This window comes from Benincasa hispida, unplaced genomic scaffold (genome assembly GCF_009727055.1).
Source record: "Benincasa hispida cultivar B227 unplaced genomic scaffold, ASM972705v1 Contig491, whole genome shotgun sequence".
NCBI lineage: Eukaryota > Viridiplantae > Streptophyta > Magnoliopsida > Cucurbitales > Cucurbitaceae > Benincasa > Benincasa hispida.
The window spans coordinates 1,147-145,325 of NW_024064879.1; the positions used below are offsets into that span (position 1 = coordinate 1,147).

The following is a 144,179-nucleotide window of genomic DNA, read 5'->3' on the forward strand; positions in this document are numbered from 1 at the left end:
GATTGAGTTGTGAGATTCAAAATAAGCTTGAATTTAGGAAATTTGGAGATGAGGTTACTGCATCACCATGGTAGAAGACCTTCAATCTTTGAAGTTTTTCAGCAAAAACCTTTCAGTTGCATCATCGATTTCCACTTCAATCTTCTCTATTTATTGCATGAATTTCATGCATAGAGAACTGTTACATGAATTGCACCTCATGTTTGGACGATTGACTCAAGAAAATGGTGGAATGTGTGTGAGCTAGGTTGAAAGTGGAAAATTCCCACTTTTGGGATTTTCTATTTTTCATCTCTTTTCAATTTTTGAATTTGCAATTGATTTCCAAAATCAATTTTTCAAAAATGAAATCTTTATTAATTTTACAAGATTAATTCACTAATTAATTTTCTAATAAAATTAATAATTAATAATTAATTGAATAATTTAATTAATTCTAATTAATTCAATATCAAATATTAAATTAATTTAACACTAGTTCCACCATCGTGAATCAATTTAATATTTAGATTATATTTAAATATTAATTGATTCTCCAATTTCATTTAATTTCAAAATTAAACGCGTAATTATATCACATATAATTACTAATTTCCTTAATTCTAATTTGAACGTTTCTAATTAACTTATCACGCTACTCTAAGGCTAATCCATTTATGAGCCAGTAGGGGGATCTCGTGGACCTACAGATCATGGGCTCCAACGATCCAGATTAATTGGCTAAACTCTTTACACTGAATTAACCCTCATTCGTTAACTACTAGGTCACTCCACTAAAGCCTAGAATTGCACTTCCCTCACTGTAAAATATTATGTCCACTCGATATAACTATGATTAGTAAGTTAACCCTCCTTCATAGGTCGTTTGTAGTAACGGTTGGGTCAAATGGTTGTTTTATCCCCGAGATTACCTCTTGTTCCTTAAGTCCCATTGATCCTCTAATGAACAATTGGTTGTGATCCGATCAACAAACCGAGTCCCTCTCAGGCCAATGAGAGATGGGACCCCTTGTTCAAGACCTGGAGTCAGCACTTAAGGGAACAACCTCTCTATTATCCCTGAAAGCTGGTAGGAGTGAATTCCATCTTGCACCCTATGTCCCCTGCTATCTACCCGGTCTTACCCCTGTAATAGTCATGGATCTTTTAGTTTATTGGATTTATTTCTAAAATGAAATAAGCAATTCATAGATTTAATAAAAACTTATTGCATTTTCAGAATAAGTTTTATTATTTACAAACCACGAGTTTTATGACATAAAACCCAACATGCACGAGATCGGACCACGAAATAAGTCACTCTTACTTTATAACGCTATTTACTGTTTAAGATCGAATTTCAAAGCGATGACCGGTAACTTGACATTAATCCTAAGCTAACTATTCAATAGCAGTTTTACTTTTTTTTCCTCAAAGTGACAATGATCCCTCTTTTCTTTGTTATTTGTTATTCGGCAACAAACACTACGAAAAAATAAAATATTATGAGAATATGGATCTATAACTTGTTTTAAATTTTTTTTAAAGAAAAACTAGGAATTTTGTTGAGTGAACGTTACCTTTTTTCTGTTCTTTATTTCCCAAACAGCAACAAAAACTATAAAAAGAATATAATAGTATGAGAATAGGAACAAAATTTACAATTATTTTTTAAAAAAAATTGAAATTTTGTATAGTAAATGTACAAACCTCACAATTTGATGGATGCATGTGGGGAAGAAGAAGATTTAGAACCAGAAAGGAAGAATGATTTTTTATAAATTTTCGAAAGAGAAGAGAAACCGACAAAGAGCAAACATTTGAGAAGTTTTCGGAGGAGAAGAAGATGGACAGAGCAACGAAGGCATAGAGCAATGGAAGGCAAAGGAAAATTGTGATTTGAGAAGCTGAAGTTGGGGGTTTAAAAGGTTATAGGTCGAGTTTTGAAAACTCAACCCACGGATTAATATGCATGCAGTGGAACGTTGGGAGACTTTACATCGCAACCAATTGCTCATAGCAAAATGAAAAATTTAGTTGAGTTCAATGTCTCAATGACATTTTTATTTTACAAATTTTATTACTTAAGTGGAGATAAATAGAGGTTTCAAAATTTGCATTTTTTTTCTCATTTACATTAATATGTTGATGTAAAGAAGTCAAAATATACACTAAGAGGACGTCTGGGCCAAAAACTTGGTTATTATAATCCTAGATTATTATAATTTAGTTATAATAGTTTGTATTTTTGGTGTAGATTATTTTAGTTTGGGTTATAATAGTAAATGAAGGAAAAATAGTAAACATTGTAGACCATTGGTTATTTTAGTTTGTATGAGGTGTAAAATATTTTAGTTTGAGAAGGAAAAATAGTAAACATTGTAGTAAAGAATAAAAAAAAAATGATGAATGTAAAATAGTAAAAACTATAGTAAATGAAGATTTTGAAATACTGTTGATTATAGCTAGTTGAGGAATATAAAAAATATTTAATGTAGCAAGAGATGGTTATTATAGTTGTAGGATAGTTTTTGCACCAAACACACCCTAGGACCATTTGGTTTAAGGTTTTATAAATAACCAGGAGTTAAAGATGCTTGGGAATAATAAGGAACATGACTGTGTTTGGTTGTGTCATGGGAATGTTATCAGGATTTTATGAAAATAAATTAATTTTGTATTTAATTTGTAAAATTAATCATGAAAACTTTGTAAATTTTAATAGGTTAATTGATGAGCAATAAATTCAATTCAAAGTTTTGAGAAAAATTAATTATTTAACAATCAAATTATAATATTAATTAAATTATTGATTACAAGTATTTGTAAAATGAAAAATTTATTATTAAAGTTACTTGATTACATAATTTGATGGGATCAATTTGATGAATTTATATAATTATGATGTATTAATTAATAAAACAACTAAAGAATTCTAATTAATCAATGGTAAACTAATTATAATTATTAAAAAAATAAAATCATATTATATTAATCATAATCTTCATTAACTAACTACAAATATAATTAATTAATTAATTGATAGTTTTATTGCATCGATTCTTTACAGTTTATAGAAAAATAATTGTGGGTATTATGTGTACATAAAAACTATTTTATTAAACCAAAATAAAAATTAAGGATATATTAAATTCTATATATTGATTTATTAGATAGGAGTAGTTAAATTCATACACAATAATTTAAAATTTAATATAATGTTTTAAAAGATAAAATTAGTTTTCATATAATAAATAATTTAAATTAATTAATTTTAATAATATATAAATAAAAGAATAAAGTATTATAAGAGGAGAGAGAGTGGGAGGGAAGAAAATCCACCTTTTTGGATTGGAATCATTCATGATATAATGGATGCATAGGAATAGCTTATTCTCATGCCAAAACTACAAAACTTGTATCAAAGGAGGGATGTGTATCCCTTACCTATTCCCAACCTTATTCCCATTATAATCCCTTCAATCCAAATGCCCCCTAAAAGGTTTAAAAATGAAGCCCAACTCGATACCCTAATAATAAAGTCTAATCTAACTCTCATGGAAATTTAAATTTTAAATTAATATAATTATTAATTTGATGTTTTAATTGATACTATTCAAAACTTAGGTGTCTAAATTAATTTTGGTTAAAATATCATATTAGTCCCTATATTTTGAAATTTGTTCAATTTTAGTCTATTTATTTTCAGTTGTTCAATTTTAATCCATTTATTTTCATTTATTTAATTTTAGTCCTTGTATTTTCAACAAATCCTAAATTTAGTTCTCACGACTAGTTTATTGTTGATTTTTTGTTAAAAGTCTTTTTGTTATCCATTAACATTTTCACTATATATTTTGAAAACATATTCACATATTGTATTTTCTTGTATGAAAATTATTACTATTATATGGCAAGTTTACTAAATAAACTTTGAGAGACTAAATTTAAAGATTTATTGAAAACATAAAAACTAAAAAGTGCAAAATTAAAATTGAACCAATTTCAAAGTATAATGATCAAAATGATATATTAATCGTTAAATTGTTTTCTAGATTGTTATGTAATAATTATGTTTGATCATTGTTAAATTGGTAATCTATTACCATCTTTAAAAGTTGATAGTTCAGTCTATAAGCCCATGGTTAAATTAGTATATAAGAAACTAATAACAAAAAACATTATCATATAACCTAAGTTATTAAAAGTCTAAACGTTAGAAAAAAAAAGTTATTAAAAGCTTAACTTTAATGCTCCACTTATTTGAAGTTTTTAATTTTTTATTTTTAAAAATTAAGTTAATTTCTTGTATTCTTTTAACTACGTTCCAAAAACAAAAATAAGATTTTTAAAAGAGATGTTTTTAAATATAAGAAAATGAACTAAAATATTTATAAATAATAGAAAAATATCAATATTGACCGCACGATAGATGGCGATAAACTACTACTACTATCTAGACATATGTATCATGATAGACAAAGATAATAGTCTATCACTGTCTATCGTAGTCTCACTCGACTATGATATTTTGCTATTATTTATAAATATTTTTAACAATTTTATCGTTTAAAATAATTTTCCTTTTTAAAAACTATTTTTTTTTAGTTTTTAAAACTTGGTTTTTGATAATATTAATAAAAAATAGATAACAAATCAAGAAAATTAAAGATAGAAGGGTATTTAGAGAATCATCTAAAAAAACCAAAAGCCAAATAGGCTTAAAAGTTTTCGAAGTATGGATCACCCATTAAGAATTTGATGTCCATTGTCCAGTCCAACAAATGTTTCACAACATAAATTCTTGAAATATCAATGTCCAAATCTTTGTTCTCAATTACAATCTTGTGGATACGGAAACGGAGCTATAAAAGATCAAAATTTTACAAGCACCTTCAAACTGTACATTTAATAATGTTCTAAGCTAAACTCCACTACATAGTAGACTAACTAAACATCAATCAAATTCCAGCCGACCACAACCAAAGAACATAAAATGGGAATTTGCAAATACCAAGCCAAAGCCAATACCACACCATATTCAAACTACTGAAACATTTTCTGCAGCAACCCTTCAAATTTTGGAGCACAAGTTTTTCCAAAAACAAGGGCAGCAGAACTGGTAGTGCATCTGCTTACAAGAGACAAGTTAGCTGAAGTCTTCTAATGCTCAATTTTCACTTCAGTCCTGCCAGTTCTTTCGGACTTGTGCATCTTCTAGCTTCTTGTTGAGGATGATCGTGGAGTATGCACCATAATGAAAGCGAATCTCCAATCTTGTTGAGGATGATCGTGGAGTATGCACCATGATGAAAGTGAATCTGCATCACCGACCAATTCACGTCTAAACAAGGTAACTTATACCAAGATATCAAACCGTCCGCAAAAAGCCACGAACTTCAATTAGGAAGTTGTGTAAATTTTTCCGAAATCTCTGGGAATTTATACGATCAAGCACGGAGGAAAGCTGGTTTGAACTGGTCAGAGCGTGTAAGGCATTTACAATCCTCGACTTGAATGTTGGATTATCCTGCCTCTCTATTAACTCTGTAGCTAATTTCTGTGACAAAAGAAAATTGCCATGAAGTTTCTAAAAAATTGTTGGTTTAATAAATAACTAATGCCTCAATTTTTTAATATGACATATTCAACATCAATATTTACATAGTTCAACCGAACGGTGGCAACCGTACTTATAGCACATTTTTCATAGCTAAAAAAAATCAAAACTTGTGAAATGACATTATCGTTACCAGATATTTCAAAGTTCATAAAAAGACACGAGACAACTATATTAATGCAAAAATACCTGGTATAGTCCTTGATCACAGAGAATTAAAGGAAAGAGAGCGTCGGCTGCATTCCCCACCAAGTCAGGGCTGTGTTAACACAAAATAAAAATAAACTATCAGTCTGAGTTAATTATAATTAACCTTACGTGATTGTGGGGGTGGGGGACAACATAAAAGCCTTCTTAGATGTACTCCCCTGGTTTTAATTGATTCAATGAGTGAAAATAGAGCATGAAGATGTAGGGAAATAATAATAATAATAATAAGTGTTGTAGACTGAAGAGGGTCATTCACTTGGGTCAAGTTTGTGGTTGAAATTAGGGTTTTGCACTCTAGGGGCATTTTTGTCTTTTTCATCCCTAGGGTTTCCCTTTTCTCTATTTAAGCCCGTGGTCTGTTGTATTTCTTTGTATCAATTTCCTAATAAGAATTCCTTTATCCCGTGGTTTTTCTCCCTAATTAGGGTTTTCCACGTAAAATCTTGGTGTGCTATTTTTCTTTCCCTAGATTTTTCATCATGGTATCAGAGTATGGAGACGAAACCCTGACCACCATTGAGGAAAATCCAATAGGAGAATCCCAAACCAATAACCCAAAATATAACCAGTATTATCCAAAAAGCCATTGACAGGTACTTCCAATCTCTTCTTCCCCACTTTCGTGAAGACCAGCAACCGCCGCCCTACCAACCGCCAGCCGACTCCTTGGAAGATGACCAGACGACCAGCGACAGCAACCAGCGACCCTGCAGCTACCCATCTGGTTCGGGTGCGCTCAACGAAGACGACCAACAACTAGCCGAACGAAGCCGAGATTTGTCCGATCACTCTCAGACACAGCCGAACGAAGCCGACCAGCCCAGATCTATGATGCCCAGCGCCGACCGGTCCAGATCTGTGATGCCTAGCGCCGACCAGTCCGTGCCCAGCAGTTCCATTTGTTGCTGTTGCCGCCAGTCTTCTCTCATATTGGTGTCTCATCTCAGCCAATGCCGCACCACAAGACAGATGGAAGAAGTGTGGGTGTTTTCCAACCTAGTATGAGCAACCGAATGGGGCAGTTTTCGCCGATCATGGGTGAGCTCGGAGGTGGAGTTTCTTCATTATACCACCAGGACCAAGGAAGTATAATCGAAGACCAAGTTACCCAGTTGCAGTTGCAGATTAAACGACAGAACGAGATGTTTTAGCAACAGCTAGCTTCTATTGGGGAAGCCTTAGGATCGACATCCAAGATCCAACTAGATCTAAACCCATATCCTGAAAACTCGGTAACTTCGTTCCCTACTTACCCCTCAAATTTATGTTCTGGAGCTATAGACAATTCTTCTAGCTTTATTATAGGAGAAAAGTTGAATCGTGATAATTACTTTTCTTGGTCCCAATCTATTAAAATGGCCCTTGAGGGCCGTCACAAATTTGAATACCTGATAGGTAAAATACCAAAACGAAGGATCAGTGATCCCTAAGAGCGAATGTGGAAAGCAGAGGATTCTTTGTTGAGATCGATTTTGATTGGAAGTATGGAACCTCAGTTTGGAAAACCTTTATTGTATGTAGCTATAACCCGTGATATTTGGGAGGCAGCCCAAAAACTCTACTCTAGGAGACAGAATGCCTCTCGTTTATATACCCTACGTAAGCAGGTCCACAAATGCAAACAAGGAACAATGGATGTTACTGCTTACTTTAACAAGCTGTCTCTCTTGTGGCAAGAGATGGATTTGTGCCATAAAATGATTTGGAACTGTCCTTGTGGAGGAGTGTTACATTATCAGCCTGAAGAAACGGATCGCGTGTATGACTTTCTTGCAGGACTCAACTCTAAATTTGATACAGTGCGAAGTTGTATATTGGGGACCAGACCTATACCATCCCTAATGGAAGTCTGTTCTGAAGTTCGCCGGGAGGAAGATAGGTCGAGGGCCATGAACAGTACACCTGTAACACCAACAGATTCTGCTGCTTTCAAAACTTCAGGCCCTGTCCAAGATAAACAGAACAGTAAGCCGCCCCCAGCGTGTGAACATTGCAAAAAACCCTGACACACGAAAGATCAGTGTTGGAAACTTCATGGCCGACCGCCAAATGGTATGAAACGATAGCCAAGCCGGACTCTTGTAGGTGAATATGTTATTGGAGATACTCAGTCTTAGAATCAGGAAACTACTCAGAGCACTACTACTACAGTGGGTGTAAGACCAATCGCCCATTCAGGTACTTTCCGCTCCTTTGGCCTTGTGAGTATAACTAGTAATAAACCGTGGATACCAGACTAAGGAGCCACATATCACTTAACTGGCTCCTTTGATCAATTTTTGTCTTATCAACCTGGTGCTGGAAATGAAAGAATCAGAATTGCAGATGGGTCCTTTGCCCCTGTTGCTGGAAAAGGACGGGTGTCACCATTTGCAGGCTTAATCCTCCAAGATGTGTTGCATGTGCCAAAAGTGTCTTACAATCTGTTATCTATTAGTAAACTTACAAGAGATTTGAAGTGTAGTGTTATCTTCTCACCTGATGATGTTGTTTTTCAGGATCTGAGCTCGGGGATGACAATTGGCACTGCTCAACATGACAGGGGACTCTATTTCCTCATTGAAGAAGCCTCTTTTAGGATATAGAATAGGACTAGTTTGTTTTCTTCCCATTTTTCTGTTTATGAAACTAATTATATGTTATGGCATTATCGCCTAGGCCATCCTAATTTCCAGTATATGAATTATTTGTTTCCTCATCTTTTTCGCAACGTTAATATTTCTAAATTGAAATGCAATGTGCGTGTCTAGGCCAAACAACCTCGTGTTTCTTTCTCTTCTCAGCCTTATAAGCCCTCTAAACCGTTTACTCTGTTCCATAGCGATGTCTGGGGTCCATCACCAGTCACTACCATAACTGAGAAGCGTTGGTTTGTAACCTTTATTGACGATCATACTCGACTAACCTGGGTTTTCCTTCTGACATAAATTAGAAGTTACTTCAGTTTTCCAACAATTTTACAATTCTATAGAAACCCAGTTCAACGCCAAAATCACTATTCTCCGGAGTGATAATGGTCGAGAGTACCTTAGTCGCCTTACGTGAATTCCTAGGCTCCAAAGGTGTTATCCATCAGAGTTCCTGTGCGTACACTCCTCAACAAAATGAAGTGGCCGAACGAAAAAACCGTCACCTCGTTGAAGTTGCCCGATCACTTATGTTGTCGACTTCCCTTCTTATTTGTGGGGTGATGCCATCCCGGATCTTAAAATTCCAAACCCCCTTAGATTTCTTCAAAGAGTCTTACCCAAACTCCAGGCTTCTTTCTGATGTACCCCTTCATGTCTTTGGCAGTGTGGTGTTCGTCCATACACGGACCTAACCGTACCAAGTTTACCCCTCGGACACAAAAATGCATTTTTGTAGGGCACTCTCTACAAAAATACTTTGTCTCTATGAATGTGACATTCTTTGAAGATCATCCATTCTTTCCCAATGGTTCTCTTTAGGGGAGCATTCTAGTGAAGAAACCAACTGGGGTCTCAACCTTTCTACCTTACCTGAACCTGAACCCATCCTTGATGTCAGTATCAGTACCAATGCACCTATCCTCCCAACCAAACAAGTCCCTTGGATCACATACTATAGGAAGAATCTCTTAAGAAAATAGCGCCGCCTGTTATCTCTCCGGCTCCAGTTCATGAGTCTGAACGGAGATCAGTTCCAGGTACTAGTAGTCCTATCCCTGATCATGATAATAAATGTGATAAAACTGATGCTTGTGTTGAAAATGTTGAGAGAAAAAGCAGGGAAGATAATGACAACAAAGATGTGATTGAGGTCGATTATGGTATAGAGACATGATTGTGTGACTCTTGAGAACATGGTAGAACCTGGAAAAGAAGTGTCTCTTATTCTCGCTGAAAAAATTATTGAGAATGGGAAAATAACAGAACCGGAGAGTGAGTGCAGTATGTCAGAAGAAATTAAAGACAGAGATGAATCCCTTGATCTTCTGATTGCCCTAAGGAAAGGTACTAGATCATGTACTAAATATCCGTTGCAGAGTTACTTGTCCTATAGTAATTTGTCTCCTAAGTTCAAGGCCCTCACTACAAACCTAGACATAGTGGTGATACCAAACAGTATACACACAACGTTGGAAAATCCTGAATGGAAAGCCGCAGTTATGGAAGAAATGAGAGCTCTTGACAAAAATCATATGTGGGATCAAGTCAATCTTCCAAGTGGGCATAAAGCAGTTGGATGTAAATGGGTGTTCACAATAAAGTATAGGCCCGATGGAACAGTTGACAGATACAAAGCCAAATTAGTTGCCAGGGGTTTTACTCAGACTTTTGGGGTTGATTATTCTGAGACTTTTTCGCCCGTTGCAAAGCTAAACACAGTTCGGGTCCTTTCTGTTGCAGTTAATAAGGATTGGCCCCTTCACTAGCTTGATGGCCTTTCTTAACGGAGAGTTGGAGGAAGAAGTCTATATGAGTCCTCTCCTAGGATTCGAGAAACAGTTTAATCACCGAGTTTGCATATTAAGAAAGTCCTTATATGGGCTAAAACAGTCACCAAGGGCTTGGTTTGGTAGGTTTACTATGTTTGTAAAGTCGCAAGGATATAAAGAACACATGAGGGCAGTAGAGCGTATTTTGAGATATCTGAAAACCTCTCCGGGGAAAGGCTTGATGTTCAGGAAAACTGAAAGACGATGCATCGAATCTTACACCGATGCTGATTGGGCAGGATTTGTAGTAGACAGAAAATCAAGATCAGGGTATTACCTTTGTGTGGGGCAACCTTGTTACATGGAGAAGCAAAAAGCAAGGTGTCGCTGCCAGAAGTAGTGCTGAGGCAGAATACAGGGCCATGAGTCTGGGAATCTGTGAAGAGATTTAGCTTGAAAAAGTTTTGAAAGACCATCAAGAGCATACCGGTCCAATGAAACTCTACTATGATAATAAAGCAGCCATAAGCATAGCAAATAACTCAGTTCAACATGACAGAACAAATCATGTGGAGATTGATCGGCATTTTATCAAGGAAACACTTGATAGTGGCAACATTTGTGTTCCTTATATTTCTTCCAATCAACAGATTGCAGATGTCCTAACAAAGGGACTACCCAGACAACTGTTTGACGCATGTGTGAGCAAATTGGGTCTTATTGACATCTATGCCCCAACTTGAGGGGAGTGTTGAAATTAGGGTTTTGCACTCTACGAGCATTTTTGTCTTTTTCATTGTACCCTAGGGTTTTCCTTTCCTCTATTTAAGCTGGTGGTCTGTTGTATTTCTTTGTATCAGTTTTCTAATAAGAATTCCTTTATCCCGTGGTTTTTCTCCCTAATTAGGATTTTCCACGTAAAATCTTGGTGTACTATTTTTCTTTCCCTACTCTATTTTTCATCATTTGTTAAAAAAATTTCTAACAAATTTCTACATTTACTATGGGTCTCCTAGATCAGTTCTTAGTAAAATAGTAACTTTCCTAATGTTGGAGCTTATTTCAGACTAAAATTCAAACCCCATTTCCGTAAATTTCATTATAATTCTTTTCCGTATTTAGTAGAAGTGGCCTTATCTCATTGTAATTTGTGGAACCTCGGGTGAAATTATTCAACTGTAGGTATCCTTATGATCAGAAATGTCATCAAGATTACATTTAATTGCTTGATTAATCAGAAATGTAGAGGTGTCTATTTACCTGTAATCTTCAAAAAGAAGCAACTGCAGAAGAGACTTGAGGAATCCGCTCAGAACACCTTCCTGCACAGCTTCACCTTCACTTACATCCTTTCTGGTAATTACTTGGGAGCCCAAGCCAATCTTACCTGCAGCAATTTCCTTCAAATGGTATGACGCAAGAGATTTTAGGGCCTTGAGACACATATCAACAACTTCTGTATCCTGTAAAATCAGGGAAACCATGAGACTTGAAAACTCAAGGACGTTAGGTGCTAGAATTTACTGCAACAATTCATGACACTGATTCCAAACAACAGAAAAATAAATTAACCGTTTTTCGAACAAACGTCCACCCTACATGAAAGAGAGTCATTACATCAGGAATAACAAGAACTAAGACAGAAGTCACAATCTTTTCTCTGGCATTTGGTCACAATGACACGGACCGAAAAATTCTGGCTGGTGCCAGATGGAAGTCTCGTTTGGATCAGTTTCATTACATTTTACAACTCTATTTGCTTGATTAATGTTAATACCCAAGCTCTCACATATTCAAGAGTTCAACTTAAGTTCAAGTTCAGTAATATTACCAATGATATAAGTTCAAACATTTATCTACCTGATGGTGGAGACCAAAGTCAAGAGTCCTAAGCACTTGGGCAAAAGCTTCATGATTCAGTTTTGCAACTGTTTCAGGATAAACCTCCAGCAAATGCGACAACAAGGAGAAGTACTGCAAAGGAGCACAGTATACATCATCCTTATGAACCAATGTGCAGACTGTCGTTTTAACAGATTAGAAGTAACTTACATCCCGGCAAAGCTTTGGGTATTTCAATAAATCCAAAGATATCAAAGGACTAATAATGTGGAGACCAAAGTACACGACCTGCGAGAACAGAGTGTTGAAAACTCGGTAAAAACTTATTATTAAATGCATTAATTCAACTCATGCTCACATGCTGCAAATCAACTTACCTGAGAAATATCTGTTGCCGGCACATCGGAATTATCAGATGAAAAATCAACCTAAAATAGCCAACTTTTCATCGTCAACAAAATCTTAAAAGATGCACCATACACGTACAATCTGCCAGAGAAATCTCTTACCAAATCTTTTGAACAAAGGCTCGACAGAAGTTGAAGAAGTGCACGCAAATCCTTGTACTTTTCATTTTTTGCCTCATTAAGTAAGCTGCTTGAAAGACTTAACGATATCTGTTAACATGAGGATGAAATATATAGTAGAAGAATCAACCACTGCTATGATATACGGTATGGAAGGAAGAGCTCTAGAAGCAATATGAACTTTATTAAGATCATGGAAAATTGTAAGGATCTTGAAGCAATTTGATCCTCATCTCCAAGATCAAAATGAAAATTTATAGGTTGTCATAATCCACAAGGATCTTCATTATCAGAACAATCAAGTCCAGTGACAATAATTCTTTATCCATAATAATGTACACGACAACTACCTCCACTTACAACGCACATTATGATAACATTACATAGAAGAAAAGGAAATGATATTTTCTCCAGACCAAGCACCTGAATTTCGTTGATATCCCAAGAATAGAAGAGGGGTTGAGAGTCCAATAGTTCCGACTTCCAAGGAAAACTAGTTTTATCTCAACTAAATCACTGTAAACTAATATGTACAACTCTATTTAACTGGAGATCTAAACTTTAACTAAGAATATTTACAAACTAATCGGATAAAGTAGAAACTTACCTTGCCAATATTATGTGATGAATACAGCTGGAGCAAACGCATGCAAAAATCAACAACAGTAGCTGTTTCTTGAGCTTCTAAGTGGTTAATTTGTCCATCCACCCAGTGAACCACAAATTTCAGTAGCATATAAACAACTGCAGACTAATAAAACATATTTCATCAGTATATATAAAATAAATTGTAGAATTAACATACACACCTTTTTTAAGGCATCTAGTGATTCTCTTGGTTTAGATCTTTCTATCTAGATGCACCTTACAAACAGAGAGAAAAACCCCTGAAAAGATTCTGATTAGTTTGTACATGCATGAAACGATTATTGTTACCCTTACTATCACAAAAGTGTACAGGCTAATATAATTATTATTATTATTTTTTTAACTTAAAACAACTATTCAATTTTCACCACTTATCTAAAATCATTTAATCAATCACACGCCCCCTTAATTTTTATATATGACATTCCTCGATTTCCCTCGCTATATATATATACACGCACGCCCCCTTAATTTTTATTTTTTATGGTAGAGAACTCAACAGTATTTATACATGCATGAAACGATTATTGTTGCAGAAATTTGTGTACCTCGTCTTTGTAAACTGCAAGAAGAACCAAAACAGGGTTCATGACAGAAAATCCCAACTCATAAATTGATCTCTGAGTCCGAGGTTCTAAAGCACAAGCAGCTCCACGAAGCCGCTCCAACAAACAACTTATCTGCAAATACAATGTGTAATGTTTTCTTTTTAAATAAGAAATATGTGTAATGTTATAGAGAACTATCCTTCCCCATCATTAGACCCATCAAAACTTCAGGAAACAAACTCCAAACTTCTTTACCAAAAAATTTACCAATATCATTTTTTATGTACAAGGGGCTGGAACTTCCCATGCACTGGTCATTAATATTCTTTTTATTACAATTACCATCATCATAACATCAGGTTGTTGAGCAATATTTGTTAAATCCTTCCTCGTAGCAATTTCGACCAGATGTGTTGTTGTATGGCCCATAAGGTCCCTTACATACCTTACAAAATGAAAACCATGATCATGGAAAGGATCTAAATGAAGAACAAAGCAAATGAGGAAGTAGCAGAGGATTATAGTGCTCACTGATTTGATGATTCGATATTTCTCACCCCAGAAGCTGAACGCACTAATGTTTGGGCAAGTGAACGCTGAAGAGAAGAGTTGATGACTATGTATTCAAGTAGGAAGGCATAGGTAAGCTGGAAAGTCAGTATACAAAGCCATATTACCTGGTGGGCAGAATCTAACAAGAACAGCTTTTTTTCATTATCAAAAGCATTTGTTAAATTACGCCAGGAATCCTGTAGTATATAACATAGATCTTTTAGAAATTAGTTTTAAGTTCGTATAAACAACATAGATCTGTTAGTTCAATGCTATTAACAGCATCAATGGAGAAAATTAAATGCCAACTAAAAGAATTTAAGAACCAGACAAAAGATTGCACTGAAGCTATCAATCAATATGGAGTTAAATGTGATGAAAATAAGAAAGGAGAGAAACCAACACACAGTTTACGTGGAAACCCTAGAACAGGGAGAAATACCACGATATAGATCTTTTCTTATTATTTTGAATTGATACACTGAATACAAGAGAACAAGGTGAATAAATAGACAGTAGAGAGCCCTAGGGTGAGAGACAATTACAAAAATACCCCTAGGGTAAAAACCCTATTTTCAACACTCCCCCTCAAGTTGGTGCATAAATATCAATAAGACCCAACTTGCTAAGATAACAGTCAAAATTAGGTCTCAGTAGCCCCTTGGTGAGAACATCTGTCACTTGTTGATTTGAGGGGATATAGGTAATGCAAATGCTCCCATTATCCAGACTTTCTTTAATGAAGTGTCTGTCGATCTCTACATGTTTGGTTCTGTCATGCTGGACTGGGTTGTTTGCGATGCTTATTGCAGCTTTATTATCACAAAACAACTTCATTGGAAGATCCCTGTCTTGGTAAAGATCAGTCAACACCTTATTTAACCAGATTTCTTCACATATCCCTAAGCTCATTACCCTGTACTCAGCTTCAGCACTACTCCTAGCCACCACTCCCTGTTTCTTACTTCGCCAGGTGACAAGGTTACCCCAGACAAAGGTGCAATATCCAGAGGTCGACTTTCTATCAACGACAGAGCCTGCCCAATCAGAATTTGTATATGCTTCAATAGTCATTTTTCCCGACTTCTTGAACATTAGACCCTTACCAGGGGTTCCCTTCAAGTACCGAAGAATACGCTCAACTGCATCCATATGTTCCTCATAAGGAGCTTGCATAAACTGGCTTACCATGCTTATCGCATATGAAATATTTGGTCTTGTATGGGATAGGTAGATCAACTTCCCAACCAACCTCTAGTACCTTTCCTTGCTAACAGGAACTCCGTTGTTTGTAACACCAAGTTTTGCATTATACTCCACGGGTGTGTCAGCAGGTTTACACCCAATCATGCCTGTTTCTTTGAGCAAGTGTATATTTCCTTTGCGATACTGAAATACCTTCTCTTGATTGGGCCACCTCCATTCCCAGGAAGTATCTCAGCTTACCAAGGTCTTTAATCTCAAATTCTCTGGCCATTCTCGTTTTAAGCCTCATAATTTCATCCTCATCATCGCCAGACAGAACAATATCATCAACATACACTATGAGGACGACAATCTTCACAGAGTCGGACCATTTCGTAAATAGTGTATGATCTAAGTGCCCTTGGTTGTATCCCTGTGCTTTAACAAATGTGGTGAACCTAACAAACCAAGCCCTTGGGACTATTTCAGTCCATATAAGGATTTTTTTAGTCTGCAAACTCTATGCTTGAACTGACTCTCGAATTCAGGAGGAGGGCTCATATAGACTTCCTCTTCAAGTTCTCCATTAAGGAATGCATTTTTAACGTCCAACTGATGCAGTGGCCAATCTTTGTTTACAACAATTGACAACAAAACCCGAATAGTGTTGAGTTTGGCTATGGGAGAGAACGTTTCAATGTAATCAACTCCATAAGTCTGGGTGAAACCTTTAGCAACCAGTCTGGCCTTATATTGATCAATCGCCCCCTCTGATTTGTATTTTACGGTGAATACCCATTTGTATCCAACTGTCTTGTGCCCTTCAGGTAAAGGCACCTGTTCCGATGTACCATTTTTCTCAAGCACCCTCATTTCTTCCATAACAGCCATTTTCCATTCAGAGTTCTCCATTGCTTCACGAATACTGCTTGGGACCATGATAGTGTCCAAGCTGGCATTGGTCCTTTGTATGTCACGGCTTCTTACAAAGCTCACAGGCAGGTGTGGGCTTTTTATCATTGTCGGAACTGGACGCCTTTGAAACAAAGGCTGATGCATCAATGGAGGCTGCCACAGGTTTGTTCATAGCATGTGATCGATCTTCTTCTAGTACGAAACCTCTGGACCACAACTTCTCTGAGAGACGGGTAGGTCGTTGACCCAATATGCGACTCCGAACACTGTCAAATTTTGGGTTCAATCCAGCCAAAAACACATAAACCTTATCTGATGCCTCTTCAAGTTTCAAATACTGGCGTCCTATCCTGTGCGCAGTTCAGACAATCTCCCGGCAAAGATCCATCTCTTGCCAAAAACACTGATAGTTTATTGAAGTAGGAAGTAAAATCCATGGTCCCTTGCTTGCATTCATGGACCTGTTTGTGTAACGTGTACAACCAGGATGCGTTCTGTCATTTCGAGTACAAGTGGGGCTGCCTCCCAGATATCTCTAGCAGTTGTTGCATATAGTAAGGGTCGGCCAATCTGGGGCTCCATACTATTGACAAGAAACAGACCGTAATAGAGAATCTTCCCCTTTCCAGATTCTTTCTTGAGGATTGCCTTGGATAGGTTTCGGAATTTCTCCTGTCAGATACCCGAATTTGTGCCTTTTCTTCTAGGGCCATTCTAATCGATCGGGACCATGAGAAATAATTTTCCCCATTTAGTCTTTCTCCAACCAAAAGTCCTGTAGAATTTCCCATGAACCAGTTTAAGTTGTATTGGGCAAAATAGAGAACGAGTTTACCGAATTCTCTGAACAAACAGGTTGTTGGGGATTTGTGCCAAGCATTGTATCCAGATCTGAAATCTGCTGGTGCAGAGAGGCCAACCGTTGTCTCACATCGTCTGAGTAATGGACCGAACTACAAAGCGGCTGGAAACTAGGCTGCTACTGTTGACTGAACATGTTGCCGTCGGCGGGAAGATGGTCGCCGGCTGAGAGATCGCCAGTAGGTATAAGGATCCTGGCGGTTGTGCTACTCGAGGTGGCTACCGGTCTGCGCTGGTTCGAACGCACCTAGGGTAGAATCGAAAAGGTCCAGATATCCTTGCCGGATGGGTGGGTTCGCCGGATCTTAAGCGGAAACCCTAGGGCACGCCAGCGCGAAACCAGTCGGGGCAAATCAAGAGGGTTGTGAGTCTGTCCGTCGAGGTGCAAGCCCAGCCTATCCGTTGAGCGTTTGCAGGTCGAAGGCGTGATCGGACGCAGACGAAGGGATTCTGTTTGTCGAGGGGTTGTTGCGGACGTGGACGTCCTCGATCGAAGCCAGATCAGATCTGCCTTGCGGTGGATCTGAGGGGTTGCTGCAGACATACCCGATCTGAGCCGGATCAGTCGACGGCGGCGCAAGACGAGGCAGATTGGCTCTGTCTGCGTATTCTTCAGATCTGTCCGTGTGTGGCATGGACATCCGACTGGATAGGTGAGGCGGCTCCCATTGATGACGACTCTCTGTTGACTGCAACTGGGTGGCAAAAATTAATTCCGATAAGGCAGCTTGAAAACACTCCTTCACAGCTGCCCGAATAGCAGTTTTCATATCATAACTCGAAGATCCACCAGCTGAAGGCAACTGTGAATAGTTCTCTTCCATAATGGCTAGGGTTTCGTCCCCTTGCTCTGCTACCATGATGAAAATAAAAAAGGAGAGAAACCAACACACAGTTTACGTGGAAACCCTAGAACAGGGAGAAAAACCACGATACAGATCTTTTTTTATTATTTTTAATTTATACACTGAATACAAGAGAACAGGGTGAATAAATAGACAGTAGAGAGCCCTATGGTGAGAGACAATTACAAAAATACCCCTAGGATAAAAACCCTATTTTCAACCAAATGCTCTTCCAAAAGGCTATCAAATCTGCTGGTCTGAGATTCCCAACAATTTACAGCAAAGCTAACCTATAATTCTGCTACTTATTGAAACAAAGGGAAACCCAAATTTACCCTCTGCAGGTACACCCAATGATTCAACCTTTATGTTTACCTGAAAACTTTTCATCTTTAACAAATTTAACATTGAGTTGGTTCCAATTTAGTGGACTCATCAAGAGAATAGAGAAGATTGTCATTTACGAGTTGTCTCTGACCACAAAGCCCTGAATAACAGTTGTCTCTTTTCTAGCAAATAGCTCAAATAATCAACAGGCATTGAACTCAAGCTCACTATTTTAGTACATCACATCGATGGAGGCTGGATCAAGTATACAAGACCCACCACATCATATCACAAATTCCTTTTCCTTCCTAGGTTATTGAACTGAAAGAAAGGTTTCTCAAATCAAGCAAATCCAGTAGTGATCCTTGTCGAACTGATTTGCATCAATCAGAAAAACCTTTGAAACTAGTCGATAGAATACACTATATATATATATCTAGCAGAGAAACCAGTTGATAGAATACAACCATGGAAGGGTTAACAACACACCTTTAGGTGGATTTTAAGTGATCAATTTGCATAGTTAGTGATGATGAAACCTAAAAATCATCATTCATCAAACCAGCCCCAATGAAAATGAAATATTAACAGACCATCAAGTTTAATAATTTCTCAGAAAGAGAATGACCTTTGAGTTGCAATATTATTGTATGAGAGAGAATACAAAAATTAGAATAGTAAAATGTTATACGATCTTTCTTTAGTACAATAATATGAGAGTGGGATTTGAACCTCCAACATCAAAGAAAGAACTAAATTACCATTGAGTTATGCCGATATCGGCCTGTTTTACAAAGATTTAAGCAATATGCACCCTCTTAGAACAACTAATCTTTAATTGAGTTCAGCAATAATAATTAACTCAATTAAAGGGATAAAAATATTAAATATAAGAATATTGGAAAAGATCTCGGGTGGTATATTTCTTTTTATCTTTTTCTTTTTCTTTCTTTTTCTTTTCTTTCTTTGCACCCTTCGGCAGTTCCCTATAAACTTTGATTTTTTTTTCCTGTTACTTTAATGAAAAATATCATTTCTGGTTCAGAAATCAAGAATGCAAGGTTAATTTATTTAGGAAAAAATTTCACATATAGAAAAAATGTCAAACTATTTAAATAGCAAAAAATATACTAATAGACACTGATAAACTTTCTATCCGCATCTATCACATAGTACCAACGATAGACTTCTATCGACCTCTATCAAAGAAGATTAAATTTTGCTATTTGTGTAAATAGTTTCCCTTATTTTTTTATTTCTGAAAATCTCCCATTTATTTATTCAAGCATCAGAAACAATAATGCACTCGCAAGAATTATTAAGACCATGACAGGAATTTCCAAACTAGCAAAGAAATGAATATTTTCATGTCTATGAAAAACCACCATAAAATTAGATATATAATTATTTGACATCAGACTAACTCACCAGTGCAACAAGATGCTTGCAAATATGTTTCTGACGAACAAGTGCACGAAGTAGTTGGTTACATGTAAGTGCCTGTTAAATTCCAAAAATTATTACACAATAAATGTTCTAAACATTAAACACAAACAATAGCCATTTTTAAAAACTAAAGTTTATTCTAGCCCCTTTGCCCTTTTACAAAATAAATGAACGAATGATCAACAGAAAGTAACTCCACAACATGGTCAATTAAGAAAAACAATTAGAATTGAAAATGCCATGCCAGTTGAAGCTAGGTACAGAAAAAGATATTTTCTCTTATTCCTTGAGTGATCGAGAAAGATTCAATATATACATACAAGAGGATTATCAATTAGTGTGCTGAAATTGAGCTAATCTACACTTGTAAGGAAAAATTAAAATTCCAAGATATAAGGAAATAATCTAAATTAGTTCTCTAATTTACAATTGCATAATTAGCTTAGAAAAATTAAAATTACAAGATATAAGGAAATAATCTAAATTAGTTCTCTAATTTACAATTGCATAATTAGCTTGACTTCCTACATTTAGCTTGATTTCCTATACTCCCCCTCAAGCTGAATAGTATATGCTAGTCATTCCAAGCTTGGAAATTAGTCCACCAAAGTTTGTTTGATGCAAAGCCTTAGTTAATATGTCGGCGACTTGTTGGGACAGCACATATCTCAAGTAGATAGTATTTGTCTCAATCTTTTCCTTGATAAAATGACGATCTATCTCGATATGCTTTATTTTATCATGATGTATTGGATTTCTTGCAATGGCTATGGTAGATTGATTATCGCATAGTACTTCTATAGAAGTCTTAATTCGAAGTTCAGTGAGAAAGCGTCTTAGGAAAATTCCTTCACAAATTCCATAGGTTAATGATCGAAATTCAGCTTCAGCATTACTTTGAGCCACAACTTGTTTCTTGCTGCTCTAGGTTACTAAGTTTCCCCATACGTAGGAGCAATATCCCGACATTGACTTAGGATCAATACGGGATCCAGCCTAATTTGCATCAATGTAAAATTCTAGTGATCTAGTCATGGTTTTTCTGAACATAAGGTCTTTTCTAGGATCACATTTGAGATATTTCAATATTCTGTACACAGCTTCCATATGTTTCTTAGAAGGTTTGTTTACAAATTGACTTACGACGCTAACTGAAAAGCTAATATCTAGTCGGGTGTGAGTCAAGTATATCAATTTTCCCACCAGTCGTTGATACCTATCGCGATCAACTGATTCATCTTTGGGATTAACTCCAAGTTTCGAATTTGTATCCATAGGTGTATCAGCTAGTTTGCAACCACTCATTCCAGTCTCTTTTAAGAGGTCTAAAGTGTATTTTCGTTGAGTGATAGAAATTCCTTTGCTTGATCTTGTTACCTCCATCCCTAGGAAGTACCTTAAATATCCCAAGTCTTTGATCTCAAATGTTTTTTATATAAGTTGCTTCAGTCGAGTTATCTTATTGGAAACATTTCCTGTAAGAATTATATCAACTTATACTATTAACACGATGATCTTACTTGGGAGAAATGTTTGATGAATAGAGTATGATCAGATTGACACTGAGTATAGCCATCTTGTTACAACACAGTGGTAAAATTTTCAAACCAGGCTCGAGGTGACTGTTTCAGTCCATAAAGAGACTTCTTGAGTTTACATATCTTTCCACTAGTATATTTGTCCTCAAATCCCGGGGGTATATTTATGTACACTTCCTCTACTAGATCACCATTTAAAAATGCATTCTTTACATCAAGTTGAAATAATGGGCAATCTAAATTGGCAGTAACAGAAAGAAGTACCCGAATAGTATTTAACTTGGCGACTGGAGCAAAGGTTTCTTGATAGTCAATCCCATAAGCTTGGGTGAATCATTTGGCCACAAGACAAGCTTTGAATCTCTTGATACTGCCATTCGGTTTATGTTTGGTTGAAAAAATCCATTTACATCCAACTGTGCGTTTACTTGGGTCAAATCTATAAGAACCCATGTTCCTTTGAATTTGTGACATGTTATTTAAGTATTTTTGTTCTCGATGATGCTGGTAATTTGAAGTTCTTCCCTTGTCATTGAAACAAGAGGGAGAAAAAACAACTTTATGAGTTTAAAATCGGTGGCAGCGCTGGAGTTGAAGTACAGATCTAGAGCGAAGGAATCGGCCCAGATCTAGAGGATGAGGGTCGCACGAAGGCTGCTACGGTGAGGGCTTCAACCTTGCAGGGATGGCGACTTTGTGTGAGGATAAACAGGGATGCTGAGGATGAAAAGCGACAATGATAGGTGATGCACGACTGTGATGCGAACGGTTTGGCTATGATCTGTGATGCGAATGGCATGAATCGGACTGAATGATATGAACGGACCAATTTCAGACTGATCTGAACAGTAGTAGAGTTGGCGAAAAAATTGGTCGACAGTGAAATTGATCTAGAAGACGGTTGGTTAGGTCAGAACCTTGGCTTTGATACCATGAAGCTAGGTATAGAAAAAGATATTTTCTCTTATTCCTTCAGGGATTGAGAAAGATTCGATATATACAAGAGGATTAGTGTGCTGAAATTAAGCTAATGTAGCCTACAAGGAAAGAATAAAATTATAAGATATAAGGAAATAATCTAAATTAATTCTTTACTTTACAATTGCATAATTAGCTTGATTTCCTACACTAGTATACCTTGCTTTCAATCTTTCATTCATATGATCAATATTCAGTACGATTTCTTCATTTCTTATCAAGTGGTGACCATATCTACAACAGCAAATAGTGTTTACTCTGGTCATGTCCTTTTTCCACCAAAGTTTGAGCCTTTTCGGTATTTCAGTTAGCCATTGTTCAGAAGTTGAGTAGTTTAATAAATGTCAGAGGTCATTTTGAGCCTCCTTTTCAGGAGACGGGGTCAGGTTCCTTGACAAATGTTGATTCTGAGATAGTTTTACAGTTTCTTTTGCTGGAAAGAAATAGAAAAGTTTCTGGTCCACTTTAAATCTTTTTCACAAACTCACGGCTGAAGAGCATGGCCTTCCACATATTTCTTGGTATACATATTTAGGTATTTACATGGTTTAAGGTCTGCTCACGATCTTTTGTAGTTGCTGATAATGATAGTTTGTCTTTAGACTTTAAAGTTAAATATTATCAAATTGATGTTGTTATACATGTCTTCATTTCTGCTCACCACTGAAGAGCATTGCCTTCCACAGATGTTACCGAAACAACACTAATTCAGAATTTTAAGCTTCCCTAGTTCGACTCATAAACCACCGTTAATCATATTAAGGAATTCATGCTTGGGACAGGGATTCTGAACTTGGTTTGATGGCAAGCAAGAATGTAATAAAAATTTACTTTGAAAAGCTCCTCAGGACTCGAGAGGTGATATTTACAAGAATATAGGAAAGTTCTCTTCTTATATTTTTGGAAAGTTATTTTCTCTTTAAGTACTATTTACTTTCATGTTATATTCTATCCTGTCCTCTCCTAGTTACCGCTAGTGTGTTGCCTTATTTGGCAAAATTCTCTCCATTTATATTTAGGGTTGTACGTTTGTATAGCAATGAGAAGTATTGTCTTGTAAAACCAATAATAAATAATTGCACATAACGATTATCACTAATGATGGTTCAATCTAATTGAAGCAGCATTGAAATTGAAGAGGAAACCCATACATGCAAGCCTTTTTCCCCAGGATAAGACAAAAGTGAAGTTGCTGATATGCGAATAATAATATCAAGTATAGGAATTCCTTGGCCGCGTTCTCCAAAAAAGCTGTAAATGACTTTCTTGGTATGATGTGGCTGGAACTCATTATCACGTTCTTTACCATAATTGCAGTTAGTAGTGATGATTTCTTCAGGGTGAAGTAAATATGTTGATGACCATCTTGATAGAAACCATACAACTGACTGCACCAAAACATTGGCTTAAATAAACAAACTGATACAGCATAAAAACTATTAGGAGCAGAAACAACAATTATTCTGTTTAACTATAAGCTTGTGAGGGCCTCTTTTTGATTTCTTATGATAGAAAAAGTAACAGTAAACAAACTCTTCAATATTAAGTCTAGATAGATAGTCTTCTAGACCATAATCTTATGATTGGGTTCGCATGGTGTAAATTTTATGCTCTTTACAAACGTTGCAGCCTATATTTTTCTGTGCGGAAAAGGTTTTTGTAACTTCCTTCGCTAAAGGTTTGGATTTCCTTCATTTTTTTCCTGTAATTTCGTATCAATGATAACTTCCTCGGCTAGAGCTTTGGACCATAATCTAGATAATTTGTATCATCTAGGGGGATTCGTGGGTTGGGTTGAGTTAAAGCACTTTTTAGACCCAACCATGTTTGGGTTGTAAATTTCTTCAACCCAATTCAAGGAGACAAATAGATATATTTTACATCTTGGAGTTCTTTATATTCTAATTTTTGTATTCATTCTATGTCAAACACCTTGTACCAGTGGTAGAGAGGTTATACGCAGACTTGCGTTTATTAAGTTCTTATCTCATTCTACATATCAGTTTATCAATGAATCTTTTTCCATATAATATACTCACATCTCACATAGGCAAACTCTGCTATCTTTAACACCATCATGCATATTTGTAGATCTTTGAACAAACATTTTAGGGTGGTATTTTTTCGTCCTTTTGATGGTTTGCTTTTTACACCTTTTCTTATTTTAGTATTTCTAAGTGGAAGTTTTGAGTGGTTTTATGGCTTGGTTTTATTGTACTTCTACCCAACACCATCAATTGTGTTGAGTGTCAAAAAAACCAACTAAAAAAATGAAGAGAAATAGAGTGAAGACCCATTATAGCAAAAGCAATAAACTCTACCTCCATAAGTCGTGGGCTGAAAATTGATGCCCTTGTTTGTAGATCCAAACATTGCTCACAAAACCTAATAATTAAGCTGTACTCGAAGACAAAAGCATTAGTATCATTTTATAAGAACAGTGTTGTTGTTGCCAATCTTAGTGCTCAAATAGTTAATGCATCATGCATCAATCCTAAAACCTCACGTTGTTACAATGTTGAACTAGAAAAAGAAAATGAACCCTTATTGATGAACGTATAAGAAGATAATAACAACCTAAGTAAGGATAAGATTACGAACGAAGAATCTAAACTAATTATCGATCCAGTCCACCAACATTAAATTATAAAAATTATAACCTCACAAGAAAAAAAGGTAAATATAACATGTCCATCATGTGCTTCAAAATTTTATTTTTGTTTTCTCGTATAAAAAACATTTCAATGTTGAATGAAATAAGGGAAACCTCCACTAATAGGTGATTACAACAAAGATTTCTAATTGGAGAAAAAAATTTCTTTTGAAAAGTTTTACATTCACCACCTCGTACTTTACCACTACCCCAACTATAATTCTTTCTTCCCTCCTTTACATTCTCTCTCCCTATATTTCCGTATAGGTCAATTTTTTTTTTTTTTTGAACTTTCCATTGATATAATGAAAAGAAACAAGTGCTCAAATTACAAGGAAACAAAGAGTCATACAACTCAAGAGAACTAAGGATCAGTAGATGCACCAGATTATCTCAACTAGGTTGACACAATCTTAGCACCTTCATCATTTCCTATTACAAAATAACCTCAAAATGGGACATATAAGTCATTGACAAAACATCACAAAGACTTAAAATATAAGCAATATAATTAAGTGTTAGAAATAAAGGCACTCCACTTGAGGCATATGTCTTGTGTAGAGTAATCAACAAAGAACTTGGATTGTGAACTCTATGAAGATGCTAGAAGCCGTGCTGGAGCAAAACCCTCTGACCAATCAATGAGTTTGTCATGAAAGACTCTTTCATTCCGTTCGAACTAAAGTTCTGACAATATAGCTTGAATACCATTTGATCATAAAACTTGGGTTTTGCATGGAATTGAGGGACCACTCAGCAATTGCGAAACATTACCTCAAAAAGAATGAAAAAACCCAAGACACGCTAAAAATGAGAATGGGCATTGAAAAAATAAATGTTGTAGGTCCTTTCACTGGATGTTAAGCAAAGTGGGCAAATGGAAGGAAATAAATAATAACTTTTCTGCTTATGTTATAACGTGGCTTCATGGTTGAAGGTGTCAAAGATCATGATCCATACCAGAATGCTAATTCTTTTGGGGCTCTTAGACTTCCATAAAGCCCGAAAAAGCCCTTATTCATATAAGATGAAGCAATTAAATGCTTGGAAAGTGACTTAGCAGTGAACTTGCATGATGATTCCAAAGACCAAATTCTAGAATCAGGGGATTGGTGATGTAGGGATATTAAGGGTATTTTGGGCATTTCTTGTAAAAAGGGTATTTTGGATATTTCTTGTAAAATGACAGAATGTATTCTCTTTTTAAATTCAGTTTTAATTTTAGAATAGGTGTGACAAAACCCTTCTCCTTTTGGTCTATTTAAAGGAGGTTAGGTTAGTTAGTTAACTAGGTGTGTACAAGCCCTTTCTCTTTGGGTCTATTTAAAGGGAACTTATCACTCATTTTAATCAATGAATAAAAATTTCAACTCCAAGATTCTTCCAAGATTTCTCCAAGACTCTTTAGTCTTCACCATTTGGTATCAGAGCGACCTCGTGAAGGGACCTCATGGCGAGTAAAGGGCTCGGTAAACTCCCCACTCTTCTCCCCCTCTCTCCTAATGATGCAGAAGTATCTTTTTCCACTTCTCCTCAAATCACCAACCGAACATTAGGCAATCTAGAAACTACTATCAATAGCATCAGGGATCATATGAGTGCTATGCAAAGTTCAATGGCGGGTTTGCAAAAAGCAATTGAAAACTGACTTTGGACGTGGGAAGAATGGTTGGTTTTCATCAAGAAGCACCAGTAGGACTCCAAGCTAGTGGAAACAATCAAGATCTGCAAGAAGTTCAACAAAGGCCTGAAAACCAGCCTCAATTACTTCAAAGAAACCAAGATTTTCCTAGGAGAGTCCAAGAAATTCCTCCAAGAATTCAAGACCCAGCAAGAGTACATCAAAGATTGGAAGATAGAGGAGTGCAACTGCCAAATCCTGTTCATAATCATCAACATCTGCTGGTTTACCCACCTTTTAGACCTGTGCCACCAAATTTGTTGGGGTTGAATTCTGATTCATCCGAGGATGAAGACTTGGCTAGTCCCCAACCACATTACCAAGCAAGAATGATGCATCCACCTCATGGGAATAACCCACTTTTTCAACCAGAAATTCCTTTTGCACAAGCATAAGGGTATAGAAATCAAGATTATTATCAAGATTGGCATGGACAACCAAATTGGAGGCAAGAAAATGACTTTAGAATGAATATTGACATACTCACATATAATGGCAAGATGAATATCGAAATCTTTTTGGATTGGATGAAAAGCGTGGAAAATTTCTTCGGGAACCCCAGAACAGAAGAAGGTAAAACTTGTTTCTTTGAAACTTAAAAGTGGCGCATCAGCATGGTGGGATCAAATTCAGGGCAATCGACGTTTATATGGTAAAAGACTTATCACTAGTTGGCCAAAAATGTTGAAATTGATGAAAAAATTATTCTTGCCAGCTAATCATGAGACTCCTTTACAACCAATTTTACCCCTCTTTAATACTTTCAATGTTGTAGACATCTTCCTTTATCCAACCTCAATGAGTTAAAGCTTTCAACTTAAAACTCGAGGACGAGTTTTAATTCAAAGGGGCCCGAGTTGATATAGGGATATTAAAGGTATTTTGGACATTTTTTTTTGTAAAAAAGGGTATTTTGGATATTTCTTGTAAAATGACAGATTGTATTCTCTTTTTAAATTCAGTTTTAATTTTAGAATAGGTGTGACAAAACCCTTCTCCTTTGGGTCTATTTAAAGGAGGTTAGGTTAGTTAGTTAATTAGGTGTGTATAGGTCCTTTCCCTTTGGACCTATTTAAAGGGTCACTCATTTTAATCAATGAATAAAAGCTTCAGCTCCAAGATTCTTCCAAGATTTCTCCAAGACTCTTTAGTCTTCACCAATTCGGATAATCTTTTCCCTTCCAAATTGCTTAACAGCTGCTGGAATTCTGAAATCTATTCTTTTAGAGGTTGACGGAAGAGTAAATTCTATGTCGGTGGTTGTATCCCAGTGAGCACATTATCATTTGGGGTGGAGGCAACCCAAAAAATAAGAGGAAATGTTACCTTGAAAGGTCGATCCATGCACCAAGGATCACTCCAGAAAGAAATCATCAGGCCATTTCCCAAAAGGTAAGCTGCATATTTATTGAAATTGTTCGAGATTTTTGAAATATTAATTCATGGTCTGCATACTCGATCCAAATTTTCCAGTTGTATGCCAATGATAGGTATCAACACCATGTATACTTTGTCCAATTTTGCGCCAAAATGCATCAGGCTCCTTCATAAACCGCCAATTCCATTTAAAAAGCAATGCCAAGTTTCTGTTTTCCAGATTTCCCATCCCAAGACCACCATCTGATAATTCCATACAGGTCAATTTCTTGAAATGGAAACACTCTTTTCATCGAAGTTGTGAAAAGAAACTAATGCTTAAACTACAAGATACAAAATAAAAGTCTTACTAAAAAACCAACCAGACCAAAAACCTCACTAGGCTCCTTTCTCCTCCAACTTTTCTATGTTTTGTTAGATTACCACTTTACAAGAACAACAAAAAATACAACGAACACTAAAAGATCGAATTATATTGCAATATCCAAGAAGTTACTATATAACATAGTCTTTCGAGAGGGTTGCACTTTCCAAAAGTCCCACCCCAGAAATTTTACTAAAAATCTTCGCTCCTCACTCCTAACCACCCTCTCTACAAACATTTCGTTCTTTGAAACCACGTAAAAATCAATCTTTCTATGAATTTACATAACAAGTCATTCCACCCAAAAAATATTTTTTTATGGTTTTCCTGGAAGAACTTTAATGTAACCTAAGTAGCCTAAAGGAATAATCCTCCAAGAACCAAGATTGTGGATCTTTTATTAAAATGATAATGTGTTTCATACAAGAGGGGAATATTCCTATATATAAAGTTTTATTACAAGTGGGGGATAAAAAGGGAATTAACCAAGAATATTGCCAAATTACCCAATTAACCCCTATTTTTCTTATATCATTCTACCCTCCCAAAAGAAAAATCGTCCTTCAGTTAAAAAGAAAAAATGAAACAATCAAGAAGTAAAATGAACTCATTCAATGGCATATGGCCAAACCAACCTCCTACATTTTGAACAAAATTATTCCGATTAAAGAAATAAATCCGAGACAAAAAATCCAATATTGCCACCAAAATATGAACTTCTCCATCGGCCATAAACCCAGAAAAGAAGTTTCCGCTCATTCAAAATTGTAATCATAGGACCAATCAATCACAAAAGAATTAATTTCCAAAGAGAACCTTTCAAGAATCACACAACTTTTGCTTCAAGTTTTTTGACATTGTGCTAAACGATTTCCAACGCAACCAGTGAGTCGTTCTTGGTTAATTTTTTTTTTATTTCCACCTTGACATTTAGGTTTCGATGTTCGATACCTCTTTGCCATCTTCTTCGTTGGATTTTTCTTCTTCACTCGAGACTACTTCCAAATTAACATTTTTAAATTCTTCTTTTTTATCTTGTACTTCGTTCCCGTGATTTTTGCCAAATCACCTCCATCAGTTACATGGGTCTCAACAAGATTTTTCTCAAATTTATCTTCAAGATTTTCTATTTGAAAATTTCCAATCACGATTCCTTTGTTTTTTCTACTGTATATGAAATCAATTTGTTCTTGAACTCTTGCAAATATTGAGTCATTTTTCCTAATGAATATTGGACTTCTTATGTTGTTTTCTTTATTTCCTCCAATGCTACCGGATCAAAGTAGTCTTTTGTTGGATTCTTGGATACGTTTCAATCTCTTAGTGTATAGAACTCATCCATTGATTTTCTTGAATCAACCTTTTTTGATCGTGTTTCATAACCAAAAGAATAATTTCATGTCTTGAACGTTCTTCTTGGGAGCCGTAAACATCCATTCTTGATCATTCTTGATGATTCTTGATGATTCTTTAATTCATCTGACTCTCAATCTTTACGTCGATATTTTGGAAAATGGGTTTGATTGGATTGTTGAACCCTTTTCCAATATTGTCGTCTTCTTAATATGTCCCAAACTACCTTAGAAACACCATCGAAGTTACGAAAATCACTAGAACCAAATTTCCAATGTGGATAATGATAGGTTCTTTAAGAAAATCGAGTACGAGCAAAATTAGTATGTTAGAATTCTTCTTCTGAATCACTTGAGTCAGAATTCCAGCATTGGTTTTTGAAGTAAAATTGATTTTCTTGCCTATACCAACCAGGTTTTTTTTCTTGGACGGCTTCTTTGATCTGTAATAGTCCATTCTTGCAAAATCTTAAAAAATCTTTGGTTTCTTCTTTCTTTCTTGGAATTTTAAGGGTTCCCCCAATTAGATGTGTGTTGTTTGGCAACGAGCACAACTCACAAAGCTCCCTCTTGTGATTGGCATCACCAAGAGTTTCCTGATCTTCCACTGGCGGCAGTCAGCTTAGCCCAGACGGCTGCTCTGATACCAAATTGATGTAGCCTAAGTAGCCTCAAAAAGTAATCCTCCAAGAACCAAGATTGTGAATTTTTTATTAAAATGAAAATGTGTTTCATACAAGAGCGGAATGTTCCTATTTGTAGAGTTTTATTATAAGTATGGGTAAAAAGGGAATTAACCTAGGATATTACCTAATTACCTAATTAACTCCTATTCTTCTTACATCAAACTTCAGCTAAATACCACCAAAAAAAAATAAATAAATAAACAGGTCGCAAATAGGTATATTGAAAAAAATAGTAAACTTCCATCACAAGATTAAAATAATGGTTTTTTATACGAAACCAAGCTTTCAATGAGAAAAGTGAAAGAATATATGGGCATATAATAATAATAATAATATTAATAGATCTTTCAACAATAGAAAAAATATTACCTTGATAGTGCAACAACAGGATGTTTATCCGCTTCCATCACATCAGTAAACTGGGACTGTATAGCATTTGGAACCTAGGTTTAACATAGCATAAGCAAGTTAATCTTCAAGGAACCATTATTCATATTTTTTTAAATGAAACAAGACTTTCTATTGATAAAATAGAAAGAGATTAGTGCTCATGATACAATAAAACAAAAATAAAGCAAAATAAAAGCAACTACAACTAGTACAGGCAAATACAATAAAAAATAGCACTAAAAAAAGAGGTTGAAGGCTTTCGTTATTGGCCAAGCAAAGAGAACAAGTAGTAGGTGAAAAGCAATGAGAGGGAACCTTCTTTTGAAGGATGGAGGAGCAGTTCGACGACCCATAAAGCATAATCCCTATGAGAATACTTACTCGTCTAGGGTATTTGGATTTCCACAAGTCCTTATAAACAAGCTTATCAGTTATCCAAAGATACAAAAGAAGCCAAATGCTTGAAAAGTAAATTTTTTAGAAGGATCTAAGCTCCAACTTCAACGATCTTGATGAAAAGCCACTCATTTACTGGATAAAGAACTCCGTAAACAATCAGAATTCTAATGATCTGACAAAGACATCAGTTACTAATTGGAGAACACTTTCTAACCCAACAAGTAAAATAAAAAACAACTCCAATGCACCAAAATTCAACACAATAAATTGACAGAGACATCAAATCAGGCCACAAGAAACTTCTTTCCATGTGAATTCGGAGCATGGCCATTGGTTACCCAACAAATCTTCTTGTAACGAGTCAAACATACACTTTAAGAATAAAGAAAGTTAACAAAGGACTATCCAATTAAAAGGCCTCTTGATTTACCAAACGACTCCACAAAGACCATCCAATTTCCTTGGGACTCCAAGGGGATTTGATGAAACGTGGGTCAAAGTTTTCCCTTTTTCTTTTCTTTTCTTTTTTTTTTTTTAATAAGAGAAATTTCATTGATGAATGAAATTACAAAAGAGAGGGGAAAGAAACCCCACAACCAAAGGAGTTACAAAAGACATCTCCAATTGGTCAAAAGAGTTAACTATAACAATTGAAATGCTTGGATAATTTACACCAAGATAGCAATGTTAAAAAAGAGGTCGAAATGTTGAGATTTGTTGTTGAAGAGGCGGTTGTTCCGTTCGAGCTAGACCGACCAAAGGAATGCTCTAACAATATGTTTCCATAGAAGACCTTTTCTTCCCATCAGGAACAAGGGAAAGGAAATGGTTGGTTTCCAAAGCAAGAAGAATGTGGTTCCAAAAGGCCATTGAAAAAGCACAGAACATGAATAAATGACTTATTCATTGTCCTTTTTGCAAAGAAAGCAACGGCTGGGAGACAACGCAAGTGAAGGGTTACGGCGTTGAAGCTTGCCGTGTATGAGGACTGCCCTGTGTGATAGCTCCCAAAGGAAGAATTTAATCTTTTTGGAATAGTGGTCGGACCAAATTCCATTGAATGAACCTGTAGAAGATAACCCATTGCTGACATACCTCAACTTCCATAACCATTTGTCTTCTGTTTGGAGGGGCTGATAGGTGGTGATTGTTTAAGAGAGTGTTGCCCATTCTTCAGTTTCCAAATCATTAAGATGTCTCCGAAAACGGAGATTCCACCCACCATTCGTCCTATTCCACAAATTAATGACTATAGCTTCTTTTGAGACAAAGCATAAAGGTTTGGAAAAGATGTATGCAACTGTAAAACCTGAACCTTACTTTCCCTTTTTAATTATGTTTATTGTTAAAAATAAAGAATAGGGAAGAGAAGAACAAGAAGATTACGTGAAAACCCTAGTACAGGGAGAAAAACCACGATATAAAGACTTTTATTCTTTTAAATCTGATACACTGAATACACAGAGACACACTGTATAAATAGATAGTAGAAAACCCTAGGGGTCTACACAATTACATAAACGCCCCTAAGTTAATAACCCTATTTTCAACACTCCCCCTCAAGTTCGAGCATAAATATCGACAAGGCCCAACTTGCTTACACAATAATTAAAATTTTGTCTCAGTAACCCTTTTGTAAGTACATCAGCAACTTGTTGGTTTGAAGGAATATAAGGGATGCATATGTTTCCACTATCCAACCTCTCCTTAATGTAGTGTCTGTCTATCTCCACGTGTTTAGTTCTGTCATGTTGAACTGGGTTGTTTGCAATATTGATGGCAGCTTTATTATCACAAAAAAATTTCATCGGAAGTTCATTATCTTGCTGGAGATCTGATAATACTTTCTTCAACCAGATTTCTTCACAAATCCCTAGACTCATGGCCCGATACTTAGCCTCAGCACTACTTCTAGCAACAACTCCTTGTTTCTTACTTCTCTAGGTGACTAGATTTCCCCAAACAAACATACAATACCCAGACATCGATTTTCTATCAACAACAGACCCTGCCCAGTCAGAATCAGTGTAGGCTTCACAACAGATCGTTTATCAGTTTTCCTGAACATTAGGCCTTTACCAGGAGTTCCTTTTAGATACCGAAGAATATGTTCAACTGCTGTCATATGATCCTCACAAGGAGCTTGCATAAACTGACTCACAGCACTTACTGCATAAGAAATATCAGGTCTTGTGTGAGACAAGTATATAAACTTCCCGACTAACCGCTGATACCTTTCTTTATTAACAGGAATTCTATCATTTTTATCACCGAGTTTCGCATTGTATTCTACTGGTGTGTCAACAGGTTTACACCCAGTCATACCTGTTTCTTTTAGCAAGTCCAGAGTATATTTTCGTTGAGAAACTGATATACCTTCTTTTGAGTGAGCCACTTCCATTCCCAGAAAGTATCTTAGCTTCCCGAGGTCTTTAATTTCAAACTCTCTGGCCATCTCTGTTTTTAGCCTCTTGACCTCTACATCATCATCCCCAGATAAACAATGTCATCAACGTAGACAATAAGAACAGTTATCTTCCTTGATGTTGATCTTTTTATAAAAAGAGTGTGATCAGAACATACCCCTGTGCTTTCACAAAAGTTGTGAACCTGTCAAACCAGGCCCTTGGAGACTGTTTTAATCCATATAGTGACTTCCTCAATCTACACACCTTTTTTTTTAATTGACTCTTGAACCCGGGAGGGGGACTTATAGACTTCCTCCTCAAGTTCCCCATTCAAAAATGCATTTTTAACATCAAGTTGGTGTAGAGGCCAATCTTTATTCACAACAACTGACAAGAGCACTCGGATCGTGTTAAGTTCAGCCACAGGTGAAAAAGTTTCGAAATAATCTACTCCATAGGTTTGAGTAAAGCCTCTTGCAACGAGTCTAGACTTGTACCGGTCAATCGTCCCATCTGACTTGTACTTTATAGTAAACACCCATTTACATCCAATTGTCTTGTGCCCTTTAGGCAAAGTCACCGGTTCCCAGGTTCTATTCTTTTCAAGAGCTCTTATTTCTTCCATAACAACAGACTGCTATTCTGGTTTTTTCATTGCAACACTTGTGTCATCTAGAACCACCTCAGTGTCCAAACTAGTAGTGAATGCTTTGAACTCGGATGCCAGATTACTATATGTCATGTAACTATGCATAGGGTATTTAGTACATGAACGAGTACCTTTCCTCAGAGCTATAGGAAGATCAAGTGATGCATCACGTTCTTTCACCTCTCCAGGCTCCTCACCATGATCGACTTCATCCTCTGCAGTTTCAATCATTTCATCCTCTGCAGTTTCCCCTTCTGTCACTCTTTTAGTATTACTGCTACCTTCTCCCTTGTCTTGCCTGCCTTCATCAATCTCCATACATATATCAACATCATTAATTTCAGGAATATACGTACCTGGACCTGGTGGCAGGTCTGACTCCTACACTGGAGCCAGCAGTTCTGGTTCAACAGGTGACACTGCTTCCTTCCTGAGATTCTTCCAGTAGTAAGTTTTCCAAGGAACTTGATTGGTAGGAAGGACCAGACTATCATGCTCAGAACTAGGGTTAGACAAGGTTTGAATGGATGCTGACTCTAAAGGAATAGCATAAGATGACTAGTTAGTCTCTTCATTTATGTTCTCCCCCTGAAGATGACTAACAGGAAAAAACGACTGATCCTCAAGAAAGGTGACATCCATGGAGACATAGTATTTCCGAGACGACGGGTGATAGCACTTATATCCACGTTGATGGAGTGGATATCCAACAAAGACACACTTCTGAGCACGAGGAAGTACAATTTCGTGCGGTTTGGACCATGGGAGTGAACAAAAAGCACACAAACCAAAAACCTGAAGAGAAAACATCAGAGATTCAATCGAGTAGTTGGAAAGGACACTTTAAACAATTCTAAAGGAGTAGGAAGATTAAGGATACGAGAGGGCATCCGATTAAATGAGGTCGGGCACAGTGAGAACTGCATCTCCCCAGAGTTGACGGAAAAGAGTGCAGAAACATAGAAGAGACCGGGCTACTTCAACCAGAATGCCGTATTTTCAACTCAGCTACTTCCATTTTTGTTGCAGAGTGTAAGCACAACGACGCTCTGGTGGAGCAATACCGCTTAGTAAAGCAAGGAAATCCTTGAAGGAGGTATTAAAACATTCTTGCCCATATCACTTCTTAAAAATCCCCAAATCTTATGTTTTAAAATATGAGTTTCCGACAGTTGTATAAAAAACTATTCGGAAAACAAAGGATATTCAGATTGTCAGTAAGAAGGAAAATCCAGGTGAAGGCGGGTGTGATCATACTATAAATGTGACAAACCACGCGGTTTTCCCAGTGGAAGTAGTAACGCGGTGAGTGGAACCCCATACAGTCACTGATGAAGGCAAGAGAAAATGGGACTCGAGGGTTTGTAAAGGCTAAGAACGGAAGAAAACACGATGGTTGCTTGGCCGAATACACACATCACAATAAAAGAGAAATGTACTAACATTGCGAATAAATGAGCAAATATAATACTCTCATATATTTGAAAAATTCTGTATTTTCCTAAAGCGGAATATGCCAATATTACATTAACATTCATGTTCTAGAAACCGGCATGAGAAATTTTAAAGACCATAAACCCAGTTGGTGATCATTTCTAGAGGAAAGCTTCGTTAGAAAAGAAGTAATATGTCGCCCTATCGTGGCCGCGGGTTATTGTTGCCTAATCGTCATGTCGATGCTTGACCCACGATTTCAGATCCTGAAACAAAACGGAATCTGGTGAGTGAAATTCGCCTTACACTTCAAATCTCTTGTTATCTTTATTCGACAGGTCACACAAATTAAACCGATATGTGGTAGGCAGACATGTAAGGTATCACGTAGAATTAAACCAATTAAATCGGCAGAGAATATTGGCCTTCTTCCCCGCAAACCAAGGGCCAAAAGACCCGCTGCAATTTCGAATAAGATCATTACCAACAACTTGGGTTTATTCACTGACATATAATAACTCTGAGAAAACTCCGTAGATGATTGGTGGCTGGAATCACAATCCATGGTCTTTTTACCATTTATACTAATGCCCGGGCAAAAGAAGGGAAATTAACCTGACTGTGCAACTCGCGAACACATGCCCAACCGTGACTCAGGTTGTGCCTTTACTGCTCACTCAGACGATTGCTTCTGGTTTGAAGAGTATATTATATACCGATATTACACATCCGGGTGGTTTTAGATTTTGTCATCTAAGTTTGAGAAATGGCCACTTAGAAGTATAACAGTAGGACACTGTAGTATTAGATTTTGGTCATGAGACTGTCGTTCCGCCTGCGTGTTTAGGGGCTTTTCGTGTAATTTTTCCAAAATCCTGGTGTCCTTTTATGCCAAAGCTTTCTCATACATGTTCACAAACAGGTGGGGTGTTTTTTATCACATCAGCACACGGCACGACTTGGTCGACGAAAGCGGCTGCGTCAGTAGTAGGAATGGGGATTTTATTCATGGCAGCACCAGACCGATCCTCTGTCCAGGCCGTATTTCAGAGCAGACTTCTCTGAGTGAAGGAGTAGGGCGTTGTCCGCCAATATACCGACTAATGACACCATCAAAATTTAGAGTTTAATCTCCAGCCTAAGAGAACACATAACATGATTTGGCCCTCCTCAATCTCAAAGTAATTGGGCCACCATCCCTGTAGAACAGTTCACAGACTCATCTCCTACCAAGTCCACTCCTGCACGAGATTAATAGTTTGTTAAAATAAGAAGTAACAATCCATGGACCCTTGTATTGCATTCAATGGACCTGTTTGTGGAGTGTAAATGCCCAAGAGGCATTCTGTCTTTTAGAAGCTAATAGATCTTGCAACTGCCTCCCAGATATTCTGGCAGTGCAGCAATAAGCAATGGTCTCCTATCTTGGGGTTCCATAACTATTTACCAAAACAGAACGTACAATGAATCTTCTCCTTTCCCAAATTCGTTCTTGTGGATCACCTGGGGGCTGGCTTTTGGAATTTCCCTATCAATATATCCAAACTTGTGACGCCCTTCCAAGCCATTCGGATTGATTGGGACAACTAGAGAAAATAATTCTGGCCATTTTAATTTTTCCCCTACGATAAATCCTACAGAATATACCCATCGAACTAGATAAGTAGGAAACATTAGGCACAATAGGTATACGAGTTTTACCCGATTTTATGAATAAACCGGTTGAGGATTTGCACCGAACATTGTATCCCAAATCAGAAAATCTGTTGTTGTAGGTAAGCCCAACCGTTGTCTATCACATCCGTCTGGGTAATGGGTTGTGAACTAAAAGCGGCTGGAAAACGGTGCTAGTCGGCGTGGGCTGTTCAAAGAATATCCAGCTCGTTCACCGCCCCCCGAAGTCATTCCTGCAGCAGCGAAGGCCTTGTCGTGGAAGGGTTGGCTCGGTGCAAAACCCACCGATCAGAGCGGATGTTGAAGGGTCGGTTCTGCCCATCGGCGGGTCTCGCCCTTATTCAACCCGGAATGACCAGATCCTGCCCTTGTTCAACCCCGGAACGACCCAGTTTGCTCCCACAGACCGGTAACACGATTCTACTACAGATCGGACGATGAGCTTGTTCTTTTCAAGTCCAAGGTTGCCGATTCTCCACAGATCGTGGTCGACTCTCCCAAGTCGTAGGTCGTCTGTTCTTTGCGGCCAGCAACCGATCGCGACCGGACACTCCACCTGTTGGTCGATTCTTCCCCGGAATCATTGTTCATCTGCTCTTCTCGGCCAACTCCTATTGCGACCGAACGATCCACCTGTGACTCCCAAGTTCGGCTCGTTTCTGCATGGAGAAGCCCAATTGGCACGATCTGATGTGGGCAACTCTCCGATGACTGCAACTGGACAGTAGAAAGTAACTCCGGTAGGGCAGCCTGAAAACACTCTTTTACAGCTGCTCAGATAGCCATTTTCATGTCAAAACTCGAAGACCCATCAGCAGAAGAAGATTGGGGTTGATTCTCTTCCATAACGGCTAGAGTTTCGTCATCTTGCTCTAATACCATGTTAAAAATAAAGAATAAGGAAGAGAAGAACAAGATTACGTGGAAACCCTAGTATAGGGAGAAAAACCATGATATAAAGACTCTTTCTTATTCTTTTAAATCTGATACACTGAATACACAGGGACACACTGTATAAATAGACAGTAGAAAACTCTAGGGGTCTACACAATTACATAAACGCCCCTAGGTTAATAACCCTATTTTCAACATTTATTGATTGAGTTTAGTAAAGTACTGGGGTTAAATATTCAATTTAGATTGGAATTGTGCGATTTGGGTAAAGGATAAGTTTTGAAGAAGGAAAATGTCTAAGTATGGGAAACTTGGCTCTCAGATACTTATTAAACTAGTCTTGCAAAAAGAAATTATGGCTAAGTGTTAGTCTTGATGAGTGGTGGCTGAGTATTGAGTAAGCATAAGGCAAGCATCAAGTAGATGCTGCCGAGCATCGAGTATTTGCAATCGAGGAAGGGTCGAGTGTCGAGTATAAGCGATCGAGGAAAGGTCAAGCATCGAGTCTGAACGATCGAGGAAAGGTTGAGAGTTGAGTATGATCGATCGAGAAAGGATCATGTATTGAGCAAGCCATTGAGCACCGAGTATCCCATCGAGCATCAAGTTCTTCCCATCAAGTATTCAGTAGAGAACCATCAAAATTCCATCAAGGAATGACTCTTCTTCCATCGAGGATTGAGTTCTTCCCATTAAGGTAAATCACCATTTCAAGCAAGTTTGTAGAAGGAACTTTTGCAAGATAAGGTCTGGGGTTTGAGTTGCATATTTTGGAAGTTAAACCTAGGATCTTTGATTAAGCAGGGAGTTGCGGTTTAGGGCCATCGAAAAGATTTAAAGGCCCAGGTCAAACCACAAGGAGTTTTACACTAAAATTTGGAGGTAACATTGTTAACAAGATTCTAAGCATGTTTGAAAAAGGAATTTTCTTAAAATGAGTTCTGGTTTTCGAGTTGTTGAATCTGGAATTTGTGGACGAACAAGCAATTTCTTGCTAAGTGTAAGCTTGATTTAAAAAGAGTAGTCTCAAAAGGGAGACCAAAGCAGTAACTAAAATTCTTATTCTTATGTATAGGAGCGACGTCCATTGGGGAAGCCTACCAAGCCTAGGAAAAACAAGCCTAAAGACCCGTGAGTGACTAAATGTCTTCAAAAAAAAATATATAAAAGGAGCATGCATTCCAAATGAATTTCATGCTAAGGTTTATGGGTTTTCCAAGCAACTAAAGTCTATACTTATGATTTTAAAGATTTCATGGCATTTCCTTAAGCATGATGTTTTAAGCTATTTAAATAAGTTTTACTAATTCTAGCACATGTCAAGATTGAATGCTTAAGTATTGCAAAACTAAAGGTTTATAAATTGTGAAGCATGCGTGTTGAATTGTGATAATGCTCTTATGGTGAAAGCTAGGTAAGTGCTATTCCTAAAACTTATTGTGCTCAAACCTTCTATGAATATTACGATTCTAATAAACTGAATGCCGAAAGTATAGAAGGTATCCGAGGAAGTACCTAGATGTGGACGGTACTTAGTATACTCCAAGTGCACATAGGTAGTTCTGTATGAGAGGCTGAAGTATGGGTCTCCTAGCCACAGTCATTATAATGGGACCGAAGTATGGGTCTCACGACCATGAATGGACGTTGAGAGCTTGAGTTATGAACGCTCGTTCTCAACTAAGGTTTAATAGTATATTCGATTATGATGTTATGATTAATGTATGATACTACGTAAGTTGCTTGAGATTATTTCCAGCATATTTATATGTTTAAAATAATATATGTTTGAAAGGCTTGAGACGAACTGTTTTTCTATGAGTCACTCACTGGGCAACCAACTCACTGTTTTCAAATGTTTTCCTTTTTCCCAGGTAGCGGTCAGATTCCTCGCAGTTGAACCCATTGTTGTTTGCCACTCAAAGTTCGATTAGGAAGGAGGAAGCTTAGGTTAAGCTTGTTTTGATGTACACATGTTCGAGAGAAGTTGGGGACTTGTGGATTTTATTTTGGGACCCATGTTTCGTTCTTGCGTTGTTTTGTTGGACATATGTTTCGTTGTTTCTGAATTGTATTTAAGTTGCTTGCTGGTTAAAGTCATGGTTATTTTACTGCTAAGTCGTATTTTGCATATCAAGGTTTTTAAGCAGGTTTTACTTAAGTTAGGTAGTAAGTGCTGGCAAGTAGGTCAGTAACTGCTACCGTTATATCTCCTTTCGGTTTTAGAGGGTAGACTGGGAGGGGTGTGACAAGTTGGTATCAGAGCATAAGGTATTGGGAATGAGAGAGAGTTCATGCATATGTCCAAGTCCCAGTCCCAGTGGTATGAGTCCCTAATATGTGTACTATTATTTAGGTAAAGATGTCGAGACAAAGTGACAGGTGAAGCAATCAGGCGGTGGATAGGAATACTGACCCAACCAACCGTGAACCTGAGGTTAGGAGGAACTCAGGGGTGAATAAAAGAAAGACCAGAGAACCTGTGAATCAAGAGGCGACTCCTGAGGGAGAGTCGAGTACACCTCAGGCGAGAGTAGATCCTCAACTAGAGGATAGGGTGTTTGACAAAATTGGCCAAAGGTTAGCGGCCACCGTAAGTTCAATACAGGCCAACCCAGAAAAGAAGTATGGCATTGAGAGGCTTAGAGCCCTAGGTGTTGTGGCCTTTGAGGGAACTGCTGACCGCTCAGAGGCGGAAGTATGATTGGACTAAATAGAGAAATGTTTCAATGTGATGGGCTGTCCAGAAGACCGCAAGGTCGGTTTAGCTGTATTCCTTTTGCAGAAAGGAGCTGAGAAATGGTGGAAGGTGGTATCTGCTAGGCGGAATAGTTCAAATGCTTTGTTCTGGCCTAAGTTTAGGAAGGCTTTTGAAGACAAATACTATCCTAGTTCTTTTCGAGAGGCGAAAAGAGATGAGTTCTTTAGGTTGGTTCAAGGAACTTTGACAGTGGCAGTGTATGAACAGAAGTTCACTGAGCTATCACAATACGTTCTTCCAATTATAACAGAAGAAAAGGACCAGTGTAGAAGGTTCGAGAATGGATTGAGGAAGCAGATTAGAACTCCAGTAACTTCTACAGCTAACTAGCTGGACTTTAACCAGCTAGTGGAGACCGCTATTCGGGTTGAGCGGAGTTTGGCAGATGATGAACAACTACAGAAGGACCGAGTTATGTCTGTGGGGCCGAGAGACACAGAATTCCAAACCCCAGTTGCAGGCTAGTCAAGTATGGGTAAGTCCAGAGGCGTGGATTGGCAGAAGGCTAGAAGGAGGAGATCTTAACCCTCGACTAGTGCAGCTAGTGGGCCAGGTGTAGCGTGTTCTGGTGAGTCAGTCGCCAGCACGGACCGGAAGCCCATATGCCAAAACTGTGGTAAGAGGCACGTTGGGGTATGCTACAACGAGAGTGGTGTTTGCTTCCAATGTGGGCAAGCAGGACATTTCAAGAAGGAATTCCCCCAGTTAACCCGAGGGTCACAGGCAATGTAGCAGGTGACGTCTCAGACTGTTAACCAGCCGAGAGGTGCTGGGAACAGAGGAGAAGGATCAAGTGGTGCAAAGCTGAAGAGTGTAGCAGATCGACCTCAGCAGCAGGGGTATGTGTATGTAGTTACGCACTAGGAAGCCGCAGAAGCTCCAAATGTAGTGATTGGTAATGTGACATTATGTAAACAGTCTGCTTATGTTTTATTTGATCCTGGTGCCACATATTCCTTTGTATCTGGCATGTTTGCATCAAATTTAGATAGGTTGCCTGGGGGTATGTCAAAGGATTTGTATATCTCTACTCCTATGGGAGATGTAGTAGTAAGTGATTATTATAGTCATGATGTGTTGATTGAAGGCCAAGATTTCTATATCGACTTAATTCCCTTAGACTTGCAGAGTTTGACGCAATTCTGGGAATGGATTTTCTGGGTAAGTATTATGCTATTGTTGATTGTTATACAAGGGAGGTAGCCTTCAGGAAACTAGGTAAGCAGGAAGTAGTTCTTGTGGGTTGCAGGGGGGTTAACTTAAGGTAGTCTTATTTCAGCCGTAAACGCTAGGAAGTTGATGGGAAAAGGATGTGAAGCCTATCTGGCTCATGTAGTGATTTCCCAGGATGAAAAGTTGAAACCGAAAGACGTACCAGTAGTTCAGGAGTTTCTGGACGTATTCCTTGAAGAGTTATCAAGCTTGCCACCTGATAGGGAGGTAGAATTCACCATTGACCTAATTCCAGGCACGACCCCTATATCGCAAGCTCCATATAGAATGGCGCCTGCTGAATTAAAGGAACTGAAGGTGCATTACAAGAATTGGTTTATAAGGGTTATGTTAGACCCAACGTATCGCCCTGGGGAACTCCAGTTCTATTTGTTAAGAAGAAAGATGATTCTTTCAGACTGTGTATCGATTATAGGCAACTAAATAAGGTAACGATCAAGAACAAATATCCGTTACCACGTATTGATGATCTCTTTGATCAGTTGAAGGGAGCTGCAGTATTTTCGAAGGTAGATCTGAGATCGAGGTACCATCAGCTAAAAGTGAAAGAGACGAATGTCCCTAACATTGCATTCAGAACCCGGTACGGCCATTTTGAGTTTCTGATGATGCCATTTGACCTAACAAATGCTCTTGCTGTGTTTATGGACTTGATGAACAGGATATTCCACCCTTATCTAGACCAATTTGTCATAGTCTTTATTGATGATATCCAGGTAGATTCAGGTAATAAGGAGGATCATGCTAACCATCTGAGAATGGTATTGCGGACACTGGGAGAAAAGTAGTTGTACGCCAAATTCAGCAAGTGTGACTTCTGGCTAGATCAGGTATCATTTTTAGGGGATGTAGTTTTTGCAGCTGGAGTTAGTGTAGACCTCAAAAGACGGAAGCCATAGCAAATAGGGAAAGACCAACCAATGTGTTTGAGGTACGTAGCAGGGCCTAGCAGGTTACTATAGGCGCTTTGTGGAGGGTTTCTCGAAGATAGCCCTCCCATTAACGAATCTGACCAGGAAGGATGTAAAATTTGAATGGACGTCGGATTGTGAATGGAGTTTCCAGGAGTTGAAGCAAAGGCTAGTTTCAGCACCCATACTTACGCTACCCACTCCAAGCGAGAGTTTGTAATTTACTGTGATGCTTCCCAGCAGGGACTAGGTTGTGTGTTAATGCAGAAAGGGAAGGTGGTAGCTTATGCTTCTCGACAGCTAAAGAAGCATGAATGTAACTATCCCACTCATGACTTGGAGTTAGCAGCAATTGTCCTAGCCTTAAAGCTCTGGAGGCATTATTTGTTTGGGGAACGTTGCCGTATTTTTACTGATCATAAGAGTTTAAAGTACATTTTCGAGCAGAAGAAGCTAAACTTGAGGCAAAGAAGATGGATCCAACTGATCAAAGACTATGACTGTTCGATTGAATATCACCCTGGTAAGGCCAATGTAGTGACTGATGCCTTAAGCAGGAAGTTGACAGGGTCTAAAGCTACTATTTATTCAGTAAGAGAAACGTTGATCCAAGAATTCGGGAATTCGAGAGCGACTCTAGCAGTCAAACAAACAGGAGGATTTTTAGCCTCATTTCAGGTACGCCCCACCTTAATGGATGAAATTGTACGCGAACAGTTGAAGGATCTGACCTCCAGAAGATGGCAGAAGAGGCAGGTAAAGGACTGAGAACCGATTTCCAAGTAAGAGCAGATGGTGCTTTATTAAAGGAAGGTAGATTGTGTGTGTCGAATGTGTTGCAGCTCAAGTAGGCCATACTAGAGGAGGCGCACATTTCAGCTTATGCCATGCATCCAGGAAGCTCCAAGATATACGTGGACAAGATAACTAGCCAGTTCGAAACTCCAATGTCAATAGTATCAGATCGGGATCCGAGGTTTACCTCGAAGTTCTGGCCTAGTTTGCAGAAGACTTTGGGCACCAAGCTACATTTTAGCACGGGTTTTCATCTACAAACGGATGGTCAATCAGAGCGGACAATACAGATATTGGAAGACATGTTGAGAACATGTGTTCTGCAGTTTAAAGGAAGTTGGGATGCACAACTGCCATTGGTCGAGTTTGCATTAACAACAGTTATCACTCGAGCATAGGCATGCTTCGTACGAAGCATTGTATGGCAGACCATGCATGACCCCGATATGTTGGAATGAAGTTGGGGAACAGAAACTATTGAGTCCAAAATTGGTGCAGCAAACGTCTGATACTGTGAAGCATATCAGAGAAAGCTTGAAGACAGCTCGAGACAGGCAGAAAAGTTACGATGATAAGCGAAGGAGAGATTTAGAATTTGAGGTTGGAGACCAAGTATTCCTTCGGTTATCTCCATGGAAAGTAGTACTCAGGTTTGGAAGAAAAGGGAAACTGAGTCACCAATACAGTTCAAGGAAAATTTTTCGCATGAAGAAGAGTCGGTTCAGATTTTAGACAGGAAGGAACAAAACCATACCCTTGGTGAAGGTTTTGTGGAACAACCATTGAGTTGTTAAAGAAGCGACGTGGGAATCCAAGGAGCAAGTAAAGAAGAAGTATCCTCAACTTTTCAACAGATTTCTATAGGTAAATTTCGAGGACAATTTTTTTTTTTTGTAAGGGGTGGTAGGTTGTAAAACCCGCACCTTACTTTCCCTTTTTAATTATGTTTATTGATTGAGTTTAGCAAAGTAATAGGGTTAAATATTCAATTTAGATTGGAATTGTGGGATTTGGGTAAAGGATAAGTTTTGAAGAAGGAAAATGTTAAGTATGGGAAACTTGGCTCTCGGATACTTATTAAACTAGCCTTGCAAAAAGAAAATTTGGCTAGTGTTAGTCTTGATGAGTGGTGGCTGAGCATCGAGTAAGCATAAGGCAGGCATCAAGTAAATGTCGCCGAGCAACGAGTATGAGCAATTGAGGAAGGGAAGAGCGTCGAGTATAAGCGATCGAGGAAGGGTCGAGCATCGAGTCTGAACGATCGAGGAAGGGTCGAGCGTCGAGTATGATCGATAGAGGAAATATCGTGCATCGAGCAAGCCATCGAGCACCGAGTATCCCATCGAGCATCGAGTTCTTCCCATCGAGTATTTAGCAGAGAACCATCGAAATTTCCATCGAGTAATGACCCTTTCTCCATCGAATTTTTCCATCGAGGATCGAGTTTGCTTGAAACGTTTAGCTTTAATCTTTTCTTTTAGTTACCCGGACAGATGGCTTATTTTGGGCCCTTCATCTCCACTAGTGGGTGAGGTGGCTTAAAGAGATTTCATGCAAAAGGGTTTGACGGTAGTATAAAAAGGGAAGAGAACTTCAAGAGCTCGTTTTGGACGATTCCTTCGAGCAAATCAGACGAACTTGGTACCGTTGGGAAGCTCTATGAGTATAGTTCCTGAAATCGAGACTTTGGAAGGGAGTTCTCGCCAGAAAGAGGGTCGGAGAAGGAAGGAAAAGACGAAGGGTCGTTTTCGGGCACTCAACGAAGAATCGTAGATCTAGGCCAAACCACTTGGAATTCAAGCTGAAATTTTAAGGTAATATTGTTATCACTATTTCAAGCAAGTTTGTAGAATGAACTTTTGCAAGATAAGGTCTGGGGTTTGAGTTACATAATTTGGAAGTTAAACCTAGAATCTTTGATTAAGCAGGGAGTTGCGGTTTAGGGCCATCAAGAAAGATTTAAAGACCCAGGTCAAACCACAAAGAGTTTTACGCTGAAATTTTGAGGTAACATTGTTAACAAGATTCTGAGCATGTTCGAAAAAGGAACTTTCTTAAAATGAGTTCTGGTTTTCGCGTTATTGACGTTAGATGCTGAATCTGGAATTTATGGACGAACAGGCAATTTCTTGCTAAGTGTGAGCTTGGTTTAAAAGGAGTAGTCTCAAAAGGAAGACCAAAGCAGTAACTAAAATTCTTATTCTGATGTGTAGGAGCGACGTCCATTGGGGAGCCTACCAAACCTAGGAAAAACAAGCCTAAAGACCCGTGAGTGACTAAATGTCTTAAAAAATATATATATAAAAGGAGCATGCATTCCAAATGAATTTCATGCCAAGGTTTATAAGGGTTTTCCAAGCAACTACATTCTGATTTCATGGCATTTCTTAGGCATGATGTTTTAAGGTATCTAAATAAGTTTTACTAATCCCAACGCATGTCAAGGTTGAATGCTAAAGTATTGCAAAACTAAAGGTTTATAAATCGTGAAGCATGCATGTTGAATTGTGATAATGCTCTTATGGTGAAAGCTAGGTACGTGTTATGCCTAAAGCTTATTGTGGTCAAACCTTCTCTGAATGTTACGATTCTAATAAACCGGATGCCGAAGGTATAAAAGGTATCCGAGGAAGTACCTAAGGTGTTGACGGTACTTAGTATACTCCACATGCATATAGGTAGTTCTGTATGAGAGGCCGAAGTATGGGTCTCCTGGCCACAATCATTATAATGGGACCGAAGTATGGGTCTCATGGCCATGAATGGATGTTGGGAGCTTGAGCTATGAACACTCGCTCAACTAAGGCTTGATATGTTTGACTATGATGTTATGATTAATGTATGATACTATGTAAGTTGCTTGAGATTATTTCCAACACGCTTATATGTTTAAAATAATGTGTTTGAAATGCTTGAGACGAACTGTTTTTCTATAAGTCACTCACTGGGCAACTAGCTCACCGTTTTCAAATGTTTTCCTTTTTCCCAAGTAGCGATCAGATTCCTCGCGGTTGAACCCACTGCTGCTTGCCACTCAAAGCTCGGTTAGGAAGGAGGAAACTTAGGTTAAGCGTGTTTTGATGTACACATGTTTGAGAGAAATCGGGGACTTGTGGATTTTATTTTGGGACCCATGTTTCGTTCTTGCTTTGTTTTGTTGGACATATGTTTTGTCGTTGTTTCTGAATTGTATTTAAGTTGCTTGCTGGTTAAAGTCATGGGTATTTTGCCGCTAAGTGTATTTTGTATATCAAGGTTTTTAAGCAGGTTTTACTTAAGTTAGGCAGTAAGTGCTGGCAAGTAGGTCGGTAACTGCTGTCGTCATATCCTCTTTCGGTCTTGGGGGGTAAACTGGGAGGGGGTGTGACAGCAATGGTTTATTGTTAACCCATGGATCATACCAGAAAGGAATGGATTTCCCACGGCCTAAAATGGTAGTAACATGTTGATCCACGAGAAGTTGGAGGTAGGACAATGCTTTCCAAGGACCTTTGGTAGTAGACATGGATCCATTACCAACTTTGTTACCGCACAAGGAAGTTCCAAATATTGCCATGATCATTCCTCGCCATAAAGAAAATCTTTCCAACCTAAAGCGCCATATCCATTTTGCAAGAAGACCCTCATTTCTCAACTTGAGATTGGTGATCCCTAAGCCACCGGTGGATTGAGGGGATGTAACTTTATGCCAACAAACAAGATGCAAGTTAGAGCCATCTTCCTTTCCTTTCCACAAGAAGTCTTGAAAGATCTTTTCAATAATATTGGCCATTTTGCGAGGGAGATTGAAAAGGGAAAGATAATAAGTGGGAAGGTTGCTCAATGAGGCTTGAATAAGAGTTAAAATCCACTATGATGAAGACCACGACATAATTCTACGCTGTATTTTCTCAATCACTAGGGCCCCAAAAGAGAAAGTTTTGTGCTTGCCATGTAGAGGAAGCCCGAGGTAGGTGTTAGGCCACAATCCAACCTTGCAACTATATAACCCTGCAATGTCCTGAAGCTGTGTGGGAGTAAGGTTGATGCCAAGAATTTCAGATTTTTGGTGATTGATGGATAGGGCGGAATAGGACTGGAAGGTATCAATAACATCAAATAAATTCTTGATCTGTTCCAGGTTGTAGGTGGAGAATAAGATGGTGTCATCTGCAAATTGGAGATGGGAAATAGACAGCCCATCATTACCGAGATCAGAACCCTAAATCTTTTTATCCAATTCACCTTATGTAAGCCATACTAAGGGTATCAATAATGATATTAAAGAGGAAAAGAGATAGCGGATCCCCTTGCCTAATACCCCTAGAAGCATGGATTTTTCCTCTAGGACGACCATTGATAACGATGGAGTAATTTGCAGAAGAGATACAACCCAAAATTCATTTTCTCCAGAGGCAATCGTAACCTCTAGCTTGAAGAATGTGTCAAGGAAGCCCCAATTGACCGTATCAAAAGCCTTTTTATATCCAGTTTAATCACAATGCCCTTCATCAATAAGCTCATTGGCAATAAGCGAGGCATCCAAGATTTGACGTCCCTCAACAAAGGTCGACTAGTGTTCTAAAATAAGGGTAAGGAGAACCTTCTTCAATCTATAGAGAGGACTCTAGCCAAAATCTTATAAATACAAGTAGTCAGCTTGATCGACCTAAAATCACCAACTCTTTTTGCATCAACACGCTTGGGGATGAGGCAAATATAGGTCTCATTGAATTTGGCATTGACTACCTTTCTTAAAAATAATCCTGAAACACCCTCAATATGTTAGGCTTAAGGATGTGTCAAGATTTTTTATAGAATTCAGCAGTATATCCATCAAGGCCCGGGGATTTATTTGTACCAAGAGCACAAACAGCCCCCCATATTTCCTGTTTATTAAAGGGAGTTTCTAGCTGTGATGACTGTTGCGTAGTGATGTGGATGTTCCTTCTTCCTCTTGTGATTGGCCATACAGCACATTCTACAAACCATTTCTCTTTTGCACGAACTTTGGCAAGCCTCATGAAGCTTTGATCAACTCTTTCCTTTAGTAAGAAAAAAACTCAAAGGTGAAACCATATAGAAGTCTGCGAAAGCTCTCTAAAAGCCATTTAACTGAGATTAAGGAGAGAAGAATGTACTGTCCTTTCTTTATGTCTTTTAAAAGGAAGTTCGATCCTTCTTGCTCCATATGGAAGGCATGGCCAAGGATGCGGTAAGAGAAAGAAGCCATGGCTAAACAGGGCAGAAACAGAGTGAGAGGAATTCGGTGGAAGGGTAGGAGCCGGAAGAAGGTTAGAAGGAGTGGGGAGAGAGGCAGTTAGAGGGAGGGAAGGTTAGGGAGGGCATGGTGAGCTTTGGTGGGGTGGTCGGAAGGGAGGGCACGGGGGAAGGGAGAAAAAGAGGAGAGAGGGGAGAGCATTTTTTGTCCTTCTGGTCAATCGGTTGGCATGATTTCTTAATTGAATCCTTCACAAGTTTTCTTCTCATGAAATGCTCTACGAAGGATTTAAAGAGGTAGGGGGGATGCTTTACTTTATAAAGTCGTTTAGCCCCTAATTTGCTAGGCCTTGGCACTAACTTACTGCAGGGAAGGAGATGCTGCACGAAAAGAGGAGATGGAATTGTTTAAGGAGGGTGTTGGATCCGACAGTGGCAAAGGAGCCAATTTTTTTGCGGAAACAGGGGAAGAAGGCTTAATCGGGTTAGAACAGGGGAGAAGTGTAACGGACTTGGGTGACGATTGGACTTCTTTGGTGGTTGGGGAAAGCAAAAGTGCCTACCGCAAATTAAGATTAGAATTAGATATTTCCGCGTCACAAAGTCCTAAGGACTTTTCATCTTCTTGTGCGAGTGGCTGTTCAACTTCAAAAGGAAAAATGCCGACTACACAACCTCCTTCTCCCATCTCTCTCTTCTTAAATACTTGAGGCGCCTTTTCAAATTTGCCATTAAAGGACTGTGTCTTTTCGACTTCTTTCACAGGAGACCCTTTACATGCTGGTGACTGTTTGACTTCTTCAACTAAAAAGGAGGAAAGAGTGGTTGATTTGCCCGTGTATCTTCCCAGAGAATGTGGCTTTTCACCTTCCTCCGCAAAACTTGCAACTCTTTTCGGGGTACACTTCTTTGAGATTGGATTCGGGTTTCTTGAGAAATCCGGCTTGGATTGAGAGGAGACAAGGAAGGTCCAATCTGAAATATCTAAATGGAAATTGACTCCTTCATCTTGAATAACTTGATTCAACCGAACAAGGTCAATTGGATTAAAAAAGTCCTTAAAAAGTAAATTCCCAAAAGACTTGGATGGAGCTTCTAAACATTCAATATCACCAAAATTTAAATAAAAATGACCACGATTTTCATCCTTAATTTCGATAGTAGCCGGCATGAACCCACAAAGGTTTCGTCTAACTTGAATTTTGGCTTCTAAACAATTTGTGAGGTTGAGAGCTTCTGAAGCAATTGATTCCAATCCCCCAAAATAAGCACCTATGGCTGATTGTGAAGAAATCTTTTCAAACAAGTTCTCTTGTATTGAGACGTAAACTTTACTGATAATGAGGATCCCCTTTTGAGATTTTGTAAAACTGTCGGCTTGCTTTCAACCCATATTACAAAAGACCTGAATTTTCAAATGTCATTTTGACAACATATGTAATTTCCTTTGAATTCCACCTAGAATTTTAAAAATTAATGACGAAATCCTCTCTTTCTATCTCCTAAATTAAAACCAACTCCGGGTTCTGATTCTGAAAAGTCTTTTCAAAGCAACATGCTAAGCTCTCTCCAAGACCTCGAGCATTCCATAAAACAGTTTTCATTTTTACAAAATCAGCTTACATTCTGAGATGAATGGTAAGTAGCTTTACATAAGTGTAGACCACAGACTTCAACAATGAATGAGGATTTGGAAGGAATTTGAGATGGAGACAAGGGACTAGAACTTGCATTTGGAATCTGATCATCCTTTCCCTCATTAGACCTTTGAAACAAGTGTGCAAAAGCTTCTCTATGATTTTCATCAGAAAACTTTTCCTTTGAATTCAAAAGCAAAACTCAAGTTGGGACTTACACGAGTACAACCTTCTTCAATAAGATCAAAATTAACTTCTAAAGCACCTCTTCGAGAATAATGCTTCTCCAGGATAGATAGAGTGAACTGGCTCTTTTCCTTCCAAAGAGGATGATGCAAATACTAAAAAAGGTTGATTTCTATTAATTAATTGAGGAGAGGGAGGAACATTTAGCTTCGATTAGATTTCCAAAAAAAACCATCGTTTTTAATGATTGAAGGAGAGAGAAGATGAATTAATGGCCCACTATCTTCTGGAGAGAGAAGATAATTCTTATTAATAACCAAAACATCATTATGTAACACTCCAGGCCCAGATTTGGAATCCAGATTCGACACCTTCAAAACTTCTCTCAGCCACCTTGGAACCCTTCATTTCAATAGAGAACCATTCAGCTTCATCTCTTTGAAATGATCCTGAGACTTAATCCTATCAAAAGCCAAGATGGAATCTCTGATCATCTCCCAAAAAAAACTACCTTTCTTATATATACGACCTCACAATCATTTCTCATCTTCTTTCAAAAGAGCACGTCTCCATCAAGCCAGCTTCAAACCATTGCAAAGATGATAATTGAGGAAGAAAGGAAAATCTTCCGTTTAAAAGATCATTCTCATCTATTCAAATACAAAAATAAGCATCGTGAATGCAGCAACTTTAACTTCCATACTCACTAAGGATAACTACAGATAGGAGGACTTTAAGCCAAATGTCAATTAGAGGAAGGTTAACAAAAAGGGGTGAGAAAAAGGAGGAAGGATAAGAGAGGAAAAATCATTATTCTTTCCTTGGTTCCTGAACCATTATTCATATCATATATAAATTATTCATATCATGCATATTTATAAGCAAGGCTTCTACCATTATTCAATCGCATAGCAAATGCAAGTATTAAATTAAGAATAAGGAAACAACATTTTCTCTTACAACAGTACCCTTCCAAGAAATGAGCAAAACATAAGAAAATAATTTCACGCTAATTCTCAAAGCCTTCAATTTTTTCGTTGATTAGTGATGATATAATTGAATAAAATGTTGCATAAAAATTAATGGAAACGGAATTCCTATAGTTATCACAACTTTAACCTAAAGAACCAATCCTATAATTTGTCAAAGACCAATAACAGGAACGAGAACAACCATATGTTGACGAACAAATTCTAAAAATTGAAAAGTGAATATTCCTTTCTTCAATACTCAAGCTGAACATCTCAAAATAATAAAGATAGGGAACTGCAAAAATGTATACAACACGGGTTCTATGGTAAATACAGAAACTTTCTAAGTAAATCAAAGCAATGAGAAACCATACAACTAACTACTTTTGTCCAAAAATAGGCTTACCAACGGTGTTTCCCCCTCCACTTCATCAGCAAGCACGTGCCCAATTATTAACAGAAGAGAGTAAATTTCTTCCAGTGTTTCAGTTGGATCATTGATGCCCCTTCCCTACAGACACCATGGACAGAAATATATAAATCTTCACATTATGTGGAGACAGTAAAAATACTAAAAGAAACCAAAAAAGATAGTTATGAAACAAGGCTTAATGTACAGACGTGGAGGATACCTAGATGCTGAATATTGATGGGTATTAATTAATAGAACTAGAATCACATAAAGGCTTTCAAGTGAATGGTTCACATTGAGAATAGAACAAGCTCCCTGGAAATTGATAAGTCTCGAATTATATATTTACTGATTTGGCAAAGCCAAGGGAGTTTCGAGAGCTCCCCCCTCTCCAGAATGCTCAACAGAGCTAACAATGCCTTCCCCCTCAACCTCACGGCCTTAATAAACCTTCTCACAACCCTATACAAACAACATATAACTACCCAAAGCTAATCCCACTTAATAAGTCTTATAACAACCATATACAAACAACATACAACTACCCGAAGCTAATCCCCACAAAATCACAACACTAGTATTCTCCCCACAAACAGCCCTCTAGTATTTACAATTCCTGACCCTTGCTTTCTCCTTTTCTTACGTGAATACAACTTGAAACTTTGGGGGTATCAAAAATATATATCCATTGGTACAATGTCACCCCATTTGAAATATTCTTATTCTTTTCATGAGCGACATAAATATGTCAGATCAGGAGAGCATTCTTGACTTTGTTAGTTTAAATGAAGATACTGCACACATGCATCCAAGTAGCACCTGACATTTCATTTCTTCAAATAAAAAGTTGATTAATAAAAACATGAACAGCTTAGCCAGGTTGATTTAAAACTAAAATCTTGGAAACAAGCATCTTCCAAATAGCCATTTCATTTGTTCTTGTAGGCATCAAGAGCTAATAAGCTTGATCAGTTCCTAACTCTCACACTTGAGACACTTTCTATCACCTAGTTACATTTTGGGGGTTTCACCATTACATCTTGAAGACGTGGCTAATTTAATCAAAGGTTTCTTTTAGAAAAAAAAATATACACACACATACACGTCAAGTAGTTAACCATTGTATTCCTAAGGATAAGAAACTTTTGAATGGTCATTGTACTTCGTCTAATAGATATCAAATAGTTTACTTAGACTTTATCAGTTGCTGACTCTCATGCTTGGGATGATTGTTTCCCTTGAGCTAGATGGGTCAAATGATTGATGAACTCGAACTACAAATCAGGTTAACTCTGAATCCAGCAAGGTCTAATCCTTTTTTTTCACCTTTAAAATATTGAAACCAAACGGCAAACCCCCATTATTCAAGCAGTTAACACCATAGAATGTTCCGCAAAGGTATCCTTAGTGCATGGAAAGGGGAACCTGATTAAGCTTAGAGAGATGCTCTGAAAACAATCCTATGAGGAAGGGAACTGTGAGATTTATTGCTGCCCTCGCAATTAGAGCATAAGCACTTAATCTTTCATCCATGGCTGTAGAAGCAAGAAAATGCAAATAATGACAAACTGTAGCAGGTACGTTAGCAATTATAATAATTGTTCTGAAAACTAGTTTATTATAATTCTTTCTCACCAGAAACAGAAGCTTGAAAATATTCAGACTCGATATTGTCATCAGCTGAGACAGATGCAGCTGCAACCATATCACCATTAGCTAATAATATAAATTAAGAAAGGATTTCTCAAATATAGAAGGAAGCCCTAACCACCTTTTAGCTCTGATTTGACGATTAAAGCAAACAGGTTAGCTGCAGCGCTGATACCTTCATGTGGAAGCAATGAACTCTGACCACACCTCTCTAATGGCTGAAGCGGGCAAGGGGAAAAGAAATCTAAATTTTAGACTACTAATTGCAATCATTAGTTCCAAAATCATATAATGATAGAAATATTTAAAATGTACAGATAAGTATTCGTCCAATTAAATACTGCAATTTATCTTCAACCAAGCGCAAGCAATAGTGTTTCTGGACTAATAGTCAACAAAACCTTTTAGTATTAAAGCCACTACCTGAGAGGCATAAGATAGACAGAACAGGACACAGTCCTCTAAAAACTAGGACAAGACAATCTAAAGATATTTTTAGAATGACGTGTCCTAGTGTTTGGAAGAAAAATGGAAGAAGAATCAAGGCAGCATAAATACATTGTTCTTGGTAATGAAGATGTCAGACTAGTTCAAACTTAATACAATTACAAGATAATTTATTAAATATTAATTGCTACATACTATGAGGAGGGCAGTCCAGGAATCAAGTAAAATATCACGGGCCTGCCAACTCCACGTCTCCTCATCACTGTTATGGGTCATAAGAACCTTTACAACTTCACCCACTAAACTAGATAACAATTGAAGGGTGGAAATGGCCTGGAAAATGGAAAAGAATCCGATCAAAATATCAACCATATAAATTAAAAAGCAAGACTATCAATGTGTTATTGAATCATAAGGAACGTTCTTTTACTGACCTGATTGATTTAAGTAGTTGGTCAAACACAAAGGGCGTTGTTACGGTTGCAATGGATAGCAATGCACGACAACCATCAAGCATTTCACTTAACCCAAGAAAAAGATATTGCACATGAGAAAAAGAGACTAAGTATCGAACAGAAGGATCGTCATGAAATCAAGAGTGCAAGTTAACCTTTCACATTTTCCATTTTCAATCGCTTTCGAAACAGAATCCGGAGGATCAATCCACTGTATTATCCCCAAAAGGAGCTGTAATAGATGATTTTCATGCATCTGCCCATTATCTGATCATTAAACAACTTTCTTACTACAACAGAAACTATTAGATTCATGATGTAAAGTATTACTATAAAACGCGGAAGAAGCCGAGAGACGAAAAATTTCCACTGCTACCGTTGTAATAGCATGTATAAGAGCTGAAATGGATTTGGTCTATAGGTTGTACAACCGTGTCCTTTAAGTTTTAAAAATTCATCCATAACAAACTCCAAGCTAGTCAAGTGAATAACTTCACTAGAACTGAAAGGCACAGTGATACAATCAATAGAATCAACTAATTAAGGTCATCATGAGATTAAAAAATATTTCTTTACCATAGAGACAAAAGAATATGCAAAGAATATCAAGGATAGAAAAACAAAACATGTGGAAACTTGAGTATCATAAAAAAAAAAAAATGTGGCAACTTGAGACACAGATAGGCAAGGAGGCAGCATTTACCAGAATGAAATATTGTCCCTGCCAAGGAGCAAAATTGTACGATTAGCTTTCGAGCAGATACGGCTATAGGGCAGTCAAGCCAAAAGGCTTGACATGAAAACTTCTGTCGAAGTGCGGCATATAAATTCAAAAGCCATGAAATATGGCCACTTGAAATCAAAACATCATGCCAAGCAGGACCAAGCTACAACCAAAGAAGAGAATGAAGACGTCGTAAAAGACTAGACAGCACAAAACAATAGTTATACAACTGACACCTTTATAACAAGAATTGTATGGTAGAATAACCTACCTAAACAAAAGCATTAAACAGATAAAAGAACAGTGACTAACTTCCATCCAACAGATTTTGTGTGATGACACACCAAAGAGTGCAGAAAAATGATAATGCATCCTAACACATCAAAGAAGATGGCTCAAGTTTTAAACAACAAACGTAGACACAAAAAAATTAATTTCTAAAGAAGAATTATAAACTTATTGTGATTAAGGTGATAACTTAAAACCCATTTCAACATGGCTAAGATGATTACTGGTATGACCTTCTCAACAGAGACATTGATGGATGCTACTGCCCCAAAGCCAAGCCACTTTAATTGATGGTAGTCCTTTTCTTAAGAAAAAAGCTTGATTTCCATTGAGAAAAAGGATGAAAGAACACACAGACACACAAAAAGAGAAAAGCCCACAAAAAGGAGCCAGACTGCAAGAAGGAACCAGACCACTTTCATTGATGGTAGTCATATTATGAACTCCTCCTTGGTTGCCAATAGAGCACTAATGACCATAAAAGAAAAAGGAATAACGTTCTTGGGTTTCAAATTGATTGAAAAGGCCTTTGATAACATTAGTTGGGATTTACTAGATTATGATCTAATGTCAAGGTGCTTCAAGTCAAATAGAGGGGTTGAATTCATAATTGCCTACAAAGTTCAAATTCTCCTGTTTTCTTACACAATCCTAAAAGTCGATAAAAGATGTCAAGATGAACAGAGAGACTCCTTCCACTTATAAACTGAATAGTTAAGCTGAGAGAGCAGTTTAATATTACAGTATGAAAAGTTATACCGATATTGGAAAGGACAAGAATTTCTTTTTAAAAAATTGGGACTACAACGATGTTTGGAGAGAATTTTATTCTTTATTCTTTTCTGTCCAAAAATGTAAAATATTTAGATATAATTTTCTCTCTCTAGAAATCCTAGAGGGGGGTCTTCTTCATTATTGTTCTTTTGTTTTAAATGGCTTATATTTTGCTTTTCTAAGACAATTTCTTAATTACTTCTCGTGTAGTACTTTGTTTAGAATATTTTCATTTTATAAATGTCCCTTTGATATCTCTTATTTAAAACTTCCACTTTCTATCTTTCAAGTGCACTATTCTTAATTATCCATGAACATGACTGAAAGCAAACCCAAATTCAATATGATAGTACAAAAATTCAATTCACTTGACAACTTAAAAAATTAATTCTAACAACACAGCACCAGAAGCAGAAATTTGGTCACCTGCACCAAGTTATACTCAGATCTCTTGGTTGTATCACCATGATCCTTGACTCCAGCATAGTAAAAGCTTACATTAGCTTTAGCACCAACAATATTACAAAAATCCCAGTTCAAAATTTGAAACATCAGACGTAAAGCAGCCGTACAAACTTTGACTTCTGGAACCTCAGTCTGAGAATCAATTATTATATTGGTGACAGTTACAGCAGCATCTTTTGCCCAACAGTAAAACGTCTATCATTCAAGTCATACAAAAAGATAACGGTTGATAGAATGTCAAATTAAGGGGAAAAAAACAAGAGACATACTAGGCAGAACCAAAGTAGGTCATTTTAATTTAAAACGGCTTCCAAAAAAAATAAGTAAAATAAATTCAAGAACCTTCAAGTAGTTCAACTCCAATGATCTCCTGCATTGCTCATGAAACTCCCTAGGAAGACCCATAGCACTTGACGTAGAGGGTGAAAATTCCGATACCTGTTGAAGGGAAAATAATTAGCATTATAAGGTTAAATTTGGACATAACATTATGAAGCTATTGCTAAAAAATAATCCTTCAATTAATAAGAACCCATTTAATGATGATTTTCCTTTTTCTGAATTACCATAGTAAGAACCCATTTAATAATGATTTTCCTTTTTCTGAATTACCATTTTTAAAAATTAAACTTGTTAATAATAATTTCTTTGTTTAGACTTCCATCGTTAAGTACCTAGGAATCTAAGCCAAATCTCAGAACAAAAAAATAGATTCTTGAAGAAAAATAGTTATAAACTAAAACGAATAATTTCAAATTAAATTAGAAAAAGGGAAAAACTATACCAGCAAACCTTTTAAAAAGAAAACATAAAAACCAGACAGAAAAAATCAATGTCAAAGAGCCTTAAATGATTTAAGAAAATGTATCTTACCAATGACTCCAGGAAGTTAACTCCACAAAATTGCACATCAACACCATGAACACCATGAATAGACTGATTTATCTGTAAGTGCAAAACAATTCGTCATGACATAAAAAATAATGGTTATCAAAATTCCAAACCAAGATTTTTGGAAACCAAGAAACATCAAAATTCCAAACCACAATAAAAAAAAAAAAAAAAAGTAAAGAAAATAACATAATAAAAAAAATATGAGAACTATTTAGGTAACAAAATCTGGATCATTGTGAAAAGAAGATTCCACGCAAAATCCTGAAACAGAATTTTTCTTTTTTTAACAAGGAATAACTTCTCGTTGTTGTCCTAAAAAAGAAAAAACCAGAAATAGCTTCTCATTGATATAATAAAAAGGAATAAATGTTCAAGGGATACAAACTCCCAGAGAGAGTGAAGAAAATAAGATAAAAACAGAGCAAATACACATTTAAAGAACTAAGAACTTTCTAATATCTTCAATTGAAAGACTTGGGGAGCTTGCAAATGAATGATGAAGCTATGAATAAGGACTCCACCAAACACTGAAAACCAACCAATAGCTACTTTATATCTTCCCAAAGAAAACCAAGAAGCATTCAGCTATCAAAAAAAAAAAAAAACCTTTTAAAACCAATCCGAAGGCAGCCTGTAGCAACCAAATCAGAAAGTTTCTCAATACCAAAAAAATTAATTCCATCAAACTCCCAATCCTCAAGCCAAATCTGCACAACTCCACAAAAAATACTTCAACTTTTCAAGAACTATCCCATAAAAAGAAGCTTTGGGAAACCATCACAACCAAATAAGTAAAAATTCTCTTCATGCAAAAAAATCCAATTACCTCAGGGGGACTTTGCAAATTTTTTTTTTTTTTTTTTGAAAAGGAAACAAGTCTCTTTATTCATTAAGAAAATGAAGTGAGATTAATGCTCAGAATTGTAGGGAAATGGGTGAAGAATAAAGAAATAAAAGGGGAAAAATGTTTTAGGGTGCAAAGTTTGGCTCTCGGGTGAAGTGGTGAGAACCTAGCAAGGGAAAATATGGCTAAGTGTTGGTTGGGTGTAGCCTATGCATTAGCCTTGTGTTGGGTGTTGGAGACAAGCTCTTATGCACTAGTCTTGCTTTTAGAGGTTAGACGAGCTCTTGTGGAGGCCAAGTGTGGCCGAATGTGGGAGAGCTAGGAGTTGGAGTTGTGCACACCAAGGTGGTCTTGTTGAACACATGCAACCCTATGCGTTAACAAGGCATGCGGCAGCCGGAGGGCTTGTGAGGTTAGAGAGCATACGGGCAAGGTATGTTGACCGTTGGTGCAAGGCTAGGCGCTGAGCCTAGCGCACACATGCGAGGGATGCGATGACCATGGGCGTGTATGTTGACCAGTGCGCAGCGACGAGCGCAAGGCACTGGGTACACGATGCGCGCTAGAGCTATGCAATAAAGTTAGGAAGCATGCAATGAGGTTACGATACGTGCTGGAGCTATGCAATGTAAGGGCGAGGCAATGGTGCAAGACTGAGCGCAAGGCTGGGCGCAAGGCAATGAGCGCAAGGCACCTGAGGCATGTGATGCTCGATGGTTATGCGTTGAGGACGGCTCATCACCTGGTTGGTGATGTGGTAAGACTAAGCTATGCATGGGTTAGGACATGCGCTGGTCTAAGAGCATGCGAACATAGGAGGGACGCGATAACCTCAAGGTGAGCTATGCGTTGGTCAAGGTTGGGTGATGCACTATCTGAAGGAGGCATGTGGCCAAGTGATTGCAAGTCATATAGAGATAAGAATGTGCCTTAGAAAGTATGAATAGCTCAGTACTGAAGGACTTAATGTGAAGGTACTGGAGCTTAGTCCTAGATACGAGTTCAACATGAATAGCTCAGTACTAAAGGACTAAATGAGAAGGTACTGCAGCACAGTCCTAGATATAAATAGCATAGTACTAAAGGACTAGATGTGAAGGTACTAGAGCTGAGTCCTAGATATGAGTTAATCTACGTGCACGTAGGATAGCTAAGACTACGAGGTAAGGTGATGGACAAAGGAGGTACACCTTACCCTGGTACAGTATGAGGAAAACTAGGTAGAAGGTAGTGGACAAAGGCAACACACCTTAACCTAGAGTAGTACGGAGAGTTGGACAAAAGACTCCTTCTCTCAATCAAATAGTAATGCAGTTAAGTAAGGTAGAGAATTGGACACGAGGGTTCAATCTCAGATAGAGGCCAAGTATTGGGAGTTGAGCAAGAAGGCCACTCTCAACTAAGAAATAGTCCAACAAAGCATAAATGTGATATGTTATGTTCATGTTTATGTGAATGAGGGTTGCCTAAAGTTATGTTTCCAATTAAAGCTTTCATTTTTATTATCAGTTTTATGTATAATACTTATGTTTTAAAAGTTAGTCACTCACTAGGCTTCTAGCTCATGTTTTCAAAATGTTTCCCCCCCAGGTAGCGGTCACTCCCCAAAAGACAAGACATCTTTGCTGCTGCTCTGCCACTCAAAGACACAGGTTGAAGGAAGTTTGATTGATGACTCTGTAATTGTTAGTACATATGTGTCTGCCATACAGGGACTATTGTTGTATGTTGGGCTCACTAAGTTGTAATGTACATAAGTGTATGTATGAACAGTGTTATGAAACCCTGTAATATAAATGTTTTAAGTTTCGAATTAATCTCTCCAATATGTTGATAAAATGTATGTATACCAGGGTTATAGACAATTTGAACAGGTTAGTTAGACAGTAAGTGCCAGCAAAAGGGTTGGTAATTGCTGCCGTCACATCTTCTTCTAGGTTAAGAGGATAATCTGGGAAGGGGTGTGACACTCATCATTTCGAAAGACATAATATAAGATTAAAATAAAAGGTTTCATGACAATACAAAGAGAAACTTTCAATACTTAGGGAATAAATTAAAAGCAAGACAGCCTAAGAACAATAATAAAACACGGCTAGCCAAAATTCCTTTGAGAAGATAGATTCAAAGTTCCGGAGAAAGTAAGGCATGTCAATTCAAACTGATTTCTTGGCATGAGTAAGTTGCAAAGGTGCTAGTGAGAGAGCTCCACAAAGAGGCATTAAGCTTGGCTGCTTCAGATCTTGTGAACCAAGGAGTTTCCTTATCTTGGAAGACTCTTTGTAGGGGACTTTGTAAAGCTAAAAGCCTAAAACATGACACGACTTTCTTAGGCCAAAGTAGGGATTTCACGTAATTCAAGACCACATGCTTCTATCAACAAAGCAAATTTGGCCAAATTTGGCCAGTGTGGATGAAGGAATAGGAGGAGTCTTCTTGTCACAGTCTAGAAATATTAAATCAAAAGCTTCAGACATTGTCTTCAAGAACATTGGCCTCCATACGAAGATACCCTCACTGCATGACTAATTCCACACTGCTTAAACTTACCTCATTCAACGTTAGAGACATCACTACGAGGTCTACAGTCCTTTGTCGAGTGAACAAAACCTCTCGATAAACATATATCTGGATCCATAGAAGTATGGATGATCAATGGTCAGTGTTGGTTTTGGGATAAAATTGACGCCAACCATCAATCTATTGGTTTTGATCCGTTGGTGGTTTTCAGTTTAGGGAGTGCCTATGGAACCGACCGACCGAATACACTAACGATCAGTCGATTTTGAGAGGAACCTTGTCAGAGCCGTTCTGAAAGAGAGATGCGCGTTGGTGGACTTGCAGTAGCGCTGTGGCGAGAAAATGAGGGAAGAAGAAAAGAAACATGGTCGTGGAGCTGTGGCGGTAGCGCTGATCGGCAGGATTCTGACAAGGAAACAAATTAGAGAAAAGGTGTTGTGGGTGGGATTTCAGAAAGGGAAAAAAGCTAGAAATCCGGGAAAAAGAGAAGGCGGACAAGAGAGGGAGATATAATGAACGAGAAAACAAACGAAATTGACAAGTTCTTACAAAAATAATTATATTATATTAAGTAATGGTTACCTATTGATAGTCTTACTAGTATGGTTTTGAGTGATGTGTGGGCTACATCGTGGGTTGTCAGAATTTTTTTTAATAATATATATTCAATATACATATATAACGATCGGTCAATTTTACTCTTTTCTGAGCTCACTGACCAATCAATGGTAAATTTTGCATTGTGAAAAATTGACCACGACAAACCAAAGTTAGTTTGGTTGGCTTTTCTTGGTCAACTCGAGTTTTAACGAGGGAGGGATTCGGTGAGAGAGGGAGAGAAGAGGAGGCTTGAAGCATCTGCAGCAGTCGACGACAACAGTGATGGTCGGAGGCAACAAAGGTTTTGACAAGAGAGGTTGAAGGTTGCTAGGGTTTTAGCAAGAGAGGGTTTTAGCGATAGAGGATTTTTTTATCTTTTGCTGATTATTATTTGTAACAATGCCTTCTCAAGTAGGAGAAACAACAATACATAACATGTATTCTGGGCCGGAGCAATGAACCTATTCGAAGTTTACAACTAAAAAATGCCTCAAAGTATAAAAATTTGCTTCGTGTTCGAAAAAATTATTAAGCTAATACGAAAGAAAACGTGGAGAAATAATGAATACAATAAATATCCAATGATATGAAATAAATTAATTAATTAAAAGAAAATATCAAATCCTAATCCTAAAATATTAACAAGATTGACATGGGCATTGATACCTGATAAAAGAAAGACTCCTTCTCAGAGGCTTCAAAATCGAGCCTACATATTAAATATCTCAAAGTTAGTGATGATTAACCATCATGAGTTGGCCTAGTGGTAAAAAAGGAGACATAGTCTCAATAAATGGCTAAGAGGTCAAGGGTTCAATCCATGGTGGCCACCTATCTAGGAATTAATTTTCTACAAGTTCCCTCAACACCCAAATGTTCTAGGGTTAGGCGGGTTAGTGATGATTTCGATCATTTCACTAGAAAACTTGAACTTCTCAGAGAAAGTAATCAATTTGGCCAAGTTTCTGAACTAATTATAGTAGAATTATTACTCTTTTAAAATAAGATAGGAGCTTTTCTTTGATAAAAGGAGAACAAAAACAGAGAAAGACTATCTAAGAATGAGAATCATCATTTCCAATCGAAAAAAATGGCTAGTAGGTATCGATCATAACATTGACTTTTATTCAACAAAAAATTATGAATAAAAAGGCGAAGCGTACACAAAAAAGAGAAACAACAATGTTCCCACAAGTTTGAGGTAGATTGACTCTATTTTGGCCAATTTTGATTAGAGCCCAGCAATAGAATACGATCGACAAGATCATTCATAGGTCTAGTTGCAAAATGCAGAGTTTAAAGATTCTTTCTTTATTCTACCCAAAGAAAGCAAAACAAGGTCCTCACTAGCTGCAGCAACAAAAAAATTATTTTCCTTGATGAAAGGATGTCCTCAAGAAAAACAGAAAGCAAAATGAAAACATCACAAGGGAGGGACATCTGCCACCAAGAAGAGAATCGATGATGTGCAGGGGAAGCAAAGAAACAAAAGCAGAAGAGACGACCTTGGGATGCCATGTTGCTATAACCCTTTTTTTTTCTTTTTTTTTTTTTTATGGGAAAATCAAATTTCATTGAGAAAAATGAAAAAATACAGGGGCACAAAAAACAAGCCCTCAAAAGCAACCCTCTAAAGAAAGGCTTCCAACTAAGCATGATCCACCAGGAGATATAAGAATTCTCTGAACATTTTCTCGAGTGTTTATACTACTGTGAGAAAGAGGAAAACTTAACCATTTTGGAGAACTTGGCAGCTTCATCCTTGCAAGAGATGAAGGGTGGGACCATCCTTAAGTTTTCTGGTCTAGACTAGCACATTTCATGAATGGCCGACTTGGTTTTTTGAATTTTTTTTTTTTTTTTTTTTTTGGAAATGAAACAAAAAATTTCATTGATATAATGAGAAGAGACTAATGCACAAAATATTGACCTCCAAATGAAGACAACATAAGGGACAAAACCAACTGAAGAATAGCTGACTATTTGTTGCAAATATTGTTAGAACACCTTTTTAACTGAAGAGCTAAGATTTTATGAGCCAGTGCTATTATTGCTACTTGTTGAATTCTTTGGAAGTAATCATATGGATCTATTTGTATTATGATACAACTGTGCAACTCAACTAATATACTGTAGTTGTGCTTAGTCATATGGTTAATTGCATACCATTACATACAGCCTTACCCGTTTCTGTCTAAGAAATGTGAATCCAAATTTTGTAGGAAACAAAAAGATAAGAAAGCATACCAGCCCCTTTTCATTAATTGAGCAGCCACAGCAGAAACCTTTGCCTGAACATAGCGCTCTGGTGAGCTTGCATGTTGCATTACATAGCACAGACAGAAGCTGCATGTTGAATGCAACATATTTATCCATAAATCCTTGATTGAAAGAAAATAAATATTTCTATAAAAATAAGTTTAGAACTGCTTAACAAATAACAACACAAAAAACAAGTTCTTAATTGCTGCACAACTAATGCACAAAAATAAATAGTTGAATGGATTTTTTGGAACAAAACGTGAAGCCATTGTTATTTTAAAAAGTAAACAATAAAAACACCTGATACAATTCACACAACCCATACAAAGCTATTTAAAAAACTTCCCAATTATAATACAGAACAAAACAGAATGTCCCTCAAACTCCCTATCATAAGATACCTTTTTAAAAAAAGAAACTTTTCATAAAGTAAATGAAAAGATGTGAATGCTCAAAATACACCATGATAAAAACCAATGGAAAAACCACCGAAAGCTTTTGATAACGAACACTAATAAGAAGCTTTGAGATGTGTTTATTGAATCAAAACAACCAAAATGAAAAATAGAGGAATTCCGAAATAGTCTCTGATTTCTGTTCAACCAAAATTCTGATCGAAGAGCTTTTAGCAACATTAATCCAGAGAAGAGTCGCCAATGGAGCAAATTGAAAATCCAAAAGAAGTTGCAAAACATTGGCTTTCAAAGTATTGGAGAAAACCCAAAGTAAGTTGAAAATTCCGAGAAGCTTGATCCAACATGATACGATGAACATAGGAGCAAACAAAGAAAATATGATACCCACAAAGAACATTTAGCTTAGCACAAGCTAACGCTTCCTCCCAGACTCTCACCACCGTGTTAAAACACTTCTGATTCCTTTCCAGCCACATATTCCACAAATTAGTTTACGGTATTAATTCACAGCTTCCTTGCTTTCCATTTCAATGAATACCCACATAACAATTTTTCTTTTACAATATCTATTAGTATTCAAACCAGCTGCATGTTACAGGACAATTATCTTATCCAAGCACATTTAATTATCAAGAAAAACTCATAAAATCTTGATATCCTACATAGGTGGCCAGGTGTCGTCTGACACCAGGCCACCATAGGTTTAATCATAATTTCCTATAGTTTCTTTTACTTCTTTCACATGCCTTAGTGACACAAAGCCAATCCAGGGTGGTTGATTCCCAGATAACAATTATTTCACACTTTTTTTTTTTCGAGGGATAACTTCTCTTTCTGTTAATGGACAATACTATAATAAGATTTGTAACTATATATTTCATTTCTCAGTTACTCGTGCCTTTGCCGATACATTTCTATACACTTTCTATATCGTCTCCATGCAGAAAAAACATCTAAGAATTTCAACAATTGAAGACATGCAAGTCCAACAAAACATTGTAATGGCCTTTCTCAATTTCCTCCTCCTTCACGCCATGAAGAAGAAGGGTTTCGATTATTATATCTTCCCATTCTATACCATTAGTTCCCTTACGCTTTCTTTTCTTCTCAATATTTACATCACCTATTGGAGCATTGGAAGGAAGCATAATCCTCTGGATTCTCTTCTTAGCAGCAATTATTTTCTCCTTACTCCTTTTGTATGCATTGCAACTAGAAACAAACGATGGTGGGATACCCTGCGACCCTATATCAATCTCCAATAATTGCTGCAAGAGAAGCTTTTTGCTTAATTCTGATTTCCCCTCCCACCACTCTGTACTCGAGTAAAAACCAGCTTTTCTTCCCTGCTTTCTTCCATAGACCTCGTTAATCCCGCCGATGACTTGAGATGAGCCATTTCATCTAAGAATTTATGGTAGATCAAGGATAAACATTCATGAGAAATATTGAGCCTGTTCCCATTATCACAACTCGATTCATCACGCCAACTACTGCCTTGTAACTCAAAATACTGAGAATCATCTTCTAAATTGTTAACCTCACTCTCATACTCTAGCTCTTTTCTTAAACACTCACTCACTGCAGACTGCAAATCAACCCCCACATTCTCCAAATCCTTCCCCTTACCACTGGCATTTGACATTGATTTCAATTCCATATATTGAATCACAAAAGGAGCATTCACCAAACTCAAAAGGAGATTTCAATTCCATTATTTCACACTTTTGGTTAAATGATGAAAAACTCATGATAGCCCCATAAAATCTAGTAGATGGTTGATTCCACAAACTCCTATAAGGAAACCATATGAAACAAATCTTTGGCATCCACCAAACTTGACGAACATTGAGAATGATTTTAAGCCACACAAAGGACGTTAATCTTCAAATTGAAACTCTTCAAACAAAGACTAAATGAACATCTTACCCTTTTTGAGGGAGTTCATTCCCAAATCTTTGAAAACAAATTGAATCCAGAAGTCCAACATCTTCATACAATTTATGAACTAGAGATCGAACCAAGAAATGACCATTTCAAGAACTAATCAATTCCGAAACCAAACTCAGCTCACTCTGCTCCTCTTCCTTCAAATTTCTTCTGCCATACCCCAATATTTTGTTTCTAAATCCCACACCTCCTAACTGTTTTGCATTTATCTACCACCAAGTGCCCCAAACCATTGCCAAAATAGCACAAGTAAATTAACAATTCCTTTTGTCCTTCCAGTGCGCCTAGCAGTTTTAGAAACATATTGCAATGAAACACGAAAGCAAAAAGTACAGTATTCATAGAAGTAAAAAATGACCTAATTAAAGATCTCTTGACATCAGCAGTAAGAAAACTCCACTCTCTAATAGCAGCATCTCGAATTGCACCAGCAGCTTGAAATCGTGCATTAGCTACCTGAGAATTTTCTGGATAAGACATCAACAGCAAAAATCAGCACTAAAACCTGAGAGATCATCTTTTGCACCATAATAGGAAAGCAAAAGATTCATGAATCTATAGTTTTTTCATTGTGCTTTGAAGAACTTGAACAGACTCAGAAAAAACACAAAAAGAAATAGAGGGAGGGAGGCAGGAAGATCTATATAGAGCAAGCATACAAACATGGTCAAATCAAATATATTTTTTTTATGAAAGAACCATGAAGAATTGAACAAAATTATCCTTTAAAAAGGAAAATCTTTTTGTTGATTAAGAATAATATCTACAGCTACAATTGCTTAGAAAATTGGTTGCATCTCTAATACTCCATACGTGTACTTGATAAACCCTGTAGAGTTCATATCTAATAGTTCATTAATTAATCCTTCCAACTGGACGGCCCACCAGATATTAACAGATTGACAAAAAGCAAGATTTTATACAGAAGACTACTTCTTTCCCAACACATAAACACTATAGGACTGTTTATAAACATAAAATTTCTAGTGGAATCATTCTGATCGGAACTAAAAATTAATGGAAATATTAATAGTGTTAAGAAGGAAAACTACAAGTTCGCCAAATACTTTGAGAGACATGGATTTTCACATAAACTATGTCCAGAAAACTGTCTTCTTCACCCTCCTTGCTTGCGCTATTCAAAACAACTCTTCAATAACCTACTCCTTAACAAATGACAAATATGCCTTGGCAATCCTAAAAATATTTCTATTATTTATCTTACAAGATTCCTAACAAATCCATGATCATGAGAAACTCGAAATGCATCCAAATTAACATACAATAGCTTAATGGTCAAAATTGCGGCCTATCATTTACTAAGCTTACATGAAAACATGTCTTCAAGGTTGTGGCTCTCTAACAAATTTGAACAATTCTCTCCTTTGCAAAATTGTTCATAAGACATACATACTAGACTGAAATTGGGATAGGACTTTGATAATTACACAAAGCTTCAGTAAAATCACTTAGGGGTTGTTTGGGATGCAGAGTTGAGATAGGATGTATGAAGTTCATATATCTGTAGAGTTCATATATCTGGGGAGTTCATATGTCTGTGTTTGGGGTGCAGAGTTATTTGGTCTGAGTTCATATGTCTTTGTTTGGAGTGTAGAGTTCATATATCTGGGTATCTGATGCAGTTTTTTTAAACTTTTTTATTCAATAATATACTTCTATGATTACTATTTTTGTTTTGAAACTTTTTTATTCAATAATTCTACCTATATTTGTTTGAATAAAATATAGATTTCAATTTTTCTTTAATTTTTAAAATTTTTCTTTTTTCCTTTCTTTCTTTCTTTCTTTCTTTCTTACTTTCTTTCTTTTTGGGGTAATAAACAACAATTAACCCATTACATTTCTTGTAGAAATATGTTTAAATAAAATGAGAAACTAAAGCGAAATCAAAATTTTTTATTCTAGCTAATTTTTCTCCATGAATTTCATTATCTTCTTTTTTTTCTTCTTCTTCCGATTGTTGCTCTATATTTTTACTATGGCATGAATTTTTTTAATTAAATTACCCTATCATCATAACAGCCAATGGAATGTCACCACATTTCTTCAACAATTTCACTTTCATTTCCTCCAAATTTAGAGGGTCATTAAAGAACAAATTTCTATTTTTCACTAATTTTTGCTAGAAAATGTTCCAAGAAATTTTTTTTCATTTTATGATTTTTTTTTTTTTGTTACATGTACATATTTTTCAAACTACAAATATTTTGTCTAAATATCTTAACATCATTTGATATGTGAATTCAATTAAATAAAAATATCTTTACAAATTTTACATATGAATATTGCACTTAATGTAGACAAATAATATTTTATATATAATCAACAACCCTACAACATACTTTAACAGTCATCAGTCTTATAGTAGTCGAAGTGTTGTCGAAGTTGATTAATCGAAGATGATTTTTGATGGAGTTGTTAGTCGGGAGTGGTTGTCGGAGCCTGAAGTTGGTTGCATGAAGGTGTATTGGAGTTGGTTGTCGAAGTTTGTCATCAGAGGTGGTTTTCGAATCCCGAGTTTGGTCGAACGAAAGTGGTCATCAAAGCTGATCATCAAAGATGATTTTCGCTGAAGATTGTAGTCGAAGGTGACTATCAGAGCCCGAAGTTAGTTGCATGAAGGTGGTACTAAGAGCTGGTTGTCGAGTTTGTCGTCGAAGGTGGTTGTCAAAGCCCAAGTTGGTCGTTGAAGTTGCTCGCTCAAAGTGATGATCAGGTGATTTTTCATCGGAGTTTGTAGTTAAAGTTGGTCGTCGGAGTTTGGTGTTGGAGCCAATTGGTCGTCAGAGTAGGTAGCACAAAGGTGGTCGTCGGAGTTGGGTCACTGGAGTGGTTGTCGAAGCTGGTCGCGCGAAAGTTATCGGAGCTTGGAGTTGGTCGCCGGAGTGTCATCGCAGGTGGTTGTCGGAGCTTAAAGTTAGTTCTCGGAGTGTAACAGTGGCGATGGGTAAAGCCACTAGAAACATGGGAAGAAGAGTGTTTTAAAGTCACGCCAGGCGCACGCCTAGGCAAAAAGGCACAACGCTGGCGCCTCGTCTCGGAAAGGCTTGGCACACGAGGGAAGGCGTGCACCTTCCAGCGCCTTCCACGAAGCGCCGAGGCGCGCTTAGGCACGCCTATGCCTTTTCTTTAATACTACCTAAATAACATTTTAAATATAATATATATATATTTATAATTTTTAAACCTAAATCTCCAACAAGTCATGTATGAATGACGACTACACTGCACAAAAAATCAAATCTTATTGGACGGTTGCTTCTTTTTCACAGTTCCATCTCCAACAATTCGGTAAGTCTTTTCATCTTCTTCTTCCTTTTTCTCTTCTTCTTTCTTCACCAAATCTTCTTCTTTTGATCCATTCACGATTTCTTAAAAAAAAAAAAAAAACAGAACTTCTCTTCTCTTTTCTTCTCCTTTTTCTTCTTCTTCTTCGTCTTTGATTCTTCATTCTCATTCACGGTGGTTTCTTCAAAAGAAAAAAAATCAGAACTTCTCTCCTCTTCTTCATTCACGATTTCGTCAAAAAAAAATAATAATAATCAGACTCTCTTCTTCTTCTTCTTCTCTTTCTTCTTCTTTTTCACGGTTTCTTCAAAAAATAATAATAATAATAATTCAGACTGTCTCTTCTTCTTCCTGCATTCACGGGCTCTTCAAAAAAAAATTCAGAACTGTCTCTTCCAAACTTTAGTTACTTTCTTCTTCTTCTTCAAATCAAAGTCTCCAAAAAACAGAGTGTGACGTGTCCAGTTCTGTTTTTTCTTCAAAAAAATAGAAAGTGTGGCATACGTGCCGGTGTCCAGCCCTGTTTTTCTTCAAAAAAAAAAAAAAAGGAAAAAGAAAGAAAGAAAGTCCTCTTTTTTTTTTGCTGCCAGCCACCATTACTTTGCTGCCACATTGGAATCTTTGTTTTGTCATAAAAAACAAAGAAAGGCTTCAAAACAGAGAAGAAAACTCTATGAAACAGTAGCCGTCATAAAAATTCTGGTCATCTTGGCTCCCAAATCCCAAATCCTAACTTTTTGTGATCAATTTCGTAAGGTAGTTACTGATCAAGTTAAGTTTCTAATAATTAGATAGGACGGTATAAGAAAGGATCCGGGCATGGAAATATGCAAAATTGCAAAATGATCAAGATGTTAATACATTAGTGTGTGGATTTTGTTCAAAAGTAACAAAAGGAGGAGTTTTTAGAATGAAACAACACCTTGTTGGTGGTTATAGAAATGCCACGACACGTATAAAATGTCTGGATCACATGAAGGAAGAGATAAAAGAGTATATTTGAATAATAGTCCAGACGAACTTATGAAAAAGGAGATTAAAGATCAAAGAAATTTGATTGTAGACATTGATGTGGAAAACTATGGTATTGAGGACGAGGACGAAGATGAAGTGTGCATGAGTAATTCGAATAAAAGAGTGGCACCAGCTTCAAAGAAGCCAAGACAAAAGGTCCAATGAATTCATATTTTACACCGAACCCGGAAAATGTGGTGCAAAATAGAAAGAATAACAAATGAAAGGGAAAACAGACTACGATGAATAAGGCATACAAAAAGGAAATGAGGAGGCACATCATTCAAAGAATTGCTCGATGGTTTTATGATGTGGGAATACCTCTCGATACAAAAAGGAATTTAGAAGCCACAATGAGTTGATGAAGAACCATAAGGTAGAGTGGGCCAAGGTTGAATGTACTATTATGGCTGATGGATGGACAGATAGAAGAAATAGGACATTAATTAACTTTTTAGTTAATAGTCCTAAAGGCACCATGTTTATTGAGTCTATCGATGCTTCATCTTATGTGAAGGATGGAAAGAGAATGTTTGAGTTGCTCGACAATTTTGTAGAATGGAGAAGTCAATGTCACACAAGTTGTTACAGATAATGCTTCAACAAATGTTATGGCAAGTAAGAATGCAATACTAACTCTTTCTTAAATTTGTTAGTCTTACCTTACATTTGTTCTTACACATTTAAAAAGCCTAAATATGTTCTTATTTTACTTTGTTAATACTTAATAAGGAGATTGTTAGAAGCAAAACAACCACAATTAATTTGGTCTCCATGTGCCGCATTGCTTGGATTTGATGTTGGAGGATATATACAAGATCCCACATATTCGTAAAACACTGAAAAGAGGCATGGAGGTTAGCAATTTCATTTACATTCGTCCTCAATTGTTAAACATGATGAGGTGGTTTACTAATCAAAAGGAGTTAGTTAGACCAGCTAAGACTCGCTTTGCGACAGCTTGCATAACATTATCAAGTTTACATCATCAGAAAAACAATTTGAGAAAGATGTTTACTTTGGAGGAGTGGAAAAACAGCAAATGGAGTAAAGAACAACGAGGAAAACAGGTTGTTCAAACAATTTTGTTGACAACTTTTTGGAATACCATCATATTTGCTCTTAAAAGTATCCGGCCCTTTATTGCGCGTACTTAAGTTGGTGGATGGTGAGAAGAAGCCTCCTATGGGATACATTTATGAGGCTATGGATAGAGCTAAGGAGACCATTGCCAAATCCTTTCATGGTAAGGAAGAAAAGTACAAAGATATTTTTACAATAATTGATCGATGATGGGAGCTTCAGTTGCATCGTCCTTTGCATGCAGCGGGATATTATCTAAACCCAGAATTCTATTATTCAAATCCGAATATTAAAGTTAATGATGAACTTGTTAATGGGTTGTATTTATGTATAACAAAGATGGTTGCTTCCTTGGACATTCAAGACAAGATACTTAGAGAGCTAGCCAAATACAAGAAAGTTGAAGGACTATTCGGATAGTCTTTAGCAATAAGACAGAGAGACAAAATATCTCCAAGTAAATTTTAACTTAAAGTCTTTGATTAAAGTATATTGAATATCATTTCAAATTGAAAGCTACTAATAAAGTTTTGATCTATAGTAGAATGGTGGAATGATTTCGGACAATCAACTCCAAACTTGCAAAAGTTGGCTGTGAGAATTTTAGGTCTCACTTGTAGTGCTCTGGATGTGAACGTAATTGAGCGTTTTTTAACCGGTTAGGTATCTTCCGTTATTTGTAGTGCCTCTAGATGTGAATGTAATTGAAGTTGACAATGAAATTTTCATTGTGTATACTTGTAGCTTCATAGCAAGAAAAGGAATAGACTTGCTCAAAGTCGTCTGAATGACTTAGTATTCATAAAATATAATAGAGCACTGAAGCGTCGATGTAATATTTGGGACATCGTCGACCCTATCTCTTTAAAAGAGATAGATGATAGTGATGAGTGGCTTATTGGAAGAATGGATGATGATTCAGAGGAGGATGATGATCTTGTTTTTTACGACGATTCTTTAACATGGGGCGATGTTTCAAGAGCTGTTGGAGCAACTTGCCTATTATTCTAGAGTTGGTACCTCAAGAACTATGTCTAAGACTAACGCTTCATGTTCATCTTCATCTTCCACACAACCACCGTCCCAACCCACCCCCACACCAATTACTTTGGATGGCTCTGAGACCGAAGAAAAAGATATAGATGGTTATAAGTTGAATGATGGAGAGAATAGTGATGAAGACCTATTTAGTGAAGCTGAGTTAGATATTTAAGATTTTAGAATTGTATTTGTGATTGTTTTTGTGTCGTTTCACGTAACTTAGTGTTGAATGACAATAAGTCAATGACTGATATTTAAATCTTATATATCTCTTCTTTTTTTTTGTATAATCTTCTTTAAGTCACATTTCTATCCATCTATGTTTTGGTATGTAAATAAACATATATGTATATATATTTATATATAGTGTGTCTCACGAAAAAAAGCCCACGCCTCTTTGTGTGCCTTGCGCGTAGGCTCCAAAGGGCCATTGCACCTTAGTGCGCCTTGTGCATTTTAAAACACTAGGAAGAAAGGAGAATTGGGGTGAGTTGGTAAAATATACCAACTCAACTCTACCAACATTTAAAGTTGGTGGGCCAAACAATGAGTTGGTATATTATACCAACTCAACTCAACTCATGTTGGTGAGCCAAACACCCACTTAGACAGACTAGGCTGAACATCATCTCAAACAATCCTATATGCAAAAAGGTCACCCACGTGAATCAACTTGTTCACTCTAATAATAATATAAATGAAAAAATGTTTACAATATAATAATTCAGATGTCACATGTGGTTACTTCGTGAGGTTACAAAGTTGTTTATGCAGTAAAATGCTAAATGATTAAGTGTGCAACATGTTAACCTCCATATGATGGGGTTCTTTGAGGCATATTTCATATTTGGCTCAAAATTAATCGAAGTAAATGTCATATTTTGGGTCTCAATTGCAATCAAGAGAGGCTTTGGAGTTGGGCAGATTTGGTTGGTTGTAATATTGGCTCATTTCCCTCCTCCTACTTTGGCCTTTCTCTTGGAGGAAACCCGAGGGCTATCCCTTTACAAGACCAGATAGTTGAAAAAGTGAGGAAGAAATTGGGCCCTTAAATGAAGTGTTTCTTGTCCAAAGATGGAAGACTTAACCTGGTAAGGTCCGTGCTGAGTGACATTCCCATTATTATCTTTCCCTTTTTCAAGCTCTTTGTTTGGTTTCCAACTATATCCAGAAGCTTATGTGGGATTTTCTATGAGAAGGAAAGGATGAAGGGAAGGGTTCATATCTGGTTAGTTGGGAGGTCATTGGGAGATCTGTGAACTATATCTGGCTTTGGAATTTAAGGTTCGAAAGCGAAGCCTTGTTGACTATTTAGCTTTGGTGTTTTTCCCTTGAATTTGAATCTTTATGGTATAGGATTATTGCTAGTAAGCATGGCTCCCACCCCTTTGAATGGTCCTCGAGCAGGGTTAAAGGCACATACCGAAATCTATGGAAGATATTTCTCTTGAGCTCTCTTCCTTGAGTCTTGTTCATTGTGTGGTGGGGGAAGGTAAGGAAAAGTATTTTTGAGAAGGAAAATGGTTGGAGGATAGACCACTCTACTTTACATTTCCTCACTTATATCATTTGTTTTCCCATAAAACAATGTTTGGTCTCCAATTTTTTGGTCTAGTGGGGAGCTTAGTTACTTTCACACTTAGCTTCCGTCAATCGTTTTTCGATAGGAAAATGACGATGGTTACCTCTTCTGTCATTGATTGAGGAGTTTATTTTTAGGTTTGGGAGAAGGGATGTTTGTGTTTGGAGTCCCGATCCTTTAGAGGGATTCACTCGTATTCTTTCAATATTTATTGCACCTTTCTCTTATAGTAAGTTGGTCATTGACGTTTTGGAGAGGATTAAGATTCCTAAAAAAATTTTCTTTACCTGACAAGTTTTACTCGTTTGTGTGGACACTATGGATAGGTTTTGAGAAAGATCCTCTCGTTAATGGGCTCGTTCTGTTGTTGTGGGAAGGTGGAAGAAGACCTTGACCACCTTCTTTGGAGTAGTAAGTTTGTGAGGTCTATGTGTTCTTGCCCATCAAGAGATGTTAAGAGTGTTGGTAAGGGAGTTCCTCCTCCATCCACCTTTCAGAGAAAAATGTTGTTTTTTTGTGGTTTGTTGGGGTGTGTGCTCTGGTATGGGATCTTTGGTGAAGAGAAATGAGGAGTGTATAAAGGCGTGGAGAGGGAACTTTAGTGAGGCTTGGTCCTTAGTGAGGTTCCATGTCTCTCTTTAGGCTTCGATTTCGAAGACTTTTTGTAATTACTCTACAGGCCACATTTTACTTAGTTGAAACCCCTTTCATTTAGAGGGATTTTTGTGGGTTAGGTTTTTTGTTGCTCTTGTATTCATTCTTTCACAGCAATCGCTTCTCCTTGCAGCAGCAACATGCTATCTTGCAAATACTAAGAGATCAAAAGTTCATGAATCTTCAATTCTGCCTAGTCAGTACTATCAAGTTTTTGCCAGTTTTTTGTTATTATAGAGCCACTTCTATTAATGGTAATAACGGTCCCTTTTGGTAAATTCAGAGGTCAATTAGCTATGAGTTTGAAAAGCCTAGATTTGTACAGCTTTGAGTTAAGGAAGCTCAGTCTCTTGAATCATGTAGAGGAATAAATTTCTCAACATTTGTATTTTTGCAGCCCATAGACTATATTTGATTTGTAAAATTTGGCGTAAAAGTCATGTAGTTCGTAGGACTAGAAGGCCTTCAAATTTATTACAATTCAAAATTTCTTCAGCAAATCAACTTACCAAGAATGAACTGGCATGTTTGATATGGATGAGGCGACTGACGAAGTGATAGAATAGTTGCCTCAGCTGCAGATGGATTGATGTGCATCTAAAAAAGAATATGCATAAAAAATTGTGTTCCCAAGATAATGAATTGAGCAAACATTATAATAAAAAAAAGCTTATAGAACAGCATTAGCTTGGCCATCGATGCATGATCACAAAGAACGTTAAAAGTAGCATTTTGGAATATATATAAAATCAAAATGGGTTTAATTAAATCGAAAGGACATAAAAGTGTGACAAAAGCTAAGACCTAATTTACCGTTGTTCCTTAGTAGCACACAAGATCCAAATTATATGCAAATTTCTTTCTAGGTATCGAAGGAATTAAAGACTCTATATTGGCTAAAAACTAACGATCACAGAGACACCAAAAGCACCATTTTGGAATTCATAAAATCACAAACAGGTACAATAGAAAAGGCCATAAAGGTGCACAAAAGCTTTTCTGAAACTATCATAAGTTTTCAAGACAATTTTACCACCAAAATAATTAAAAACTGCCTTGGGTCCGGTTCCTATGTTATCTATCGTAGCCAAAATTATTGAACAGTTCGTCAGAGTTCCAGACCGCCTCACTTCTACAATATCAGCCTCTTTTAGCTTGTCCAGGAAAAGAGGATAATCCTAGATCCTTTCAGCCTCTTTCGAACTATTTGTCATTGGACTTACCAATAGAGTTCACCCAACAAGTTGACAGAATCTCCTCTAGTTGAAACTTGTAATAATTACTAATATTTACCAGAAACAAAAGAACTGGGCAGTCTTTTCTCATTCACAAGACTGATTGGGCTTAGTATTCATATATTATAATATCAACTCATGGGCAAATGGGTTCAAAATGTTTTTACTTCCCTTTACAGTTACAAGAGATTTCATCCAATCGAACATTCTAGGGTTAGTCAAATGGTTATAAAATTCCTCTCTTTCGATTCAGTTCCCACATCTGATCTTTTCCAAGCAACCAAAAACAGTAGTCAAAGTGAGTAAAACCTGAATGGAACTGCAGGCAAGCTCAATGGCTTGCATGGTGGCCTGAAGTTGAGCCAAGTTTGAAGGCCCACTGGCATCTTGAAAACCTTGCATCTTCGTACAGTAGATTCAATACCGGAGGACCTCAGGTCAGAGGTCCGGATTAAAAATTTCTTGTAATACTCGATGATTACGGAAAAAGTGATTGTTTATAGATAAAAATAACGGATTTAGAAGAGAAATGATGACCGGAAAGAGTTGAGAGTAATGAGAAATCTCTTTGAATTTGACCCAAAGATTGAAATAGATTGGCAGTTTATGAACATGTGAGGAAGCGCGTCTTGGTGTGTGGTTTTAGGAGAACACCGCAAATTATTGGGTTTTTGACGAAAATGAAGGGGACTGAGATAAATGCAATTGGTTATTGATCAAGGAATTTATAAGTTTTTTTTCTTTCTTTTTCAGAAGGGATTTATAAATTCATAACATTTGCCCCAAATATTCTGTAAATAATTTAGTGTATAATTTGTTTCAAAATTATTAAAATTTTATATTAGAGAAATATTGTTGTTTTGCTAGAAGTCGATGGTCGAGGATTCGATTAATGTAGGGGTCGAACGTTGAGAACTCGACAAACAAAGAAAAACTTGGAAACAATATGTATATTAGGGTTGTCGAAGGTTGAAGTTTCGACATACATAACTCGACAAATAAAGAAAAACTTGGAAACAATATGTATAAAGGGTTGTCGAAGGTTGAAGTTTCGACATACATAAGTCGAAACTTCAATCCTCGACAAGTGAAATCTCGCTAATTTTATGATGAGGATCTCGCTCTAGAAGTAAATCTCGCTAATTTTGTGATGAGGATCTCGCTCTAGAAGGATATCTCATTAGAAATGAGGATCTCGCTCATGAAGATCCTCATGAACGAGATCTTTATGAGTGAGATCCTCCTCATGAGCTAGATCCTCATTGTTTTTTTATTTTTTTTTTATGGAAATATGTTATTTCTATTTACTTGACTTTATTATTTGAATTTACTTGACTTTACTACCAACGTGGTTGCTACTTACTTTCAACTAACATTCAAATTAATTTCACTCTTTAATTAATGAGGTTAAATTAATTTTACTCTTTAATAAATGCACCCAACTCTCCCCAACGACCACTTCTTTCTCCAATGCACCCAACTCTCTCCAACTACCACTTCTTTCTCCTTCTATTTATATATGACTTCCTACTCATACGTTTTATATTTCCACGGTCTTTCTCCATTATATTTCCACTGTCTTTTTCCACATTTTATATTTCCACCGTCTTTCTCCACTAAAAAAGGTATGCTTTTGTTGGTTACTCTTTAGTTCAATTTATTTTTTTTGTTGGTTACTCCTTAGTTCAATTTATTTTATTTTATTTCTAATCTAACTATCATTATTTTCTGTTTCTTGTAGGGTCCAAACTAATTGCACAAATCAGTTCTAATTAGTTTGAGGAGGTTTGTTATTTTTCAGAGTATCTTTCGTTTTTTAGGACTTTTTTTTTAATGGAAATATGTTATTTGTTAATTATTGGTCACATTTTTTTGGAATACTAGTTCACAAATTTTTTTATTAATGGTTGGCGACATTATGTTTTTTAATCTGATACTTCTCAAATTTTTGATGAATTATGGATGAAATAATACTATTATGTAATTTTTTTTTATCTAATAATATGTTCATTTCAATGGGTGAAAAACAATGAGATCTCGCTCATGAGGACTCCTCATGAGCGAAATCCTCCTCATGAGTGAGATCTTCATTGTTTTTCACATTCTCTGATACTTCTCAAATTTTTTTATGAATTATGGGTGAAATAGTACTGTTATGTAATTTTTTTTTATCTAATAATACATTCATTTCAATTCTTTTTTTTTTTTCAGCTTCAATAAGAACATATTCTATACATTTTTGTGTGTTATTATCAAGTTAGTTTCATGATTAATTTTAGTATGTCTTACTATCATTTCACAATCAAAATTGAATTTTTTTTAAAAAAAAAATTATGTAATTGTAATGAAACGATGGTATTAATATTATAACCAATGTTTAATTTTTGAAAAATATAGTTTCTAATCGGTGACATAAGAATTAAAAAAACATTGCACTGATTCATACAATCGGTTCACCAAGTTTAGAAAGTATGGAAAAATGTATATTTTTTTTCTATGTACATCGTTTTAACACATCTTTCGGTGAAAATTTGTTGTCCTAGGAACTAAGAGTATGACAAGTTTTTAGAAGCTAATACAAATTGTTCATAAACCAATCTAGGGAAAAAAATAAGAAGAATAAGAAAGAGAGAGGAAAAAAAAAAAAAAACCTACTAGGCCCTTAAAAAGACTTAACTAAAATACCCTCAACCCTATCCTTAGGAAAAAAAAAACCCTCTAAGCCCTTGAAAACATGTATTTTTAGATTATTATAGGTACATTGGGAAATAATGCTATAAATCTAAACTATAACCTAATATACCCAATACCGACGCTTGACATCGTTTGCTATTCTTTCTCAATCATGAAACATTATCCGCCAAATACCTTACTCTTTCAGGAACAACTTGTGTATCCCTTTCCCTATAAAGATAGATATTGTTGAAGACCTCTTTTCGATCATGAGAATTATTTCGCACTCTCAAATACAGTTGTTCATAATACTAACCACGTTATTGAACAGCTACCGAAGGATAGAGAGACAACCGACATATGCTAGGCACTACATTAGGCAGTTGACCTTCTTTCGCCTAATTTACGAGAGTGACTTGGCATGTCGTGAAAGCACCCGAATGGATAGACGTACCTTTACGATTCTATGTAATATGCTACGGTCGACTGGTTGTTTGGAACCAACAAGATGTATGGACGTCAAAGAGATGGTTGTGATATTCCTATACATTCTTGCACACGATGTCAAGAATCGAGTGGTACGCAGAAACTTTTCGAGGTCTGGTGAGACAGTTTCGAGATATTTCAACGCAGTTCTTAGGGCAGTCTTACAACTTCACGTTGTTTTGTTAAGAAAACCAGAACCGATCACAAATACATGCATCGATGGAAGATGAAAGTGGTTTCAGATACAAAAGTACTCAGTTTTTTATATGAATACGCCATAAATATGCATGCAACGATAGATTTTTTTTTTTTTTAATTCATTCTGATCATTTGAGAGAAACATAATTGTCTAGGTGTGCTAGACGGCACATACATTAAAGTGAATGTTAGTATCATCGATCAACCTCGATATAGGACGAGAAAGGAAGAGATTGCCACAAACGTTCTTGTGGTGTGTGATCAAAATGGGGAGTTCGTCTTCGTTTTGCCAGGGTGGGAAGGGTCTGCAGTCGATTCAAGGATTCTTAGGGATGCAATTTCGCGACCATATGGATTGAGGGTTCCAAAGGGTATTATAATAACCATATACGTTATTTAAACATGCGTACATGCCACAACACATGTGCATGACATTTGAAACGTGTACAGGATACTATTACCTATGTGATGCTGGATACCCCAACGCTGAAGGATTCTTGGTGTCGTACAGAGGGGAACGATTACCATTTCTCTCCGATTGGCGTGGAGCAGGAAACGCACCGACAACTACATGAGAATTTTTTCAACATGAAAACATTCTTCAGCAAGGAACGTTATCGAGCGAGCGTTTGGGTTGCTGAGGGGCGGTGGGCTATTCTTAGGGGAAATCAATTCTACCCAATACAAGTCCAATGTCGAACAATAACTTGCATGTTGCCTTATTCACACTTGATGACAAGGGAGATAGAAATCGGTGCAATACTTGACGTGCTCGATGAGGAGAATTTTGCATCAGTTGGTCTTGATGGGGATCATATTGAATTTGTTGAATCATCAGAGGAATGGACCAAGTTCATGGATGACTTAGCGGTCGAAATGTTTACTCAATGGCAAAAAGCCTGATTATTCAATGTTCATTGCTTACTTTTCTTTTACTACTGAATGGAATTTAATTATGAAACATTCCAAGTTATGTCGTGAAAATTTTTTGTGCTAAGACTCCTGTTGTGAACAAGTTAAATTGGAACATATAATTTCAGCAATTTATTCTTTGTTTGTGCATGTGTTTAATTTATAGCACTCTTTTATTCAACAAACGTATGCATGCAACATAATGGCAGGAAAATGGTAAGAGGTCTAAACACATATGGTCGAAGGTGGAGGACGCTAAGTTGGTGGAATGCTCTATTGTATTTGGTGCAGACCGGTTGGAGGTCCGACAATGGGACGTTTCGATTAGGATACCTACAACACTTGGAGCGAATTCTGCATGAGAAAGTGCCCGGTGCGCACTGAATCAGAACACCATTGAAGTGCAAGGTGAGAAGTCTGAAGAAACAATACAATGCAATATCAGAGATGTTAAGTCAGTCGAGGTTCGACTGGAACGAGGAGTTTCAATGTGTCCAGGTCGAGAGGGAGATTTTCGATCTTTGGGTTCGGGTAAGATTCTAGAAAAAAAAATGTACGGGTACGTGTTATAATATAAATATTAATAATGTGTTATGTGTATCAATGCAGAGTCATCCCAATGCGAAGGGGATGTGAACAAGCCATTCCCACATTACGATGACCTCTCCACCGTATTTGGAAAGACAGAGCAGTAGGGTAATCAAGTGAGGACCAATATGTGATGGCGACGAATGCATTCAGAGAGTTTGAAAATGAGATTCGACTTGGATCACATGACTGTCACACCTCTGAGGTTCGCCAGACAGAATCATCATTAAATCAAGATGAAATAGCTAGATAGAGCCAGCAGAGCAATCTACAGGGTAGAGCGAGTGTATCTCCGAGTCATCTCGAGGCAGTAAGAAGGAAGAGGCCATCATTCCAAGCTGAAATGATCGACATCATGAGATCGACTGTTGAGATGCAAGAGCACACACATGGTAGACTTGCATCGTGGCAAAAGGAGAAGTATGAGCTGGAGGTTCGGCATCGGAAGGAAAGTAGTTAAATGCCATAATACAACATGATGGCCCGATGAGGATAACCAAGTTACCCTTATTTGACCTCGTTGTCACAGACATTCAGAAGATAGATTTGCTTCCTTGCAGTACCAGAACACGCACGGAAGAGGTACTGCCTCCGTCTACTAGGAAGAAACATGTAGACTGACCACACCCCTATATTTTGTTTATAATTCTTTTGGATAACAACAAATGGAAATTGGACTGTCATGTCGAAAAGAATGATAACTTTTGCATACTTGAAAACATGTAATTTTTGTGTTTGTAAATATAACTAATATTATAAGTATAAAAAAGAACATATATTTTGTGAATTTTTTTTGGATATATATACATACAATATACAATATACCAATTAATTGAGCAGCAATATGAAATATATTTGTTGGTATGTTTTACCGATTGAAGAGAATTAGAATTATTACAGTTTTTTAAAAGAATATATGAAAAATAATCTATTATGTTCTACAAATTGAGAAAAAAATTGAGATTGTCCAGTTTATGTCATAAATGATTTGAGAAAATACGTGTATATTTGAAAATTAATCAATAATAGCAAAGCATAAAATTAAAAAATAAAAGAATGAAATAAAAAACAAAAAGAAAAAAATAGAATTAATCTCATTCACAAAAAAACTGCATCAGATCCTCCAACTCAACTCAACTCTGCACAACAAACACAGAAAATTTAACTCCCCATATAATTTAACTCCCCATATAATTTAACTCTCCAGATAATAATTACCAACTCAACTCAACTCAACTCTCTACTTTTATCACATAACAAATACCCCCTAAATGATGTTAGTAAGTAGTTAGACTAGCTTCTGTGAGTTTCTAAGATCTCTTCCTATGTTAGTGTTTGTTATAGATGCTGTCATATTATAGTTGTGAAGAGAATAGCATCGCTAAATATGCAAGGCAATAGGGAAGAATTTGCAGACAGTACGTAGTCTCAACTTAGTGTCTTCAGGTTGTACATTTCATCTAAATTTGATGTTTTTAGTTGCAATTTTCTCTGATGTTTGCAGATAGTGCATAGTCTCACCTCAATTTGATGTTTTTAGTTGCATACAAAAATGTTCTGGTGAGTTTATGACAAAGTTTTTCATCGATTTACTCTTAAAGATATTTGTACATACTTATAATTTGATTTCTAATGAAGTACTTGCCAACCCATGGATTATAATATATTTTTGAGTTATTTTTCTCCCAACACTAACTTTAGATGTTCCATATGCTTTTCTACACTACTGGAATATACTAATATATCGTCAATGAAAACTATCACAAACCGATCTAGGTAAGGATGGAATATCCTATTCATTTAGTCTATAAATACCGCAGGAGCGTTCGTCAGACCAAACGACATTACTAGGAACTCATAATGTCCATACCTGGTCCTGAATGCAGTCTTTGGATCATCCGCCTCCTTAACCTTCAATTGATGGTAATCGGATCTCAAATCTATCTTAGAGAACATCGTGGCTCCCTTTAACTGATCGGAGAGATCATCTATACGAGGTAATGGGTACTTATTTTTAATTGTCACCTTATTCAACTGTCTATAGTCTATACATAAACTGAGTGTATCGTCTTTTTTCTTCACAAACAAGAGCGGCGCTCACCTGCAGCACACTGGGTCTGATGTATTCCTTATCAACAAATTCCTGTAACTGAACTCTCAACTCCTTTAGTTTCGTTGGCACCATGTAGCGCCATTCTACATGGTGCCTAGGAAATATAGGTGTTGTACCTAGAACTAAATCAATAGTAAACTCAACTTCCCTGTCAGGTGGTAAACCTGGTAATTCTTCATGGAAAACATCTAAGAATTCTTGTACCACAGGTACATCCTCAGGTTTCAGCTTCCTATTTTGTGAAACTGCCACGTAGGCTGAATAAGCTTCGCATCCCTTACTCAACAGCTTCCTAGCCTTCACTGTCGATATTAAACTTCTTAGAAGTATTCTTTTACTTCCTACAAGTGTTATCTCTTGTTCACCTGGCTTCCTAAATACTATCTCTTTCTTAAAGCAATTCACAGTAGCATAATGTTTACTCAGGAAATCCATGCCTAAGATAACATTAAATTCTAACAACTCTAGTGGAATCAAGTCAACCCATAAACTCTGGTTCTTAATAACTATTTCACAATTCCTGTAATACTTATGCACAACTAAAGTATCTCCCACAGTCGTAGAAATAAACAAGTCCTCATTCATACGCTCAAGCACTTTATTTATATGTAATGCAAACATGCTAGATATGAATGAGTGCATTGCATTAGGATCAAATAACACATAAGCGAACTGATTACATAAAGTTATCGTACTAGTTACGACATCTGGAGACTCTTCCGCTTCCTGGTGGGTCACAGTGTATACCCTATCCTGCTACTGCTGGGGTCGTCTTGCTACCCCTTTCTGCTTAGCTGCATTGGATCCCTCACCTCTAGCTCCGGTCATTTTAGGTTGGTTTACAACCTGGGAAACTACCCTTTGTTCACCCTGTGCTTCGCGAGCTAGTTGGGGACAATCTTTCTTGAAGTGCCCCGCCTGTCTGCACTGGTAACAAACGTTTCTGCCGCCATAACATATCCCTGTCTGGTGCTTACCACAATTCGCAAATAGTGGCTTTTTCCCTATACTAGCTACTGACTCGCTAATACGACCTGTTATTGACCTACTACTCGGTCCAACTGCAGGTCTTGACCGCTTCCTACTTGAACCTTGCTGGCTCGCACCTCTCTAACTTCTCATACCTGACTGTCCAGAGAACGGGGGTCTAAAACTCTTACCTCTCGTCTCTACTGGAGTCTTGTGCTGCTCTTCCGCACCCTTCTGGAGTTGGTCTACCTCAACTACACTCCACTTAACTCTGATAGCTGTCTCAATCCACCCAATTAGCTATAGAGGTAACGAGAGTACGTATCTTTTTAACGGGTCTCATGGCCATGAGTGGATGTTGGGAGCTTGAGCTATGAATGCCCGTTTTCAACTAAGGTTTAACAGTATGATTGATTATAATGCTATGATTAATGTATGATACTATGTAAGTTGCTTGAGATTATTTCCAGCATGTTTATTTATTTACATTAATACATATGAAAGGCTTGAGAAGAAATGTATTTCTATAAGTCACTCACTGGGCAACCAGCTCACTATTTTCCAATGTTTTCATTCTTTCCAGGTAGCGATCAGTTTCCCCATGAGCTTGCCACCCAAAGTTCGGAGATCGAAGGAAGAAGCTTAGGTTAAGCTTGTTTTGATGTACACATATTTGGATAGGTTAAGCATGTTTTGATGTACACATATTTGGAGAGGAGTTTGGGACGTGAAACTTTTTTTTTTCTTTTGGTACCCATGTTTATTCTTATCATTTTCATTGGACATATGTTTGTTTTTGGAACTGTAATTAAGTCTTTATGCTATTTAATGTCATAGTTGTTTTTCTGCCTAATCGTTCTTGCATATTGAGATTTTAAGCAGGTTTCACTTAAGTTAGGCAGTAAGTGCTGGCAAGTAAGTCGGTAACTGTTGTCATCATATCCTCTTTTGGTTTTAGAGGGTAAACTAAGAGGGGTGTGACAGATACGCTGAGAATCGTTGAACCGTGTAGGTAAGCGCAGGTAGGCATTAGGTTGCGATGGAGTGTGTTGGGGCGTGACTGGATGAATGCATGAGGCATGGGTTGATGTGCCACAAGTTGGGCACATAGGCTAGACAATTGACACAAGGGCTAGCTAGGCATTGGACCATGCGATGGGCCGAGCAAGCGTGCAGGAGGTAAGGTTGAACACTAAGGCAATGTAAGCTAGTTATGAATTGTTAGTCCCTAAAAGGGGGCCAATGCTAATAAATAGAATGCGTTGTGATGTCCATAGGTTTGACTCCAAAGGAGGGTACCTTAGGAGGATTGTCAAAGACAGTGAGTGACTTTAAATGCTTTAAATGCTTTAATGATTGCTTTATGAATGATTTAGCAATTCATATTTACTGAAATCTATTTATGACAACTAATTTCAAATAGTTTCCAATGTAACCCATCTCTCTTTAATGGCATGTTTATGCATCGACTTAAACGCTTCTAAGTATGTTTATGTTATGTACTACGATGATCATGAAGTATGCATTAGTGTTGAATGCCTTAGGGCAAATAAGTCATATAGAGATAAGAATATGTCAGAAAGTATGAATAACTTAGTACTGAAGGACTAAATGTGAAGGTACTGGAGCTCAATCCTAGATATGAGTTCTAATGATAGGATCTAGTCTACGTGCACGTAGGACAGGCAAGATTAGGAGAAAGGTGATGAACAGAGGCGACACACCTTATCCTAGGAAACCATGAGAAAGACTAGGTAAGGTGATGACAAAGGTGACACACCTTAACTTAGGTTAGTACGGGGTAAGGTGATGGACAAAACACCTTAACCTGGTATAGTGTGAGGAAAACTAGGTGGAAGGTAGTGGACAAAGGTGACACACCTCAACCTAGAGCAGTACGAAGAGTTGGACAAGAGGACTCCTTTTCTCAATTAAGTAGTAATGTAGTTAAGTATAGTGGAGAGTTGGACAAGAGGGTTCTCTCAGGAAAGAGGCCAAGTATTGGGAGTTGAGCAAGAAGGCCACTCTCAACTGAGGAATAGTCCAACTATGTACAGATATGATATGTTATGCTATAAAGTTTAATGTGAATGTTGTTTACCTAAGTTTATATTTCCAGTTAAAGCTTTCAGTTTTACTATCAGTCTTATGTATGATGCTTATGTTTTAAAAGTTAGTCACTCACTGGGCTTCTAGCTCATGTTTTCAAATGTCAACCTCCCCCCCCCCCTCCGCTCTGCCATTCAAAGATACAGGTTGAAGGAAGTTTGATTGATGACTCTGTAATTGTTAGTACACATGTTTATCATACGGGGACTAGAGTTGTTTATTGGATGTACATAAGTGTATTTATAAACAGTTTTATGAAACCTTGTAATGTAAATGTGTTAAGTTTCGAGCTAATTTGTTCAATATGTTGATAAAATGTGTGTATTTAGGGTTTAAGACAGATTAAACACGTTAGTTAGGTAGTAAATGCCGACAAAAGGATTGTTAACTGCTGTAGTCACATTCTCTTCTAAGTTAAGAAGGTAATCTGGGGCAAGGTGTGACATCTCAGGTTCTGCGACGAATTGAAAATCTAATTGGGGCAAAGCTATTTCATGCAGCAGTTCAACTACATGTTCAATCTGCATTAATGCTTAAGCGAGAAGAGCTTCAAATGGTAAGTTTATTAGAAAACTTTAATTGCTCAAAGGTGATGTTTTATTCATCAATTGCTTTGTATTCATTGCTCTGTGTTTGGTTGGTAGAGATTGGAGAAATGAAGAGGGATAAAAGGAAAAGGGGATGAGACTGTGGGTAAAGGGAGTTATTTTCCATCTCTTTATGTGTTTGGTAGGTAGAGAGGCGGGATACTTAACGCGTTAGCTACAACACTGCACGGGTCGATACGCACAGTGCCTAGTATCCATCGTTTACGGCTAGGACTACTGGGGTATCTAATCCCATTCGCATCAAAGCATGCTTCATCCACCCTTGTAGGTTCTTTTTCAATTTAATACGAAGTCTCTCATCTAATTTATTTTCATATATAGTTGCACAACCTCAAGACCACATGCAATCTTGATGTTGACTGCCTCTACCAGGTCTTTAAGAATAATGATGAATTAGGTACCATCCTCAATGTCATTAAGGCCCTTTCATTTAGTTGCTCTATTACTTTATGCTCCAAAAGAATCCTTGATTTTTGTCCCTTAGTTAATGTTTCAAGAATAATATTACAATTTAAAACATTTTTGTTTCTATTGTTTCTTGTATTTCTCTTTTAAATGTTGCTCCAAAAGTACCCTAAAAAATTGAATTGATCTGTTTGAGTAAAATTGTTATTCCTTTTGAAAACGGATTCAAGTTCTTCATTATTAAACATATGTGAAATGTGAAATGTGCAGTTGAATCCTTGTTTAATGAGATGGAAGTAATTCCTTTGTTTTTCATTGATCATTTTAACAGATTTAGATTGTTTTCAAGTGAGTTATTCAAAACCATTTCTAGGCTTTTCAAAATTAAAATAATGGTGTATTGTTGTGAGTTTCATGTCTTGTGTACTTTGATTGACTTTTGTCTTCTTGCTTGGATGGCCACCATATCATGGGTTCAAATTGTCGTGCTCTCATAGTCAATACAATTCTCTTTGTAATCTTTTTCTTTATTCAATTGTGATTTTTTTGGGTGTATTCTTGGAATCTAAGGTTTATAATTACTTATTTTATAGGGTGAAAGAGTATTTTCATCTAAATTGTATATTTAGTTGAGTTTCATTTGTTGGATTAAGGAAGCATGCAACAGAAGAAAAACAGGATCATTAAGCATTTTAATTCATTAATGTTGGCTTCAAATTCATCATGCTCATAAACTAAAAACAGAGTTTCAACAATAATGTTTGAAGTACCTCTTGAATCACGAATTCCAGCTGCAATCCTCCCTTCATTTGGATGTAAACCACCACAAGGTCTTCCCTACTATTCTCTTGGTGCCTTAGATTGAGTTGTGAAACTCAAAATAAGCTGAATTAGGGAAATGGAGGAGAAAGGTTTTTTGGTTTTCAGCAGAATGAAGACTTTCTTCAAACAGATTTTTCAACCAAAATCTCTTTAATGCATCACCCATTTCCACTTCAAAAACTGAAGTTTATATTGCATGACATTCAAGGAACAAAACTTCTGCATGAATTCCAGCTCAAGCTTGAGAATTTGAGCTGTAAAAATAGTGGAACCATGAATGAGGTACTAGGTGAAGAAGTGGGAAGTTCCCACTTTTCCACTTTTCCAATTTTTATTTCAATTTTGAAACTTTTCCAAAATTAAAATTCAAAAATAACTTTTCAATTTCAATTCTTTAATTAAAATTGAGTTTTTACTAATTTTACAAAAATTAATTCAATAATTAATTAAATAATTTAATTAATTCTAATTAGTTTAATATCAAATATCAAATTAATTAATCTTCAACTCCACTATCATGAATCCCTATTCATGAATTTGATATCGTTTAGCGTCGTACGTAGCTACAGAATCGTCAAGCACATCGCTTAGCACCGCACATAGCTACACGAACGTCTAGTGCATCGCTTAGTGCTTCCCGTAGCTACAGGATCGTCTGTGCGCACAACTTCAATGCCTAGCACCTATGCTCGCGCACATCTGATGTTGCCGCATGCACGCTAACCTCTCAAGACTTGGCTGTCGCATGCCTTGGTCACGCATAGCTTTCCTTCTCTCGGCCACACTTGGCTCCCTTAAATGCTCATCTAACCTCTCAAATGAGTAAATCCAACACCCTTGACACAACTCCAATGCCTAGTACAAGGCCAACGCATGGGCAAACACTTAGCCAATTTTCTAGTTTCTAACGCATGGTTACACTTGGCCAATTTTTCTTGCTTCACCCAAGAGTCAAGCTTTAAAACTTAAACATTTCTTCTAACTTTTCACCCCTTTTCCCTACAATTAATCATTAATTCTCAAATCAACCTACTCACCATCTGGTCTCCGTAGGGAACATACTCAAGTAGAGAAATTAGGGCTCAGTGTTTACATTTACCTCCCCCTTAAGAAAATTTTGTCCTCGAAATTCTACTACAAGTCCGTCAATTAAACAACTACAGATACTTGTTTTTCATTTGCTCCTCAGCTTCCCATGTAGCTTCATCATTGCTATGGTTTCTCCATAGTACCTATACCAAATGTATTGTTTTATTCCTCAAGACTTTCTCTTTTATATCAAGAATCTCCACTAGTTCTTCTTCGTATGATAAATTCTCTTTTAACTACACTGGTTGCTTAGGTAACAAATTGCTAGAAACTGGCACATACTTTCTTAGTATTACCACATGAAACACATCATGGATACGAGATAACTCTGGAGGTATTTCTAACCTGTAAGCCATTCGGCCAACTCGTTCTATTATCTCATATGGTCCAATGTACCTCAGGCTTAACTTTCCTTTCCTACCAAACCTAAGTATTCCTTTCCACGGAGAAAAATTAAGAAATAATTTGTCGCCAACTTCGAATTCTAATTCTCTTCTCCGCTTATCTGCATAACTTTTTTGTCTGTCTCGAGTTGTATTAAGATTTTCTCTTATAATCTTAGCATTGTCTGACATCTGCTAAAAAAGCTCTGGGCCTAATAAGTTCCTTTCACCCACTTCATTCTAACATACCAAAGTTCTACATGTCTCCCGTACAAAGCCTCATACGGTGCCATTCCGATACTCGAATGATAACTGTTGTTATATGCAAATTCGATTAATGATAGATGCATATCCCAACTGCCCTTGAACTGTAATACACATGCCCTCAGCATGTCCTCTAGTTTCTAAATCGTCCGCTCAGACTGACCATCCATCTATGGACGAAAATTTGTACTGAAACATAGCTTAGTGCCCATAGCTTTCTGCAAGCTAGGCCAAAACTTCAATGTAAACCTAGAATCTCGGTTTGAAACAATCGAAACTGAAGTCCCATATTGACTCACAATCTTGTCAACATACAACTTAGCTAACTAGTCTAGGGTAAAAGTAACCTTAACAGGTAAAAACTTATCTGTTTCTGTCAATCTATCCATGATTACCCATACACCATCATAGCTCGCTGGTGTCTTGGGTAGAACAAACAAGAAATCCATCGTAACATGCTCCCACTTCCACTCTGGTACTGGGAGTGGATTAAGCAATCCTGCTGGCCTCTGTCGTTTAAGCTTAATTAAACATCTGTCAACATACTCTGCTATTTCTCTTTTCATACCAGGCCACCAATACTACCTAGATGCATAACATAAGCTGAACTATGTGCCTCTTCCAGAATAGCCTACTTAAGTGCTAAGGTATTAGGTACACATATTCTACCTTCCTTTTGTAGCACTCTATTTGCTCTTAATTGGTAGTCCGTTCTTAGACCTTTACTTACTTCTACAGCTAACTTCTGAAGATCAAAATCTCTTAACTGTTCACGTAGAATATCATCTACGAGATTAGGACATACTTGAAACTAAGCTATCAAACCTCTTGTCTGATTAACTGATAATGCCGCTTTAGCACCTATACAACTCACGTATCAGTACACCTCTTACTGAACAGATAGTAGCTCTGGCTGATTCGGTCTTTCTACTTAGAGCATCAGCCACCACATTCACTTTACCTGGGTGATAATCAATTGTACAGTCATAATCCTTGATCAACTCAATCCATCTTCTCTGTCTCAAGTTTAGCTCTTTCTTATCAAAGATATACTTTAGACTTTTATGATCAGTGAATATATGACAATGTTCACCAAACAAGTAATAGTTCCACAACTTTAGAGCCAACACAACTGTTGCTAACTCTAAATCGTGCATAGGGTAGTTACATTCATGCTTCTTTAACTGATGAGAAACATAGGCCACTACCTTTCCTTCTTGCATCAGCACACATCCTAATCCTTGTCGGGATATATCATAATAAACCTCAAACTCTTTACCTAGTGTAGGTAAAGTCAGCACTGGTGCTGTTACTAACCTTTGTTTCATCTCTTGGAAATTGTGCTCGCATTCTTGCGACCACTCAAACTTTGCATCTTTTCTAGTCAGGTTTGTCAATGGTAAAGCTATCTTAGAAAAGCCCTCCACGAATCTTCTGTAATAACTTGTTGAACCTAGAAAACTGCGTACCTCTGTTACAGTCTGGGTCATTCTTAGTTAACTATCGCTTCTGTCTTTTGGGAGTCTCCACTGACTCCTTCTGCTTAAACTATATGCCCAAGAAATACAACTTGATTTAACCAGAAATCACACTATAAACTTGGCATATAACTTCTTTTCTCTTAGCATTTGCAACACTAACCATAGATGTTCCTTGTGCTTCTCTGCACTACTTGAATATACGAGTATATCGTCTATGAAAACTATCACAAACTGATCCAGGTAAGGATGAAATATCTTGTTCATCAAGTCCATAATTACCGTAGGAGCATTCGTCAACCAAACGACATTACTAAGAACTCATAAGGTCCATACCTGGTTCTGAAAGCAGTCTTTGGAACATTTGTTTCCTTCACCTTCAACAGGTGGTAACCTGATCTCAAAGCTATCTTAGAGAACATTGTGGCTCCCTTTAATTGATCGAAGAGATCATCTATACGAGGCAACTGGTACTTATTCTTAATTGTCACTTTATTCAACTATCTATAGTCTATACATATTCTAAGAATACCCCTTATATGTGTCGCCTTGGGGAGCGTCAGTCTTATTTGTGTTGCCTTGGGGAGCACCAGTCGTGTTTGTCAAGAAGAAAGACGATACTCTCAGATTATGTATAGACTATAGACAGTTGAATAAGATGAAAATTAAGAATAAGTACCCATTGCCTCGTATAGATGATCTCTTCAACCAGTTAAAGGGAGCCACAGTGTTCTCTAAGATAGATTTGAGATCAGGTTACCACAGTTGAAGGTGAAGGAGGCAGATGTTCCAAAGACTGTTTTCAGAACTAGGTATGGACATTATGAGTTCCTAGTAATGTCGTTTGGCAATCAATGCTCCTGCAGTATTTATGGACTTGATGAACAAGATATTTCATCCTTACCTAGATATGTTTGTGATAGTTTTCATAGATGATATATTAACATTCTAGTAGTGCAGAAAAGCACAAGGAACATCTAAGGTTGGTGTTGCAAATGCTAAGAGAAAAGAAGTTATATGCCAATTTTAGTAAGTGTGATTTCTAGTTAAATCAAGTTGTATTTCTTGGGCATATAGTTTCAATAGATGGAGTCAGTGTAGATTACCAAAAGACAGAAGCGATAGTTAACTGGGAACGACCTATGACTTTAATAGAGGTACGTAGTTTTCTGGGTTTAGTAGTTATTACAGGAGATTCATGGAGGTCTTTTCAAGATAGCTCTACCATTGACAAACCTATCGAAAAAGATGCGAAATTTGAGTGGTCGCCAAAATTCGAGCATAGTTTCCAAAAGTTGAAACAGAGGTTAGTAACAACACTAGTGATAACTTATCCTATACCAGGTAAAAAGTTTGAGGTTTATTGTGATGCATCTCAACAAGGATTAGGATATGTGCTGATGCAGGAAGAAAAGGTAGTGGCCTATGGTTCTTGTCAGTTAAAGAAGCATGAATGTAACTACGCTATGCACGATTTAGAGTTAGAAGCAGTTGTGTTGGCTCTAAAGTTCTGGAGACATTACTTGTTTGGTGAACGTTGTCATAAATTCATTGATAAGAATCTAAAGTATTTCTTTGATCAGAAAGAGCTAAACTAGAGACAGAGAAGATGGATCGATTTGATCAAGGATTACGATTGTAAAATTGATTATCACCCAGGTAAAGCGAATATGGTGGCTAATGCTTTAATTAGAAAGATCGGATCAGCCAGAGCGATTATCTGTTACGTAAGAGGTGTACTGATACATGAGTTGTATAGTGCTAAAGCGACATTCTCAGTTAATCAGACAAAAGGTGTTATATCTTCGTTTCAAGTATGTCCTACTCTCGTAGATGATATTCTACATGAATAATTAAGAGATTCTGATCTTCAGAAGTTAGCTGAAGAAGTAAGTAAAGGTTTGAGAACGGACTATTAGTTAAGAGCAGATAAAGTGCTACTGAAGGAAGGTAGAATATGTGTACCTAATATCTTAGCACTTAAGCATGCTATTTTGGAAGAGGCACACAGTTCAGCCTATGCTATGCATCCAGTCAGTACGAAGATGTATAGAACATTAAAGATGTCGTACTGGTGGCCTAGTATGAAAAGAGAAATAGAGTATGTTGATAAATGTTTAGTGTGTCAGCAAGTTAAGGCTGGACAACAGAGGCCAGCAGGATTCCTTAATTCACTTCTAGTACCAGAGTAGAAATGGGAGCATGGTACGATGAAATTTTTGTTTGGTTTACCTAGAACACCAGCGAGCTATGATGGTATATGGGTAATTGTTGAATGACAAAGACAACTAAGTTTTTACCTATTAAGTTTACTTTTACCCTAGACCAATTAGCTAAGTTGTATGTTGACACAATTGTGAGTCAGTTTAGAGCTCCATTTTCGATTGTATCAGACCGAGATTCTAGGTTTACATCGACGTTCTGCCTAACTTGCAGAAAGCTATGGGCACTAAGCTATGTTTCAGTACAACTTTTCATTCACAGACGGATGGTTAGTTTGAGCGGACGATTCAGTCACTAGAGGACATGCTGAGGGCATGTGCATTGCAGTTAAAGGTATGTTGGGATACGCATATATCGTTGATCGAATTTACTTATAACATTAGTTATCATTCTAGTATCGAAATGGCATTGTATGAGGCTTTGTACGGGAGACCATGTAGAACTTTGGTATATTGGAATGTGTTAAAAATAAAAGAGTAGGGAAGAGAACAACAACACAGTTACGTGGAAATTCTAGTACAGGGAGAAAAACCACTATAGAAACTGATTTTTATTTTTAATTCTGATACACAAAGTACAAAAGAATAGGCCAAATAAATAGACTAATGGGAAGCCCTATGGTACATATAATTATTAAAATACCCTTAGGGTTACAAGCTATTTTTCGACACTCCTCCTCAAGTTGGAGCGTAAATGTCAATAAGGCCCAACTTGCTGATATAGTAATCAAAGCTTTGTCTCAGTAACCCTTTTGTGACCACATCTGCAATTTGCTGATTTGAGGGAACATAAGAAATGCATATACTTCCATTGTCAAGTCTCTCCTTAATGAAGTGCCGGTCGATCTTAACGTGTTTTTTTCTGTCATGCTGAACAGGATAATTTGCAATACTTATTGCTGCCTTTTTATCATAGAACAGTTTCATTGGGAGCTCATTGTCTTGATGAAGATCTGAGAACACTTTCATCAACCAGATTTCTTCACATATCCCTAAACTCATGGCCCGATACTCAGCTTCTGCATTACTTCTGGATACAACTCCCTGTTTCTTGCTTCTCCAGGTCACCAGATTACCCCAAACAAATGTGCAATACCCAAATGTTGATTTTCTATCAACAACAGATCCTGCGCAATCAGAATCAGTGTAGGCTTCAATGTAACGTTTATCAGACTTCTTGAACATTAACCCCTTACTTGGTGTATTTTTCAGATATCGTAGGATGCCTTAATAGCTGTCATGTGTTCCTCACAAGGGGCTTGCATAAACTGACAGACAACACTCACTGCATATGAAATATCGGGTCTCGTATGAGATAAGTATATCAATTTCCCAACTAACTATTGATACCTTTCTTTATTAACCATTAGGAGATCAACCGTGTATTTCCGTTGGGACACTGAGATTCCTTCCCTTGACTGGGCTTCTTCCATTCTGAGAAAGTATCTTAACTTCCCAAGGTCCTTAATTTCAAACTCTTTGGCCATCTTTGCTTTGAGTTTCACAGTTTCATCATCATCATCACCGGAGAGCACAATATCGCCAACGTACACAATAAGAACTGCTACCTTCCCTAAAGTTGACTTCTTTGTAAAAAGAGTGTGATCTGAGTGCCTTTGGGTATACCCTTGTCCTTTGACAAAGGTGGCAAATCTGTCAAACCAGGCTTTTGGAGACTGTTTCAACCCATAAAAAGATTTTCTCAGCCGGCATACTCGCTGTTTGAACTGATCTTCAAATCCGGGAGGAGGATTCATGTAGACTTGCTTCTCAAGTTCTCCATTTAGAAAGGCATTCTTTACATCCACTTGATGCAGAGGTCAATCTCTATTAATTGCAACTGATATCAATACTCGGATACTATTGAGTTTAGCTACGAGAAAGAATGTCTCGGAGTAATCTACCCGAAAGGTTTGAGTAAACCCTTTGGAAACTAATCTGGCCTTGTATCGATCAACAATCCCATCTGACTTGTACTTTATAGTGAAAACCCATTTGCATCCAATTGTCTTGTGTCGTTTGGGTAGGGTCACCTGGTCCCATGTTCCATTTTTCTCCAAAGCCCTCATCTCCTCATAACAGCAGCCTTCAAAACTTCAGTTCCCATGGCTTCCTAGATGTTACTCAGGATCACCCCTATATCTAAACTAGTGGTAAATGCCCTAAATTCAGATGACAGGTTATTATATGTCATGTAACTATGCATAGGTACCTCATACATGATTGAATACCTTTCCTCAGGGCTATTGGAAGATCAAGAGAAGCATCATACTCCTTCAGACTGTCAGAATTTCCACTGTGATCATTGGTCTCCTCTGCTTGGGTTTCATCTTTAGAAATCACCACCTTTTCACCATTATCTCTAGTATCACTTACGTTTTCTAAAGCTGTGTCTGAATCATCATTCACTGTCGTTTTTCCATCTGTTATAGTCACGTCAGCACCTTTTCCTCCTTTTTCGTCTCTGCACTCGTTAGTCTCAGTACAAGTATCAATCTCATTTATTTCAAGAATACACGTACCTGATGTCGGGTTTGACTCAAGGACCGGAGCCGGAGATGCAACAGGTGATGCTGCTTCCTTCATGAGATTCTTCCTATAGTATGTTATCCATAGAACTTGATTGGTAGGGAGAATAGGACCGACAGGTTCGAAAATTGGAGATGACTCCAAGGGAACTGTATATGTGGACCAGTTAGTCTCTTCACTAGAGGTCTCCCCCTGAAAAGGGCTAATAGGGAAGAAGGGCTGATCCTCAAGGAATGTGGTATCCATGGAAATAAAATATTTGCGAGAGGATGGGTGGTAACATTTATACCCATGCTGATGGAGTGGATACCCAACAAAGACACAAATTTTAGCACGGGGGGTAAATTTCGTGCGGTTTGGACCATGGGAGTGAACAAAGGCAATACAGCCAAAAACTCGAAGTGGTACATTGGAGACTAAACGAGTAGTAGGGTAGGACTTTTTCAAACAGTCTAATGGGTTTTGAAAATTGAGGACTCGGGAAGGCATTCGGTTGATTAAATGAGCAGCAGTAAGGATGTCATCAGAGTGATGTGGATAGCATTAAGGACCTGGCAACTTCCACCAAATGACAATTTTTCCTCTCGGCTACCCCATTTTGCTGGAGAGTGTAGGCACACGAACTCTGGTGGATAATCCCTTTGGATGCAAGGAACTCTGGGAAGGAAGCGTTAAAGAATTCCCACTCATTGTCACTTGTCAAATACCAATCCTGTCTTTAAACTGGGTTTCCACAGTGGCATAAAATTGTTGGAATACAGATAACACCTTGGACTCAGTAAGAAGAAAGACCCAAGTAAGCCGAGTGTGGTCGTCTATAAAAGTGACAAACCAGCGTTTCCCTGTGGAGGTTGTGGTTGGTGAGGGACCCCAAACATCACTGTGGACTAAGGTGAAGGGTTTGGATGGTTTATAGGGCTGGGAGTGGAAGGAAAAACGACTCTGTTTGGCACGAATACACACTTCACACTTTAAAGAAGACATATTAATATTACGAAATAATGTGGAAATAAGTATTTAATGTACTGAAAGTTTGGATGTCTTAAGCGGTAATGCTATAACAGAAAATCATTCTTAGAGTTAGAGAAATTTAAGGAGACAAGGCTAGTCCTATAATCATTCCTAGAGGAAGCATCATCAATCAGGAAGTTGATTCCCCCATCGTACCAGGCAGTGCCAATCGTCGTCCCCGAGCTTAGATCCTGAAATAAAACAAAGTTGGGTGAAAATACTGCCTAACAATTTAGATCTCTTGTAATCTTACTGATGGATAACAAATTATATGAAATTTTAGGAACATGCAAAACGTCCTGCAAAACCAAACCCTCAAACGGAGATAAATCCCCTTTTCCTACAACAGGTGCAAACGACTCATTTGCAATCCTAATTCGTTCAATACCAGCAGTTGGATAATATAAGATAAACTGATTAGAGGTACCAGTAAGATGATCTGTCGCCCCTGAGTCAACAATCCAAGGTTTTTTACCGTTAACACTAATAAGACCAAAAGACTGTATATTGCCTGACTAGGCAATGGTACTAATTCCAACCGTACTCAGACTGGTCGTACTGTCTGCTGAGGGAAACCCAAGCAGGATATTTGTAGTGGGTAAAATAGGGAAAGAATTTACCGGGTTTTCAGAGTATACTAGTATGTTCGCCGAGAAATCTGGTTGAGGATCTGTGCCAAGGGCCGTTTCTAAATCTGAAATTTGCATTCGGAGATAAGCCAACCTTTGTCTCACATTATCTGTGTATTGAGTCGAATCACAACCGACTGGAAATGGGGCAGTGATGACGTAAATTTGGTAACACAATTATGTGTGATGCATGTCTTATGTTATACGTTTGTTCTCATGCATTGGAATGGAAAATATGCATTAATCTCATATGCAATGACCATGCATTCCTGTCACAAGTTTTCTTGCACTCTCGCTAAGTATAACGAGATCGCAAGTTTTTCGGGTGATCCGAGGTCGAACTCAAGGACTTGTAGCTAAATGTTATGCGGTAGTGTGTTTCCGGCGAAGAAATAAAAGAATGTTGAGGGTTATGAGCTATGCACTACTCCTACTCCTAGCTAACAGATAAAGCAGTGGAAGTATGACTGAGAGGTAGAGATGAGACAACTGCTAATGCGTAGTAAAATGCATGGAAAAATAGATGAAAAGGCGAGGATGTCTTCACTGCAACACTAAGCCTGATCACAAAGTAACCCCAGACAACGCAAGCTATGCGATCATGCTATACACACTTGATGTAGAAACATGCGATGTATATGGAATAGTGTCGAGAAGCCTATTTCTAAGCCTCTATATTCCCGCTCACGTGCTCTCACACATAAGTAAGATGACCGCATATCACCATATCCTACTTAAAGGGTGCATATGCTATGTAGTAGCAAACGGAGCTTATTTCTAAGTTCCCCATTCTTGCTTATGCAATCCAATCCGCTCTCTCGAGTCTTAGATTTGGATTTTAGAATACTCTCCCAAGTATGCCTAAATGATGAATGATGCGCTCATAAGACAAGGTAATCGCATAAACCTGGCTGACATAAGATTATTCCTATCTCTAGTGAACACTTGCTGATAGACGATAAGCCGAGATTCTTAGGCCGATAGACGCAAACTCATTTTCTCATGAATTTTAAGTATAATCGCCGAATCTTCTACTTAACAGGCCTCATAATTCTAAATAAAAGGCCTATAATAACGTGCATTTCTGCCCGTCATCACACCCCCAAACTTAGAATCATGCTTGTCTTCAAGCATGCTTTATACTTAAGAAATTCAATATTCACCCTCTGACTTTCCTTTGCGATGACTAGCCTCTCAGAATATAATTTACTCATACCTCTAACCATGGTAGAAACGCCCGCCTCTACTTCGGCTACTTCTCCAAAAACATCTTTTCTAAGCTTAAATTCGACAAGCCTCTGCTCAAAAAAACTGTTTACTCATTCCCCGCAACTTTGCCTTTAGCTTTTGACAATGCATTCGTTCAAAACAATTCAAAGCCTTGCGATTGGTTATTGGAATGCGACATTGAACCTGGTTACGCTCTTCGTTTTGGCTTGCCCCCACGTGTGTCATGCGGACAACCAACTTCGTTTGCGTGCCGTATTCAACTCAACTCTTGTTTTGGCTTAATTTTGTGCTAGACAGAGGAGTTGCGCTTATGCGTTGATCTTGGCCACTTACTTTCGTTTTGACTTGCCCCCATGTGTGTCGTGCGAACATCCAACTACGGGTAAGTGCCTTTCACAACTTAACTCTTATCAACATGGGTTTACCTATTGCGCTGACAGAGGAGTTTTTATTCCCGAAACCTTAACTCTTATCAACATGGGTTTACCTATTGCAGGTTTCTATGAAGCTCTAGAGGTGGGCGTGCGGTTCCTTGCCACGCCTTCCTCCAAAGTGTCCAGCAGTCTGGATCATCTGCAACATCACCGATTTCATTTGAAATCGAGATCCATCATGAGCAGGCCAAATGATTCCTGGGGAGAAATCGTAGAGATTAGGCGACGCATAGTCTCGAATGGGCCTATTATGGTTTTTTTCCAGTAGGATTGGATTCGCCATGACGTTATTTTCATTTAGTGCTCCATTTCTAGGTTATTCCACCATATTATCTTTCTCTTATTGTTGTTGTTGGCGATTATCTCTCAATCTTTATCGGAACGTTCTTTCAATTTATGGGTCGTAATTCGTCAGAGATTGAAAGCTTCAAAGAAATCAGAAAAATTACCATTAGCACACTGAATTGCCAAAGTCCCTGGCAACGGTGCCAAAAACTTAATGCCTTATTTTATGCGGTGAAATAATGAAAGGTATTGCGGTGATGGAAAATGCGTTATGCAATAAGTTTTCTCAGCAGAATCCAAGTATAAATCCTACTGAGTTTCCTATAAGTCCAGGGTCAAACTCAGGGACTAAGGAAAACAGTATGCGGTAATAATTTTTAAGATCACGTTGTGGTAACAAATAAATTAATGATTGGTTGGTTTGTTGTTTGCGCTGTAACATATATGCGGCAGATTTGAGAAAAGATTGATTATGCGACAAATACACTGAGTATGCAGAGGAACGGGTTGAGAAGGAGCTTAGCTAGCGTTTCCCGAGGATGCGTTCAAGCTATGCGATCATGCTACACTCGTGTGATAGCAAATCATTTTCCAATGCAAATGCGGTAACTCCTAATTCTAGGACGCATGCGATGAATGCGATAATGTCCATAGAGTTTATTCCTAAGTCTTTACTTCTTGCCTATGCGATGATGCAAGATGCACACAAAGACAAGGTGACCGCATACAATCATAACCTATCTCTAGGATGCATGCGATGCGTTAATAGAAAACAATGCTTATTCCTAAGCTTCTATCTCTTGATTATGCGTTTCTAATCCAACTCTCTCGAGCCTAGATTCTAACATGAATTTTCCAAGCCTAGATTGTATCCTTAGACTACCCTCCCGAGTATCTCTAATGGACGAATGATGTGAACATAATATAAGAAAATCGCATAGAATGAAGATCCTCAGTTATGCTAGCTAAGTGCTTCTCAACCCATTCGACAGATTTAGCTACTCATGCGTAATGTACAGAGAGTGAACAGATATAAAGATGTAAATTCCATTTCTATAGATAAGTTCAGAGTACAAAATGACAATGAAAGATAAGGATAGAGAGCTTGGTAGCAATTCCTTGCTTCCTAAGGCTTTTATACTGTTAACTCTATTCTTCTCAAAAGATGTTCCTGCTTCTGCAGAAGTTGGCCCTCTCTCTAATATTGACGCTTCCGGCACTCTTCGAAGTTCATTAGAACAATCTCTCGGTACAATCTCACTTCCCTCGCTTTTGTCTTCTAAATAAAAGAAAAACTAAGAACAAGGCTACTTCTAATATGGAGAAAATTATCTAACTGTCGAACTCCTTCACTGAAGGTGGCCTATGGTATTTATAGAGCTCTAGGGTGAAAGGCTTCTTCTCTCTTAGATTCCACTAATGGGATGGCATTAATTCTCTATCTGATATGTTGAATATTTGTCACCGAAAAGTTGAGTGTACTTGCTACAGTAGTTCATTAACGGTTTGTCAACTTAATTCAGAATCGACTGTCATCAGCTTTCTGTCCCATCGTGATTTATTACGCTTTTCTCCCGAATGTGCCCATAAAGTTGCGCCAGCTCTATGCTGCAACCTTCTTGAGTAGATATTTGCGAGCACAAATGACTGCATAGCCTTGAGGTAACGCAATTTTTTGATGCGCTCGACCGTTGATTTCTTTGGATCGCATTTTTCGCCTTGCGTCAACGCATATACTGCACAAAAATACATAAGTTAACTGTTTTAATGCGATGGATGCATGCGACTGCAATATTGTGAACTTAATGCTTTTTGGATGCAATCTTGTATATTTTTATCAACACAAACCTGCATTATTTTATAACTTAGCACTGTAATAACGTGCATTTCTACCTGTTATCAATACTTCGCCCTTGTACAAATGTCGATTGGTTCCTACTGATAAACTGAGGCAAACACACACGAAGTCTCAAAATGCACTTATATATCACATTACAATAAGCAATAGAGTGAAAATTCTCCATACAATCAGCCTCAGGTCTTTTAGGGATTAGGGTAAGAGCCATGGCATTCACCCCATTGGGAAGATAACACGTATCAAAGAAGTGGCAAACAACGGAGAAAAAATCATCACCTATAACACTCCATCTACAACATAAAACTCCATAGGAAAACCATTCGGTCCAGGAGCTTTCCTCGATTTCATAGAGAACAAGACATTACGCACTTCCTGGAGTAACCGGTGTACACAACTCCCAAATACAATCATTAGGCCACTAAAAATACACAATAGCATCGATCTGTGATGTAAGGTCTCTGTAGCCCACCCTCTGCGACCCCAAACTCCCACTAGTATTTAACAGCAACATCCGCCACTCTTTTATGAGAAGACTGACAAATCCCATCAGAATCATACACCGAAAGCAAACCATTTCTTACCAAAGGTGCTTGCACAGACCGGTGAAAAAACGACCTGTTTTGGTCCTCCAACTTTAACCACTGACTACGAGACTTCTGACGAAGTGAAGCCTTCTTCAAGCTCGCTAGTCTCCAAAACTCCACAGTCGCCAGGGCAACCTCCCTAATCAATATATCAGAAGATGTGTTAGACTCCACAGCAACTTGAGCAACCTCCATCCTACCTCTGGCATCTGGAGTTAAGCAACTCAAACCCTCAATCTTCCTCCCAAAAGTAGTTCGCATAACTTGTTTTAAGGCCTTCAAGTTCCTCATCAAACTAACCAAAGGGGACACTTCAGGATGCAAAGTCCAAATAAAATCCACAACACTCAAGAAATCAGCAGAATCAGCTCAATGATTAAAATAACGAAACGTGGGAACTGGACGAGTTACACAAACATCAATGGTAACCAGAACGGTGCTATGATCAGAAATGCCTAATGGCCACACCCTAACCCCAGTATGAGAACGAAAATCAAACCACAGCTTATTCACTAGGAATATATCGAATTTGAGTAGAATACCAACCCCCTTAATTTTACTCGTCCATGTAAACTAGTTACCCTAAACACCCAACTCCACCAAGTCAGTCTCACGAATAGCCGCATCAAAATCCTCCATCTCGCCCCTACAAGGATTACCCCCAGAGGCCTCCGATAGATTGCAGATATCATTAAAATCACCCATAACCGCCCCTCTGATTTGCCAAGAAGAGCAAATATCCACCAATGACCTCTAAAGGGCATGCCTCTTAGTCACATTATTAGAAGCATAAACAGTAGTCACATTCATAGTATCAAAATAGCTCAGCTCTCTAAGACACCCTACAATACACTGGTCATTAACAATCGAAGGAGAGAAGTCGAATAGATTCTTCTTCCACATCACCCAAATACACCCCACACCTTCAGGGCAATAACTACCTACACAATTCCACGAACCCCCATACACCATATCAAAGTTCTCCGCCCGCACCCTAGTCTCAAGAAAACAACAAAAGCTAACTGAAAACGAACAAAGAAAATCCATCACCGCCCTACATTTAATAGGGTCATTCAACCCCTTAATATTCCATGAGCATCAAATCATAATACTGACACAAACTCCACTCTGCTACCTCCCACAGGTCTTTTGCCTACACTCCTAGAATTACCAACCATAACAAGCAATGGATCAGGGTCTGATTGCACTAAAGCCAGCACAAGAGAGTCACCCCCTCTCTCGCAGAATATCAAACTGGTTATGCTTATCTACATGTTGCAAAAACCACGTAATCCCAGGGGATCCACGAACTAATTTTACCCGGAGACGTAGAACGACAGCTTCACCAATTCTTTCTGGTTGCAGCATCAAGCATTACAAGTCTACCCCCTGCATTAGTCAAAACAACCATCCCCCTTTCCATCCACAACTGTAGTGGAACTCGTTCCAATTTAATCCAGATAGGTACATAATAAAAAATAAATGTTTCAGGGAAAATACCTGGAGACCACTGACATAGTAAGATAGCTTTGCCACCCATGTGCCACGGACCATTATCCAACACCCAATCACGCGATTTCAATTTAAGGAATTTGAAAATAATCAGGCCATTCTCCAATAACGTAATGGTAGGCATCTCCACATGGGCCAAAATCCTTTTAATGAGTCGACAAACCACGGAGTAAGGGAGCTTTGCATCTACAAATTGACCCATCAGGGATTTTTCCCACATAATAATACCCGCATCAACAACCTCCTTACATGGCTCAACAATAACTCTATCATTCTCCACCACTGAAGGGGTAAACTCTAAATTTTTCTTCAATGTAGACCCAAACAAAACGGTCCACGGCTTCCTCCCCACCGAACCACGACTTTGCATACCAGAACTGCCCAACAAAGTTCCGTGCTGAGCTGTCTTTCCTGCCCACCGGGCTGTTGGTCCAGAAGAACCGGAGACAGCCTCCCCCAACAGACCACCTAAATTGACGTTGACGCTACCCCTGGTCAACGGACATGGAGCACATTTCGACAAGTAGAAACCCAAAGTTCGTCATTTTTAGTCTCTTTCTTTACCCTTTGTGCCAAAGTTCATCCATATAGGTACGAAATTCCTTTCTAGGGTTCATAAGTACCTTTTGAACCAAACTTCATGCAAATTTTGACTAGAGCACATTTCAATAAGTAGAAACCTAAAGTTCGTAATTTTTGGACTCTTTCTTGACCTTTTGGTCCAAAGTTCATCTATACAGTTACAGAACTCCTGTCTAGAGTTCATAAGTAACTCTTAAACCAAACATCGACCAAATTTGGACTTAGAGCACATTTTGACACGTAGAAACCCAAAGTTCAACCTTTTCGGACTCTTTCTTGACCTTTTGTGTCAAAGTTCGTCCACATTGGTACAAAACTCCTTTCTAGGGTTCATAACTACCATTTGAACCAAAGTTCTTCTAAATTTGGAATTATAGCAGACATTGACATGTAGATGTCCAAAATTCATCCTTTTCGGACTCTTTCTTGACCTTTTGTGTCAATGTTCGTCCACACTGGTACAAAACTCCTCTCAAGGGTCCATAAATATCTTTTGAAATAAACTTTCATCAAAATTTGGACTTGGAGCACATTTTGACACGTTGAAACCCAAAGTTTGTCCTTTTTCGACTCTTTCTTGACCTTTTCTTTCTAAGTTTGTCCACACTGGTACAAGACTCCTCTCCAAAGGTCATAAGTATCTTTTGAACCAAATGTTTTTTAAATTTGGACTTGGAGCACATTTCGACACGCAGAAACCCAAAGTTCGTTATTTTTCAACTCTTTCTTGACCTTTTGTGTCTAGCTTTGTCCATAGTGGTACAAGACTCCTCCCATCTTTTGAACCAAACTTTTTCCTAATTTGGACTTGGAGCACATTACAACGAGTAGAAACCAAAAGTTCGTCTTTTCTCGATTCTTTCTTGATCGTTTGTTTCAAAGTTCGTCCACACAGGTACATAACTGCTATCACGTGTTCATATGTTTCTTTTGAACCAAAATTCATCAAATTTGGACTTGGAGCACATTTCGTCAAGTAGAAACCCAATGTTCGTCCTTTTTGGACTCTTTCTTGACATTTTGTGCAAAGATTCATCCACACAGGTACAAAGCACTTTTTTAGGGTTCATAAGTGCCTTTTGAACCAAAGTTTGTCTAAATTTGGAATTATAGCAAACTTTGACATGTAGAAATCCAAAGTTCGTACTTTTCAGACTCTTTCTTGACCTTTTGTGTCAAAGTTTGTCCACAATGGTACAAAAATCCTTTCCAGGGTTCATAAGTACCATTTAAACCAAAGTTCGTCCAGTTTTAGAATTATAGCAGACTTCAACATGTAGAAACCTAAAGTTCATCCTTTTCAAAATCTTTCTTGACCTTTTGTGTCTAAGTTTGTCCACATTGGTACAAAACTCCTCTCCAGGGTTCATAAGTATCTTTTGAACCAAACTTTTTCTAATTTGGACTTGAAGCACATTTCAATAGGTAGACACCTAAAGTTCGTCCTTTTTATTTTCATTCTTTACTCTTTTTGCCAAAGTTTGTCCACATAGGTATAAAATTCCTTTGTTGGGTTCATAAATACCTTTTGACTTGGAGCACATTTCGACAAGTAGAAATCCAAAATTCATCGTTTTTGGACTCTTTTTTGACCTTTTGGTCCAAAGTTCATCCATACAGGTACAAAACTCATGTCCAGGGTTCATAAGTAACTTTTAAACCAAACTTCAACCAAATTTGGACTGAGAGCACATTTCGACATGTAGAAACCCGAAGTTCGTCCTATCCGGACTCTTTCTTGACTTTTGTTTAAGTTTGTCCACACAGGTACAAAACTCCTTTTCGGGGTTCATATGTACCTTTTGAACCAAAGGTCATCCAAATTTGGAATATAGCAGAATTCGACATGTAGAAACCCAAAGTTCGACCTTTTCGAACTCTTTCCTGACCTTTTGTGTCAAAGTTCATCCACACTGCTACAAAACTCCTCTCCAGGGACAATAAGTATCTTATGAAAGAAACTTCATCCAAATTTGGACTTGGAGCACATTTCGACACGTACAAACAACAAGTTCATCCTTTTCCGACTCTTTCTTGACCTTTTGTGTCTAAGTTTGTCTACACTTGTACAAAACTCCTCTCCAGGGTTCATAAGTATCTTTTGAACCCCATTTTTTTTTTAATTTGGACTTGGAGCAAATTTCGACAAGTAGAAACCCAAAGTTTGTCCTTTTCCGACTCTTTCTTGACCTTTTGTGTCAAAGTTCGTCCACAAAGGTACAAAACTCCTCTCTAGTGTTCATAAGTATCTTTTAATCCATACTTGCTCCAAATTTGGACTTGGAGCACATTTCGACAAGTAGAAACCCAAAGTTCATCCTTTTCGTCTCTTTCTTGACATTTTCTGCTAAGGTTCATCCAGGCAGGTACAAAACTCGTTTCCAAAGTTCATAAGTACCTTTTAAACCAAATTTCGTCCAAATTTGGAATTATAACAGATTTCGACATGTAGAAACTCAAACTTCGTACTTTTCGAACTCTTTCTTCACCTCTTGTGTCTAAGTTCGTCCAGACTAGAACAAAACTCCTCTCAAGGGTTCATAAGTTTATCTTTTATACCAAACTTCATCCAAATTTGGACATGGAGCATATTTCGACATGTAGAAATCTAAAGTTTGTCCTTTTTCGACTTTTTCTTGACCTTTTGTGTCAAAGTTCGTCCACAATGGTACAAAGCCCCTCTCCATTGTTCCTATGTATCTTTTGAACCAAACTTCGTCCAAATTTTGACTTGGAGCATATTTCGATAAGTATAAACCCGAAGTACGTCCTTTTCGGACTCTTTCTTGACATTTTGTCCTAAGGTTCATCCACACAGGTACAAAACTCCTTTCTAGAGTTCATAAGCATCTTTTGAACCAAATTTCGTCCAAACTTGGAATTATAGCAGGCTTCAACATGTAGAAACCCAAAGTTCGTACTTTTCAGACTCTTTCTTGAGCTATTGTGTCAAAGTTTGTCCACACTAGTACAAAACTCCTTTCCAGGGTTCATAAGTACCGTTTGAACTAAAGTTTGTCGAATTTTGGAATTATAGCAGACTAGTTCGTCCTTTCTGGACTTTTTCTTGACCTTTTGTATCTAAGTTCTTCTACACTGGTACAAAACTACTTTTTAGGGTTCATAAGTATCTTTTGAACCAAAATTCATCCAAATTTGGATTCGGGGCACATTTCAACACGTAGAAACCCAAAGTTCGTCCTTTTTCGACTCTTTCTTGATCTTTTGTGTCTAAAATGGTCCAAACTGGTACAAGACTCCTCTCTAAGGTTCATAAGTATCTTTGAACTAAACGTTTTCCTAATTTGGACTTGGAACACATTTTGACTAGTAGAAACCCTAAGTTCGTCCTCTTCTGACTCTTTCTTTACCTTTTGTGTCAAAATTCGTCTACATAGGTACAAAACTGCTCTCTAGTGTTCATAAGTATCTTTTGAACCAAACTTCGTCTAAATTTGGACTTGAAGCATATTTCGACAAGTAGAAACCCAAAGTTCTTCCTTTTCCGACCCTTTCTTGACATTTTGTGCTAAGGTGTAAACCCTGAGCCCTAATTTCTCTATTTATGTATGTTCACTTCTAAGACCAGTATGGTGAGTAGGTTAATGTGAGAATTAATGTTAAATTGTAAGGAAAAGGGTAAAGAGTTAGAAGAAAAATTTAAGTTTGGATGCTTGACTTTTGGGTGAAGCTAGAAAATTGGCTAAGTATTTGCCCATGCGTTGGCCTTATGCTAGGCATTGAAGTTGAGCGAAGGGTGTTGGCCTTACCTATTTGAGAGGTTAGTTAGGCTCTTAAAGCCAAGTGTGGCTGAGAATGGAGAAGCCATGCGTTGGTTGTGCATGCCAAGAGGAGCGTGTTGAGAACAAGCAACCTTATGCTTGGACAAGGCATGTGACGACCAAGTCTTGAGAGGTTAGTATGCATGCGGCAGCATCAGGTGTGCGCGAGCGTAGGCACTGGGCATTGGAGCGTTGCACATGGATGATCGTGTAGCTACTTGCGGCACAAAACGATAAGCATAAGTGATAGGGGATGGAAACTTGATGCTCGATTTTATGAAGTGGATTATGAATGATATGCAATGGTGAAATTGCGTTGTGCACTCAAGTTTCCTCAGTGGAATCCAAGTGTAAATTCCACTGAGTTTCCTGGTAAGTCCAGGTTTGAACTCAGGGACTTGTGAAAATAGATTGAGTTGGTAATTTTTATGAAAACTTTGTGGTGGCCAAATAAATAAATTGTTGGTTTGTTGTTGATTGCGTTAATGAGAAAATAAACAAATGCGGCGGATTTGAGAAAAGTCAATTGTGTGATAGATGCACTGAGTATGTGATGAACGGGTTGAGAAGATCTTTAGCTAGCGTTACTTGGGAATGTGTCAGACTATATGATCATGCTACCACCATGCACAAATCATTTTCCAATGAAAATGCGATGCTTCTAAGTCTAAGACGCATGTGTTGAATGCAAAAGTTTCCATAGAGCTTATCCTTAAGTCTCTACTCTTGTCCTATGCGATGATGCAAAATGCATAAAAGTAAGGTGGCCGCATACAATTATATCCTATCTCTAGGATACATGCGATGCGTTGATAACAAATCGTGCTTATTTCTAGGCTCCTATCTCTTAATTATGCGTTCTAATCTGACTCTCTCGAGCCTAGATTCTAATTTGACCTTCCCAAGCCTAGATCCTGTCCTTAGACTACCCTCCCGAGTATCTCTAATGGACGAATGAAGCATACATAATACAAGATAATCGCATAGCATGAAGATTTCCTAGTTGTGCTAGCTAAATGCTTCTCAACCCATTCAACTGATTTAGCTACTCATGAATGAATAATAGAGAGTGAACAGATATAGAGAAATAGATTCCATTTCGATAAATGAGTGGAGTACAAAATAACAATGGAAGTTAAAGGTAGAGAGCCTGGTAGCAATTTCTTGCTGACCGAGGCTTTTACACTGTAATCTCTATTTGGTTCTAAAGATGTTCCCGCTTCCGCAGGTGTCGACCCTCCCTCTGTCCTTGAAGCTTCCGGCGCTCTCCCAAGCTTACGAAATGATCTAGCAGCACAACCTCCTCTCTCGCGTCCGCCTTAAAATTAAAGAAAACTATGAACAAGGACGTACGAAACTTCGAACGAAAGAATAGTGAATTGGTGAACTCTCTGAAGGATGCCTCTGGTATTTATAGAACGTCCAAGGTGAACGACAGCTTCTCTCTCATGATTGTATAGATGAGACGGCTTTAATTCCTGACTGATGTGTCGAATATTTGTCACCGAAAAGCTGAATGTACTTGTGATCGTTATCAGCTGTCAACTTAATTCGGACTCGACTGTCATTAGCTTTCTGTCCCATCACGTTAAATTAGCCTTTCACCCAGATGCGCCCACCATGTTGCGCTGACCAAGTTGCCACGATCCTTCTCGGGCAAATGTTGTGAACAAAATCATCACAAAGCCTTGCGGTGAAGTTTCGCTCGACCAATGATTTCCTATGATCGCAATTCTTGCATTGCGTTAACGCATATTCTGCATGAAAACACAAAAATCAATTGTTCCTATGCGATGAACGCATGCGACCGCAATATTATGAAATTGATGCTTGATGGACGCAATTTAACATGTTTTATCAATACAATTCAACATTGTTTAAGAACTTAGCACTATGATAACGTGCATTTCTGCCCGTTATCATGCTATACGATAGGTGTGAGCACTAGACAATGGGCATAGTGCACTAGACGATGGGCATAGTGCACTAGACGATGGGCATGATGTGCTAGACGATAGGGTAAGTGTTACACGATGAGCAACAGTGAGAGATAAACAATGAGCAACAACGAGAGCTATGCGATGGGCGCAGAGCTAAACGATTGAAGCTTGCATGCGAGCGGACCAGTCTAGGTGTTTAGTGCTTGCTAATCATTGTGTGTCAGAGTTGTGCACTAGAGTAAGGCTGGCTGTGCGTTGGTCAAGCTTGGCATGCGATGAGTAGAGCTTACGTGGACTAGGCTTTGCAAAGCTGGAAGGGCCTATTGTGCGTTGATTGAGGGCGGGAGGAGGCCAAGGCATAAAACACATGCATTGGAATAGGTTTGCATTAGAACTAAGTCACGCGTTGAACCTAGTTGGAAGCATGCGTTGATAATAGGTGAAGTATCAGTGTTAACTACTGGTTAAAGGGCAATAGCTATCCTAAGCAGCAGATTTAACTCCATTTGAGCTGGAGGTGTCATGCTAGGCATTAATGGTAAAAGGGAGGTTGAACTTCAAAAGCTCAGTTTGAACAATTCCTCCGTGCAAATTGAGAGATCTTGGTGTCGTTGGAAAGCTCTGAGAGTCTAGTTTCAGAGGTAAGGCTGCCGAAAGAAGGTCTCACCAGAATAGGCTGGAGAAGGAAGAAAGTGACAAGAGGTTTAGTTCACAGGTGAATTTAGGCCATCGATGAAGAATTGAGTCTCTAGGACGAACCACGAAGAGTTTGAAGCAGAAATGTTAACGTAAGCTTCCTAAGATAATTCTAAACAAGTTTGTAGAAGGAAGTTTCTCGAGATGAGCTCTAGAATTTGAGTTATTAATGATAAAATTCAGATATAGTATTCTATGAACAAGCAGGCAGTTGCTTAGGTTGAGTAAGTTGGCAGCTCAAAGTAGGCACTCGGACAGACTAAGGGTTGAGCACTTCCATGCATTTGACTTGTTGTTTCGGCTGACAAGGCTTATGTTGAAGGCTAGGACACATAGGAGCCTTTGTCGATGACCATGTGCGGCTGAAGGAACACTTAGAGCAAGTGTTGGTTGCACAAGTGGGATGCGTTTGTGAGATGTGTTTGGACGCATAGCAAGAGCCAAAGCCTCAAGGAAATTTCTAAGTACTAGACCTACAGCCAGGTATGCGTTTGAGTGAAGGTCTTCTAGACGCCGCTAAATGCAAGGCTTACTTAAGAGTTAGTCTCAAAAGGGAGACCAATGCTAGTAGCTAAATATATGCTTTTGTGTCCACAGGATTGACACCAGTGCTAGAAGCATATCAACCTTTGAGGAGTAGTCCTAAAGTTGTAAGTGACTAAGTATTTACAGTGTTTTTAAAGAAACCATGATTTTAAGAAAGATTATTCTCGTGCTAGCTAGTTTTACAAAATAGTTTTCCAAGAAAACTATGAGTTTATGTTTTCAACACATGTCATGTATGAAAATATGTTGTAAAACTACTTATGTGTGTTCTGATACAAAAAGCATGCGTTAGTACCTTTAAAGACATGTTTTCATGCGTTTAACTTTACATGCTTTAAAGAGTAAGTCATAGTATGACTAGTATTACTTTAAGCTTGATATTGAGGGACATTGAGAAGGTATCCAAGCAGCTCAATACTGAGGGACATTGAGAAGGTATCTGAGTAGTAGTACCTAAGGTATGACAGTACTTATAACCACGTGCACATAGGTAGTTTAAAGTCAGAGATTGAGCAAAAGGGTTTTCTCTTGACTAAGTCAGAGATTGAGCAAAAGGGTTCTTTCTTGAGTAAGCAGTTGACGTTGGGATTTAACTATAGCAGGGTTACTCTTGACCAAGGAACAATTTAATGTTTTATGATGAAAACAACTTTTATGTTTTATGTTTGGAAAATGTTTATATTTCAATACAAGGTTACTGTAAAGATTTATGTTCAGTATGATCTCTTTATTGAGATTTATGCATGAGAACCCGTTTTCTTTCTTAAGTCACTCACTGGGCTAGTAAGCTTACCCCATTTTTCAAATGTTTTCTTTCCTTAGGTAGCAGTCAAATCCTCCAAAGGTAGCTCTGCATTTGCTCTGCCACTCAAAGTCAAGAGTTCGTGTAACTCGTTAGCGAGGTGGTTACTATAAATATTTGTACACATGTTGTAGTTGTTCATGTAAGGACTAAGTTTGGGTGTTAGGACTTATGAGACTTGTGATGTAATCTCTGTAAATGTTTTGTGTTTAAGAGTTAATGTTGTTTGGCAATTTAGTATCTCTGTAGAGGGACTGATGTTTTGTGTACACATGTTGTAGTTGTTAATGTAGGGACTAAGTTCGTCCTTTTCCGACCCTTTCTCGACCTTTTGTGCCTAAGTTCGTCAACAATGGTACAAAACTACTTTCCAGGGTTCATAAGTACCTTTTGAACCAAACTTCGTGCAAATTTGGACTTGGAGCACATTTCGACAAGTGGAAACCCAAAGTCCGTCCTTTTTAGACACTTTCTTGACATTCTGTGCTAAGGTTCATCCACACAGGTATAAAACACTTTTCTAGGGTTCATAAGTACCTTTTGAACCAAAGTTCGTCCAAATTTGGAATTATAGCAGACTTCGACATGTAGAAACCCAAAGTTCGTACTTTTCAGACTCTTTCTTGACCTTTTGTTTCAAAGTTCATCCACACTAGTACAAAACTCCTTTCTAGGGTTCATAAGTACCGATAGAACTAAATTTCGTCAAATTTTGGAATTATAGCAGACTTCGACATGTAGAAACCCAAAGTTCATTCTTTACGGACTCTTTTTGACCTATCGACAAGTTGAATTATACCTTTTAAACCAAACATTGTCCAAATTTTGACTTGGACACATTTTGACGAGTAGAAACCCAAAGTTCATCATATTTGGACTCTTTCTTGACCTTTTGGTCCAAAGTTCATCCATATATGTACAAAACTTATGTCCATGGTTCATAAGTAACTTTTAAACCAAACTTTGACCAAATTTGGACTGAGATCACATTTCGACACGCAGAAACCCAAAGTTCGTCCTTTTCGGACTCTTTCTTGACCTTTTGTGTCAAGGTTTCACACATGTACAAAACTCCTTTCAAGGGTTCATAAGTATCTTTCGAACGAAACTTCGTCCAAATTTGGACTTGGAGCATATTTCAACAAGTAGGAACCCAAACTTCGTCCTTCTCGAACTCTTTCTTGACATTTCGTGCCAAGGTTCATCAACACAGGTACAAAACTCCTTTCCAGGGTTCATACTCTTTTGAACAAAAGTATGTAGAAATTTAGAATTATAGCAGACTTCGACATGTAGAAACCTAAAGTTCGTCATTTTTAGATTATTTCTTACCCTTTTGTTGCTAATTTCGTCCACACTAGTATAAAACTCATTTCTCGGGTTCATAAGTATCTTTTGAACAAAACTTTTGAGAATTTGGACTTGGAACATATTTCGACAAGTAGAAACCCAAAGTTTGTCCTTTTTAGTATCTTTCTTCACCCTTTGTGCCAAAGTTCGTCCACGTACAAAATTTCTTTCTAGGGTTCATAAGTACCTTTTGAACATAACTTCATCCAAATTTTAACTTGGAGCACATTTCGACAAGTAGAAACCCAAGGTTCATCATTTTTGGACTCTTTCTTGACCTTTTGGTCCAAAGTTCATCCATACAGGTACAAAACTCATGTCCAGAGTTCATAAATAACTTTTAAACCAAACTTCAACCAAATTTGGACTAAGATCACATTTCAACACGAAGAAAGCCAAAGTTCGTCCTTTTCGAATTGTTTCTTGACCTTTTGTGTCAAAGTTCATCCACACAGGTGCAAAACTCCTCTCTAGGGTTCATAAGTATCTTTTGAACCAAACTTCGTCAAAATGTGCTGCAAGTCCAACTTCGAAAGAAGTTTTGTTCAAAAGATTCTTATGAACCCTTGAGAGGAGTTTTTTACTAGTGTGGTCAAAGTTAGACACAAAAGGTCAAGAAAGAGTCCGAAAAGGATTAAGTTTAGGTTTCTACTTGTCGAAATCTACTATAATTTCAAATTTGGACAAACTTAGGTTCAAAAGGTACTTCTGAACCCCTGAAAGGAGTTTTGTACATGGGTTAATGAACATTGGCACAAAATGTCAAGAAAGAGTCCAAAAATGACAAACTTTGGGTTTCTACTTGTTGAAATAAGTTTGGTTTAAAAGATACTTATGAACACAGGAAAGGAGTTTTGTACCTATATGGGCGAACTTTGATGAAAAAGGTCAAGAAAGAGTTCGAAAAAGACGAACTTTGGGTTTCTACATGTCGATGTCTGCTATAATTCCAAATTTGGACGAACTTTTGTTCAAAAGGTACTTATGAACCCTGGAAAGGAGTTTTGTACCTGTATTGATGAACCTTGGCACAAAATGTCGAGAAAGAGTCTGAAAAGGACGAACTTTTGGTTTCTACCTGTCGAAATGTGCTCCAAGTCCAAATTTGGACGAAGTTTGGTTCAAAAGATACTTATGAACTCTTGGAAGGTGTTCTATACTTGTGTGGATGAACTTTGACAAGAAAGGTCAAGAAAGAGTCTGAAAAGGACAAACTTTGGGTTTTTACATGTCGAAGTCTACTATAATTCTAAATCTAGATGAACTTTTGTTCAAAAGATACTTATGAACCTTGGAAATGAGGTTTGTACCTTTGTTGATGAACCTTGGCACAAAATGTCAAGAAAGAGTCCGAAAAGGACGATCTTCAAGTCCAAATTTAGACGAAGTTTGGTTTAAAAGATACTTATGTTACCTGGAGAGGAGTTTTGTACTTGTTTGGACGAATTTTGACACAAAAGTTCAAGAAATTGTCCGAAAAGGGAAAACTTTGGGTTTCTCCATGTTGAAATGTGATCTCAGTCGAAATTTGGTCGAAACTTGGTTTAAAAGTTACTTATGAACCTTGGACAGGAGTTTTGTACCCTTATGAATGAACTTTGGACCAAAAGGTCAAGAAAGAGTCCAAAAATGATGAACTTTTGGTTTCTACTTGTCGAAATATGCTCCAAGTAAAATATTGGACGATGTTTTGTTCAAAAGGTACTTATGAAACCATGAAAGGATTTTGGTACCTATGTTTACTAACTTCGGCACAAAAGGTTCGAAAGAGACTAAAAAGGACGAACTTTGGGTTTCTTCTTATCGAAACGTGCTCCAAGTCCAAATTTGGAAGAAATTTGATTCAAAAGATACTTATGAACCCTGGAGAGGAGTTTTGTACTAGTGTGGACGAACTTAGACACAAAAGGTCAAGAAAGAGTGCAAAAAGGACGAACTTTTACTTTCTACATGTCGAAGTCTACTATAATTCCAAATTTCAATGAATTTTTGTTCAAAAGATACTTATGAACCCTGGAAAGAAGTTTTGTACCTGTGGTAATGAACCTTGGGTCAAAATGTCAAGAAAGAGACCGAAAGGGACAAACTTTGGGTTTCTACTTGTCGAAATATGCTCCAAGTCCAAATTTGGATGAAGTTTGGTTCAAAAGATACTTATGAACCCTTGGAAGGAGTTCTGTACATATGTTGAGGAACTTTGATAGTAAAAGTGAAGAAAGAGTCCGGAAAGGACAAACTTCGGGTTTCTATGTGTCAAAATGTGCTCTCAATCCAAATTTGGTCGAAGTTTGGTTTAAAAGTCACTTATGAACCCTGAACATGTGCTTTATACCTATATGGATGAACTTTGGACCAAAAGGTCAAGAAAAAATCCAAAGATGACAAACTTTGGGTTTCGGAGTTTTGTACTTGTATAGATGAACTTTGGACCAGAATGTCAAGAAAGAGTCCAGAAATAATGAACTTTGGGTTTCTACTTGTCGAAATGTGCTCCAAGTCAAAATTTGGAGGAAGTTTTGTTCAAAAGGTACTTATGAACCTTAGAAACAAATTTTGTACCTATGTGGACGAACTTTGGCACAAAGGGTAAAGAACGAGACTAAAAAGGGCGAACTTTGGGTGTCTACTTATTGAAAAGTGCCCCAAGTCCAAATTAGGAAAAAGTTTGGTTTAAAAGATACTTATGAACCCTAGAGAGGAGTTTTGTACCAATGTTGACGAACGTAAACACAAAAGGTAAAGAAAGAGTCTGAAAAGGATGAACTTTGGGTTTCTACATGTCGAAGTTTGCTATAATTCCAAAACTGGATGAACCTTGGTTCAAAAGGTACTTATGAATACTGGAAAGAAGTTTTATACCATTGTGGATGAACTTTGGCACAAAGGGTAAAGAAAAAGACTACAAAGAACGAACTTTGGATTTCTATTTTTCAAAATGTTCTCTAAGTCCAAATTTGGAAGAGGTTCGGTTCAAAAGATACTTATGAACCCTGGACAAGAGTTTTGTACAAGTGTGGATGAACTCAGACACAAAAGGTCAAGAAAGAGTCCGAAAAGGATGAACTTTTTTTTCTACAAGCCGAAGTCTACTATAATTCCAAAATTTTACGAACTTTGGTTCAAAAGGTACTTATGAACCCTTGAAAGGAGTTTGGTACCTGTGTGGATGAACCTTGGAAAAAATGTTAAGAAAGATTCCGGAAAGGACGAACTTCAAGTCCAAATTTAGACGAGATTTGGTTCAAAATATACTTATGAATCTTGGAGTGGCGTTTTGTACTTGTGTGGACGAACTTTGACACAAAAGGTCAAGAAACAGTCTGAAAAGGATGAACTTTTGGTTTCTCCATGTTAAAATGTGATCTTAGTCCAAATTTGGTCGAAGTTTGGTTTCAAAGTTACTTCTGAACCATGGACAGGAATTTTGTATCCGTATGGATGAACTTTGGACCAAAAGGTCAAGAAAGAGTCTAAAAATGATGAACTTTGGGTTTCTACTTGTTAAAATGTGCTCCAAGTCAAAATTTGGACGAACTTTGGTTCAAAAGGTACTTATGAACCCTAGAAAGGAATTTTGTACGTATGTGGACGAATTTTGGTTAAAAAAAAACTTATGAACCCTGAAGAGGTGTTTTGTACCTGTGTGGACAAACTTCGAACCAAAAGTTCAAGAAAGAGTCCAAAAGTGATGAACTTTGGGTTTCTACTTGTCGAAATGTGCTCCAAGTCAAAATTTGGACGAAGTTCAGTTCAAAAGGTACTTATGAACTCTAGAAAGGAATTTTGTACCTATGTAGACGAACTTTGGCACAAAGGGTAAGAAAGAGATTAAAAAGAACGAACTTTAGGTTTTTATTTTTCTAGAAAGAAATTTTAAAATTAATGTTTCTACTTGTCTAAATGTACTCCCAGTCAAAATTTGAAAGAAGTTTGGTTCAAAAGATACTTATGAACCCTGTAGAGGAGTTTTGTAAAAGTGTGGACGAACTTAGACACAAAAGGTCAAGAAAGAGTGCAAAAAGGACGAACTTTTGGTTTCTACATGTCGAATTCTGCTATAGTACTAAATTGCGACAAACTTTGGTTCAAAAGGTACTTATGAACCATAGAAAGAAGTTTTGTACCTGTGTGGACGAAAAGGACGTACTTTGGGTTTGTACTTGTCAAAATGTGCTCCAAATCCAAATTTAGACGAAGTTTGGTTCAAAAGATACTTATTGTTGGATTTTATGTCCTAAAACTCGTAGTTTGTAAATTAATAAACATATTCTGTTTTGTTTTTTAATAAAATTGTTATTGAAATTGTAATCTTCAATCTAATAAACTAAGGTCCTAAGGCTATTTAATGTAGTTTGAACTTTATGTAGTGACATAAATGTGGAACAAGTTCAAATATATAGCCAAAATGGTCTATAGTATATGAATAAGGTTGGGTGCCTTATTCTGGGGACACTATGGATGCGCCCATTTTGTAGTTAGTACAAACGATGGGATCCTAAATCGTTCATGTGGAGACATGAAAGTGAGGGCATCCTATTAAAGAGTACTTCTTCTTCCAAGTGCAGGATAACCCCAAGGGGTTGCGGGTTTTTTTCTACCAATTGGGGCCCATTTCAATATGAACAAAAATGTAATAGATTCAATTCAATTGACAAAAAAAAAAAGTACAGAACAAGGGAATATATTGGTAATCCATCGAATAAAAGAATTTTGATTGATAAGACTGAACCATGAAATAGTCACTTTTTACGTTCTAAATGCCGTTTTATGTATAAAACTGACTATTTCGTTAATTGATGACCTAGGTAACTTAATCTTACCTAAGCTAACTATGAACTTCTGTTCTTTGGAATTATCCTTAGATCTGCATAGGTGAGGGTAGCTCATTATCGCTGGCCCAATAAGCCTCCCATTTTAGGGGTAAGATCAGGTAGATAGCTGGGAACATAGGGTGCAAGATGGAATTCACTCCTACCTGTTATAGGGATAGTAGATAGGTTGTTCCCTTTAGTACTAAATCCAAGACTTGAATAAGGGGCCCCACCCTCTCCTTGACCCGAGAGGGGTTCAGTTTATATGTTGGACCTTAAACCAATTATTCATTAGAGGATCAGTGGAACTTAAGGAACAAGATGTAGTCTTGGGGGTAAAACGACTTTTATGACCCAACCGAGATTACGAACAACCTGTGAAGGATTAGCTTACTAATCATGGTTATATAAAATGGACACAAATATATCTATAGTGAGGGGAGTGCAACTACAGGACTATAGTGGAATGACCCGTTAGTTAACGAATGTTGATTAGCTCCGTCTAAAGAGTTTAGCCAGCTAATCTCGGATCGTTGGAGCCCATGATCTATTGGTCCATTAGGTTCCCCTACTAGCTCATATGGAATAAACTTAGAACAGTATGATAGAATAATTCGAATTGTTCGAATTAGGTGAAGAGAGAGAAACTGACAAGTATATTTGATATAGTGGTCAGTTTTTCGGTTTAGAGATACAACTTTAATATTTAAATGTGATTTAAATATCAAGAATATGAATACGTTCATATTCGGAAGCTCGGAAATAATGGAAATGATCAAAGATTTAAAAAGTCAAAGAGTTGACTTTTGACTTTGAAAAGTCAAACTTTGACCGACCTTATATTCAAATATGATTTGAATATCGAGAAAATGAATGCGGATTCATGCTCGGGAGGTCAAAATTAGTCAACACGAAAAAATTGTAAAAAAGTCAAAATGTTAACTTTTCGGCCAAAGTTTGACTTTGACAAAATGACTATTTTGCCCTTTGACTAAAGTTAGTGGAAAAATCCAAATTTTTGTTGGATAATTTCACTAACAAAATAGTGGGCTAGGTGTTGGCTTATAGTGGAGACATTAAGCCCACTTAGATAGTGGATTCTAGGTGGTGGGTTTTTTATGAAGTTGTTTCATGCAATTATGCATGGCCCTTTTCTATAAATATGGGCTTTTTATTTTGGATTAAAGACTTTTGGACATTTTGCAAAAATTAGTTTTTAAGAACTGTGCTGAAAAAACCTAAACCCAACCCAAAATTCATTCTACTATTTTCATATCTTTCTCTCTCTCGGGTTCTTCATCCATCGGGTTCCACAACCCGGTTCTGAGTCTAGAGGATAGTAGGTCAGTTCTAGTGGTTGTCCGGTTCATGTTCGAGTGAAGATGGAAGAGTTTCGGGAGCTTCAAAGGTAATGTTTCTAAAAAACCCTAATTAATTGATTTAGGGCTGTATGTTTAATTTATGCAATTAGAGTAAAATTGATCCTCAATTTCGCTGTGCATGCCTATTTTTCCATCACTTATGAACCCTAGAAAGGAGTTTTGTACCTGTGTGGATGAACTTTGACACAATAGGTCAATAAAGTGTCCAAAAAGGATGAACTTTGGGTTTCTATGTGTCGATATGTAATCTCAGTCCAAATTTGGTCAAAGTTTGGTTTAAAAGTTACTTATGAACCTTGGACAGGAGTTTTGTACTTGTATGGATGAACTTTGGAAAAAAGGTCAAGAAAGGGTCCAAAAATGACGAACTTTGGGTTTCTACTTGTCAAAGGTACTCCAAGTCAAAATTTAGACGAAGTTTGGTTAAAAAGGTACTTATGAACCCTAGATAGGAATTTTATATCTATGTGGATAAACTTTGGCACAAAGGATAAAGAAAGAGACTAATGATGCGTGTAATTGTGATGCGATTATGGTGTGAGTTTGCGGTGATGTGTGTTATGCGATGAACATGCAAGTTTCCCTAATAAGACCCAAGTATAAGCCTTCTTAGGTTTCCTAATAAGTCCAGGATCGAACAAAGGGACTACTAAGTAAATATGCGACAGACACTTTGATTCTTTTGCGGTGGTAAAACAAATGAAGTGGATAGTGTTTGGATAAGAATTTTTCCTATGCGACAGAGTTAAATGCAGAGTTGATAAAAGCGTAGAGTTACAATGAGTATGCGATGAAGAGGTTGAGAAGGGGTTTAGCTAACATTTCCTAAGATTGTGCACAAGTTATGCGATCATGCTACACACAAATAACAACACGTCATTTCTCAATGCAGAATGCCATAAATTCCTATTTCTAGGACGCATGCGATGTGTATACAAAAAAGTCGATAGGACTTATGTCTAAGCCTCTATTATTGTCTATGCGATGATGAGTGATGCACACATAAAACAAGGTGACCGCATACAATCATTCCTATTTCTAGGGCACATGCGATGGTTCATACAATAAGAACTTATGTCTAAGTTCTATTCCTTGTTTATGCGATTCTAATCTGACTCTCTTACCTAGATTCTAATTTGACTCTTTCAAGTCTAGATTCTATCTTTAGACTACTCTCTCAAGTATTTCTAAAGGTGAATGATGCATACATAAGACAAGATGTCGCATAAAATGTAAATCTTAAGTCATGCTAGCTAAGTATTTCTCAACCCATTCAGAAATTTAGTTACTCATGCGAAGTATGGAGAGGTTGAACATAGATTGAAATGAGATTTTCATTTGCTATAAATAAAGTATTAAATACAAAATATCAAATGGATTTGAGAGATAAGAAGCCCAGTAAGCAATGTTTGCTTCCCGTGGCCTTTTACACTGCTCTTTATTCACTCCACTCTATTCAGATGTATATTCTTGCTCTCACAAGTGTTGGCCCTCTATAGGTTCGTGAGATCCTCATACTAGCTCATAAATGGATTAGCTCTAGAATAGCGTGATAAGTTAATTTGAAGTGTTCAAATTAGAATTAAATCAAATAGAGAAATAATATTTAAATATGATTTAAATATTTGAAGATGGAATTGTGTAAAGATTAATTTAATATTTGATATTAAAATTAATTAGAATTATTTAAATTGTTTGAATAATTATTTATATTTTATTAGAAAATTAATTTATGAAATTAATTTGTAAAATTAAATAATATTTTCAGTTTTCTTAAATAAAATTGATTTATGAAATCAATTTTGATAAAATTGAAAAAGAAAAGAAAAACACAAAGTTGGAAAATGGTTTTTCCATTGTCTTCATGTACTAGTTCACCAACAACTCACTTTTACTCTTCATTAACTCCAAGCCTCAGCTGAATCTCATGCAACAAATCACTTTACATGAATGTCAGCAATATATTGAAAAGATTGGAGTGTTTTGAAGGTAATGCAACCGAACAAATTTTTGAGAAAAATTCGTGAGAGAAGGTTGTTCTTCTGCTGGGTTGCTACTGTGAGCTTCTCCAAATTCCCTTAATTCCAGCTTATTTTGAGTCTCACTACTCAATCATGAGCACCAAGAGGATAGTAGGGTCTTGGGGTGGTTTACTACAAGATTTAGTGGAGATTTGCAGCTGGTTCAAAGCTTAGAGGAAGTTCTTCAAAGGTATGTCATGAAACCCATTTATTTCTATTGAGGCATGTTTTCTTTTCTACCAAACTAATGTATTAGAGTGCTTATGGATCCTGGTTTCTTTCGCTGTGCGTTGGTACCTTCCAATATATTCAAAATCATAGACAAGACCGTACCCATTTGATTTTCTGATAGGGTTATTCTAGAAAGGAAATTCCCAAGTCCTTCGAGGTAGAAATCAAATAATAAAATGAAACATCATTGTATTGGGTGTTGTTTGTGAGCATAAATATTAGATTTAAATGTTTTGAATTTCTTATTTAGATAATTCTTGGTATCAAGTTGAAATTTTAGATAAGTTTTAAGATTAAATTTCATATTTATATGCTTTATATTTAGATAAATGTTAGATTTAAATGTTATTATTTTGAATTTTATAATTATTTAAATGTTGAGTTAAGTTGTTTGTTTTGGATGTTGAGTTTAATTGTTTGTTTTGGAAGTTGAGTTCATTAGTTTATTTTGGATGTTGAGTTCATTGGTTTGTTTTGGAAGTTGAATTCAATGGTTAATTTTGAATGTTGAATTAAGTGGTCTTTTTTTGTATGTTGATTTAATATGTTCGTTTTAGATGTTGAGTTCAATGGTTTCTTTGGATATTAAGTTAGTTATTTTTTTCTATGTTGAGTTAATTGGTTTGTTTTGTATATTAGTGTTAACTTGTGGCTGAATATTGTTGTTTGATAATTTGGGATAATTAGTTGAATTATATGTATATTTGGAATTGTGGAAAAATAAGTCCACTTCCTTTTGGCCTAATATATTAAAAAACAATTTCTCTTTCAAATTATTTAAAAAAAGATAAAACTTAATAAGTTTGAATCCACTTAATGGACTAGTATATTAAAAAACGAAGATTGACACTTTTTATACACTAAGTTGGAATTCACTGAATGGAAATTAAGAATTTTGTGTTTCTTTTGGTTTATTTATATTTGCATTACTCATTTCACATTAATTTTTTATTTTATTAGAAAGTGGCGGAGACTAATAACAAGAATTTTTCGGCTCTAAAATTCATTCATACAATTAGTTCTAAGACTTTCATACGCTTATGAGGATCCACGGTAGAAATACAAATATTTTTTTCCATTTGATTCGTAAGAAAGTATTATTAACATCTTTTATGTGAATTATTTTACAAATAGGACCCGATGATATCAAGAAATTGACCTAGTATACTTGTTTAAGTGTACATGACAGCTCTCCAAAGGTGTTATCTATTCCTGACTAAATTCAGGTGCATTTTGGGTCAAGATAGAGTAGGCAGTAGAAAAAGGAGCAAAACTACTATTTTGCCCCTTGAGTTGTGTAGCGGTGTCCTGCTCGGCTCCATGAACTGTGCTAAAAGGAAGTATGCATCCAAGGTGATAGCGTTGCGACGCTATCAACAGCGCAGCGACACTTCACTCATCAGGCGCAACGCATTCCTACGCGTGAGGTAGGCACTATGGCAATAAAGGCTAGAGCGTAGTTGCGCTTGCCAATGGCGTAGTGACGCTCAACAAACCTTTATATATAATACCTCAAATTTAGAGAAAAATAATGCAATGGATGAGATGATGGACGAATTTTGAAGAGAAAAGATGGAGATGATGAACCAACCCAATTTTCTCTTCTTCTTCATCTTTTAGCTTAGGATTTTATTTCTTCTGGGTTATATCCATGTTTTGGAGCATCTTCCTCTTGTTTGTCTATGAATCTATGGGTAAGTTGTGTCTAGTTTGTGGAAGCAAACCCTAGTAATTTTGTGAGATTTTGTAAATTAAGTTTAAGAAATTCAAACTACGTTTTTTTTTAATCCTGTGCTTATTTATTCGTATGTTCTTGAATGGATCGACTCTCTTTCCTCGAATGTAATTTTTTGCTAAATTATTTACAGCTCATATGTTTAGTAGTTTATTTGTCAACACTTGAAATCAATTAAGTAGAAAAAGTTGAAATTTGTATGCTAAGGCTTATAGCTTTTCTTAGGTCTTAGTTGTGTGTATCTTGGCTTAGTTCAAAGGAGAACTAGGTTAATTAATTAGGGCATTTCCATTAGTTAACCACGCAATTGAACCCTTAATCTTAATGCTCATGACTTAGATTTTATATGATCCCTTAGAACTCAATAAAACTTGAGGCTTGAAGTTTAATTAGGGCTTAGGCTTTAATTAATAATTACAATGCTTTTTTTGGATCATTCTAAATTAGTTGTCCACAAATGTAGGGTCTAATTTAGTTGTTCTGAGTCAATCATTGTGAATGCATAAGTTGAATATATGCCTAATCAACAAATTTCATTGATCGAAATTGCTAGGAATCCCTGTGCTCCCATGAATAACTAGATTTTTATTGCATTTACCCGCTTTATCTTACATTATGCATTTTTATTTTACCTGCGGATCGATCCTGTGCTTGCCGTTGTTACTACATTTTTGTAGTAGTAGTTGATGAGTTTGGTAATTTATAAACTTTGTTTGATTTTTAATCTTTTGCGAGCAACGACAAAAGGCTCAGGTCAGTATACACTATAAGAGTGATAACTCATTTGTTAATTAGGCTGCTAATGATCATACAATTATTTCTTTAAATTATTGATGTAGCGTCAAATGGTAATATAATCCTTAAAGGCTAGATTTGATAAAATGGCTAGATTGGATGAAGACTAAAAAAATCAAGAAAAGAGAAACATTATCGAGTGCATCCCCCTCATAATATTAGCTTAGCAACTACAAAAGATACAATCCTTAAAGGCTAAATTGGACGAAATGGAAGAAAAATGACAACTAAGATGGATGACTTGAAAGCCATGATTTTATAACTCATGAAATCACAAGGAGATAAATTGACTTAGGTATGAGCTCTTCAACTTTGGTAGTAAAATAATTAGAAGATTGTATATGTTGTTATCCTATAATTATGGTAACAACATAAACATATAGCTAACGTATGTGTAAATATGTGTATGCTATATTGAGTTTAAGGTTAAAGTGTGTGTAGATGTGTGTGTGTGTGTGTGGGGGGGGTTGTCACAATCACTCTTTCGGGAGCTTCTCTTAGCGATTGTGCGACACTTGTTCCCGCTCACGAACAAGTCAGCCAACTCGAATACGGACTGCCGGTGGCACACCGAGTGCCTCTTGCAACCTCCACCCCCGTTTTAGGGAAAATGATTTTAGAAAATGGGTTTGGAGAAAAGGTTTTCGTAAGAAGTTTTTGTGAGTGTGAATAAAGAAAGAAAGATTGTAGTAGGCTAGAAAGCAATAAGCAACAACAACAGCTTTATAGAGTACTACTCCGGATATGGGGAAGTGATGATTAGTCTTATCCCCATAATAGTGCATTCTGAACAAAAACCAATTGGCACCCTTGCATATGTAAAAGGGCGAGTGGTCACTTACAATGAAAATGTAAAGAAAGCAAGCTAACTAAACTAATACAATACAAGATATGAAAGTAATGCTAGAAGGGGTTGGATCGGGCATGCGGCAGCATGACCATGACATGGGGGGGGGGGGAATATGATATATTGAGTTTTTAGATTAAAATGTGTAAATGTGAGTTGGTGTATTTGAATTTCTTAATGTTTATAATTGAGTTTTAAGTTTTTTATATTATTGAGAGGTTAAAGTGTTGGGGGGGGGGGGGGGGGGGGGGGGAGTAGGAATAGGTGTAAATGCATAGTTATGTTTAAGTTTATGTTAGATTTTGAGTTTTATATTGAGTTTGAGATTAAAATGTGTAAATGTGGGTTGGTTTATTTCAATTTGTTGAGTTCTTAAATTTTGTTTTAAGTTTTATATTGAGTTTGATCTATGGTTTATTGAGCATTGAAACTATGCAAATTTGTATTTTATAAGTATCTTGAGATTTATGTTGAAGATGCATCTCCAGACTAGTTATGTTAGATTGTAGATTTGTATTTTATAGGTACTTTGTGGTTTATGATTTGTAGATGTTATGTAATGTTATTTCAATACTTATATTTTATGGATATAATGTAAAGAGGTTAAGAATTTATGGATATTATGTAATGTTTAAGATCAATCTTACTACTTAAATTTATCATTTTTTTTTATTTTAGTTTATTTACGATTTGTAAGATTCAAACAGGTTTGATATTTGTTCAAAAAAAAGTTTGATATTTAGTAATAAAAAATATATATATTCCCGATGGTAAAGGCATCGGAAAAAGTGTAATTTCGTTAATTTTGTTTTTTTTCGATGCTATGTCAATATGCCATGGGAAAGGTAACTTTTCCCGACGCTAAAATAGGTTGCCGTGGGGAGAAGGTAACTTTTCCTGACGCCAGAGAAGGTAGCCATCGGGAAAGATAATCTTTCCTGATAGCCAAATTGTCAATTTGGCATTGGGATGAGTAATTTTCATAGCACCCTTAACCTTCTGCCAAACGCCAATACGGACGGTGGGCAAAAAGTATTTCTCCTAGAGGTTCAAGAACCATTTGTAGCATGGGGAGAAGTAACTTATGCCGACAGTCACTATTGGTGTTGGCAAATATCTTCCCCACTTATTCTGTTGCGAAATCTTTTTATCCCAATGACAAGGTATTTTCGTTGGGAAAGGATTTCCCTGACGACTGTACCGCCAGTAGAAAAAGCGTCAGAAAAATCTTTCCCGTTAGTTTTTGGACTTTTCCTGATGATTTCAACCGTTGAAAAAAGGGAAATTTCTTATAGTATAGGCCCGAAGCAAGTTCAAAAGATTTAGCATGTTTAAGATTTTTAAGGCGCTCCATATTAGCTATCGAGAAAAGAAAAATATCATCCGCAAAGAGTATAAATGAGAGATATGTAGCCCCTTTGTATCGATAGTAAAGCCCTTTATCAAGTTTTTTTTTTTTTTTTTTTAAGCATCCTCAATAAGGCTTTATTCAAAATCTTAAATAGATAATATTTCCATATAAAAAAAAATTCAAAATTTATAAATATATAAAAAGAAAAGAAAAAGAAAAAGAAATGAATCAGTATCTAGTGAATTTCAATCCATTTTTAGTTAAAGTTCAAAATTTTCTTTTGGACTTTGCTTATGACTTGAAGATGTGTCAATTATCATTGAGCTAAACTCATTTTAACATTTCATGATCAGGTTGGAAAATTATTACGTTAGCTTGACTTTGAGCAATCTAATGGTTAGTTAAATAATTTGTGTGATGGATTGTATGATGGATTGGTTACTGATTGTCTATTTTACAAATCATTTATTAGTTTAAGAAGGTTAGTAGATATCTCTGTGTATCATTATTGTTAGCATAATTAGAGCGTTAGGCTTTGAATCACATACTTCATGGTCTTTGATATACTAAATGTTCGTTGAGTTATACTCACTTATGTTTGCTTTTGAAAGAAAAGATCTATTTTCATTTGGGCAAAATTGGAAAGGGATTTTCTATACAAAATTCCCATATTTATATAGAAAGCCAAAAATTAAAAATTAAAAAATCCATGAATTTCGCCCAACTTTTCAAACTTAAGAATTTTACGATTTTACTTACATCATCATCCGTTAACATTACCAAAATACCCTTATTTTTGTTTTCTCACGTCCTCTTTTGAATTCCCTTTTCTTGATTCATTACGGTTTCAAATCTTAAAAAGCTATCCAATTGGAAAAGAAAAGAACAGTAGATTGATTTTTTAAAAAGCTATCAAATCTTAAAAAGCTATCCAATATGATCTAACAATCCAATAATCACTTATGTGCTAATTTACGGATTTTGTTACTTCCACCTTCCATGTATTAATCTAGTAAAATTTTGTCATTTTAATTTTGGAGAAATTTTCACAAATAAAAAAAATGTTAAATTATTTATGGAAATAGTAAAAAACAAAATACAGATAGACATTGTTGGACTGTTATCATTGTCAATCAATGATAGATTTCTATTAGTTTCTATCATTGATAGACACAGATAAACTTCTATTAGTGTTTATATCATAGAAAGGGAAAGATGATTAAATTTTATTATTCTATGTAAATATTTTCCCTCGTTTTTATATTTTTGAAAATCTCCCGAAGACCCATCTCAGCCCTTTTTTTTCCGATTATTTTATGAAGTTGAGTAACAAACTATTATTATTTATTATTATTTGAAAATAAACAAATGAATATATAACAACAAATAAATAATATTGACCACGCTAGTTATTTTTTTAAAAAAATAATATTGAACTTGTCGCGTACGTCACAGCAGTGGCTTAGATTGTTTTGATCGGCAACGGCTAGTTGACTGGCTACCTGCAACTGCTACTTTTTGGCCGTTTGATCTGTGAAACAACCTCTTTTTTTCTCTTCTTCTTCATACTATAACAACCCAGTGGTAAGTTATTTAATTTACCTTTGTTTATTAATTGTCTTCAATTTTAATTATGTGAATCAAACCTTGTTTAATTAATTATTGTTATTATGATTCTAATTTCAGATTAACATTGGACAATGGGATGAAAATGCCTTAATTGGCCCATTCAACATCATTTCCTCAGGTTTTTCTGTTTCATATTCTTTAATTTTTTTCAATGATGTTATTATACTCCGACTTTTGGGTATTTCGTTTTTGGGTTTTTGATTTCTGAGTATTTTGTTTTTGGGTTTTTTGATTTTTGGGTATTTTGCCTTTGATTTTTTTTTGGTTTTTTTTTTTCAATTTCAATTTTAATACTTCTTTCTCGTTATTTTGTTTTTGGGTATTTTGTTTTTGTTTTTGGGTATTCTGTGAATCTTAACTTTTCTTCTTCAAATCTTCTAAAAGCCTTTCCCTCGTTTTAACTTCTATTATATATATCTTTTCTGTTTTTGTTTTCCCAAAACCTCTTTTCATAAAATTTTCAAAAATATTCTTTCATACTTTTCTCTTCTGTAAAAACTCTCCTTCAAAACATTTTCTCGAAATTTGATTTTTCAATTTTGTTTTTAGCAAAAGTCAGTTCCAAAATATTTTTTTCTACTTTAAATTTAATTTTAGAACTTCTCTTTAAAAACCCCTTTCCAATGATTTTCTCAAACCTTTTTCTTCCTCTTTTTCTCGTTGTCAAAAACTCTCTTTAAAAAAACGTTTTTCCTGTTATTTTTTACTTTAAATTTTGTTTCAAAAATTCATTCCAAAATATTTTCTCAAACTTTTTTTTTCATATTAATAAATTTGAGATGATTTTACGATTTACCGAGAATCAATTTTCCTATAATCTTATCCCTACCTTATTGTTTTTTTTTTTTTTTTTTTTTTTTTTTAACTATGATGTGTACCTTCTGTTTTTCTAATTTTATTTCCATATGTATGTGGCTGCAATCTAGAGTGGTTAATGAATACATTCTTTTATATAATTATTTTATCTTATTTTTCTCTTATTTCTCTTATACCCTTATTTTCTAGTTGTCTGGTAGATTTACACTTTACTTTTTAAGGACTTCAACCTCTTTTGAAAAATTATGGTTTTTTTTTTCTTTTACTGATCTTTTAGTTTAATTTTTTGTTATTCATACATTTTCTCATTTTTTAAAGTAGATTATTATTATTATTATTATTATTATCATTATTAGTATTTTTTTGACATGGTATATGGATGGTTCAATTGTTTTCATCCTTTCTCTTTTATGTGACATACTTTTGGTTCTATTCTTTGATACATTGTTTTTCAATTGCACTATAGATTTTTCGATTCTGCTGTTTGTGACATTCTTTAATTAATTCCACTTTTTTATTATCTATTTTATTATTTTTTTATGGTTGCGCATTTTTATTTTTTGTATTCCCTATGTTATTTCTTTTAGGTTACATTTTTATTCCTTTAACTTTATTTTGTTTGGTTCTACTACTATTCGGTACATTTATTTTTTTCTAATGTTGCACTATGGATTATTTCAATTACCCCTTTGATCTCTTTTGGTGTGACATTCTTTTAGTTTCACCATCTCAATGAACTGTATTTCGTATGAGTCTTCTAGCTTCACTTTTATATTTTGTTTCGGTTGGAATATATTTTTCTTTCTTTTATGGTGGTTGTATTTACTCTACACAAGGGATCAAAAAGTTCTTCTTTGTGTCACTGTATATAGATTGATAAGGTTTTAAATTTTTTCTAATGTTGCACTGTAGATTATTCCATTAGTCTATGTTGTTTGTCTTTTTTGTATGGGACATTCTTCTAATTTTATTTTGTTTGCTTTCTATCATAAATAATTTGGTAAACTGATTATCCAAATATTCTCATCCAGTTTCACTTTATTTTTTCTCTGTTTTGTTGTTCTTCATACTTTTTTATTTTTTTCATTTGGTATTATTTTTTAAATAGATTATTACATTATATTTTTTTGGACTCAAGGTGGAATTTATCTGTTTATTTTATTTGGCATGGTTCGTTCTATTTTTCACTCCCTCTTTGCTGTCTCTTGTGTCCCTCTTTTGGTTCACTTGTTTGGTATTTGATTTTATTGTTTGGTACATGGATTATTCAAAATTTTTCACATTCTTTATTCTCTACATATCTATTTTAGGCATTGGTTGTATTTACATTATATGGTTTTTTTTTGTGTGATATTTAATATTCTCCTAGTTTAATTTTGTTTGGTTCTCTATTATTGTCTGTTTTATGATAAATTTTTCAGTTTCACATTGTTTGTTTTATCTTATTTGATATATTATTTGTTTATTGAATAATTGCTATCGTTCTTTCTCTTCTATTATGATATTCATTTAAAAGTTTTACTTCTATATGCATTCTTCTTAGTTCTACTATTATTTGCTATATTGATTTGTTAGTTTTGTGAATAATTTTACACATTATTATTATTATTATTTTACTAGTTTATGTGACTTTCTTTTAGCCTTGTCTTGATACAATTATTTGGTATATTTACTTTTATTAGGATGACATATTATGTTACAAATTAATTTTTTATGACTAATTTGTTTTATATACTTTTTTTATATAATGGTAGTTAAACCTCTTTGGTGATTCATTTTATTTATTTTCTCGATTATTTTTAGGATATTTAAAAGGATTTATTTTTCTTGGCTAGCATTTCCAAGCAATTTTTATAATTAACACTTTTGATAAATTATCTTTGGATTGCTTTTTGTGTCTTGTAGTTTTATTTTTGTGTGTTTCATTATTTTTGGTACTTTTTCTTAGAATTTATTTTTCTTTTGTCATGGTTTTCAATTATGTATGGTTGAATTTCTTTCCATCTTCACTCTTATCTTTTATATGACATCCTTTAAATTTTATTTTATTTTTAGTATTGTTCGATACATTGTTCTTCTATGGCACAATGTTGGTTGTTCAAATTTTATCATCTTTCTGGTATGGTCTCTTTTATGTGACGTGTTTTACTTTCACTTTGGTACTTTAATTTCTTTTACTAATCCGATAATATTTTGTTTCTTTGGGATCAAAATATAGATTTTTTTTTTTTTTTTTTGCATGCATATATGTGAGCACTAGGGATGATTTAAATTGTTTTATCCTTTTCCTCTATCTGTCTCTTTTATTTTATTTGGTTTGTCTACTATTATTTTAGGTAGGTTCATGATTTTTTTTTAGTGCATTATGGATTCTTCATACGCTCTTTCACTTTTTGTATTATCAGTATTCATATTTTATTTATTTGGGGACCAAATATGAACCATAGATTGTTCAAATTTTCTCATCATTTAGAACAATTTCTCACCCTCTTCTTTGTTTCTTTTATGTGACATTCCTTAGTTTCACTTATATTGACGTGTTCGTTTTGTGTATTTCTTATTGTACTTTCATCTCTTATTTCTCTTATGATTTGTTTTTATTTGACCTTCCTTATTTTCTAATTGTCTTTTAGATTTGCACTTTGCTTTTCAGGACTTCAAGTCTTTCGAAAAATTAAATTTTCCATTATGGTGAATGATTTTACTTTTTTTTTTTTCGTCATTCTTGATACATTTTCTCTTTTTTATGGTAGATTATTTATATTAATTTTTTTGGGAACCAAAGATAGAATTCTATTATTATTATTTGGCAGGGTATTTGGATGGTTCAATTGTTTTCATCCTATTTTATGTGACCTTTGGTTCTATCCTTTAGTACATTGTTTTTCCATTGCAGTTTGAATTGTTTGTTCGATTTTATTACCAATTTCTTTTATTTGACATTCTTTAATTAGTTCTATTTCTTATTCTCTATTTTATTATTTTTGGTATTTTAAAAAAAATCACTTTTTGTATTCTCTATTTTATTATTATTTTATTATTGGTATTTATTTATCTTTTGGCATGATTGCATTTTCACTTTATGTAGATGTTGTTTCTTTTATGTTACATTTTTATTTTTCTAGCTTTATTTTGTTTGGGTTTCTACTATTATTTGGTACTTTATTATTTTAAAGCACTTTGGATCGTTCTAATTTTCCTCTTTTCTCTTCTATGGTCTCTTTTTTCTCTAATTTTTTTCCATGAATTATCCAATTTTTTTTTTTATCACTTTCTAAGCATTATTCATTAGTTTCACTTTTGTATATTATTCTTTAGTTGATTGGTTAGTTTTTTTTGCTTAAAACACATTATTTTAGGACTACTTTTATTTATTTATGTTTTATTTATGATGCCAAACTTTATTTTTCTTTGTTAGCATGCAATCAATATTTTAACTCTCTTAGACAGATTATGGATTGCTTTATGTGTGTTTTATTATTTTTAGCATTTTTTCTTTTTTACTTATTTGATCCTATTTTATTTTTTTGGGATGTAGAATTTATTTTTCTTTCACATAGTTACATTTTTGCACTATGACAGTTCAATTTTTTTTACCCTTTTTTATGACACTTTATCTTTTTTTGAATGGTAATCTTGAAAAGATAATCTACGTGAATCAACTAGAAAGATTCATTGAACAAGATCAAGAGCAAAAGATTTGCAAGCTTAATCGGTCCGTTTTTATACTCCTTTTATTATTACTATTTATTTATTTTTTGCAATTATGTATTTAACTCATTTGATCATTTTTAGAACTAATTCATTTTTCTTCTGGCATATGGTTTAATTTTTTTTTCTTTTTTAATTATGTGACTGTCTAGTTTTTAGATCTCTTTTTATTACTATTTTATTTATTTAACTCGTTTGACCATTTTTAGAAATAGATTCTACAAATTTTTTTCACCCTTAATATTTTGTTTGCGTTTTTGAATGGGGACGTTATTTTAGTTTTATCTTGTTTGCTTTCGATCATAAATAATTTGGTATATAGATTGTCCAAATATTCTCATCTAGCTAGTTTCACTTTTTTCTTCTCTATTTTGTTATTCTTCATACATTTTTTTTTTTAATTTTTTTTTTCATTTGGTATTTTTAAAATAGATTATTACATAATATTTCTTTGGACCTAAGGTGTAATTTATCTATTTATTTTGTTTGGCATGGATGCTTCAATTTTTTTTTCACTCGTTCTCTTTGTTGTCTCTTCTCCTCCCTCTTTTGGTTTAATTGTTTGGTATTTAGTTCTATTGAGTACATTGGATTGTTCAAAATTTCACTCTTTGTATTCTCTATTTTATTATTTTGGTGTGTGTATATAATATTCGACATTTTCAGCATTTGCACTATGAATAATTCAATTTTTTTTACCCTCTCTATGTTCTGTGACATTTTTATTCTTCTAGTTTAATTTTTTTTGGTGCTTTATTTAGTACATATCTCTAATCCAATTTTTCCGTTCCCGTTTTATTAGATCTTTTATGTCACATTCTTTAAGTTTCACTTTTTGTATTATGTAGTATCTTCACTATTCTTTCGGAGCCATTATTTTTTAGTTCTATTTTGTGTGTCTTCTTGTTCCACTTTAGATTTTAAAGAATTATTTTATGAAATATCTTTACAAATTATGGATGCGATAAATTTGGTTTTATCTTGTTTCACTTTAGGTTTCTTCATTTATCTTACTCATTTGGTTATATTGTAATTATTATATTTTGTTTCATTTAGACTAAATGTAGTATTTTTTTTTTATTTTTATTTTTTGACATTGTTGTCTTTTGTATAACTAGAAAGGTTCAGCATACACTTTTCTCTTTTCTCTTTTCTCTTTTATATGACATATTCTCTTAGTTTTATCTTACTTGGTACATGATTGCTTTATTTTCACTATGGAGTATTGTTATTGTTGAAACCAAATGTTGGCTAACGCACCTGACTTCCACGTGACATCAACGGTAAATTTGTAATTTTTGGAAAGAGAGGACCTGTAAAACAAAGAAAAAGATCTTTGATGCCTAAGCTAGCAAGAGAATTGTAGAATAGAGAAGAAGTCAGAAGTTTAAGTTGCCTCGTATGAAGTTATAATTGATGTATTTATAGGGGATTTGATAGAAGGTTTATCTAGATGAGCTAGGTTATCTCTCAAGCTAAATGTGCCAGGGCTTGCCCTATTGACCCTTAAGGCGTAGCTATATTGGGTCTTTGGCCATTGGGCTAACATAAGAAGTTCGGCCTCAATTTCGATTGGGGTCGAGGTCGACCGACCCAAGTTGTCCTTGGGCCCTATCACTTCAGTCTTCTCTTGTTCTCCTTTGACCACTATACTCTTTATTTTAGGATCCATTCATAACAAGTATCATTCTCTTCTAACTCCATATGAGGTAACTTAATTTCCTCTTATGGGTTGTTGCTTTTACTTTATCTTCAATAATCATGTAGCTTGATCATCAGCCTCGTAGCTTCTTTTTTCATCTCCAGTAGCTTGATCATTAGTCTCGTAGCTTCTTTGCTTATCACGAGCCTGCCAACTCTATGTCTCTTCGTCACTGTTATGGGTCATAAGAATCTTTATAACTTCACCCATCAAACTAGGTAACAGTTGAAGGGTGCCAAATGGCCTGGAATATTAATGGAAAAGAATCCGATCAAATATGACCAACCATATAAATTAAAAAGCAGGACTATCAATGTGTTACTGAATCACAAGGAACGTTCTTTTACTGACTTGATTGATTTAAGTGGTCAAACACAAAGGGAGTTGTTACGGTTGAAATGGATAGCAATGTGACAACCATCAAGCATTTCATTTAACCCAAAAAAAAGATATTGCACATGAGAAAAAGAGACTAAATATTGAATAGAAGGATCGTCAAGAAATCAAGAGTGCAAGTTAACCTTTCACATTTTCCATTTTCAATTGCTCTCGAAACAGAATCCGGAGGATCAATCCACTGTATTATTCCCAAAAGGAGTTGTAATAGATGATTGTCATGCATTTGCACATTATCTGATCATTAAAAAACTTTCTTACTACAACAAAAGCTATTAGGTTCATGATGTAAGGTATTACTATAAAAAGCGGAAGAAGCCGAGAGACGAAAAATTTCCACTACTACCATGTATAAGAGCTGAAATGGATTTGTACAACTGTGTCCTTAAGTTCTAAAAATTCATCCATAATCTGCTAGTCAAGTGAATAACTTCACTATAACTGAAAGGCACAATGGTACGACCAATAGAATCAACTAAATAAGGTCATCATCAGATCGAAAAATATTTCTTTACCATATAGACAAAAGAATATGCAAGGAATATCAAGGATAGAAAAACAAAACATGTGGAAACTTGAGTATAAAAAAAAAAAATGTAGCAACTTGAGACACAGATAGGAAAGGAGGCAACATTTACCTGAATGAAATATTGTCCCTGCTAAGGAGCAAAATTGTACGATTAGCTTCGAGCAGATACGGCTATAGGGCAGTTTGGCTTGACATGAAAACTTCTGTTGAAGTGCGGCATATAAATTCAAAAGCCATGAAATATGGCTACTTGAAATCAAAACATCGTGCCAAGAAGGACCAAGCTACAACCAAAGAAGAGAATGAAGACGTCGTGAAAGACTATACAGAACAAAACAATAGTTATACAACTGATGCCTTTATAATAAGAATGGTATGGTAGAATAACCAACCTAAACTTTGCACAGTGACTAACTTCCATGGATTTTGTGTGCTGTGAACACACACCGAAGAGTGTAGAAAAATGATAATGTATCCTAACACATCAAAGAAGATGGCTCAAGTTTCAAATAACAAACGTAGACACAGAAAATTTAATTTTAAAGAAGAATAACTTATTATGATTAAGGTGATAACTTAAAACACATTTCAACATGGCTAAGATGATTACTGGTATGACCTTCTCAACAGAGACATTTGATGGATGCTAAGCGCCTCAAAGCCAAGCCACTTTCATGATGGTAGTCCTTTTCTTATGAAAAAAGCTTGATTTCCATTGAGAAAAATGAAAGAACAAACATACAAAAAAAGAAAAGCCCACAAATAGGAACCAGACTGCAAGAAGGAACCAGACCACTTTCATTGATGGTAGTCATATTATTAACTGCTCCTTGGTTGCCAATAGAGCACTAATGACCATAAAAGAAAAAGGAATAACGTTCTTGGGTTTCAAATTGATTGAAAAGGCCTTTGATAACATTAGTTGGGGTTTACTAGATTATGATTTATGGTTAAGGTGCTTCAAGTCAAATAGAGGGGTTGAATTCATAAGTGCCTACAAAGTTCAAATTTTTCTATTTTCTTACCCAATCCTAAAAGTCGATAAAGATGTCAAGATGAACAGAGAGATCTTCTTCCACCTTTAAACTAAAGAGCAGTTTAATATTACAGTATGAAAAGTTATAACGATATTGGAAAGGACAAGAATTTCTTTTTAAAAAATTGGGACTACAATGATGTTTGGAGAGAATTTTATTCTTTATTCTTTTCTGTCCAAAAATTTAAAATATTTAGATATAATTTTCTCTCTCTAGAAATCCCAGAGGGGGTCTTCTTCATTATTGTTCTTTTGTTTTTCTAAGACAATTTCTTAATTACTTCTCGTGTAATACTTTGTTTAGAATATTTTGTTTTGTCCCTTTGATCTCTTTATCTCTTATTTAAAACTTCCACTTTCTATCTTTCAAGTGCATTATTCTTAATCCCATGAACATGACTGAAAGCAAACCCGAATTCAATATGATATTACAAAAATTCAATTCACTTGACTACCTAAAAAATTAATTCTAACAACACAGCACCAGCAGTAAAAATTTGGTCACTTGCACCAAGTTATACTTAGATCTCTTGGTTGTATCACCATAATCCTTGACGAGCATAGTAAGAGCTTACACTAGCCTTACCACCAACAATATTACAAAAACCCCCGTTCAAAATTTGAAACATTCGTAAAGCAGCCGTACAAACTTTGATTTCTGGAACCTCAGTCTGAGAATCAATTATTATATTGGTGATAGTTACACCAACATCTTTTGTCCAACAGTAAAACGTCTATCATTCAAGTCATACAAAAAGATAATTGTTGATAGAATGTCAAATTAAGGAAGAAACGAACAAGCGACATACTAGGCAAAACCAAAGTAGGTCATTTTAATTTAAAATGGCTTCCAGAAAAAATAAGTAAAATAACTTCAAGAACCTTCAGGTAACTCAATTCTAATGATCGAGCACTGCTCATGAAACTCCCTAAGAAGACCCATAGCACTTGACGTAGAGGGTGAAAATTCTGATACTTGTTAAGGGGAAAATAATTAGCATTATAAGGTTAAATTTGGACATAACATTATGAAGCTATTGTTAAAAAATAACCCTTCAATTAATAAGAACCCATTTAATAATGATTTTCCTTTTTCTGGAAGTACCATTTTTTAAAATTAAACTAGTTAATAATAATTTCTTTGTTTAGACTTCCATCGTTAAGTACCTAGGAATCTAAGCCAAATCTCAGAACTAAAAAATAGATTCTTGAAAAAAAAGCTATAAACTAAAACGAATAATTTAAAAATAAATTAGAAAAAGGGAAAAACTATACCAACAAACCTTTTAAAAAGAAAACATAAAAACCAGACAGAAAAAATCGATGTCAAAGAGCCTTAAATGATTTAAGAAAATATATCTTACCAATGACTCCAGGAAGTTAACTCCACAAAATTGCACATCAACACCATGAACATCATGAATAGACTGATTTATCTGTAAGTGCAAAACAATTCGTCATGACATAAAAAATAATGGTTTTCAAAATTCCAAACGAAGATTTTTGGGAACCAAGAAACATCAAAATTCCAAACCGCAATAAAAAAAAATTAAAAAAAACATAACAAAAAAAAAAAATGAGAACTATGGTAACAAAATCTGGATCATTGTGAAAAGAAAATTCCACACAAAACCCTCAAACAGATTTTGTTTTTTTTAACAAGGATAACTTCTCGTTGTTGTACTAAAAAAGAAAAAAAACAAGGAATACTGCTTCTCATTGATATAATAAAAAGGAATAAATATTTAAGAGATACAAACTCTCCGAGAGAGTGAAGAAAATAAGATAAAAACAGAGCAATACATATTTAAAGAACTAAGAACTTTCTAATATCTTCAATTGAAAGACTTGGGGAGCTCGCAAATGAATGATGAAGCTATGAATAAGGCCTCCACCAAACACTGAAAACCAACCAATAGCTACCAAGAAGTATTCAGCTATCCAAAAAAAAAAAAATCATTTTAAAACCAATCCGAAGGCAACCTGTAGCAACAAAATCAGAAAGTTTCTCAATACCAAAAAAATTAATTCCATCAAACTCCCAATCCTCAAGCCAAATCTGCACGACTCCACAAAAAATACTTCAACTTTTCAAGAACAACTATCCCATAAAAAGAAGCTTTGGGAAACCATCACAACCAAATAAGTAAAAATTCTCTTCATGCAAATCAATCCAATTACCTCAGAACAACTAAAAGCCTAAAACATGACACGACTTTCTTAGGCTAATGTAGGTATTTTGCGTAATTCAAGACCTCATGCAAATCAACAAAGCAAATTTGCCCAAAATTGGCTAGTGTGGATGAAGGAATAGGAGGAGCCTTCTTGTCACGATCTAGAAATATTAAATCAAAAGCTTCAGACAAATAGTCTTCAAGAACATCGGCCTCCATACGAAGATACCCTCATTGAATGACTAATTTTACACTGCTCAAACTTACCTCATTCAACGTCAGAGTCACTACGAGGTCTACAGTCCTTTGTCGAGTAAAAAAAAATGAGATAAACCTATATCTGGATCCATAAAAGTATGGTAATATTCTTTGTTTCTCTCTTCCTTTTCAGATTCCTATCTAATGACCTGGGACATAATCGGGGGTGTGAAGAATAAAAAAATCAAATTTTTTTCCTTGCTTGATGATCAATGGTCGGTGTCGGTTTTGGGCTAAAATTGACGCCAACCATCAATCTGTTGATTCTGATCAGTGGGTGGTTTTCAGTTTAGGGAGTGCCTAAGGAACCAACATACCGAATACACTAACGATCGATCGATTTTGGGAGGAACCTTGTTAGAGCCGTTCTGGAAGAGAGATGCGTATTGGTGAACTTGCAGTGGCGCTATGGCGAGAAAATGAGGGAAGACGAAAAGAAACATGGTCGTGGGGCTGTGGCAGTAGCGCTGATCAACAGGGTTCTGACAAGGAAAAAATTAGAGAGAAGGTGTTGTGGGTGGAATTTCAGAAAGAGAAAAAAGGGGACAAGAGAGGGAGAGAAAATAAATGAGGGGACAAACGAAATTGATGAGTTCTTACAAAAGTAATTATAGTATATTAGCCTTACTAGTATGGTTTTGAGTGATGTGTGGGCTACGTCGTAGGTTATCTATTTTTTTTAATATATTTATTGGTACGGTCGGTCAATTACTCTTTTTTGAGCTCATTGACCAAATCAATGGTCAATTTTGCATTATAAAAAATTGACCACAACAAACAAAAGTCAGTTTCTTGGCTTTCCTCGGTCAGCTTGGGTTTTGACGAGTGAGGGATTTGATGAGAGGGAGAGGAGATGAGGCTTGAAGTATCTGTAGCAGTCGATGACAATAGTGATGGTCGAAGGCGACAAGGGTTTCGACAAGAGAGGTTAAAGGCAGGGTTTTAGCGATAGAGGATTTTTTTATCTTTATTGATTATTATTTAAGACAATGCCTTCTCAAGCAACAATTACATAATACGAAAAGAAAGAAAAAGATAGTGGTAACTCAATTATTACAACTAAAAAATGCCTCAAAGTATGAAAATTTGCTTCTTGTTCGAAAAATTTATTAAGCTAATATGAAAGAATACGTGGAGAAATAATGAAATAAATATCCAATGATATGAAATAAATTAATTGATAAAAAAGAAAATATCCAATCCTAATCCTTAAGAAAGATTATTAACAAGATTGACATGAGCATTGATACCTGATAAAAGAAATAAACGTGGAGCTTTTCTTCGATAGATGAAAAGAAACAAAAATGTTCAAGGGATTCAAACTCCCATTGAAACAAAGACTATCCTAATGAGATTCTAATGAGAGAGAGAGAGAGACTATGATTAGAGCCCAACAATAGAATACGATCGACAAGATCATTCATAGGTCTAATTGCAAACTACGGAGTTAAATGAAAACATCACAAGGGAGGGGCATCTGCCACCAAGAAGAGAATAGATGATGTGTAGGGGAAGCAAAGAAACAAAAGCAGAAGAGATAACCCTTTTTTTTCTTTTTTTTTTTAATAGAAAAATCATATTTCATTGAGAAAAGATGAAAGAATACAAGGGCACAAAAAACAAGCCCTCAAAAGCAACCCTCTAAAGAAAGGCTTCCAACTAAGCATGATCCACCAGCTTGGGTAAGATGTAAGAATTCTCTGAACATGTTCTTGAGTGTTTATTAGTACTACTGTGAGAAAGAGGAAAAACTTAACTTTTTTTGAAGATCTTGGCAGCTTCATCCTTGTAAGAGATGAAGGGTGGGACCATCCTTATTTGACTAAAGGCTTCCAATCTCCGCTTTTTTAACCCTTTTACTTGATTTTTTTGGTCCAAAATCATATTATTTGACTTTTTTTCCATGGAAACATCAAGTAATTAAAAACTACAAGTGTCAAGTAACAGATTTTGTAGTAGTGATCATTTGTGACAATGTCTTCTAAAGTAGGAGAAACAACGATTACATAACACGGAAAGAAAGAAAAAGATAGTGGCAACTCAATTATTACAACTAAAAATGCCTCAAAGTATGAAAGAATACAAGGGTATAAAAAACAAACCCTCAAATGCAACTCTCTAAAGAAAGGCTTCTGACTAACCATGACCCACCAGCTTGGGTTAAGAGATATAAAATTATCTGAACATTTTTTTGAGTGTTTATTAGTACTACTGTGAGAAAGAGGAAAAACTTAACTTTTTTGGAGAACTTGGCATCTTCATCCTTTCAAGAGATGAAGGGTGGGACCATCCTTAAGTTTTCTGGTCTAGAGTAGTACATTTCATGAATGGTCAATTGGTTTTTGTGTTTTTTTTGGAAATGAAACAAAAAAAATTCATTGATATAATGAGAAGAGACTAATGCACAAAATATAAAAGACCTCCAAATGAAAGACAACATAAGGAACAAAACCAACTGAAGAATAGCTGACTATTTGTTGCAAATATTGTTAGAATACCTGTTTAACTGAAGAGCTAAGATTTTATGAGCCAATGCTATTATTGCTACTTGTTGAATTCTTTGGAAGTAATCATATGGATCCTATTTGTATTATACAACTAGTTGTGTTTAAGTTATGTCATATAAAATTGCATACCATTACATACAACCTTACCCATTTCTGTCTAAGAAATGTGAATCCAAATTTTGTAGGAAACAAAAAGATAAGAACGCATTCCAGCCCTTTTTCATGTTGAACAGCCACAACAGAAACCTTGACCTGAACATAGCGCTCTGGTGAGCTTGCATGTTGCACAACTAATGCACAAAAATAAATAGTTCCTGACTCTCGCACTTAAGACACTTTCTATCACCTAGTTACATTTTGGGGGTTTCACCATTACAACTTGAAGACATGTGTCTAGTTTTAATCAAAAGGTTTTTCTTTTAGAAAAAAAATACACACACATACACGTCAAGTAGTCAAAACCATTGTATTCCTAAGGATAAGAACCTTTTGAATTATCATTGTACTCCGTCTAATAGATATCAAATAGTTTACTTAGACTTTATCAGCTATAAAGCACCGACACTCCTAAGATGGTCAAGTGTTGGTGTCAGACACGTGTCCGAAATCGACACACCCCGACACGTCGCAGACACGTGTCCGACATGCCAGCTAGCATGTTGAATATTTTATATTTTTTTTAAATTTCCGACACGGTTGGGACATGACTCTGCAAAATTAAAAAGAAAAAACAATGAAAGCTTTATAAAAGTTAGTCCAACCCAAAAGCTTAAATTTTTACCAGCCCAAACCCAAAACTTTTAGGGGTAGTGTTTTTTATTTTAATTTCTCAAAATCTATTATTCCACTTTGAGTCAAAATCTTAAAACTCTCACTACAAGAAATTGCACTTCTCCTGAAGTCCCAAATCGCCGGAAAATTATGGAAACTACGTCGGGAGATCTTCTCCCAACGACGGATTGATTGTCGGGAGTTTGATCGGGAAAAATCTGTCAGGAGAGGATCTCCCGATGCATAAAACAGGGCGTCAGGAGTTATCCTAGAACTCCCGATGCATGGTACTAGAGCAACTCTCGACGCCTTATTCTATGCGTCATGGTTTGTTTTATTTTTTGGGAGTTACGAGAACTCTCGACACGCTATTCTATGTGTGGGGAGTTCCTTCGTTGGTTGAATATTGGCTTTTAAATGTTTTTAATTCATAATTTGTAATTTTTGAAAATTTGATTTGAATAACCGGTAAAGAATCATCATTAACCAACTCAAATAGATTCACATAATAAATAAAACAAAGAAAACGAAGTCTATAACAAATAAATGAAAAGTTACAAGATCTTATAATAAAACAAAGTTGATACTAGATAAAAGAAATTTGTTTTCAGAAATACATGGAAAAAATAAAATGAAAACAACGTCAATAAATACAAAGAAAACAACGTCTGGAACATAACATCTTGAACAATCGTCCAAACTCATCTCTGAACAGCATCCTACAATAAAACAAGAACATTCAATGTCATAATCTTTAAACATCCACAACACGTTCAAACTTCATAAACAAAAACATTCACAAATGTCATAACTATCCAACCAAACTTCATAAATAAACAATCTAAACCAAATTCATAAACAAGAACATAAACTCAAACTTTCTCCCCAAAAGAATCTATTGCAAAATCGACAATTAAAGAACACAAAAAGAGGAATGTAGAGATAGAGAAGATCAACACACAGATATACGTGGTTCACTAACAGCGTGTTAGCTACGTCCACGGACAGAGGAAAAACAGTATTATTAGAGAGAATGTTTTTAGAAAAAAATTACATAAAAACACGGCGCCTCTAGGGTTAAAGAATTTATATAGCACACTACTCTAAACCCTGGTCATAATAAAAAAAGGGTCAGCGAGACCCCGGTACTTAGTTGTTCGAAGCGCCAGCAAACATATTCAAGGCATTTCAACACAATCTAAACCAAATCTGACCCACCCCCTACAACACATTCGAATTTTATAAACATTCATAAACATTCATAAACACACAAAAACTCCAAGTTCAACGAAAAAACGAGCAAAACACTAATTGAACTCTACCCACCCCTCACAACATATTCAAACTTCATAAACAAGAATAAACACACATAAAACTCAAACTTTCTCCTCAAAACAATCTAAACCAAACTCGACCCATATCTTACAATACATTCGAACTTCATAAACATTCATAAACACACAAAAACTCCAAGTTCAGTGACAAAATGAGCAAAACGAGTATAATCAAACTCTACCTACCCCCACAACATTCCAGACGCTCATAAAGATTAAAAAAAAACACATGAAAACCTACAAGTTCAACTCCAAAAGGATTATAACCAAACTCTACCCACCCCCACAACATATTCAAACTTCATAAAGAAGAATGAACACACATAAAACTCAAAATTTCTTCCCAAAACAATCTAAACCA

General features: G+C 36.4%; 2 protein-coding genes and 1 long non-coding RNA gene across 4 annotated transcripts; 1 reads left to right on the forward strand and 2 right to left on the reverse strand.

Annotated features, from left to right (window-relative positions):
• Nucleotides 1-4,729: 4,729 nt before the first annotated feature.
• LOC120069549 (exportin-4) lies at nucleotides 4,730-77,394 on the reverse strand. The gene is made up of 32 exons (XM_039021336.1): nucleotides 77,003-77,394; nucleotides 75,968-76,055; nucleotides 67,134-67,242; nucleotides 64,395-64,493; nucleotides 62,814-62,856; nucleotides 58,163-58,234; nucleotides 57,632-57,727; nucleotides 57,251-57,484; nucleotides 55,742-55,925; nucleotides 55,194-55,305; nucleotides 55,014-55,104; nucleotides 54,779-54,916; nucleotides 54,258-54,354; nucleotides 54,122-54,181; nucleotides 53,912-54,021; nucleotides 52,481-52,585; nucleotides 30,903-30,976; nucleotides 24,742-24,817; nucleotides 23,572-23,808; nucleotides 19,887-19,958; nucleotides 14,451-14,522; nucleotides 14,305-14,369; nucleotides 14,116-14,218; nucleotides 13,774-13,905; nucleotides 13,185-13,328; nucleotides 12,560-12,667; nucleotides 12,428-12,478; nucleotides 12,261-12,338; nucleotides 12,069-12,182; nucleotides 11,469-11,671; nucleotides 5,789-5,858; nucleotides 4,730-5,539 (listed from the first exon to the last, which is right to left on the reverse strand). The coding sequence occupies exons 1-32, from the start codon at nucleotides 77,093-77,095 to the stop codon at nucleotides 5,351-5,353; spliced, it is 3,519 nt and encodes a 1,172-aa protein (XP_038877264.1). The 5' UTR covers nucleotides 77,096-77,394; the 3' UTR covers nucleotides 4,730-5,350.
• Nucleotides 77,395-80,071: 2,677 nt separating this feature from the next.
• LOC120069552 lies at nucleotides 80,072-80,953 on the forward strand. The gene is made up of 3 exons (XM_039021339.1): nucleotides 80,072-80,102; nucleotides 80,206-80,411; nucleotides 80,501-80,953. The coding sequence occupies exons 1-3, from the start codon at nucleotides 80,072-80,074 to the stop codon at nucleotides 80,951-80,953; spliced, it is 690 nt and encodes a 229-aa protein (XP_038877267.1).
• A 53,550-nt stretch (nucleotides 80,954-134,503) lies between these two features.
• On the reverse strand, nucleotides 134,504-139,809 carry LOC120069548. Of its 2 annotated transcripts, XR_005479576.1 has the most exons (5): nucleotides 139,216-139,809; nucleotides 138,139-138,210; nucleotides 136,131-136,214; nucleotides 135,848-136,022; nucleotides 134,504-135,057 (listed from the first exon to the last, which is right to left on the reverse strand). It is a non-coding gene; the product is annotated as an uncharacterized LOC120069548 (long non-coding RNA). The 2 variants fall into 2 exon arrangements; XR_005479575.1 differs by having other exon boundaries at nucleotides 138,139-139,802.
• Nucleotides 139,810-144,179: the final 4,370 nt, after the last annotated feature.

What these genes read in the sequence shown, in the direction of transcription:
- LOC120069549 (XM_039021336.1), bottom strand. Translation starts at nt 77,095, where the DNA reads ATGCAAGGTTTTCAAGATGCCAGTGGGCCTTCAAACTTGGCTCAACTT. An exon ending in ATCTCTCTAAGCTTAATCAG is followed by an intron (nt 52,586 to 53,911) that starts GTTCCCCTTTCC and finishes TGGTGTCTGTAG; the next exon opens with GGAAGGGGCATCAATGATCC. An exon ending in GTGATCAAGGACTATACCAG is followed by an intron (nt 5,540 to 5,788) that starts GTATTTTTGCAT and finishes CTTTTGTCACAG; the next exon opens with AAATTAGCTACAGAGTTAAT.
- LOC120069552 (XM_039021339.1), top strand. Translation starts at nt 80,072, where the DNA reads ATGGAAGATGAAAGTGGTTTCAGATACAAAA. An exon ending in AAGTGGTTTCAGATACAAAA is followed by an intron (nt 80,103 to 80,205) that starts GTACTCAGTTTT and finishes ATAATTGTCTAG; the next exon opens with GTGTGCTAGACGGCACATAC. An exon ending in CGCGACCATATGGATTGAGG is followed by an intron (nt 80,412 to 80,500) that starts GTTCCAAAGGGT and finishes AAACGTGTACAG; the next exon opens with GATACTATTACCTATGTGAT.